Source organism: Coregonus lavaretus, assembly GCF_964263955.1.
Source record: "Coregonus lavaretus genome assembly, chromosome: 18".
NCBI classification, from domain to species: domain Eukaryota; kingdom Metazoa; phylum Chordata; class Actinopteri; order Salmoniformes; family Salmonidae; genus Coregonus; species Coregonus lavaretus.
Window position 1 is genome coordinate 19931662 of NC_140005.1, and position 144179 is coordinate 20075840.

General features: G+C 44.0%; 6 protein-coding genes and 1 pseudogene across 10 annotated transcripts; 3 read left to right on the forward strand and 4 right to left on the reverse strand.

The window, feature by feature from the left end:
* Positions 1-5899: 5899 nt before the first annotated feature.
* Positions 5900-10186, reverse strand: myclb (MYCL proto-oncogene, bHLH transcription factor b). Its single transcript, XM_084181976.1, has 3 exons — positions 9936-10186; positions 8613-9247; positions 5900-7881 (listed from the first exon to the last, which is right to left on the reverse strand). The coding sequence occupies exons 2-3, from the start codon at positions 9199-9201 to the stop codon at positions 7295-7297; spliced, it is 1176 nt and encodes a 391-aa protein (XP_084038102.1). The 5' UTR covers positions 9202-9247; positions 9936-10186; the 3' UTR covers positions 5900-7294.
* A 16472-nt stretch (positions 10187-26658) lies between these two features.
* LOC311145486 (sodium-dependent lysophosphatidylcholine symporter 1-B-like) lies at positions 26659-39275 on the forward strand. Its single transcript, XM_084181738.1, has 14 exons — positions 26659-26935; positions 28923-29051; positions 30238-30362; positions 33694-33817; positions 33961-34039; positions 34147-34316; positions 34428-34518; positions 34852-34970; positions 35129-35212; positions 36076-36159; positions 36268-36380; positions 36521-36664; positions 38120-38296; positions 38609-39275. Exons 1-14 carry the CDS (start codon positions 26846-26848, stop codon positions 38661-38663), a joined length of 1584 nt encoding a protein of 527 aa, XP_084037864.1. The 5' UTR covers positions 26659-26845; the 3' UTR covers positions 38664-39275.
* Positions 39276-47588: 8313 nt separating this feature from the next.
* LOC311145343 (CD276 antigen-like) lies at positions 47589-48954 on the reverse strand (annotated as a pseudogene). Its single transcript has 4 exons — positions 48885-48954; positions 48386-48733; positions 47927-48211; positions 47589-47786 (listed from the first exon to the last, which is right to left on the reverse strand). The product of its transcript is annotated as a CD276 antigen-like (transcript).
* A 3002-nt stretch (positions 48955-51956) lies between these two features.
* Positions 51957-117524, reverse strand: LOC311145481 (uncharacterized protein). Of its 4 annotated transcripts, none has more exons than XM_084181727.1 (8): positions 117235-117524; positions 92441-92699; positions 61606-61746; positions 61443-61486; positions 57271-57427; positions 56959-57072; positions 53276-56800; positions 51957-53179 (listed from the first exon to the last, which is right to left on the reverse strand). In XM_084181727.1, exons 2-8 carry the CDS (start codon positions 92673-92675, stop codon positions 53121-53123), a joined length of 4275 nt encoding a protein of 1424 aa, XP_084037853.1. In that variant the 5' UTR covers positions 92676-92699; positions 117235-117524; the 3' UTR covers positions 51957-53120. The 4 variants fall into 4 exon arrangements, with proteins under 4 accessions (XP_084037853.1, XP_084037854.1, XP_084037851.1 ...); XM_084181728.1 differs by having other exon boundaries at positions 51957-53176; positions 117235-117523; XM_084181725.1 differs by having other exon boundaries at positions 51957-56800.
* A 9554-nt stretch (positions 117525-127078) lies between these two features.
* On the forward strand, positions 127079-128395 carry sync (syncoilin, intermediate filament protein; the record flags this gene model as incomplete). The annotated part of the gene is made up of 2 exons (XM_084181571.1): positions 127079-127621; positions 127943-128395. The coding sequence occupies 2 exons, from the start codon at positions 127079-127081 to the stop codon at positions 128393-128395; spliced, it is 996 nt and encodes a 331-aa protein (XP_084037697.1).
* A 780-nt stretch (positions 128396-129175) lies between these two features.
* On the reverse strand, positions 129176-135425 carry rbbp4 (retinoblastoma binding protein 4). The gene is made up of 10 exons (XM_084181740.1): positions 135296-135425; positions 134662-134809; positions 133065-133210; positions 132757-132930; positions 132558-132673; positions 132303-132463; positions 132029-132155; positions 131833-131910; positions 131328-131573; positions 129176-129757 (listed from the first exon to the last, which is right to left on the reverse strand). Exons 1-10 carry the CDS (start codon positions 135309-135311, stop codon positions 129695-129697), a joined length of 1275 nt encoding a protein of 424 aa, XP_084037866.1. The 5' UTR covers positions 135312-135425; the 3' UTR covers positions 129176-129694.
* Positions 135426-140277: 4852 nt separating this feature from the next.
* Positions 140278-143543, forward strand: LOC311145492 (protein archease-like). The gene is made up of 7 exons (XM_084181744.1): positions 140278-140485; positions 140931-140955; positions 141219-141340; positions 141486-141568; positions 142000-142052; positions 142356-142392; positions 142692-143543. The coding sequence occupies exons 1-7, from the start codon at positions 140404-140406 to the stop codon at positions 142776-142778; spliced, it is 489 nt and encodes a 162-aa protein (XP_084037870.1). The 5' UTR covers positions 140278-140403; the 3' UTR covers positions 142779-143543.
* The last annotated feature ends 636 nt before the right edge of the window (positions 143544-144179 follow it).

Consider the following 144179-nt stretch of genomic DNA (forward strand, 5'->3'; position numbering starts at 1 on the left):
CGGAATTCAAAAGATGCAGCAAGTGTCCCGACTCCCGACTACAACTGAAGCAACTTTATACTGTGAAGCGCTGCGGAGCCGAACAAAGGAACATCTGCTTACTGACAAAGCATTCAGACACAGCAACGGCTCTCAGCTGGGATGCATTGGCTTCAGATTGGTTTAAAAACTAGCAACAGGTTAAGAATTGAGGAAATATAGAGAGAATAGAACGTGAGTTAGGTCAGATTTATGGCAGACATTGTTGCGTTAAAATATAAACCATATTTAATTGTTGTCAAAAACGTCATATGCACATCGTATTACACATTGGTACTTGTTGAAGAGGTTTACACTATTTTGCACGTTGTAGTCCCAATTAGTGCTATGGGAGTAATACAATGTGCAATCCTTTCTGTTTCAAAATACAAACCACAGCCCTAGAGATCAGTCTTTCACAGTTCACTTACACATGCACAAGAACACACTACACACACTCTTACATTCTGTATGCAACGTTGCCAGGGTGAGGGTAATAGACCAGCTGTCAGAGCTGAGGCCAGTTCCTCCTCTCCTGTAACTCTGATCAACTATTCACCAGCTCCATGGTTACATCACAAGTGCTAAACCTACTCTTACATCACTGCTAGGACAACCTACAGTAGGCCTACTCCTCTGACTCCTGCACGCTTCCAACAACACTACTGACATTATCATGTTGTGCTTACATTCATTTACATTTGTCCCACTGCCATACCTTGCCCTTTGAATATGGAACTAGGGGGGAAATGTTATCTTTGACCCCGTCTTGTCAGACTGGTCTCAGGCCACAGCTCCCTGGTTCAGAGTGGTTCTAGGTTCTACTAGGCCCGGGCTAGGTAGTGCTACGCTCGTTGTCCAGGTCTGGGGACCTTTTGACGGGTTCATTATTCTCAGCGATGGGGTCTGTCTGGGGCCAGATGGTTGTGGTGTTTAGACTAACTGGATTAGGATTATCTCCATATTAGACAGGCGAGCTGAGAGGCCAGCTCCCCACCATGACAGGACTGCTGCTTCATAATATACTCCCCCCACAAACACCCAGTCACTACTCTACAATGGGCATCTACACTATTTCCTCTATTGAGATTTGCCAAGAACAGTCAGAGCTTGATATAGTAATTTCACTGCATAAGGGGTGAAATTCCTACTCTTCTGGGAACACATTACTGTTTCTTTTGTATTTAAATAGAACAAGTTGATAGAGTTGCAAAGCTGAAATGCAAAACATGCATGTATGTCACAAATTAGCCCGGGCCAGATGTAGACAGACAGCGTGTTCCGACTGAATCATTCCTATTATGTAACATTGGCCTTGGGATGAGACAGAGTAAGAGACAGTAACGGAAAGGGGCTGATGATTCTGGCCTATATCATAGAGGACTAGAATAACAGAAATATGGACCTGAGGGAAGGGCTGGAGTCTAGGAAGAACCCGTTGGTGAGAAAAAGATAGAGGAACTGGGAGACAAGGAGATGGGATCAGAGATGGAGAAACAAATAGACAGTGAGACAAAGGGATAAATAAAGCGAGAGAGAGTGACAGTGTGTGTGTGTGTGTGTCCATGTAAAACAGGCAAAATCTCCTCTTCTCTCTCCCTTGACTGCAATCTCAGTCACTTAAAAATAAAATGAGGGAAAGGGTGTGTGCTAAAAAGTGTTGATGTTGAGTAATACATAAATGAAAGTAGGTCCACCTAGCGATCTCTCCATTCTCCAGATGAACTTCTGCTATTATTTTATAGCTATTTTACTGGAAAGAAACTGCAAAACACAAAGTCCCAGAAAACCTCCAATCTGACACTCAAAGTAGACACAAGATAAAGTATAAGGGAGAGGCAGTCAAATTGGTGATTGCAGCACCATAAAGATGATATAATACAAAGACCAAAGACAGCCGCATGTTTAACAACATCTAGGTCAGATGGGCTCTGACCTGATAAGGAACCGTTTCAACAAGACCTATTGTGCTTTTACGGTCGGCTTCCTCTCTGAATCACTATGTAAAGACACTATGTATACTCTGCATAACCAAGCCAGTGAGAAGAATACAGGGGAATGTAATGACTTAACATGGAGGAAAAAACATTGCCCAATATCTCTCTGAGTTAAAGTGCAGAGGTATGGAATGTCTCATGACAGCTGAAGGAGGGTATATTACGAAACATTCATCGACAAGAACAGAGATACACTTGTTCAGATATTGCTCAATTGAAAGCCTAATGTTTACTGAGGTGTGTTGCAATCGTCACACCACCTTTTCTGGCCCTTGAAGTTCTTTATATTATTTGCATTTATGATGGTGGATACCTGGCAGGATTCCTCATAGATCTGTTCTCTGTGCTGTTCTTTGAGGAGGTTGGGCTAACGTTTATGCACTGGGTTAGCCAGACTGATTACTATTAAGCTCAGTGATGAGGAGGGAATCTATCTATTTGGGTAATCAATTGTGTGAAAATGAACTGCAAAGGAGCCTAACACACACATGCGTGCGCGCACATATACACAGACACAAAGTCAAATATAAACACATACACACAGAGGGTAGCGCATCATAGAGGACTGTTTGCTACCCCAGAAAACTATCCTGCAGCCTAGTACACACACACACACTAATCTGTCTGTTCTCTCTGAGCTGGGATACTATTGACCCATTGACAAAAGAGCAGATACAGAGATGCTTCATACAGGGGCCTCTGCTCTCCCATTGTCTCCTCTCTGATATCAGGCCACTGACCCTTGCCCTGGTCATCCTGTTAACCACAATTATCAAATTAACCACACATAGTAAATTAACCACAGCCATTCAATCAACCATTAGCATCGCCAAGCTAGCCCTCCTAGTCATTCCCTATTGTATGTGAGCTGATTTGCTGGGCTGAACTCTAAATAGATGACAGTTCCCTCTACCGCCAGCTGACCGAATCATCAATTCTCCACAGCCCCACCCTGATCAGACATACACACACTGTGGTCTGACCACCACTAGAGCTCACATAGGCTGCGTTTAGACAGGCAGCACAATTCAGGCAGAACAATTCAGATCTGATCTAATTGGTCTTTTGACCAATCAGATCAGATAGGAAAAAGATCTGTGATTGCTCAAAATACCAATTAGTGTGGAAAAAAGATCAGAATTGTGCTGCCTGTGTGTAAATGCTGCCATACACATTGATTCAGGATACACAGACCTCCATGACACATACAGTACATGATATGCCCACACAGACACATCAATGACTTCACACCACCAGACACATGCAAGAGAATTGACACGCATGCAGTTGGTAATGATTAAAAGAGTTGGGTTGTAATGGGGATAACTGTAGAACACATGTGAGAATGAAACATATTTGATCTTTAGCACACACCCCTAGTCAACTCCTGAACATGTGTTTGGAAGTGATCACACATGCAGTATTTCAGAGGTTGCTGTGTGGGCGTGCCTACAGACCAGAAAAGCCAGTTGGACAAGACAGTAGAGTTTAACCGTCAGGGGCCCCAACAGAGATTGTCTTACATCACCACTTCCTACATGGGAAAGATCCTGATGCTATGCAGGAAAAGAGACACACTCTAGACGTATCCTTGACTTTTCTTAACAGTGTTTACACATGCATTTTCACTCATCGTTATTACTATCATTAGGTACTGCAGTAACATTTGGAAACCACCTCCAGTGACTTAGTAAATCTAAACACTGTGTGATGTGTAGTTTGCTTTATGCCCAATTGCATAACCACTAAATCAACACACAACTGTTTTGTCAGAAAAGTGGGTTCTCTAGAAAAAATATATTGCTTCCCCATGACTCACTTGGCATGGCTGGTAAGATGGCAATGATAAGGAACAATGACAGACGTCCAACACACAGGGGCACAGCTTAAACCAGGCTGGCATATTTATTCAAAATTAAAGGTTAACAAAGACTGTTCTCAAACTGTAACTGAAAACAAAACACTGTCCCTAACTGAACCTAGAGTTAGACTTATGAAACTAGCTGGGCTGCTACCCAGTTTACCAGCTTCACTTGTAGTCCAGTTACTCCTTCCTATGGAGAACGTAATGTCTGCAGCCTAGCTTGCTGCAGCCTACAATGCTGGTTGTGAGACGTGGCTGATGCTCCAACCAGTGGCTTTACCCGGCCACATCGCCGGGGTAGCCACAGTGCATTATTCTGTATATGTCATAACAATTATAATCAGGTGAGTTGGCTAAATATCTTGGACCAGGCTAACTCACAACCATATGAAATAGAGAATTGCAGCAGCTCTATGCAATGCATTTCTAACTGAAATGCTCTCGAACGTTCTACCTCTTTGAGCAAGCCCATATACACTGAGTGTACAAAACATTAGGAACACATATTTAGTTGCACCCCCCCTTTTCCCTCAGAACAGCCGTCGGGGCATGTACTCTACATGGTGTCGAAAGTGTTCCACAGGGATGCTGGCCAATGTTGACGCCAATGCTTCCCACAGTTGTGTCAAGTTGGCTTTATGTCCTTTGGGTGGTGGACCATTCTTGATACACCCAGGAAACTGTTGAGCATGAAACCTAGCAGCGTTGCCGTTCCAGACACACTTGGTCTGGTGCGCCTGGCACCTACTACCATACCCCGTTCAAAGGCACTTAAATATTCTGAATGGCACACATACACAATCCATGTTTCAATTGTCTCAAGGCTTAAAAATCCTTCTTTAACCTGTCTCCTCCCATTCATCTACATTGATTTGAAGTGGATTTAACAAGTGACATCAATAAGGGATCATAGCTTTCACCTGGTCAGTCTATGTCGTGGAAAGAGCAGGTGTTCCTAATGTTTTGTACACTCAGTGTAGAACACATTCACAACTGAATGGAGACAGAGAAAGGATGCCCCTAGGGTTCAGTGAATGCAGGTTAACTACCAACCGTCAACAGTTGGACAAAGGGCTGCGTGGTGTGAGACGGTTGAGGGTGTGTCTGACTGGTCTATCAGGCTGCTGTGCCATAATAATCCTAATCCTCATTCACTGTGCTCCTGTTCAGACAGGTTACTGACATCACCAAGGCTGCCTTCACTGAGGAAGAAACTCACACAGGGTAAATGATTGCTTCAGAATTCTTTGTGGGCCCTAGTTAAAGGCTAAATCAAGAATCAAACAACATGCTGTTCCATCTTGCTATGCTAATGAGAGCTAGGTGCTAATTGGCCTTGGATGCTTAGCTAAGTGCTGCCTCATTCTATGAGCGCTTCTCAAGCATAACATAACAGAACCAGCTGGATGGCACACGACACCTAGCTACACTTTATGGGTGGAAGAACAAAGGACCAGGTGCCAACAGACTCGTCACAAAACATACACAAGCTGAGTGGGTTTAAACCTACAGATCAACTGTACTCTTTCTCAGATTACCTGCCTAGGAGAAGAAGTGTAGAATTTATGACCAACTGCTATGAAAGCAGAGACAGAGCTCCTTTCTTACACCAGCTTCTCCACTTGACCGTTCACAGCATCTTTTCCTTTTACAGTCAAGGTTCAAACCACTCTCCACCATACATGCAGGGGTAGATAGAGAGCAAGGCCTCTCAGTCACTACATGCTTGCTTATAATAGGACGACTGAACCCATCTCAGGGAAGCAGCTCACACAGACCCTCTCCACACACCAGGGACTGTTCTAAAGATTGTGTGTGTAACCTAGTTGAGAGCACATCAGGTGCCCTGCATGCAGCAGCCACTGCAGAGGGGAGGATCCTCTGAGGTATCACACATTTCAAGGACACAGTCCCTCTAAATCAAGCTTCTGCATGCTGCAATTTGACAAGAGCATGAAAGTTAAGCATGGGACAAAGTTCAAACAAATACTACCTTCAAAGTCAATACAACAACCTTTTTGTAAAATCTTTATCCTTCTAAGAGAATATGCATGAGATGCGCTTTCTCCATAGAGTATGTGTCTACAGTTTAGGGTCACAACAGTATCATCCTATGGGAAACTTTTGATGACATGGACTGAGAAAATGTGTGGTTTGATACAGGTTTCTATGGAAATTGATAAAGAGCATTTGAAATGGAATAGTCTAGCTGCTAAATCAGAATGTTCTGAGACATTTGATCTGTTTTGCAGAAGTGCGTTTATGTATTCATGATGAGTCGCCATGTCATGCTGATTATTTTTCAGTCTTTTAATCATGATCTAAATATTTATATTCTTATACAGTTAATACATTGCATTGTATTGGGTATATGTTGTGAAATTGTTAAGATATTACTTGTAAGATATTACTGCACTGTCGGAGCTAGAAGCACAAGCATTTCACTACACCTGCAATAACATCTGATAAACACGTGTATGTGACAAATTGTTATTTCGATAAGAATACACTGCTTCAATTTCCTAGCATGTTAACTATACTGTTGCCATAATCTGATAGAACCATCAAAAGGACAAATATCACAATTCTATGCAAATGTTATCCAAATTTAATGTATACACAAATCAAATCGCAAACCAAGAGGAACAAGCAGTCAAAATAGCATGCGTAATTATAAAGTACAGCAGTGCTACTTTGACATTTTTTATACATTTTCTAAAACAAAATAGAAGCTCCCTGAAGGCTGTTTTAGAGAAGAGCAAAATTCATGTCTCCTTAACAGAGCAATATGCTATTATTTACAGAACAATTTGTACATCAAAATAAACCAGCCACGAAGAAAACAAACAATGAGTCACTCACTTCCTGTGTACACAAGGTGTCACCACTAAACTTCCATCAAAGTATGCATTGATCATTCATCACAGAAATAAACAGACTTTTCTAACCTAGATACACAAGACAAGGCTATCAAGGAACTGGACTGACAAACTACGAGACACTTATGACATTTGGAAGTAAGTTTCATTCTGGTTTAATCACAGCATCCTCTCACCCGTTCCTGTGAAATCTACAAATATCACCATCAATGCACACCAGGAATAAACACCACCACATGTCAACTACAAGTCAACTACCGCCTTGTCATCACTCAATGTGCAAAATCAGAAAACATGAATAAAACCAGAAATGTCCTTAACGCCAGCCTCCCCACCATGGGTTCACAGGCTCTGAGAGATCCACCTAATCCAAAGCATAATGAATGAGGCATTTCGTCCATATCTTTTTTGCATACAGCATTTGTTTGAGAAAAAGTCCTAGCCTTTTGAAAGTGGCAGTTTGCTTATAGAGAATTGTCCTTGGCCTTTTAGAATGAGGCAGTTGATTTGTTAAGAGTCCGTTGCATAGTTAGTTTCTATCCTAAGGAGCGTTTCAGGGCGGCTAGCCTGCGGAGGAGCTGCTGCTGGCGTGCTTTGAGGCGTTTCCTCTCCTGGGCCTGGTGCTTCTCTCTGCTGTGCAGCTGGAGCAGGTACTCTGTCGCCTGGGTCAGGATGGCCACCTTGGGGGTCTTGGCCGACTCCACCAGGCCCGGAATCTCGTCCCGCAGGGCCAGGAAGCGAGAGCGAAGGTCGTTTCGCCTCTTCCGCTCCAGGAAGTTGTGGTTCTTCCGGCGGTCAGTGTCCTCAGCGTCGGAGCTCTGGGGGCTATCTCCAGAGGACCCTGTGGGGGAGATGGAGGCTGGGGAGTCTGACTGCTGGCTGGAGTCTGGACAGAACCGTTTACTCTGTGGTTCTTCATCGTCCTCCTCCTCATCGTCGTCCTCAGGGTCGCTCTCAGGGGAAGGGGCTGCATAGTTGTGCTGCTGCCGGTGGACAGACATGTGGAAACGCTTTGGGCAGGGGTCAGCGCGGACAGTGATGGTCACAGCCTTACGGCTTCCCAACAGTCGGGCTCGGCTCTGCTTGCTTTCCACAGTCACCACATCAATCTCCTCATCATCATCTGTTACATCAAAATAAACCACAAATCATTACACAGTTCCCTCACTTCCATATCGAGGAGGCTTAAAGCCTCAGACTTCTGACAGGCTGTTAGCGGAGACAACACAGGAAAATTATCTATTGAAGGAATGTGGTAGTAAGGGTCTTAAATAGTTTGGGCGAGGTGTTCTGGGGTTGATCAACTATTAAAGGACAATCTATATTTTCATGAGCAAAGCAGAAGACCTGCTTTGGCTTAGTGTTAACCAAGATTTGGTCATTCATGTCATGCATGCTGAAATTATTTTGTTAAGTTAAATGGTGAGTATATTCACCAACAATTTAAATCAGGGGGGGGGGGGTACAAGCAAGGGGCTCATGCTGATTTCAGAGGCAGAAAGAGTTGATCATGAGGCCTGGCGCCACGTGATAAATCACTAAGAACCCCACCTCCCGCACTTTGTCACAATTCTAGGAGAGAAGCTTTGGTGCGCAAAGCTTGTAGGGGGGCTTTTTTTTTACTAGGCCTACTGCGGCTGTGACCTAAGCATTTGCAGCAACCGTTTACAAATCTTGGCTGAGGAAAAGTTACATTCCTTTGAAAGTGAGATACAGAGATAATAGTTTGTGCTGGAGATATGGGCTTAAGTAAACCTGAATACTTTGACTCAGCGAAAGTCAACATCCAGCCTAGTGTGAGCATTCCCCTGGCTGCCTCCCCTTGACGCATTGAGTAAGCAATCAGTTTCTTACCAGAGGAATCGGAGCGAGACTCAGAGCCCGATGACGCTGGTTTCCTACAGCTGACCGCTGGGAAGGTGAGCACAGCCGCTGGGTCAACGCATTCTGCCACAGTGCTGGGCAGTGGCGCATCAGGTGGAGTCAGCAGAGTGCACTGCGCTTTGCTAACAGTCGCAAAGTTCTGGGGTGCTGGTGGGGAGAGACGAGCCTGGGCTGCAGCTGACAGGCGCTCATTGACTTTCTCCAGGTGCTGACTGGCCGAGAAACTACTCCACATGCAGTCCTGGATAATAATGGAACTCATGTTCGCAAAAAGCTCCTCTGTGTCAGGTCCTTCGCACTCCTCGTCCTGACCCAAGACCTTGGACAGCCAGCCAAGCTTGTCTCCCGGGGTAAAGTGCATGGTACCACCAAATGTCCTGGTGGGAGACATGGGAGGGGTGGGCAATAGCTCGAACTTCTTCCATATGTCCTCACTTGGTGCAGTTGACTTGTAGAAGTCCTCCTCTTTGTCAAGGTCATCTAAGAAATAGTGCTGATAGCGGTCGTACTCCATCTCCCAACTGTCACAACGTGATACTCTGGAGTTTATTCCAAGCATGGATGATCACACTTGACTCCAATATTGGAGAAAATCTTCACACTACCTAAAGAAGCAAAGTAGTGCGTCAGTCCTATTCTTTGAAGATTTCTGCTACATTAATACTAATCTACACATTGTCTTTAGGAAACACAATAAATCATCTTTACACAAGGATAATCACTTTCCCATCCAATAATGTGCCTTTAAACATGGTTATGCAATCATCAATATTATCCAGGTCCTTTAAACATTGTAACAGTGCATTCTAATCTTAGCCTCGTGCTGTCTACAAATGGGACTAAATTAATAATTGATTTCATCCGGTGGGCGGTGATAACCTGGCCTTGTCTCAACATATTCAGTCTATTACGTAAACTAGATTTATGCCCCGGTTTAACCTTAAAAAACAACCGAGAAAAACAAGACTTGTGCACAATTCCTTACAGGTAATTGCGTAATAGGCCAATGCCCACTATCGGCTGCCTAGGCTAGCCAATGGGCAGAAACTTCAATGTTTTGTAGGTGTGCTGCTTGGTGCCACATTAATTGCCGAAAGCGCATTTCCACAAAGCAAGTAGGCTAGTCTACTTCACTGAAGTCGGTTATATTCGCTTTGTCTGGATGTTAAAACATGAACGGATAGTAGCCAGAGATTTACATAATTAAAGTTCCATCTTCTGAGATATTTGTAGGCCATCTCTTCATGAAGTTAGGTAACTTAGCTAGCTAGATTAGTTGTCTAAAACACTCACCGCTTTCTCTAAGGATCACAATCCGCAATTCCCGGCACCGGAGTCTACTCCGTATCAGCTGGTAGACTAGTTGAAACTCCACAAAGAAAATGGGTAAAAACCGTAAGAGATCACTCCCAACGAAATGTATGAAAACAAAGTTTAAGTTCGGTAACTATTTCTTTCAGCAGGGTGTGTGAAAAAGTGGTTCAATTGATTCCGCCCACAGTCTGGTAAATAGTAGCCACACAATGCGTTTTTCGCGCCAGTGTGAAGACGATAAAGTAGGGAGTAGATATCTGCACTGGCGCTAGATCCGGGTAAACCCCTAGGATCATTAGCATAAAAGGGCACTCCCAGTTAAAACTACACGCAAAGCCACTACAATTCATAGGTCTTGGAGATGCAAATCCCTATGGATTACTGTTTTTGTGGTTGTGAGTTTATTGTACCCGCTAATGAAGTCTCCATAGAATAGAACAATGACAGAGTGGATGAGATGATGCCTTCTTGTCGATCGAGGAAATTATATGTAGGCTATTCAGTACTGCAATGGTCAATAACTTGCTTTTGGAAAACCTACAACTTTTCTTTGCATCCATAAAAAAAATGGTTTATTCATTGATGTGTTCTAAATCATATTGTGGAACAGCTTGATTCAGTGCCAGATGGGGAGTTCTGAGTGAAGGGTGGCTTGTGTCTTTACACAGCTCCCTGTATGCCTCCTCTTGTTTTAGTGATGCATATAATCCCTATGATCAATAACCAATATTGGTTATCCTGGGGTGAGGATAGGTGTGTGCTAACCCTGATGCCTGACTTTATTTATTTAATCTGATGAACCAACTGATGGTTGAATAAAAAAATCCCTCTCTCATAATCTCTCAAGATACAGTCCTTCATGTGTCCATGCCAGATAAAGTGGGTATCAGTTGATTGCCCAAAAAGGGGTGAAAAGTGATAAGCAAGCTTTTAATGTGGTGTTGATCACCCTTTTTGCATTCTACAAGACAAGCAATGGGAGGACATTGGGAAGATCCAACACTTGACTAAAGACAATGTAAATAGTTGTGCAGTATATGCAAGGGACATCCATCTATTTGCAAACCATTCACACAGTGGATATTGGAGATTTCAGATGGGGGGGGTGGGGGGGGGGGGTTGCAATTTTGTGCAGCTGACATGTGATCTGTTTGTGATTTGAGACTGTTAAAAAGTAGGTCCTTGGATGAACAGGAGCTTACGAACACAAAAGAACCAAACACAACTGAAAACATTTACGTCATTTAGCAGACACTCTTATCCAGAGCGACTTACAGTTAGTGAGTGCATACATTTTTCATACTGGCCCCCTGTGGGAATCGAACCCACAACCCTGGCGTTGCAAATGCCATGCTCTACCAACTGAGCTACACGGAACAGAAAGATACAAAGAATGTTTAAGTAACTTTTCCTATTTTCACCTTACAGGACATTTCAGATTGAAATGCTCGTTACCACAGTGAAGAGATGAGGGGAAGACACAGGAGGATGTTTCAAGCTTCCCATTAATAGAAAATTATGGGTTTTCTCGTTTAAAAGTGAATGTTTAACCACTTCTGAAACATTAGGGGTTTTGTTATTTAAAAGTTAATGTTTAACCACTTCTGAAACATAATCCTCTTTTTAAACCCATTATGAAGTCTTTTAAATCTTCTGGTAAAATAAGATACAATGGCAGAAGACTGCTTTGTGAGGTGCTATGGCTGTGGTAGCAACAGACTGGCCTGGGTTCATTTGGCTTCATTGCCACAATTAAAACACAACATTCTGTGAAAAGGAAAAACGTTTGAACACAGGGTAAAGCCACTACCAGGGAATGATGAAGTAGACAGACAAGCCCATTTTATTACAAACTGTGCTGATGCCGATCTGGGGTGCAGTCAGTGAAGTTGAGATAAATGGTGAGTCGGATTCTGGCCTTTCACAGGGTTTGGGTCAAAGGTCACCAACGTCTGCCGAGGAGACAAGACAAGGTCACCATCACAAAACACTGTCCCCTTCACTCCTCCACCCCTCATATTGATCAGAACGGACCTTGGCGTACTCTATCTTCTCCCTAATGATATATCTCTGTATTAGAGTGGAGATCCCCACAGGACAAGTTAATGACATTGATTAGTGATGGACATCTGTTGTGAGAGACGAGCCTGAGGTCAAACACACATCTACCCTGTGGTGTCACCACGCGAAGCCAGAGGGAACGACGTTCCCAGCGGGATCCTCAGGTCACTGTCACAGTGTGGCTCCTGTCCACTCCTGCTGTCCAAATTAAGATCCATGGGGTCCTGAGCTCACATGATTCACTGTGAGTCCGCTTGTGTCCCTGAATGTATCACATGTAACACCCTTGTCTTTATGCACTAATAGGCACACTTGTCTTTTCTTACTAGCACTGAGTTTGTTGATAGCTGCTTTATTGAGGAAAAGTTGTACTTACTTATGCCTGTGATATGTGGTTGTCTCACTTAGCTATCTTAAGATGAATGCATGAACTGTCAGTCGCTCTGGATAAGGGCATACGCTAAATGACTAAAATGTAAGATGTAAATGTAGTTATGAAGTCTGCATGTTGAACTGATTGTGTGGACTAGCTCATCTCCAAACCCTACTCAGGCTCATCACACTGTTCAAAGAGGACCACCCTCCAATCTGTTACTTCTGGAGAAATGCATCCCCACCACTAAGAACAAAAGCCTTACGGACCCATACAATTCCAATAAGGGCCTTTACTCCTCCCCTTCATTCATAAGGAATGAAAATGTAGAATCTTTCCTCAGCAGGGTTATTGTTGGCGTAACAATGCTTAACACTAACAATAGCCTCATGGGGGTCAGAGTAGCATATGTGTGTGAAGAGGAGGAAGACATGGGGAGGGGGTGCTGTAGGGGGTGAGGGAGGAGACTCACCTTTGGCGAGAAGTCAAGCGGTGCACATTTAACACCCACACTCAGCCACCCATAAAGAGATGGAAGTGTCCCGTCCCTCCGTCCTGTACCCTCCCATTACCCATTCCCCATTTGACACCCTAACCCCTGACCTTCTCCTCCCACCCCAATAGATACCATCAAAAACAGATTGAAAGGTATCCTTTCACCCTCTGCTTAGAGAAAACCTCATAGAAAACGTATTGCTCCCAAGGGAGGTATTGCACCTTATTCTGCCACACCCTCTAAGTAGGGTGTGATCTTGATTAGTATGGGAAATGGAAAAGGGGATACCTAGTCAGTTTAGATACCTAGTCAGTTTATGTCTCCCGAGTGGCGCAGTGGTCTAAGGCACTGCATCGCAGTGCTAGCTGTGCTACTAGAGATCCTGGTTCGAATCCAGGCTCTGTCATATTCGGCTACGACCGGGAGACCCATGGGGCGGCGCACAATTGGCCCAGGGTAGGGGAGGGAATGGCTGGCAGGGATGTAGCTCAGTTGGTTGTGGGTTCGATTCCCACGGGGGGCCAGTATGATAATAATAATGTATGCACTCACTAACTGTAAGTTGCTCTGGATAAGAGCGTCTGCTAAATGTTGTGCTGTTAAATTTAGCGTCTGCTAAATGCTGTTTATACAACTGAAATGTGTCTTCCGTATTTAACCCAACCCATCTGAATCAGAGAGGTGCGGAGGGCTGCCTTAATCGACATCCACGTCTTATGGTACAACCATTTATAGCGTGGTATGAATAATTAATATTAAAATCTTGAAGATTTGATTGGAATCATCTGTTTGGATAGATACATGCATCTGTTTGGATAGATACATGGGTAACATCGTTTTTTATCTTTCTGTGTAAATAGACCACTACGCTGATAATTCATAGAGTACCACACAAGAACACAAACATCAGTTTACATTTCCACTAGCAGAAAATAAGAGCTGAATATAGTGGTCGTTCCAAAGTGTCATAAATCATAATTTTGCAAAGCTAGAAAGGTACTTTTGGAAAATGTTGCACATTAGAGAGAGATTTGTAATTGAAGTCTCAGTCAGTCAGAAGTCATTGTTTGCAGCTTACACCAAGTGATATGGTGCATGTTATAGACAATTATGGTAACACAAATCATAGAAAAGTGTCACAGAGAAAAAGGTAAATGTATAAAGGTAGAGATGTCTTCAACTTGGTGTCTGCATTGGCTGAGTTTGACTGCCATCTGGTGTTGATTATTGGTAAACACTTGTATAAAATGTTATACTATTTTCACAAGCATGTGGTAAAATGTCACAAGTCTTAGTACAACACTCAAAACAGATCCTCAAAAACGCTGTCTTTTCTAAACTTGAAGCACATTTTCAATTGACTAAGTACAATACACAAAATCAGAGTAACTTTTCCACCAAACCTAATCAGTGTTTCATCTAGAAATACCTTTCATATAATGTAATTGCCTTTCACAATGCAATGCTCACAATATTTTTCATATGATTCTCTTCTCATTTCTTTAAATACATTTGACCATCACTTAATCCAACTGCGCTTAATGGTTAATCACTTAACCGTTTGGTAAACCTATAGATTTTTAACTGGTTTGTCTACTATATATGGATTTTGAGAAATACAGAAATAAAATGTGTGTTTATAAAGTATAAACATCAAAATTACATGTATGATACATGATAACCATACATAATGACTACTCGTTATTGCTAATGGATTTCAACATGGAGCAGGATAGACAGCAAGGGAAAAGAAGAAATAAAAGCGCTCATGGACAAGGGGCCGGTCAGAGAGGTGGGGATGGTCCCCATCAAAGAGGCCAAAGAGGTGGGCATGGGCCCCGTCAAAGAGGTGGACATCAGAGAGAGGGAGGCAGACGGCAGGGAACTGTTGTGTCTGATGAAGTCCAGGCCATTGTCGTTGACCATGTGGTAAACAGAGGCCTTACCATGACTGAGGCTGCCAGATTAGTTCACCCCAATTTGAAAAGATCAACTGTCAATTCGATCACGAGAACATTTAGCCAAGAAAACCAGTAAGTCTGTAAGATATGCACTATGCTTTACCATTACATTTACAGTAAATTACATATTGTAAGGCATGTAAAGTCACAGAACATGTTACATTATTCTTACAGTATGATCTATTGACAGTATACTCTGTTCTTCCCTCAGAATTGACAGAAGACCCCATGGCGGTGGCCATGGCTGTGTGCTGACCGACCAGCAGGAGTGGGCAGTGGTGGAAATGGTGAGGGCCAGGAATGACATAAGGCTGTCCGAAATAAAGCAGGCCATTGAGGAGAATTATGACACCTTTGCCAATGTAGCATCCATCAGCTTACCAACAATTGCCTGCCTTTTGAGAGAAACAACGGCCTGGTGATGAAACAACTGCAGGCCGAGTATGTTCAGGTACAGCAATATATACTGTATTACTGTTACTATTTGATGCACATGCTACTTCACAATATCATATTGGAACTATACTGTAAAAAGAACTAACCCAAATATATGTTTAGAGGGTGATGGTGCTTGATGGTGCTGTGAACCATCACAAGTATATCTTTGTTGAAGAAGCGGGCTTCAACCTGGCCAATATTCGGCACTGTGGGCGGAACCTCATCGGCCAATGGGCGATAGTCCAAATGCCTGGAGAACGTGGGGGAAACATATCCATGTGCGCAGTTATCTCTGAAGATGGTGTGGTAGGAAGAAGGCTATTACTTGGATCCTACAACGCTGCACACCTCATTGTGATTCCCAATGAAATTGATGAAGCCTGTCAAGGTGAAGGGGTCACCTATGTCGTTGCGTGGGACAATGTCAGGTTCCACCATTCAGAGGTGGTTCAGGCATGGTTTCGGGCCCATCCCCGATTTGTGACCCTATACCTGCCCCCATACTCTCCTTTCCTCAACCCTATTGAGGAATGTTTTTCAGCATTGAGGTGGAAGGTGTACGATCGCCATCCCCATGAACATGCCACCCTCCTTCTGGCCATGGATGAGGCATGCGACGACATCAATGCAGACAAATGTCAAGCTTGGATTCACAATGCCAAAAGGTTTTTCCTGCGTTGCATGATTAATGGGGACATTCATTGTGATGTGGATGAGAATTTATGGACAAATGCTCAAGATAGGCTTGATTCAAATTCATGTGTGCTAAGCGTTCTGTTTTATATTCATTCATTTAATTTGTTTCATATAATTTCTTACATTTCATTACAGACAGTACACCTAGGTTGCAATTATATTAGAAAAATATTTTTTGCATGAATGATTGTAGAGGATGTCTTCATTGATCACACCTTTGATTACACATTGGATAGATATTATGGAAATTATAGATTTTCTGTCAATTTTGTTGGGTAATGTAAGTCTGTTGCCTAATGTGAAAACGGTGTAATCTACTGTAATTTACAGTACTGTAGCAGTTCTAAGGGCGATTTGAAACACCTATCTTGCATTGTTTGCTATTGGATTAACTTGTAGTTAAAACTACTAAATTGAAAAGATATCATTATGTTGTGTTTTGGTGATTAAACCAATGTTCTCATTACATTTCACAATAAACATATATTTTGAATCAATGGTTGTGTGGTAGAGATGTTTACAATCCAAATGAATGCACAATGACAGGTTTTGAATGACAGACTGGCTGCATTACAAGTGTGACCAGTTTGAGTTTTGTACTAAGAGTTGTGAAAATGTACCACATACTTGTGAAAATAGTACCAAAGCGATAAAAAAAAATGAATGTAGGGAGAGAAAATGACATGCATAGCATAGCATTCCATTTACATAGATAATTATACCTATTAAGATGTATTTTATTTTCCCCCATTATTTTCTGAGACATCGCCATATTGGATTGTGTAAAGTAAAACTGCAATTACTGTGAAACTGCCCACTCTCTCAGCCAAGACTTATTTTAGAAATGCCATCGATGTCCAAGAGATGGCGACATTAAGCAATTTTCTTCACTGAGACTGTGGGCATTATTAACAGTTATTCTCAGGGTTGATTTCTCATTCACACTGTCTGACACACTAAAACACACACACGGAGGCACACATGCAAGCTCACGCACGCACGCACACACACACACACACACACACACACACACACACACACACACACACACACACACACACACACACACACACACACACACACACACACACACACGCACACACACACGCACACACGCACACACGCACACACGCACACACGCACACACACACACACACACAGGGACTGCATTAAAGTCTGTTACGTGATAACAGCCCCTCCTCCATAACAACATTTCAGTCCCACTGTCCATTCCCCCTCCGTCCATGTGTGGTTACCCCCGATGCTTCCCTCTCTCTCTTCTGTCCTCTAGATCAGCTGATGTCTGAAATAGAAGTGTTGCATCTGTGGTGTGAGGTGGGACAGGGGGTCGGACCTAACACCACAATAATTACAGTGTCAAACGGTATGCCTCCCATTCTGTACAGACACACACACCACGCTGCTTCTCCATACGGAAAGACTTAGCCTGCGGCACAGAGATCATACCGCATGCCTGTCACTCACTCACTCACTGGCATTTCCATTCAGCTTGAGTTTCCTAATAGAACATGATCACATGAGGAGGAAGTGTATAGTTGACATTGGTGCTCTGAAATCATAGGCTTTGTGTTGACAAGCACCTTACAGACTAGGCCAATGTGCATTCTAGTGTAAAAAGTATAATCCGTGTTGAATAGGAGTCTGAGCCAGTCAAAGAAATAAAAACAAGGAGCCTTCTGCAAATAACGTTACCAAGAAAACCACAGGAGCTATAGGAACACAAGATGTTCCCCTACAAGGAGCCATCCTTTTCATGAAATCATGGTGCACTGGACAGTATAAGGCTTGTCAGCCTACATGGTTACAGCGGGGGTTATACCATTATATAAATATTACGGTAACATGAGTCCCGGTTTTGCGGCGTAGGGTTGTTAGGGAAAGAGGGTGTATGATTTCAGATCCCCACCCCCACCAAGTGCTCCTCAGACTCCTCAGGTTTGAACAGGATGGGCACTAAATACCCGACTCAGGAATAGAAAGCAAGCTGAGGTCTACTGACCAGATCCCCTCACTGAGTTCATCTATCTAGATGGTGTGTTTGGTATTGACCAATGAGGACTGTACTACTTCTTACACCTTTGAGGATCCATTTCCAGCTGTCTCAGCTGAGTCCCGTTATGATTTTTTGCTGTGTCACAGGCAATGGCCAAGGGACCAATAAAAACAGTGACACTCAACTTGTAGATAAGCAGTGACCACATGCTATGTTCTTCTTGACCTCAAATAATGGTGTTTAGGATTGATTTCAGTATAAATTCATGCTGGCAGTGATGCTGCACTATGTACCAGGACCATGTTTATCACAGGTGTGAACAGCTAGTCTCTAGATTCTTCATCAGTGGGTCCTGGGAACACTAAAGTGGAACTAGCTGAACGGTGCTGCCTGTCTCTCAGTTCTATTTATAGACACAGTCATGTGAGACAATGGTATTGCATCTTTCCGCTGACACATTGACTACTGTGGAGACTTGTAATGTATGTAGGATACACTAACACCGAAGAGGGACATGCATTGGCGTGAAATCCTATCAGCGTGTCAGTATGTATCAACATAGGCAATAAAACTCATCCCATTAGCCAAGCTCAAACCCTTACTCAGTTAGGCCTTTGTGTGTAGAGAGGCTTTGGCTTAACAGTGCTTTTTGACCAGAACTGGCGCCTCCGCTTGACAAAGCTTCGCTCCAAAAGATTGTGTTTCGTGGGCATTGGCATAGACGTTAACCTATTAAAGTAAGTACATACATTTTGAAAATGTAAAAAAACGATATATTATTATGACTTTCGATCTGTGGCCCTCACGCCCCTTCTGGCCAAATGCGTGGAAAGGGTTGTCAGTAAGCACCTTACCCTGTCCATAGCAGATCAACTGGACCCTTTACAGTTTGCCTATAAGGCACAGAGGGGGACTGAGGATGCTACCCTGACCTTGGTGAACATGGTGGCTAGTCACCTTCAGCATGCAAAATCATATGCACACATTTTATATATTTATTTTAGTTCAGCTTTCAATACAATGCAAATACACACACTGCTGAAACGACTACTGGACCTGAATGTCAACGGAGGCCTAGCAGGTTGGATCAACAAATTTTTAACTGACCGCCCACAGAGGGTCCTCCTGAATGGGACCCTTTCTTATGGACTGACCCTGAACACGGGGGCGCCCCAGGGGTGTGTCCTTTCACCATTGTTGTTCTCTATCTACACTAATGAGATGAAGATCCAAGGAAACAATGTGAGCCTTATCAAGTACACGGATGACATGGCTCTGGTGGGACTCTTTCTTAAAGATGCTACGTCAGATGGGGACAGCTATTTTAAACAGGCCAACAACCTTCAAGAATGGTGTCGGTCAAGTGCCCTCCACATCACTGTGGAAAAGACAAAGGAGCTGATCATCAATGGCAACAACTTGCCAATGTCCCAACCACTCTCTCTGAACGACCAACCAGTGGAGGTGGTTGAGTGTTTCAAATACCTACAAATTGATGACAAGCTGAGTTTTACAGAGAATGCAGAATGTCTTTTTTTAAAGCAAGCCAGCGCCTGTTTTCAGAAAATTGAAGATCACAATTCCACAATAAAAAAGGGTGAAGGGGATCGGTCTCTAATTTGTCTTTGTTTCTGATTTGTTTCTAAAATGAACATTATCTTTTTGTCCAGTTGTGAGCTCTCCAATCTGTTTTATTTAATTGTCACTGTCACATGATATCAGCCACGTGAACCTATGTTGCAGCTTATCGTAATGGCATGCATCACCAATGCGGCCTTAGGCCTACAGTATGGCTGTTATGATGAGTTTCTAGGGTATCAAGTGATTACGAATGTAAGGATGTACTTAGACACTTTTGATGGGGAGTTCATATAAGATATTTAATATGGTACCATGGTTAGTTATACAGACATAGCCCTGCCTCTTCCAACTTCCTAACTCCAGAACAAAGATCCACTCTCTCTATATATAAACTCTGTTACAAGTCTCTCCACGAACATCTGGTAAACCTCCATGGGCACTCCCATTCTTTGATGTTATTACTCTTTACCCCCAAGTCATATATCCTGTCCATCAATCATTTCTAAGATCAACATTAGTAACCTCCTTTGACATAACGGAATGTAGACTGTGGCAGCAAACCACTTATCTACTAACTCTCCCCTGGTCCACACAATACTATGACATTTACATTTACATTTACATCATTTAGCAGACGCTCTTATCCAGAGCGACTTACAAATTGGTGCATTGAACTTATGATAGCCAGTGGGACAACCACTTTTTTTTATGGGGGGGTGGGGGAGGGGGGGTAGAAGGATTACTTTGATACTATTCCAGGTATTCCTTAAAGAGGTATGGTTTCAAGTGTCTCCGGAAGGTGGTCAGTGACTCCGCTGTCCTGGCGTCGTGGGGGAGCTTGTTCCACCATTGGGGTGCCAGAGCAGCAAATAGCTTTGACTGGGCTGAGCGGGAACTGTGCTTCCATGGAGGTAGGGGGGCTAGCAGGCCAGAGGTGGATGAACATAGTGCCCTCGTTTGGGTGTAGGGTCTGATCAGAGCCTGAAGGTAAGGAGGTGCCGTTTCCCTCACAGCTCCGTAGGCAAGCACCATGGTCTTGTAGTAGATGCAAGCCTCAACTGGAAGCCAGTGGAGTGTGTGGAGGAGCGGGGTGATATGAGAGAACTTGGGAAGGTTGAACACCAGACGGGCTGCAGCGTTCTGGATAAGTTGTAGGGGTTTAATGGCACAGGCAGGGAGCCAAGCTAACAGCGAGTTGTGGTAATCCAGACGGGAGATGACAAGTGCCTGGATTAGGACCTGTGGCGCTTTCTGTGTAAGGTAGGGTCGTACTCTGCGAATGTTGTAGAGTATGAACCTGCAGGATCGGGTCACCGCTTTGATGTTAGCGGAGAACGACAGGGTGTTGTCCAGGGTCACGCCAAGGTTCTTTGCACTCTGGGAGGAGGACACAATGGAGTTGTCAACCGTGATGGCGAGATCATGGAGCAGGCAGTCCTTCCCCGGGAGGAAGAGCAGCTCCGTCTTGCCGAGGTTCAGCTTGAGGTGGTGATCCGACATCCACACTGATATGTCTGCCAGACATGCAGAGATGCGATTCGCCACCTGGTTATCAGAAGGGGGAAAGGAGAAAATGAATTGTGTGTCGTCTGCCTAGCAATGATAGGAGAGACCATGTGAGGATATGACAGAGCCAAGTGACTTGGTGTATAGAGAGAATAGGAGAGGGCCTAGAACTGAGCCCTGGGGGACACCAGTGGTGAGAGCACGTGGTGCGGAGACAGATTCTCGCCACGCCACCTGGTAGGAGCGACCTGTCAGGTAGGACAAAATCCAAGAGTGAGCAGCGCCGGAGATGCCCAACTCGGAGAGGGTGGAGAGGAGGATCTGATGGTTCACAGTATCAAAGGCAGCAGATAGGTCTAGAAGGGATAAGAGCAGAGGAGAGAGAGTTAGCTTTAGCAGTGCGGAGAGCCTCCGTGACACAGAGAGGAGCAGTCTCAGTTGAATGACCAGTCTTGAAACCTGACTGGTTTGGATCAAGAAGGTCAAACTGAGAGAGATAGCAGGAGAGTTGGCTAGAGACGGCACGCTCAAGAGTTTGGAGAGAGAAAAAAGAAGGGATACTTGTCTGTAGTTGTTGACATCGGAGGGATCGAGTGTAGGTTTTTTGAGGAGGGGTGCAACTCTCGCTCCATTGAAGACGGAAAGGACATAGCCAGCGGTCAAGGATGAGTTGATGAGCGAGGTGAGGTAAGGGAGAAGGTCTCCGGAAATGGTCTGGAGAAGAGAGGAGGGGATAGGGTCAAGCGGGCAGGTTGTTGGGCGGCCAGCCGTCACAAGTCACAAGATTTCATCTGGAGAGAGAGGGAAGAAAGAAGTCAAAGCATAGGGTAGGGCAGTGTGAGCAGGACCAGCGGTGTCATTTAACTTAATAAATGAGGATCGGCTGTCGTCAAACTTCTTTTCAAAATGGTTGACGAAGTCATCCACAGAGAGGGAGGAGGGAGGGGGAGGAGGAGGAGGATTCAGCAGGGAGGAGAAGGTGGCAAAGATCTTCCTAGGGTTAGAGGCAGAGGCTTGAAAATTAGAGTGGTAGAAAGTGGCTTTAGCAGCAGAAACAGAGGAAGAGAATGAAGAGAAGAGGGAGTGTAAAGATGACAGGTCCGCAGGGAGTCTAGTTTTCCTCCATTTCCGCTCGGCTGCCCGGAGCCCTGTTCTGTGAGCTCGCAATGAGTCATCAAGCCACGGAGCAGGAGGGGAGGACCGAGCCGGCCGGGAGGATAGGGGACATAGAGAGTCAAAAGATGCAGAAAGGGAGGAGGGTTGAGGAGGCAGAATCAGGAGATCAGAGGGAGAAAGATTTAGCAGAGGGAAGAGATGATAGGATGGAAGAGGAGAGAGTAGCTGGAGAGAGAGAGCGAAGGTTGCGACGGCACATTACCATCTGAGTAGGGGCAGAGTGAGTAGTGTCGGAGGAGAGTGAGAGAGAAAAGGATACAAAGTAGTGGTCGGAGACTTGGAGGGGAGTTGCAGTGAGATTAGTAGAAGAACAGAATCTAGTAAAGATGAGGTCAAGCGTATTGCCTGCCTTGTGAGTAGGGGGGGGACGGTGAGAGGGTGAGGTCAAAAGAGGAAAGGAGTGGAAAGAAGGAGGCAGAGAGAAATGAGGTTAAAGTCACCCAGAACTGTGAGGGCTGAGCCATTCTCAGGAAAGGAACTTATCAAGGCGTCAAGCTCATTGATGAACTCTCCAAGGGAACCTGGAGGGCGATAAATGATAAGGATGTTAAGCTTGAATGGGCTAGTGACTGTGACAGCATGGAATTCAAATGTGGAGATAGACAGATGGGTCAGGGGGAAAAGAGAGAATGTCCACTTGGGAGAGATGAGGATTCCTGTGCCACCGCCGCGCTGACCAGATGCTCTCGGGTATGCGAGAACACATGATCAGACGAGGAAAGAGCAGTAGGAGTAGCAGTGTTTTCTGTGGTAATCCATGTTTCCTTCAGCGCCAAGAAGTCGAGGGCCTGGAGGGTAGCATAGGCTGAAATGAACTCTGCCTTGTTGGCCGCAGAACGGCAGTTCCAGAGGCTGCCGGAGACCTGGAACTCCAGGTGGGTCGTGCGCGCAGGGACCACCAGATTAGAGTGGCAGCAGCCACGCGGTGTGAAGCATTTGTATGGCCTGTGCAGAGAGGAGAGAACAGGGATAGACAGACACATAGTTGACAGGCTACAGAAAAGGCTACAATAATGCAAAGGAGATCGGAATGAAATTAACTAAATATCTGGGAAAGCGAGAGAGCGGGGCCTCCCTCACTTACGTTTCACTGAAACACTCAAATATACATTACATGACATCACTACAATGGCAGTAGTGGCCTTATGGGCATGTGCAATGCACCCTTGTCACACATTGTTTGCTTATTGTTGAATTAACTATATGTTCTCAATTGTATATGAGGTTAACTATAATTTTCTACATTACTTTTTCTGACATATAAAATTGTTTAGTGCATATCCAACCCTTGTATAGTAGGTACAGTACAGTACATGAAAATAAGAAGCTGACAATTTATAGGGTAATTAAAATGTTAAAAAAAGGAAAATAATGGGGCAGGGGGAGCATTGTAATTTTAACTTGTTTATTTACTGAGAATGATTTTAGAATACACAGACAAAATCAGAAAGTCAATGGCATGGAGGAGGGTTGCAGAGATTGGTGGTGTTGATGGTGGGTGAAGAGAGTCAAAGCAACAATTTCCTTTACCCAAAGTACCCATTCATGTGCATTTTTATTTTACCTTTATTTAACCAGGTAAGCCAGTTGAGAACAAGTTCTCATTTACAACTGCGACCTGGCCAAGATATAGCAAAACAGTGCGATAAAAACAACAACACAGAGTTACATATGGAATAAACAAAACGTACAGTCAATAACACAATAGAAAATCTATATACAGTGTGTGCAAATGTAGTAAGTTATGGAGGTAAGGCAATAAATAGGCCATAGTACAAAATAATTACAATTTAGTATTAACACTGGCGTGATAGATGTGCAAATAGAGATACTGGGGTGCAAATGAGCAAAATAAATAACAATATGGGGATGAGGTAGTTGGGTGGGCTAATTACAGATGGGCTGTGTACAGGTGCAGTGATCAGTAAGCTGCTCTGACAACTGATGCTTAAAGTTTGTGAGAGAGATAAGTGTCTCCAGCTTTTTGCAGTTCGTTCCAGTCACTTGCAGCAGAGAACTGGAAGGAATGGCGGCCAAAGGAGGTGTTGGCTTTGGGGATGACCGGTGAGTTGCCTAGAAGTGATTTATAGATGACCTGGAGCCAGTGGGTTTGGCGACGAATATGTAGTAAGGGCCAGCCAACGAGAGCGTACAGGTCACAATGGTGGGTAGTTTATGGGGCTTTGGTGACAAAACGGATGGCACTGTGATAGACTACATCCAATTTGCTGAGTAGAGTGTTGGAGGCTATTTTGTAAATGACATCGCCGAAGTCAAGGATCGGTAAGATAGTCAGTTTTACGAGGGCATGTTTGGCAGCATGAAATAGGAAGCCGATTCTAGATTTAACTTTGGATGGGAGATGCTTAATGTGAGTCTGGAAGGAGAGTTTACGGTCTAACCAGACACCTAGGTATTTGTAGTTGTCCACATATTCTAAGTCAGACCTGCCGAGAGTAGTGATTCTAGTTGGGCGGGCGGGCGGGTGCAAGAAGCGTTCGATTGAAGAGCATGCATTTAGTTTTACTAGCGTTTAAGAGCAGTTGGAGGCCACGGAAGGAGTGTTGTATGGCATTGAAGCTCGTTTGGAGGTTTGTTAACAGTGTCCAATGAAGAGGCAGATGTATACAGTGGGGGAAAAAAGTATTTAGTCAGCCACCAATTGTGCAAGTTCTCCCACTTAAAAAGATGAGAGAGGCCTGTAATTTTCATCATAGGTACACGTCAACTATGACAGACAAATGGAGGGAAAAAAATCCAGAAAATCACATTGTAGGATTTTTAATGAATTTATTTGCAAATGATGGTGGAAAATAAGTATTTGGTCACCTACAAACAAGCAAAATTTCTGGCTCTCACAGACCTGTAACTTCTTCTTTAAGAGGCTCCTCTGTCCTCCACTCGTTACCTGTATTAATGGCACCTGTTTGAACTTGTTATCAGTATAAAAGACACCTGTCCACAACCTCAAACAGTCACACTCCAAACTCCACTATGGCCAAGACCAAAGAGATGGGGGGGTCATATAAATATTTCCTTACATTTTTTTTTACAGGTAACATACCATATATGCCATATAAATGGCATATATCTTCGGTCTTGAAATGGGTATGTTTCATGAAGATTTTCAAGCAAACATCTGCTCCTCACCTGATTGGCCACATGACATTTCCATAAAGTTGAGCAGAGCTTAACACTACGAACACGTTTTGGTACACCAGAAGTACATTCATTTCCAATGGAACGCTGCGTTTGCCTTGCAGCATTGCGTTGCAGAGGCAGTTGCAGTGCGTTCTGTATGGTGCATACATTGGATTTATCGAACGTATGCGTCAAACTGTATGTGTAAACGGGTTGACAGAAATGGTAGCAGAAGTTGAATGTTTAACTTTTGTTGCACACATCTAGATGATGCTGCATACTATTTAGCGCAAAACACAGTTGGTGTGTTCAAAGCATAACTTTTTTTTTTTTACCGCTCTGCTAACAGGTGTGTTGCCGCCCACGTTCCCACAATCCCCCGCACATTTCTCTGCGTGCCCTCATTGAAAATGAATGGGGGCGGACCTTCTGCCGACTCCACGTCTGGTGAAAATGGGCTGGCTCATCCAGTGTTGCCAATTTAGCAACTTTGTCGCTATATTTAGCGAGTTCAGACCCCTCTAGCAACACATTTTCAAAAAAGCGACTAGCGACAAATCTAGCGACTTTTTCTGGTGTTATTGGAGACTTTTGGAGACTCTATGACATGAAAGCACGTATCGTTCTTACTCTTCTCAACGAGCAGCGAGTGCTTTGTTACCCCGTCCCAAAGCACTCACATGCGGCCCAGTCCTCGCGCAGCAATCCCTCCCAGCTGCAGTCAGAACAGGAGATGTTCACCCCTCCACATCCAGACTGCAAATGAATCGCGCATGCGGGAAGCCACCGCTGGCTGATCCCGCCCTGGCTTACATTCAGGGCGGGATGTAAATGTAGGGTGTTTTTTACTCACTGTTTGTCTCTCCCACAACGTTATTCCTCTCTCCTACAGCATCCATCACAATTACATGCACATGGCCAATTATGCAACATCTAGCGACTTTCCTTACTGAGGAGTTGGCAACACTGGGCTCATCAGGATTCCTAAAGAAATTCAAGGTGACAGGTAAATGAGGTGACGTTACCTTCACATCACGCACTCACATGCTCATCTTGGTTGTATATAATCTTATGAGTTACGATAGAAGTTACACTCAAAAAATATGTCTGCCAATATATAGTTGAAATGCAATGTTTTCTTTACTGTAGGCAGGCTACCTTGCATTGAATTCCATTGGCCAAGTACAGCCACGTCAACATATTTGTCCATGAAAGGGTTAACATGACGTCGGGTGCATAGTATTGGAGAGCGTCAATGAATGAGCGATGGAGGGCAAAGACTCGCTGTATCCAACTATATGTCAAGCCAAGGACACCAGCGTACCAAATTGAGTGTGGGACTCAGAGCTCAAACGGCTACTTAGGTTCTCGCGCGGTTTCCAATATTCAGTGAGGAGAATAGAAACAGCAAAGGCTTTTTAAAATAATTTATCGATTTAAAACGATATGGTAAAAGGAGAGGACGCGGAGCAATATGCCGCGGCAAGTCTATTACCAACAAAACCAATAAGTCAAGATGGAATCAAAATTGCCAAGGTAAGTACGATAATTTTAGGCCTATTCATTTGTAGCATAATATATTATCTTCATGTAGGCTATAGATATGAGCAAATTATTATTTGACCAGCAATCTATTAATTTGCAGCACATGGAGGGATATGGGTAGTCTATATTGTAGCCATAGGCGTTATTATAATAGTTTTCAATGCACACAAATTCACTTCAACATTTTAACACTGAAACAGGATAAAATTGAGGCGGGTTTGATATAGCTACGCTATAAAGAAACAGCGAAATTAAGGGTTTTCCCAATGAGACCGTTGTTGTCCTAATTGGCAGGAAGGCATGCGATGCCATTATAGGCTATTGAAATTACTTATATTTCAGTCCTATTTCAAGCGCCAAATAGCCTTCATGGGATAGACATTAACAATGAGTGGCTTATAATGGTGTAATTAATTGTGGCTAAACCATAGATGACATAAATGGACATCATCACACCAAATATTCTCGAGCTTCATCGATGGGGCTTGATTTTCACCACGCTACACCATCTGTCTTGGTGGAGCTGTTCAGAGAAAAAAACTTTACCGGTTTTAGCTATGCATTAGATTTTGACTGAAGAATAATGTTTCGCCATGGTTGTGGGTTCGATTCCCACGCGGGACCAATACGGAAATGTTTGCACTCACTACTGTAATTCGCTCTGGATATGAGCGATTAATTAATGAATAAAATGTTTTTTTTTTAAAGACGTCTGTACGTTTTACTCATGTTCACTGGCATTATGTTTTACTGATGTCCAGTAATATACTGCATGTCTCTATGGGGCTAAGTGATGTGCTGTCACACAGAAAATAATTCTGGATTTCCTTGTACCAGGTTTATTCCCAGTGTGATTGCCAGTGTGTAGTGTTTCGTTTTGTCCCTAGTGCTGGACTTGCTTCTTCAGGTTTAACCTTCTGTCCAGTCCCAGGCCAGTCTCAGCTGCCTGAGGAGCTCAAAGGCTATTCACCCTTCATTCTGCCTGTCAGGGAGGTGCAATGTGTGTCACCTCAACACCATTGTAGAGGTGTCACTGTTATATGGGATTTTCCATACAATTTGTCCTACACATGTCTTTAGGCTGCATTCCTGAAGGCAATATGGGACATAATTCCTGTTCTATGGGGGTATATTTCACCAGGGAAAGTACCATGAATAGGTCAGAGGATAGGTCATGTAAAATCAGGTGTCTGCTCTCAACACTGTGACAGAACGGATGGTGTCAGACTGACTAGATGTTCTTTACATTGATTGGCTGTTGGACTGGGTGTATTTACTCATTGACCAGCAGGATGTGTTTGTGATTGGAAGAATGGGGGTGTGTGCACTCTTGACTGTCCGCTGAATGCTGGTGCCCTCAGCTCAGGCCACTGATGGAATCTCGGAATGCCTGATCATCCCATAGCCAGAGCCAATTGCTGCCTCCGGCACCAGGCGGAGTTGTACAGTGGCTGAACTACAGTGACCTCCCAGTCTCACACCACTTTCTAAACTCGTAGTGGCCCAGACTGCATAGTCAGAGGGATTTAGTGCTAATCTGACATTCAGCGGTGGGGTGAGGAGCGTTGGCCAATCTTGGGCTCACAATGAGACGTTGTTTTACTGGCCGCTGTTGGGCCAGAAGTCTCAGAAATAAGCTGGAGACTCAAAGCGCCAAGTGGGTGAGATTGGCCAGATGTGTGTTTAACTCAACTGAGCAAGCAATCAAGCAATGAACAGAGAAATTATACATGATCAAAGAAGTGATGCTCATACCCAAGTGATGCGGCCAACATTTTGTCAGTTTGTAATACAAAGGTCGAGTTGGATATAGACATACAAAGAGCCTGTATCACAACACACCTAAACTGTGCATCATTAGCAACCCATAAAAGTGCTTTCGCAATATATATATTTTTTTTTACATCTGTATTTAGTGTATAACAAAACATTGTGTCCTATCGTCATGCTATGTGCGTCTTCTCTCCCTATTTCCCAGCGGAGGGATGACAGCGGTCGTCTGTCAGTGTGCAGTAAGTTGTGCTATGCCATCGGAGGGGCTCCCTACCAGATCACAGGCAGCGCTCTGGGCTTCTTTCTCCAGATCTACCTGCTGGATGTGGCCCAGGTGAGTGAGATGGGATTCAGATGGAACCGATGACATCACAAAGTCACTATCAGACCAACTCCTTGAATGCCATACTCCTTGAAGTTTGCAGTTGTCTACACATGCTCAAAACATTTTTTTACCCTTTAGTGTGTGTACTGTATTTTAATACTTAGGATAAAGCTTTTCAACAGGAAAAGTTCAAAAATCACTGGAAGTGTAAGGGTTGGTGTGAGGTGTGACCCAGGTGCGGTGCAGGATAGACAGTAGGCAGTAGGCAGAGATGGTGAAACAAGGATCTTTACTGGTGGTCCCGAAGCCAGGATACAAAATAACGGACTTAACATGATAAAAGAAAGGTGGAGCAAATAAGTCTCCAAAAACAGGCTGACAACCAAAATACGAAATAATAACTATGACTGAAATAATAAAGAAACAGGGAAAACACTTCTCGAGTACCTGTACATACTTCTCAGATCAGACACTTATTAGTACTGCTGAGCATAGAGAAACTAGCAGAGAAAACTGAGCAAGGGAACACAGGGAAGTGAGGGCATAAATACACAGGTGAACAGGTAGACACAGGTGACACCAATAGGATCATGATTAGTCCAGACTGTGAGTGAGGAGTTGCCTAAGGTTGTCGGAGGAGGACACCTAGTGGATCGCTTCGGAACTGCGACCCCCTCCTGTAACAGGAAGACGTCTTTAAGGGCAAGGCCAAAGAGCTGGTATCATTTTAACAGCCTCTGGCATGACTCAACTAGTGAAGCGCATTAATTCTGACTCCCACTGCTTTGCTTTGTCACTCAATTAGCAAGCGATAGACTGTGCACTGTGTGCACTGTGCTCACTGTAGTGCTGTCACTGAATACAACAAGTCATTCAACCAGAGAGCTAATGAGCTCATTGGAATGGTCTTAAACGCCACATTGTTCAGATGGTAATGTTGCCAATGTGGCATGGCCATGTATCATGTCCTAACATGACCTTGGCAACTTTTGAAATGTTGTCTTACAGAGTCATCTTGTTGCTAAGGTGCAATCCAACTGAGATATGGCTCTTTTTTATTTCTGTTTCAATAGTCACTCCTTGCTTTGTGAGGAGAGGTGATGGCTGTTGTCTGTGGTTGTAGTAGTTGTAGTGGTCTGACAGACAATGACACAAATCATTTCTCTTTCTACCCCCCCCTAATGTCTCTCCATAGCTGGACCCATTCTATGCCTCTATCATCTTGTTTGTGGGCCGGGCCTGGGATGCAGTGACCGACCCAACGGTGGGCTTCCTGGTGAGCCGGAGCAGATGGACCCGGTGTGGCCGGATGATGCCCTGGTAGGTGCCTCCGCCTCGGTCACACAGCAGACATCTTACAGCAGGCAGGAATGAAAGAGGAAATGAAAACAAAAGGGGAGGAAATTAAATAAATGAAAAATCAAACGCAAAACCTCTCGTCACGACTAGAGGGAAAATAGTAGTTGAAATTCAAATATGGGCGGAATCGTGACAATGAAGTGGAACAGATTGAATAGAGAGATCAGGCTGTCACTGAATCGCAGTGAAATGCCTAACTTGCTCTCTATTCTACCTCAGTCGCTACCAACTCTATTACTCTATCTCTATCTGCTGTTGGCCATTTTCTGTCTTAGCTTGTTATAGCTTTTACCTTCTCATCTGGGTGCAAACCAGGACAGACTGGAACAAGGCTGTCTTATTTAGCTCCAGTGGACCTCATTTAGTTCTGGAATGCCCAGGTGCTTTTTCTCTTTTTAGTTCTGTGCTGGCACTGCACGTTTCCACCAAAGGCTCTGAGTGCTTTGAAGCCTGTGCCCAAAGAAATTGATCTCTAATTCTTTGCTTGTGCCCCAGATGCCATAAGCGAGACTATTAAGCCTAGTGGTGGGTGACATAGGTCAGGAACGGCAGAGAAAATGAGTGCTTTTGGACTGAGTACAACATCCTAGAATGCCACTACAGCAAAAGTCATCCTCACATCGAAGAACACCAGCGTTGTCTTATTTATAGGTAACGCTATTTCATGGCATAAGTCAGACATTTCAATCATCTCTTAACTGTTTATTTGACATTTTGTTGTAGGGATACCCACAATGGGAGGTATATAACATTGTGTGCTAGTTTTTTGTAAAGAGCAATGACCTTGATGTTGTTAAATACTCTAACACCATCCTATCCCTGCTAACCAGGCTATTTTATATGCCCATGTGGAACTCTATATGACCATGTGGAACTCTATATGGTCAAGAGAAACACTGATCCTTTGGCCTGTGCAGGGTTACGCACAGTAGCACCCCAAGTTATTTAAACCAGAGGGAACATAGCGACCACTTATCTAACATGCTACTGTATATTTTCACATACTCTGATACAAGGAGACAGTGACATTTTGTGGTTGAAATTAATATTTGGCATAATACTGTGACTTGCTAGGAATGGAGTCAATAAAGGAGGTTTATTCATGGTGGTAACAACTGGATGCGCTTGATATCTTAAGGCCCTGGGCATGTGACGTAGGCTGCCTGGTGTGCCTGAACTGCAAGTGTAGAAGGGGTGGGAGAAAACCGTCTTCTCCCTCTCTGATTGGTCCAACCCTCAACACACCACTAGATTTAGGCCAATGGGGTCCTGAGAAGCGTGCATGTGTGTGATCCCAGAATGGCAGTTGGGGAGGGGGCTGGTTGATTCAGAGAGAGGTTACCGCAGGTCAAGTAGAGGGGAGATTATTGGCTGAATGTCGATGTGGTCATTGTTAGGTGGCAGTGTGTGCTTTTTTCTGGCCTGTATAAACCACCACAAAGCCCCCAGCGTGTTCTTATCAGAGCCTGAACACAGACAAGGAGATTTAGATGTCTTCTTCACTGTCAATGATGCATAACTTAACTAAACCTTGACTAAAGCTATTTTCCCTTCTGAATGCCCCAGCATTTTTAATTAGCACTATTAGTGGAAGATATTTTCCCCCAAATTGTATTCCCTAGTCCTAAACAGCCTATGGAATTCTAGACCTCTCTAGAATGTGAATATTGATGTAATACACAGAGAAAATAGAAATCCTTCCTTTTACTTCCATGTAGCCACCTGCCAGACAGATGGATAGCTGAGTGATTCATTTATCAGATTGGATGTCACAAAAATTACATCAAAAGGATCATTGTTGTAATAGAGAGAACACAATGTTATCATAATGGACTCTGATAAGTACTTTAATAGTCTCTCACTGAAGCATTATGATCCTGATAAGACAATGTTGACCTAACTTGAAGAAGCACATTGTTTCTCACAGACAGGTGGTGATCCAGTCTGTTTGCAAAATAAAACCTTGAGCCTTTTCCTCTCTTGTCTCGCCTACGTCGTTGTGTAGCAATGTCGTCACCTCAAGGTTATTGGTGTGGGGCTGCCGTTGTGCTCATGCTGTGAGCTTTGTGTATTCAACCGTAGTGACAGTGTACAAAACACAGACAATCAAGGAGATATCTGACCTCTATTTCCAGTCAGATCAGCCTCTTGACTCTCATTAACCCCATTCAGTCAGCTCATGTAGACTAAGGAAGGAGACAGAGGTGGCTTCTATGGGGCTTCCCCAGTTCAGTGGATGTTGTTTACAGAGGATTGGCCACTCCCATTGACTGGCCATGCGTGAGTGGGGTTGACATGTCGTGTCAGATAAACAAACACGCATTTTCAGTTCAATGAGATGATAGGCCCCCTGGGGACTGTAGGCTCAAACACAGAGGACGAATGGAAAGAAACATTACTTCTTAGAAAGAGATTGTTGTACAGTATTAATGCTGTTGTAGTAATAAGAACACTTGGCAGATGAGCATGTAATGTTACTGTGATCACTGTTCTCAACTGTGTATTTTGCTGAGACCAGTGAGAGGCTGAGACGAACGCCCACTGCCCTGCTGGCATAGAAATGTCTTAGTCAATAGATACTTGTCTCCAAAATACCCTTCCAGCAATGCCCCGACGTCTATTTTTTGAGTGAACTTGTCTGCTGGAAGCCCAGTAGTGGATCCATAGTTCTATGGCTGTTCTGCTACTTTAGCTGGAGTGGATTGGTCTGCTGGTCAGGTGTATTGTGGAGTGAGAGTAGGGTGAGGGACAGAGTGAGGCAGGGTCAGTATGGCGCCACCGTAAGGACAGCCCACCACAGTCTCCCAGGTGGCACATTGCAGAGAGAAAGGCCACACAAAGCCCATTCTGAGCCCATTCTCCACACACAGCCCCAAACAACAGATGATTAAGGGATTATTCACAAAGACCTGCTTTCAATGCAAAGAAAGAAAGAAAAAGGGAGTGTGAGTGTAAGAAAAGGAGAAAGAGAGGGGGTTCAAGTTAGTTACTTTACATCGTTTAAAAAAATCTCAACCCTATGCAGTTAGTGACCCAAACTTTGCTACCACTACCGCCATCGCTACCAGGTGTCACACAGGTGTCACTAACTTACATCTGACAGGGACTCATGGAAATCATCATTGTTGAAAATAAATATTAACTTCTTCAATACTGTAGTAAATTGTGTTTGTATAATATATCACTATAGTTTTCCAGTCACAGAGATGAAATAGACCTACTCAAACACCCACACATTTTAAATGCTCATCCATCATTATATTGTATTGATCCACTCCTGTTTTTCCCTCAGGATCCTCATCTCTACTCCGTTTGCGGTGCTCACCTACTTCCTGATCTGGTATGTCCCTCCGGTGGAGCAGGGGAAGGTGCTGTGGTATCTGGTCTTCTACTGCCTCTTCCAGTCTCTGCAGACGGTCAGTCTCTCCTCTACACAGTCTCTTGTTTTATTAATAAGAAGGGGCACATGTTACAATACATTGTTACTCAATCCCCATTGATTGTTTCTGTAATATGGTTATTGTGCCAGCAATGCTGATTATTTGTTTTCTGTGTGCAGTGCTTCCATGTGCCGTACTCAGCACTCACCATGTTCATCAGCACGGACCAGAAAGAGAGGGACTCTGCCACTGCCTACCGTATGTCAACCTGGACATCTTTATGGTTCTGTAGCATCTCATATAGTTGGAATGTGAGGTCTTCATTCTACTCTTTCTCACGCTCCTCATCCCACTCTCTTGTTCAGGTATGACAGTGGAGGTGCTGGGAACAGTGATTGGCACAGCAATCCAGGGGCAGATTGTGGGCGGGGCGATCGCCCCCTGTCTCCCGGGTGACCTGGATGTCCATGACAACGGTAACTCCACACTGCTGGGGTCAGACTTCAACATCTCCCACATCTCCCTGGATGAAACGGTGAGAGGGGGACCCTAGAGATGGCATGTTGTATAACATGGCATAACACTGTTATAGTAATGTTAGAAGTGGAATTTGACCCTAACCCTGCTCCTCCTGTCCCCCTAACAGAAACAAGCCTACCTCATCGCGTCAGGAGTCATCTGTGCCATGTACGTTCTCTGTGCTGCAGTCCTGTTCCTGGGAGTCAGAGAGCAGGAAGGTGAGAATTTATTAACTGACTTTTTTTATATTTTATTGTCTCTTATAAGAATATCTTTACAATGACATACTTCAAACATAGTTTCTTCTCATATTTAGAGTATGAAAGCTTTCTGCTTGTTATCCACAGGCAAACTTTTCCACTTTCTCTCAACCCGCAAATGTTCCAAGAATTATTTTGTTACAAGTAATTAGGAGAGGGCCACATTTTGGCAGTCTGTAAATGCCATAGATGAGAGATAAGAAAGAACATCAGATAAGTCTTCTTCAGCTGATGTTTGGCACAGTGCACCTAATCAGTTAGATTTAATCGCCATCTTTGTTTTGATCCTAGAGTGTGGGCGTCTGAAGACGGAGCCCATGTCGTTCTTTGAAGGCATGAGGATGGTGATGGGATACGGGCCGTATATCAAACTGGTCATGGGATTCCTCTTCACATCGCTGGCCTTCATGGTGAGTCACACTCATAGAATGGGCTACAGTTAAACACACATATAAACAACCAAACAATTATTTATGACTAGCTATAGGGTGTGTAACCCTGGCGTTTGGTTTTCTGTATGTATATTAGACCTACTTCCCGTGTGTTCAGTGTGTTTACTTCCTGGCAGCTCCTGGAGGGGAACTTTGCCCTGTTCATCACCTACACGCTTGGCTTCAGAAATGACTTCCAGAATATTCTGCTGGTCATTATGGTGAGTGTAGTCTATTTTTCTCTGAGAAAATCAACCCTCCCACTAGAGGCATAACACACATTCTGTACATTAAGACCTGTGCTGACTGAAAGGTCACCTTGTGGGTTAGAGTAATGTCTAGGGGTCCATGGTGTTTCCAGGACCGCTTTGTTTTGTTTTTTCCTCACGCAAGGAGACATGTCGCCGTGGGGATGAAAGGGCACATTTTCAGGGTGAGAGGAGGCGTTGTTGTGGCCCCTGGGAACCTTTCCCCCTCTCACACACTCCATCGACGAGAGAAAGGAGCACAGAGGGGCCTTTGTTGCCCAGGCGATCTGTCAGCACCGCCATGGGAACGGCGCCTTGGCTTTTCTCTCCGCTTTGCCGTTCCCTCGCTTCTCTATTCTGCACCGTCGCCTCTCTACCTGCCTGAGTAGGATCTAGAGCTGCCCTGGCCTGGCCTGGCCACTGGAGCAGGAGATGTGGGAGTTTAGAAAGGTCCTTAATAGCACTGTCACCAGATCTGTTTGTGCTTTAGCCAACTCCTCAAACTGCCATACATGCAAGGCTAGGTCCTTAGATGCTGCTGGTTTTGGTCAGCACTGATGAATTGTTTGATATTTCTCATAGTCCTAGTTGCTCAGCCACTCGCTAATCCTTGTGTGGGCATTTGACACACAGGTTGACCACCCCTCTGTAAGAGGTCAAAGGTCATTTACTCCCGGCAGGGTTAAATAAAGGTCCCTTTCACATTGTGTCCTTCTACCATGACCTTTTAGCCCATCGGTCAGTCTGACCTTTTCTGTTCCCACATTGCCCGCAGTGCTTAGAAATTGTTTAAAAGTGAAATATCTTAATGCTCTTATTTGGTATTTCATTTCTAGCTCTCTGGGACTTTGTCCATTCCATTCTGGCAGTGGTTCCTGATCCGATTCGGGAAGAAGAGTGCAGTCTACATTGGCATCACGGTGAGCAGTGTGTGTTGGTGTGGAGTTTCATCTCAAAGGTGCTGTATTATGGAGCTCTCCCTCTCTCATGCCTCATCTCATGTCTATCCTATGTGTCTCTCTCTGCAGTGGGCAGTGCCCTTCATGATCCTGATCGTCTGTATGGAGAGCAGTCTCATTGTGGCCTATGTGGTCTCTGTGGCAGCGGGAGTCAGTGTGGCTGCAGCTTTCCTCCTACCTTGGTAAGCAGACTACTGAATGTACCTCAGTATACCCATAGCAACCTATAGAATATCTCTATCTCCAGTGTCTCTTTACTTATGTCCAGTCTGTGGTGTGTCTTGACTTTTGGTATCCATTCACATCGTTCCCTGTTTCTCAGGTCAATGCTCCCAGATGTGGTGGATGATTTCAAAGTGAAGAATCCAGACTCTAGCGGCCACGAGGCCATTTTCTACTCCTTCTATGTCTTCTTCACCAAGTTTGCCTCAGGAATATCCCTCGGCATCTCCACTCTCAGTCTAGAGTGAGTTTGTTTTTCTCTCTTGCATGTATTGTACATGATAAACTGATTTTATAAAAACGTAGCATGTTGACAATTTAATGCGCTTAGTTTGAAATCAAACTGTATTTTGCAGGACTCCTAACAGCTTAGTGAAACTTTTGGTCATGTAGTGTATGTGGACACCTGCTCCTCGAACATCTAATTCCAAAATCATGGCCATTAATATGGAGTTGGTCCCCCCTTTGCTGCTATAACGGCCTCCACTCTTCTGGGAAGGCTTTTCACTAGATGATGGAACATTGCTGCAGGGACTTGCTTCCATTCAGCCACAAGAGCATTAGTGAGGTCGGGCACTGATGTTGGGCGATTAGGCCTGGCTCGCAGTCGGTGTTCCAATTCATCCCAAAGGTGTTTGATGGGGTTGAGGTCAGGGCTCTGTGCAGGCAAGTCAAGTTCTTCCACACCGATCTCGACAAACCATTTCTGTATGGACCTCGCTTTGTACACAGGGGCATTGTCATGCTGAAACAGGAAAGGGCCTTCCCCAAACTGTTGCCACAAAGTTGGAAGCACAGAATCATCTAGAATGTCATTGTATGCTGTAGTGTTAAGATTTCCTTTCACTGGGACTAGCCCGAACCATGAAAAACAGCCCCAGACCATTATTCCTCCTCCACCAAACTTTACAGTTGGCACTATGCATTCGTCCGTCGGACTGCCAGATGGTGAAGCGTGATTCATCACTCCAGAGAACCCGTTTCCACTGCTCAAGAGTCCAATGGCGGCGAGCTTTACACCACTCCAGTCAACGCTTGGCATTGCGCATGGTGATCTTAGGCTTGTGTACGGCTGTTCGGCCATGGAAACCCATTTCACAAAGCTCCCAACAAACAGTTATTGTGCTGACGTTGCTTCCAGAGGCAACACTCTGTAGTGAGTGTTGCAACCGAGGACAGGCGCTTCAGCACTCTGCGGTCTGGGAGCTTGTGTGACCTACCACTTCACGGCTGAGTCGTTGTTGATCCTAGGTGTTTCCACTTCACAATAACAGCACTTACAGTCGACCGGGGCAGCTCTAGCAGGGCAGAAATTTGACGAACTGACTTGATGGAAAGGTGGCATCCTATGACCTTGCCATGTTGAAAGTCACTGAGCTCTTCAGTAAGGCCATTCTACTGCCAATGTTTGTCTATGGAGATTGCATGGCTGTGTCCTCAATTTTATACACCTGTCAGCGACGGGTGTGGCTGAAATAGCCGAATCCACTAATTTGAAGGGGTGTACACATACGTGTGTGTGTATTTTCTCAGAAAGGGCCTAAATTCTACTGTAGGATAACTGCGTTTTGAAGATTATCTAGCTTAATTTTCCTCGATTCACCGGACCAGTCATGTGGTGAACAATAACATAATCCACATTTATAATCAAACTGTCCTTTTTCTTCTCTTCTCTCTCTGCCTGGAAATTGTTGTGCAGCTTTGCCGGCTATGTGACCAGAGGCTGCTCGCAACCCGACGCTGTGAATTTAACCCTGAAGGTGCTGGTCTCTCCTGTTCCTGTTGTTCTGATATTCCTGGGGCTGTTTATATTCAAGACCTACCCCATTGACGAGGAGAGGAGGCAAGGCAACCGGAAACTACTGCAGGAGATGCGGTGAGTCAGAGCAAACACACACACACACGATTAGGGCTGATTGGGGGTATCTAAGCCAGACACTCATTGTAATAGAACAGGGTTCATGCAGGACCCAAACTATTTCCTCCTAAGTTAAGCTAAGAGATCCAGTGACCAATCTCTTCACAGGGGGACACTAAACTTAGCTCATTTCTGGCATCTTTCTCTATACCTCAGCAAAATGCAAAGGACACACTTTAAGCCTTAGCCGCTCTGCCATGAATAAGGACCCTCTTGAACAAGCCAAGTCCTTTGTTTCTAACGCTCGGCTGTGTTCCCATTCTGAAACAGGGAGAGCGATCAGGATTCCGAGACAGAGTCCACAGAGCTTGGGAGCGTTGTATAGGAGCCCCGGGAGAGAAGGGCGACCAACCAAAAGGCCACCACTGCCCAGCGTGTTTGCACTGGCAGGCTGGAGTGATGAGGCCACCGGGGAGGCTGGACCAAGATTGTGTGTTTTGGGTTTAACTGGATTTATGGAGGAGAAACCACAGAACACAGGATTCCACAGGCTTACAGAGACCCCTATTGGACACTCTGAGTTATCGCTCTCTCTGTAGAGTACCTACTGTACTATGTATGTGATTTGTGGTACTGGTTTATCTGTCTGTTTGTTTACATTACAAACATTCATTTGGGATTTTTTATCAGGCATTTACCCATCAGCAGCCTTTCTCTGCACTAAAACAAGACTTTCCAATCAGCAGGATGGTCCTCATAGAGGGAAGATTTCAGCATTCATTTTTTAGGGCATATCAGTAACTTGTTCCATCTAGACTGGATTTATATGGTTATGGTTATTTTTGTATTGAAATAATATTCACTTATTTCAAGAGAATAATACACCTCTTTAGGGATGTGGAGAGCACTGTTACAATCTTATCCACTGGAATTATATTTGTGTCTCATGGGGAAAAGATAAAAGGAACCTTGTAAAATAAACTCTAACCTTAATGAACTCATTGACATTGCCAATAATGTGTCTGGATTTCAGACTTACTATATTTAGGCTAGCTGAATTCTACCTTTTATAATTACTGGCTTAACAGCACGTCTTGTACAGTTGTACTTTGTAAACCTTGTAGTTGCAAGAGATTTTCTGTATAACAGTTTTAACTTAATTATATTTGGTAAAAGTTGTTTCTCCCCCACGATACTAAGACTTTCCTTAAAAAGCAGAGTCTTTCTTGGCGAGTCCAAAGGCTAGTGGGGAGGCTTTCTAACAAGTGACTATCTCTGTTAAAGTTAACAACTTATCTCACGCCTAACTTAATGTTTGGACATCTTAGAGGCCATCTTGGTCCAAAGCACAGAATTTTCACTAACTATTAAAACTAGTTATGTTTTGATGAAAGCACACAGTACTAATTTGGCAATAATCATTACAGATTAATCAAATTCTATATACACTCATCTGAATATGGATGTGCACATTTTGTACAGTTGTGTGTGCGCGCATGTGTGTGTGTGTGTATATATATACACAGTATATAACGTGTGTTTGTGGGTTTCGTTGTATGATCATCAGAATGATTAGGTGACTGTCATCACATGATAGGCTGATTTTGAATTTCAAAAATCTTTAACTTGTTTACCTTATTTAGAAGTCTTGTCTAAAGATAATGTGTCAGTTGAGGCTGTGTCCTGATCTTATGCTGTGTGCAGTGTGACCAACAATCAGTTTTAATGTTTGTATGAATCTTTTTGATCAGACCAAAGCCAAGTTTTCTATTTATCAGACAAATCAATATTAAGAACAAATGTTTTTTTACTCTTGAATGTCTCAAGTACTGTAATATTGAACAACTTTGACAAATCCTAAGCAGTATCTAGATATCTAAAAACAGAGTATTTTCTTTGGCTAGTAGCCTACAATGGGTACATAACCTCTTAGATGTAAAATCCCCTATTTAGGTGACCTGCGTGGTTCTGGGACATTTTAGCTTATAAATCGATCTGTGGACACTGTAGATCGAAATGGCTTGCATTGAGCGATAGCACTGGTTCCCACGGACACAGTAGCCTGTGCGACGTAGGATGTGAAATCTGAAACCACTTGAAGCTGGGATGTCCCTCCTAGCATTTCATTCGCTCTTCTGAATGTTCAACTCCTGCCTGAACCCTACATCACAAACACTGACAAAGCACATACCTGCAATCCTTATATCGTAGCGCAGCAGGAGACAGTGGTTTCATCACTATAGCACATTCAGAGATCGATTTATAGCAATTAATCTAAAATAATTCATAGATTTTAAACAAACACACTGTCATAGATGGACAAGATACATATGAGATGAAAGGCGCGTTCCTAATGAGTTCAGGAAGCCAAGCTAGAGCTCTGTGTGATGTTCACAGCTGTGGGGGCAGAGAGACCTTTAGAAAATATGCACATTTTCTCACACTAAACATACAAATATGTATTTTACAGTTATAAGGAAGGTGAAATCTTACAGCTATTGGCTTTATAATTTGATTATACTGTATTTATAAAGCATAAGTCATTTCAAGCTTTATTCATACAGTTTTGTTGAATAGGAAATATGTCATATTTTCAGCAAAATTGTACTTGAGCTTGTGTCCTCAAAAGTGACTATACCTCAGCATTTTTATTTATTTTTTATGACCAGAAAGTTGAGATTTTAACCTTTCTTGGAGTATGCAACATTACTAGTTATTGTTTATGGTCCTTGCATGATGAATAATTACTTTTGGGGATTACATTTTAGATTACATTAAGAGGTTTTTAAGGTCCTTCTCCAGTGTGCTCCTCACTCCAGTATGGTGCTGTTTTGGTGTACATGTTTTGTATATATATTGTATGTAAATATGTTTGAAACTGTTGGATAAAGTTTACAGCACTGTGATGATAGCTGCTAAAAAATATGTACATTAATAAATTGACAAATTGGTGTAACTCATGAAAAATTTCTAACAGAGTTTGAAATGTAAAGACTCAGTCATTCTTGGGAAAATATTGACAGACATACTTTCACTTGCCCTGACAAAACAACTTTTGCCTTTCTGCAAAAGTTGAAACGCATCTTCTTACACATCTTCTTGTAGGATGGGGACAAGACATGCCAATATTTCAGACATTCCTTTCTTCTCAGCTAATTGCACTCAATTACCTAAAAGGGCTGACCCCCACATTCAATACTTGAAAGATGCATCCTTCCGTCCATCATTCGTTACAATAATCACTGACCTCACATGACTGGATTAGTGTAATGGAACTCATACTTTCAGGTACAATCGTGTTAGATCAGTGATTGGGCCTATATCAAGAAAGGAAGGACTCAAGCAAGGGTGTATATCTTACCTATTGGAACATGGTCACAGTTCAGCCTACCTAATGACAAATCACCTCAAGCTGTGTTACGTTTAGAGGACACGCGTGTCTACAGAAAGGTGGAAAACGAAACGTCACAGTTCTTGCGATGAAAATAAAGTGGTGGCTCTGTATTTTATGGAGAGTATTTTCACTTAATATTGCAATATCTACATCGGATATTTATGGCTCTACGTTTGTTTCACGTCCAGTTGGCAGGAGAAAAATCCTCAAACTAGGCACATCACAAGGCGTCGGCGACTCGCTTACAGCCCACCTGTCATCCACAGCGAACAGAAAATCAAGCCCGACGATACTCTCTCACAGCATCTCATTCAGAACATCCCAACTCACACATGAACCCAAACCAGCGCTTGCAAGGACCCATTCCTCTCCACCACCCCAGATCCAGCGCCTTATGCTTCTCGATAGGCCTATACCAAAGTCTCAACGGGATTTTGGTGCACTCCCGGACGTTTCGGTTACGTGTTCAAGTGGTGACTTCGTGGTCCGTGTCAAACGGGATTTTTATGGTTTTGATGCGGACGCGGATGAGTTGATCCTGGGAAGCACCTGCAAGAGTAACGGTGTTCTCATGCCTTATGGTGACTTACTCTTCTCTTATCCATTGATGGAGTGTGATGGCAAACGCGAGGTAAGATTGTTGGTGATTAAACTGATAGTGTTGTTGGCATTAACTTTCTTGCTTGTATGAAATGATAACATTTGAACCTGCTCACTGACAGATGCCACCGGGTTATCTCATCTATAAATTCGTGCTCCACTACACGCCTCTGACCCGGTTCCCACGCAGAGCGCATCGCATCAACGTGGAGGTCGAGTGTCGGTTTCAAAGGTTAGTCGCCTCATAATTTAATGATGCAACTATATTGTGGATATCACTATAACCCGAGAAACCACCTCCCTCTGCACAGGTATCATCATGTTTATCAGCTGGCGGTGCGCCCTACATGGGAAACACCCACGGTGCTTAAAAGGCTAAAGGGGCGCACTGATGACTTCCGAATCCAGCTGATGGACGGTGAGGATCATTTTCTGGTTGGTTATGGGTGGTTAAAGATTTTTTATAATCATTTTTAATGCAACACAAACCACTTGTGAAATGTTTTGACATATTCAGCAATATGTGTGTTTTGTTTGTCTTTTAGATGCATGGGCCATGCCAGCCAAGTACCAGGTGTACATGCTGGGACAGACCATTAATTTCCAGGTTTCTGCACTTCACCTACCCCATGGAGGAAAGCTTTTCATCAACCACTGCTACGCCACAACATCTAAACTCTCCAAGACAGCCCTCAAGTTCACTGTCATTGACAACTTTGGGTATGTATGCATGGCGAACAGAGGTTCCTTTGGGTTGCACCTGATAATGACTCAGTTAGGAGGAATGTAAACCTACACACATTATGCTGACCTGAGTGCAAACCCATTGTTCTCTGATCCACAGTTGCATGCTGGAGAGCCAGAAGAACCCTGGTGGCTCTCAGTTTGTCTCCCCCAGGACTGATGACACCCTCCGGTTCTTCCTCAGCGCCTTCCAGTTCACCTCTGACCCAGACACACCGGTGAGCATTGGAGACTTGTACCCTATCACTGAATCTCAATCACTGGACTTTTCTGTTGCATTTATGCGAATAAACAGGGTTGTTTATTGTAAAGAAGCAAACAAATTGCGGCCTTTGAGCAAAAAAATTGACATGAATTTGTCAATTTCCTGTATCAGAGGTAATCTTTTATCTCCTCTAGGTCTTCCTTCACTGTAAACTGCATGTGACATCAGAGGAAACCGGCCCCATGCACAAGTCCTGCACATACCACGAGAACAGGTATGCTGGTACAATTAAGATGTTGCACTGTGGGAAATGTAGTCTGCTGTTGAACTTCCTCCTTGCACTCAAGACCTTTACATCCCTACCTACCTTTCTTGCGCTAACACTTGCCTTTTCTTACTGACTTTGCAGATGGCTGCTTTATTGAGGAAAAGTTTTACTTACTATGTCTGAGATGTGGTTGTCGTCGTACCAAGAAAACTTAAGATGAATGCATTAACTGTAAATCGCTCTGGATAAAAGCGTCTGCTAAATGACAAATGTAAGTAGTCTCTTTGATACCTGTTCTGTAGGTGGAAAGCTGTCATGGGAGAGGATTCCATCTGTGACTGCTGTGACTCCAAATGTGTGACACCCAAACCCAGAAGAGCCATGGTGGAGGGTAAGTGACTCAACCTAACAACCCATAATCACTCTGTTTGGGTATACAGCACTGACATCTCCCTTGTGCTCAAATAGGCCATGGTGACGATGAGGTAGTTATGAGGCCTCCAGTAGTGATGACACTTCTAACCCTGTTGATTTCCATATCCTGTAGGGTTTGCCAACAGCGGGCCTCTACTGCTCTTAGATCAGCCGTCCGCACCGAAGGGTGGTTTCCCACCAGTCAGTCCCTCACTAGTCGATGAAGACGTTGTCTGGTTTGAGACCAGAATGGATGAGTTTGACAACCCAGATGATCTACTGGAAACCTTTGATATGGAGAAGTATCGTGATAAGGAAGAGCAGAGCTACACTCATTCCAAGGAGAAGCAACATATAGAGGAGGATGAAGCGGTGCCGTTGGAGGGTGAGGAGTCAGAGGTGGTTCAGACAGTGTTTAGAAAGGGGAAGATATTTGAGCGTACACAGGGGTCAGGTGTGAGGGATTCAGAGTTGAAAAGGGGAGAGGGTGCAGAGTTGAGAGAGAGGAGTCCATGGGAAAGGGAGGGATCAGTGTTGACCGAGGAGGGCTCCATTGAAAGGCAATGGATGCATCCACAGGAGGAGTCCTCCTCCCTGGGATCAGGGATGGGGGAAAAGTCTGTATCACAGGAAGAGGGTGTTTCACAGTCCATGAAGGAATGGGGATTTAGGGTGGGTGAGGAGCAGCCACTGGAGATTCCTGAGGATGAGGGGAAGGAAGGTAGAGAGGAGTCTGGGGGAACAGATGAGGATGACAAGTTTCCACTCTTCTCGGAGGCTGGTGAGGAGGTTATCCTTTGTGATTATGATGGACTGGTAGAGTCCGGGATTGACTGTGGGAAAAACTTGCCCAGTGTTTGGCATTTCAAGTGGCAATGAGGTCAGTGACTGAGACCATACAGTGGTTCATTCTAATCTTAACCATAGACTTCTACTACGGTACACCACTGACACATTTGAAATAAAAACATTGAAATAAAAAGTCAATGCAACTCTTAATTTATTTATCACCAGATACGATGGAATGGGAAGACTTTCTACAAGATTTGTTTAACTGCAAATTCAAAAATTTTTTGAGGAAGTAGACTTTTCAGCAAAAATTACAAATAATTTCCTTGTCCTTATCTCAAAGCAGGAAATACACATCATGGTAGGTGAAGAATACTGATAAGGTAATGGCATCAATAGACCCATTGTTTTCCCAGTCAGACATTCAATTAATAAATTGGCCCCACAATGTTTGTACATCCTACATGATTTAATAAGTGCAACGTATTTGTTTTCCAACCACTCTGAGCACGCTAACTAGGGTCATTTTAAAATATAAACATGGGATAACAAACTAACCACTGGTATCTAAGCAGTCCACACAATATCTCCACTAAGTGCTTCATAAGTGCTCTAAAGGAAGTTGAGGTTTCCCTGTCACTATGACTGAGAACCTTTGGTTTACAACGTTCCAGATCACACCCACTGCATTGCCTCACCTTGATTGATCTAACAAACTGGCTGGTATGTATGCACTATACACGCACATAAAGCTATGTGTAACCTTTGTTACGTACCATTAACATGTGGAGACAGTTTGTCTGAAGTGAGTCATACCATTACTGTACTGTTCTCAGTATATCATGACCTATGTAGTGTACATCCACTAAGGCAGATGTTAAACTCATAAATTAACATAATACATGATTGATACTTTTGAATATTTGTTAGTGATACTTTTTTGTGACTTTCATAAGCATGATCTCGATGCCGCTGTTACTGCTCTACCAGCAGTTTCAGTTCAACCACCATTACAATGCTCATTATAGTCGGTGAAACTTGCCATAATTTATCGTTCAGTTTCAACAACCTACAGACAGACCCAGCTAATCCATGATCCATTGCATCATGGATTAGCTGTTTTTTGTCTCTTTCTCTGATAAATAAACAAAACTACAAACATTGGCACATTTCTGTATCTGAGAAGAAACTTACAGTGGGGAAAAAAAGTATTTAGCCAGCCACCAATTGTGCAAGTTCTCCCACTTAAAAAGATGAGAGGCCTGTAATTTTCATCATAGGTACACGTCAACTATGACAGGCAAATTGAGATTTTCTTTCTCCAGAAAATCACATTGTAGGATTTTTTCTGAATTTATTTGCAAATTATGGTGGAAAACAAATATTTGGTCACCTACAAACAAACAAGCAAGATTTCTGGCTCTCACAGACCTGTAACTTCTTCTTTAAGAGGCGCCTCTGTCCTCCACTCGTTACCTGTATTAATGGCACCTGTTTGAACTTGTTATCAGTATAAAAGACACCTGTCCACAACCTCAAACAGTCACACTCCAAACTCCACTATGGCCAAGACCAAAGAGCTGTCAAAGGACACCAGAAACAAAATTGTAGACCTGCACCAGGCTGGGAAGACTGAATCTGCAATAGGTAAGCAGCTTGGTTTGAAGAAATCAACTGTGGGAGCAATTATTAGGAAATGGAAGACATACAAGACCACTGATAATCTCCCTCGATCTGGGAGATCTCACCCCGTGGGGTCAAAATGATCACAAGAACGGTGAGCAAAAATCCCAGAACCACACGGGGGGACCTAGTGAATGACCTGCAGAGAGCTGGGACCAAAGTAACAAAGCCTACTATCAGTAACACACTACGCCGCCAGGGACTCAAATCCTGCAGTGCCAGACGTGTCCCCCTGCTTAAGCCAGTACATGTCCAGGCCCATCTGAAGTTTGCTAGAGTGCATTTGGATGATCCAGAAGAGGACTGGGAGAATGTCATATGGTCAGATGAAACCAAAATAGAACTTTTTGGTAAAAACTCAACTCGTCGTGTTTGGAGGACAAAGAATGCTGAGTTGCATCCAAAGAACACCATACCTACTGTGAAGCATGGGGGTGGAAACATCATGCTTTGGGGCTGTTTTTCTGCAAAGGGACCAGGACGACTGATCCGTGTAAAGGAAAGAATGAATGGGGCCACGTATCGTGAGATTTTGAGTGAAAACCTCCTTCCATCAGCAAGGGCATTGAAGATGAAACGTGGCTGGGTCTTTCAGCATGACAATGATCCCAAACACACCGCCCGGGAAACGAAGGAGTGGCTTCGTAAGAAGCATTTCAAGGTCCTGGAGTGGCCTAGCCAGTCTCCAGATCTCAACCCCATAGAAAATCTTTGGAGGGAGTTGAAAGTCTGTTGCCCAGCGACAGCCCCAAAACATCACTGCTCTAGAGGAGATCTGCATGGAGGAATGGGCCAAAATACCAGCAACAGTGTGTGAAACCCTTGTGAAGACTTACAGAAAACGTTTGACCTGTGTCATTGCCAACAAAGGGTATATAACAAAGTATTGAGAAACTTTTGTTATTGACCAAATACTTATTTTCCACCATAATTAGCAAATAAATTCATTAAAAATCCTACAATGTGATTTTCTGGATTTTTCTTTCTCATTTTGTCTGTCATAGTTGACGTGTACCTATGATGAAAATTACAGGCCTCTCTCATCTTTTTAAGTGGGAGAACATGCACAATTGGTGGCTGACTACATACTTTTTTCCCCCACTGTAAGTACCACCCAAATGTACATGGCAAACTATAAAGTAATATGTCAGTAACTCCTTGGGAAAATACTCTGTCAAAAATCATAGACTCCATTCATTATATAGTCCTACATTTATCTTTTCCTCTTATGAAGTACAGTAAATGATGAGTGATGGCGTTTGGTAGACAGGTGTTGGGTTCTGTGATGGCCCACAGCATTTTTTTCTCAGTGCTGATATTAATAGTACAAATGTCACTATAGGAACAAGAACCGTCCATCTCTTTCTGTTGTCTTCAGAAATTTTGCTTTTTTCCACTGACCTCTCATTTGCTGGGAAGAAAATGTTTGAACATTGCGATTATACTGTATGTCTAAACAACTGAACTCTATATTTATCTCTGTATCTCGACATTCATGCAGTAGAGAGGCAATGTTAAGGGTTTTTCAAATCCAGGATATTGTCTATATACCTGAGTGAAGTGTGATCTCTCTCATGATCTCCTGTCCCAGGTCTTTGTTCTTCAGGACGAAGGTGAAGGTCTCGTTGACTGGACCATGTAGGGTCAGTGTACTGAAGACAGAGTATAGTCCATGTGTGTCCTCTAAAAGATGTATGACTGTTTTATTAGTGACATCATCACCGCTGTCATCCAGCCACTGCACCGAGGGTCGGGGGTACCCTCCCTGTGAGGTCAAGACTAGCTCCATATCGCTTGGAGATGCTGTGAACTTCAGCTGTGGCTCAGGGTAGTATGCTGAAATGAGAGGCCATGGACACCGTTTAATGGCATGAAAGAATATACAGTATCTCAGTAAGCATTGTACATCACAAGGAACCCTAATTAGTGTGACAAAGAACAGTGCTTTTCTAGGACATCAGTCATTTTCAGTCCACAAAGCGGAAAATAATGTTCAATATGGTATCACACCTGCTAATTTCAGGGGAAAGGTCTTCTTCTGACTGCCCAGCATTGTGCTCACAGAGCAGGTATAGTCTCCTTTGTCCCCCAGGTTGGTATGGTCCAGCCTGAGAGAGGCATTACCCCTCTTCATCTCTGAGTGGTACAGGCTGGTTCTGTTGGCATAATGACTGTTCTGTCTGTCCAGTTGGTCCTGACCGTGGTAGAAGCTGTGGATAACCTCCAGGCCTCTCTGCCACGTGATCACACTGCTGCCCAGGTCCCAGACCTTTCCCACAGAAAAACTGCAGTCTAGTACCACATGCTGCCCCACGATGGCAAGCTGGGGCTCACTGGGAACCTTGATCTCAAATTTAACTATAGACAGACAGGGACACAGACAGTCTCACTACCCCATCTAAGAGATCATGATTACAGTGACACTTTTGATCAGATACACATTACTCCTTACATTTAAGTAGTTACATACCATTGACAGTAAAATAAGTACCATAGAAATGGGTTTTACCAGAATAAGATCCCTTGAAGAACAGGATTGAAACAAAACATATTTGAGTGACCCAGGATTTCCAACTCATGACAGAGTTTACTGTATTCAATCAGTATTTGCCAAATTCAAGTAAGTCCTTCAATTAATCAGCAGCAGTCCAGGCACTGGTGTCTTGCAATGTATTTTGAAGAATGAATGAACTACTGATCATCTCAATCTACTGTACTTTTCTCACTGTGACTCCGCCCATGTTTGCACTGGCTCCATGCCATTCCATGAAACTCGGGCACATAGCAGGCAGTAGTTTCTTGTATGAATTGTCTATTCAGTTATCATTATAAATCCAGATTCATTCTGTTTTGATCGTATAAAGGAATTTAGTTTTTAGCCCCCGACAGAGATCAATCCACTCGCATGAATCCATTCCAATCCCTTATTTCTCAAGGTCGCCCTTCTGCAGACATACACATTCATGTCTGAGCATGTTTCCTTTGTTTCTGCCTCTGCTCGGAGAGTTTCCTAACAATAAACCTCTGGCCTTGTCACTCAACATAGAGGAGCGTTGCCCCACTAAATCAGGGGCAAAACACCCCTTTTGTATGCCCACGTACCAATAAAAAATACATCCTAATAATATAGATCCCACTAAGAGCAAGTGGAAAAATAACAGCATGGGCTGATTGACATTCAGCATACTGACATACAACACTGTCAAAATCTATGTAATATTTAAGCAATAAGGCCCGAGGAGGTGTGGTATACGGTCAATATACCACAGCTAAGGGCTGTGTTATATTGGCCACATACCACAAACCCCAGAGGTGCCTTATTGCTATTATAAACTGGTTACCAACGTAATTAGAATAGTAAAAATACATATTTTTTCATAACCCTGGTATACGTTCTGATATACCACCGCTTTCAGCCAATCAGCATTCAGGGCTCGAACCAACCATTTTATAATCTGCTTTAGGAATGCTGAGTCAAACTCACAGATGTGTCTAAAATGGATATTAAAAACATACAGCTTTGTGTAAAAAAAGATTACTGTATAAAAATATGAGAGAGAGAGAGAGATAAACTATGAAGTCAGGAACTCAGTCGTAAAAATACTAGAGGCATAATTGGGAACACTGTATCAAAAGTCATATGGGCTCAGTACCTCCATTCCTTAATCCATTCATTAATTTGTCTCCTTTTCTACCCTTTGTGATGGTCCAAAGCATTTTTTCCTCAGTGTTGACATTAATAGTATGAATAACAGCAGTACAACTGTCACTATTGGAAGAACAATGGGCCACCTCTTTCTCTCTTTGTTGTCTTTAGGCAGTACAATGAACAAGTGGCTAGGTAACCTGTAGGAGTGTGATGTGTGTTTTGCATGTCCCAACCCCCTGAGATACCCTCGGAGAGTGGGTCACAGGCAGTAACATGTTTGTTCACAGGATAAAATCATTACAGTTATGCAAAGTGCTTGTCTTGCATGCTTAAAAAATATATGTAAGCAATGCTTTTAAGCAAGGAGAGAGAAAGGTATTCCCCTTTTCTATCTTAGAAAGGTATAGGCTTGTTCTGTTGGCAAAGCAACCGCTTTGGTCTTTTAGTTGGTCTTGTCTGTCGTAGAAAAGGTGGACAATCTCATCGCCTATCCTCCAGTCAATCAGGGAAGCTGCAGTCTAGGACTACATCTTCACCATGATGGCAAGCTTGGACACACCGGGAACAGAGATCTGAAACCAGTGGAGGCTGCTGAGGGGAGGACGGCTCAATTAAGATGCCACCAACCTCCTGTGTCAAATGTATCTACAGACACAGGGACACAAACAGTTTTACTAACCACTCTGGATAGTGGTAAATTCAACACACATTTAATGTTTGAGAAAGACTGTGGGTTTTAACTGGTAAACAATTGATTATTCATATGGTAAATTATTGGCACTACTGATGTGTTGACCCATAACAAAATAACGTAATACTGTATATCTCAAATTCAACTATAGAGACAGGGACACCATTGATAGTAAAAACCAGGAGTACCATTGAAGTGTGTCTTACCAGAGTAGGAAGTCTTAAATCAGTGGTTCCCAAACTGCGGGATTACATTTGTGCAGTTTTATATATATATATATAATTTTTTTTTTTAATGGTCTCTAGAATCCATACTCAAATCTACATTCAGTAATGTTTTGAAGAGGGTTTTATTAATACATTTTCTATACTTATTCTATGGTCTGGATATGTTTTTTTCACCGCTCAACCATTTATGGTGGGTCACGACTCAACAGACACTTAAATTGGTGGGTCATGAAGCAAAACATTTGGGAACCACTGTCTTAAATAACTGGGGAGAAACAAAAAACCTTTGAGTAACACATGATTTCCAGCTCATGACCGAGTTTACTGTATTCAACCAGCAATGCTACACAATCAAATAAGTCCTTCAGTGAATTAGCAGCAGTCCAGGTACTGGTGTTTTACAGTTTATGCTGAGGAATGAATAACCTACTGATACTCCATGCACTTACTGTAACTCTTTGTTACTTAAGACTCCACCTAGCCCTGGCTCCCAGGCTTCCCTCTCAATGAGGTGAAAGCCTGTGACAGAAACTAGAGTCCGCCAAATGACGCACAACGTCAGTGATGCAAGGACGTTGGCAAAGAAACTTTGAAGTTGCTTTTCACAACATTCCTTGATACAAGGCAGTAGTTATTCTAGTATCTTCTATGACCTGCTTATTCATTTGTCATTGTAAATCAAGATCCACCCCAATTCATATTAAGTTATTTCATTTTTAGCCCCAACAGAGACCCATCCACTCACATAAATGCAATCCCTTAGTCTTAGTTATGACTGTCAACATACAGATGTGTCTAAGATGGACACTGGAAAACCAGACCTGTGAACGTGAGGTTTCAACATCCTGATAAGACGGAAAAGGTACAAACCTGGGGGAAACCTGAGAGCAGGAAGTGTGTTTGTGTGTGTGTGTGTGTTTGTCACATAAATGGATCTAACTGATGAAAAAATTGACAGAACTTTTCTCAAAAGGTTTCAGAAACAGGGTAGAAATAATGATATGGCTATATTCATTCATTGTGAATAAATCAATTTATTCTGTTATATTGAAATAAGTGAAACTATACTTGTCATTTGTCATAATCATTTATCACCGAAATTACTTTGAATAATATTTAGTACTTCCAAAGCAGATTTCATTCAGTTGAAGAATATCGCAATTTCTAGACAATTTAGCAACATAAATGCAATGTATAATGTAGCTCCCATCCGGTTGAAAGGAAAATGATCTAAATCTGAGGGACAAGTAATTAAAAACAAGACAAATACTTATTTGCCCCAATACTCCAAGTGAAAGACTTCAGTTCATAAATTGTGCTTCAGATTAAACCTGTGAGATTTGATTTACACACAGGGAGAGCTTCCAGTACAAGTCTATGTATATTCATATATCAACAACAGAGAAACAAAACATGAACATGTAAATTAGGATTCTCATCATGAATATGATTCTCATCCTCACTACAACATTCTAGAACAAGTGACATCCTCCAGTTTTGATGACATCAGATGACTTCATCATATATTTCACCCAAAATGTAATGGAAGATGTATACAGGAAAAAGATCTTAGGTAAATAATGCTTTTAATGCAACAAACATATGAAGAAGGATGACATGGGAACTTAACACGATTTAATAGTGCATGATTTTATAATGATATGAATATATAAAAAATACAACATTCTGGTATATAATCCAGACAAGTGGATTATTAAATTCCTCATTGTTCAGTGTACCAAATGGCAGTAGCTGTAACATTCCATAGTTGACCCTAAAGGGCAACCTAGACTTGTACCTAGACCAGCATGCTGTCCATGGCTGTCTATTGTTAATCCGACCAGTAAAAAGTCCCTCTGGCAATGCAAAATACTCTACAATACAAATAGTATTAGAGAAATGAAAGACCAACACCATTTTCATATAAACTCAAAGGATTTTTTATTTATATTTTTTAGAAAGAGTTCTTATGTGAGAGGGCTACATTTAGCTATGTCCAGTTGCCTTGTCTTCAGAAGGCTCTGTATTTCTCATCCGCTCACTCCTTGATCCATCTCTCTCTCCCTCTTGCATATTGTGATTGACATATGGTGCTTGACACATAGGGTCTTCTCAATTTACAGGTAAAAGTCAGTCTGTCTTTGTGAATGATTAGTCCTTGCCAAGTGGCAGTGTTGCTCATGTGGATGATGATGGTGGCACTTCAACACTGACTGCTGTCCCGTTTGGAGCCTCTGCTTTGACAGGAGAGAAAGATCAACATGAATTGTGAATGGACAATAGCTGTAACAAAGGAGGCAAGTATGGTTGTGTCACAATCACAGATCCCTTACCCTCAGTGTTGTCTGCTGGCTGTGCTTCCTGTCCTGCAGTTTGCACATGCTCAGTCTCCACACTGGGCTCTGCATCTGTGACCTTAGGCTTGGGTTTCCTTGCCACAGGTGGCGGCACCTTGACTGCCACCTCCTTCTGTGTGTCTGTGGACTTGGCTGGATTGGACACAGATGAAAGCTCAGCCACCAAGTTCTTTGTGAGATTGGCCTGGGCCTCAGGGGTTGAGAGGGTCTCTATGACAACCTTCTTTGTGCTCTTGGCGAAGATGAAACTGGCGGTAGATGAGGGGGACTTGAAACCTGTTGGTGAAGTTGGGGAGTGCAGGCTGAGATGAGAGGGAGGCCCCTCTTTACTTCTGGCCGCTGTCCTCAAGCGAATGGCCTCCTGCATCCTCATCGAAGGGGTGGTGGCTGAGGCAGGAGGAGACTTACTCGTAGGAGAGGTGACAGTAGATGACTTTGAGGGGAAATTAACTATGCTGGGCTGGAACTTGGCTGGGGCTGGGGCTGTGGTTGGGGCTGGGGCTGGGGCTGAGGTTGGGGCTAGAGCTGGAGCTTGGGCTACCTCTGCGGCTAAAGCTGCCTCTGGGGCTGTTTCTGGGGATGCGGCTTGGGCTGTCTCTGGGACTGTGGCTGAGGTTAGGGCTGCCTCTGGGGCTGAGGCTGTGGGAAGTTGTGAGATAACAGTAGTAGATGGGGATGTGACAGTGGGAGGGAGAGCTGTCATGATCAGAGACCTTCGAATAGGCTTCTGGGGAGCCTCCCCATTACTGGGTTGTTTGGCCCTCAAAGTGACCTCTGTCTGGTTCTGTCCCTGACTCTGGTCCCTTTTCAGAACCTGGTCACCATTATTGACAGACCTCAGCTTGACCATCTGCAGAAGGGAGGGGGTGACCACGGAAGTGGGGGCCTCCACTGGGGGAGTGGGAGAGCTCTTGCTGAGGGACTTCTTCTCTTGGTTCTGGCGCTCTGTGGTCACTGGACTAGGCTGCTGTGGTATTCCCTGTGGTACAGATGAAACTTCTTGAGGTGCAGGTCGGGCAGGATTTGGAGCTCTCACTGTCCCCTCTGAAACAGGGGGCACAGGTTCTATCATAACTACCCCCTCCTCACAACTACTGGGTGGTGGGGGAAGGGGGAGGTCAAGCTCATCGCCAAGGGTGGCCAAATCCATGGGAGGTGGGGGAGGAGGCCAGAAGGATTCCCCAGTGGGGTAGACTAACAGGAGCTCTGGAGCCAGTGTAGAGTCTGAGGAGACCCCAAGTGGGGCCACTGGCTGGGTCTGTTTGGAAGGGGGAAGGGGAGGATAGTGTGCTGGGAGATGAGAAGGAGATGGAGAGACGCGTGCTAGAGCATGGCTAAGCATAGACAACGTGTCCATTTTAGGTTGAGATTCAGTCCTTTTCTCTGTAGCAGGAGTCTGTATTTCTGTCTTTACTTTTCCTAGGCCCTTTCCTGGAGCATTCATTGACTTTCCATTTACCAACCGACTTGCCTGGACCTTCTCTAGTTTACCTATCAACTGACTTACCTTGACCTTCTCGGGTTCAACCACCAACTGACTTCCCTGTACCTTCTCTTCAACTTCCAAATGACTTCCTTGGACCCTCTCTTGTTCAACTTTCTGTGCCACTTCACTATTCCCTTTCATACCTTCAGAAGGCTCTATTTGAGCCGGTCCTTTATCTCCCTCTTCTATAACCACTGGACTCAAACCATCTTTTTCTTGGACCTTTGGACTCGCCTGACCCTTTCCTGACACAGACGTTAGTGCTGCTGGATTACCGGTCTGCTCTTTAGCCTTAGGCTCAGTGACCCTCTCTGGCAAACCTCCTGCCTCTGATGCGGACTCCTCACCTCTCCTCTTAGGTGACAAGTTCTTAACAGAACCCTCTCTTGATGTGGAAGGAGACTGCCTTTGCTGTCGTCGATCCTTTGGGTTCTTTCGCACCACCGTATCCGTGTTGTTGGGGGCCGGGGGACCTAGCAGCAGCTCAAAAGTGCGCTTGTTTTGTGCCCATACCTCCGGGGGAGGAGGAGGGGGGGCACACACTTTGGGTGGGGGCGGGATGTTGAACAGCTCTCTGAGTGCCACGACTGAAGGTAAGGGAGTTACAGTGTCGACTGGAGAGGATGGCTGAGGTGTCTTGATGCTGTCAGAGGCCTGTGGCTGAATAACAGGTGATGGGGCTGAGGCTGCCGGGGATGGTGCCCTGGGGAAGATGCTTGCTAGTTCGGCCAGGATGCCTCTCTTGTTTCCTGGGGATGAGTTATGGGTCTGTTTGTAGGGGAGGGTGGGCGTGCCACCCTGGCTGGGGTAGCCGCTGGAGGGGGAAACAGTCTTCTTCAGGACGTTTTCCTGGGGGGTCTGTTTCTGTGGAGAGGAGCCTGTGGAGCCTGGCTGTTCGTTCCTCTCCTCTTCCCTGGCTGCCTGCTGTGGTGTGGTGAAGGAGTTGGTGGTCACAGAGCCAGAGGACTCATCCAGAGAGCTGGTGTCTGCTGTGTAGCCAGGGCTACTTTTGTTACTGGAGGGCATGGGAGAAGAGCCGGTCTCCCAAGCACTGACAGCCTTAGCCTCCCCACCATGGACTGGGCTGCTTTGGGGAGGGGCAGCAACCCTGATGTCAGTCAGGTCCCGTGAGCGCCGCTTCATCTTGTCCTTGTGTAAGGAGTAGGAGCGGCTGGGTGGGGCCGGTGCCCTCTTGGACTTCATCACAGATAGGCTCCGGATGAAGGGCCCCTCCTGTTTACCATCATCCCCTCTGGCTTTCCCCTTGCCATTGGTGGCTGAGGTCCTGGAGGCCTTACTGACAGAGGAGAGGATACTCTCTCTGTCCAGGGCTGTCTCCTTGGATGAGCCCTCCCCATCCCCCTCCTGTGAGCCCCCCTGTCTGGTGGTGCTGTTGGAGGAGATGGTGGAGGTGTCAGACACCAGGGTCTCAGAGGACTCAGAGTGGCTCCATCTAGAGCTGTCAGAGAAGTGTGGTGGGTTGTATCGTGAGGCGGAGGACATGGTGGAGGCGCGGGAGGAGGCTCTGGAGGAGGCAGGGCTGGCCAGCAGCAGTCTGCTCTTACTGACGGTACGGACACTGCTCCGGCTGCGGTTACGGCTAATCTCCACCACGTCGATGGAGGGTGGCAGCACAGCATTGGGGATGATCTTAGACATGTAGGTGGCCTGGGGGGACATGGACATGACAGGGCTGGGGGGATGGTGCAGCAGGCCGAACGCTGTGGTCATCCAGGGGACGGCCAGGGACTTGGGCCTCTTCAGACCGTACAGCTGGGGACCCATGCGCTGGAGGAGAGCCAGGTCATCCGTGTGACCGGCCCGGGAGGGGAACTGCTGAACCTGGTCCTCACTGACGGGCTGCAGGCCTTCTACAGACTGGAGATAGATCCTCACCCCCTCCTGGGAACCAGCTAGGTGAGGCCCATCGATGGTGTGGATGTTCAGGCTCTCCCCGTTAGGGAGCCCGTCATCGTCTATAACCTGACGAGCTGCCCATGATGCTCTATCCAGCCCTTTAGTGAGGAACAACAGGACAAATTAAAATATACAGCTACACAAGCAAATAAAAGATGATGTGCTTGTATTAAGGGTGAAATTATCAACAGGTATCTTCACAATGGTCTATATTGACATTTCAATTACTTTAGAGCATAAATAATGAGTAGCGTACCCAGTTCCCTCTGGACGTGTTGTGGTATCCCCATAACTGTGGTTCTCCTGTGTCTCCTCCTGGCCTTGGCCTTCTCTGGCTTCTTCTCTGACTTCAGAGGCCTGAAGGTTGATGCTGGGGGAACGAGACAAAAAGCAGGAGAGAAATATTAGGTCAAAATTAACAAAACAAACAACAGCCGCTTTCACTCCATAAGTGTTTACTCTAAAACACATTGAAGACATCAAAGAAAATCAAACAATCACTGGTTGGAAAAGGTTTTATAGTGGTTCCAGTATGAATCGTTTTCTGGTTATGGTCATGTCATGTTACCTTGGCGGGTCAGTCCTGACCGTGAGGACCGTGTGGAGACAGCAGAGCGCGTTGAGACCTGGGACACAGTGTCTAGTATGGTGCTGTCTGACAAAGAGCCTCTCCTCTCTCTGTAACTGTCACTCTCAGTCTCGTCAGGCTGCCGGGTCACAGTCGACTGTAGGAATCACAGAAAATTCAAAAGTAAATTATTAGTATACGCTTAATTAAAAGCAGGTTTGGTGTGAATTTGTGATAGGACCAGTGGTGGAAAAAGTACCCAATTGTCATACTTGAGTATTGTCATACGTTAATAGAAAATGACGCAAGTAAAAGTGAAAGTCACCCAGTAAAATACTACTTGAGTAAAAGTCTAAAAGTATTTGGTTTTAAATATACTTTAGTATCAAAAGTAAATGTAATTGATAAAATGTACTTAAGTATCAAAAGTAAAAGTATAAATAATTTCAAAATCCTTACATTAAGCAAACCGGACGGCACCATTTTCTTGTTTTTTAAATTTACGGATAGCCAGGGGCACACTCAAACACTCAGACATCATTTACAAACAAAGCATTTGTGTTTATTGAGTCCGCCAGATCAGAGGCAGTAGATGACCAGGGATGTTGGTGAGGGAGGCCCTGCTCTCTCCTCTCCCAGATGTTTAGTTCATTTCATTCCGATCTCCTCTGCATTATTGTAGCCATTTGCTACAGCCTGTCAACTATGCCTCTGCCTATCCCTGTTCTCTCCTCTCTGCACAGGCTACACAAACGCCTCACACCGCGTGGCTGCTGCCTCTCTAACCTGGTGGTCCCTGCACGCACCCCACACCTGGAGTTCCAGGTCTCAGGCAGCCTCTGGAACTGCCGTTCTGCTGCCAACAAAGCTGACTTCATCCCAGCCTATGCTAACCTCCAGTCCCTCGACTTCCTGGCGCTGACGGAAACATGGATTACCACTGAAAACACTGCTACTCCTACTGCTCTCTCCTCGTCTGACCATGTGTTCTCGCATACCCCGAGAGCATCTGGTCAGAGGGGTGGTGGCACAGGAATCCTCATCTCTCCCAAGTGGACATTCTCAATTTTTCCCCTAACCCATCTGTCTATCTCCTCATTTGAATTCCATGCTGTCACAGTCACTAGCCCATTTAAGCTTAATATCCTTGTCATCTATCGCCCTCCAGGTTCCCTTGGAGAGTTCATCAATGAGCTTGACGCCTTGATAAGTTCCTTTCCTGAGGATGGCTCACCCCTCACAGTTTTGGGGGATTTCAACCTCCCTACGTCCACATTTGACTCATTTCTCTCTGCCTCCTTCTTTCCACTCCTCTCCTCTTTTGACCTCACCCTCTCACCGTCCCCCCCTACTCACAAGGCAGGCAATACGCTTGACCTCATCTTTACTAGATGCTGTTCTTCTACTAATCTCACTGCAACTCCCCTCCATGTCTCCGACCACTACTTTGTTTCCTTTTCTCTCTCGCTCTCCTCCAACACTACTCACTCTGCCCCTACACAGATGGTAATGCACCGCCGCAACCTTCGCTCTCTCTCTCCCACTACTCTCTCCTCTTCCATCCTATCATCTCTTCCCTCTGCTCAATCCTTCTCCCTCCAATCTCCTGATTCTGCCTCCTCAACCCTCCTCTCCTCCCTTTCTGCATCCTTTGACTCTCTGTGTCCCCTATCCTCCCGGCCGGCTCGGTCCTCCCCTCCAGCTCCGTGGCTTGATGACTCATTGCGAGCTCACAGAACAGAGCTCCGGGCAGCGGAGCGGAAATGGAAGAAAACTAAACTCCCTGCCGACCTGGCATCTTTTCACTCCCTCCTCTCTACATTTTCTTCATCTGTTTCTGCTGCTAAGGCCACTTTCTACCACTCTAAATTCCAAGCATCTGCCTCTAACCCTAGGAAGCTCTTTGCCACATTTTCCTCCCTGCTGAATCCTCCCCCCCCCCCTCCTCTCTCTCTGTGGATGACTTCGTCAACCACTTTGAAAAGAAGGTTGACGACATCCGATCCTCGTTTGTTAAGTCTAATGTCACTGCTGGTCCTACTCACACTGCCCTACCCTATGCTCTGACTTCTTTCTCCCCTCTCTCTCCAGATAAAATCCTGCGACTTGTGACTGCAGGCCGCCCAACAACCTGCCCGCTTGACCCCATCCCCTCCTCTCTTCTCCAGACCATCTCCGGTGACCTTCTCCCCTACCTCACCTCGCTGATCAACTCATCCTTGACCGCTGGCCATGTCCCTTCCGTCTTCAAGAGAGCGAGAGTTGCACCCCTTCAAAAAAAAACAACACTCGATCCCACCGATGTCAACAACTACAGACCAGTATCCCTTCTTTCTTTTCTTTCCAAAACTATTGAGCGTGCCGTCTTTAGCCAACTCTCTTGCTATCTCTCTCAGAATGACCTTCTTGATCCAAACCAGTCAGGTTTCAGGACTGGTCATTCAACTGAGACTGCTCTTCTCTGTGTCACCGAGGCTCTCCGCACTGCTAAAGCTAACTCTCTCTCCTCTGCTCTTGTCCTTCTAGACCTGTCTGCTGCCTTTGATACTGTGAACCATCAGATCCTCCTCTCCACCCTCTCCGAGCTGGGCATCTCCGGCGTGGCTCACTCCTGGATTGCGTCCTACCTGACCGGTCACTCCTACCAAGTGGCGTGGCGAGAAGCTGTCTCCGCACCACGTGCTCTCACCACTGGTGTCCCCCAGGGCTCAGTTCTAGGCCCTCTCCTATTCTCCCTATACACCAAGTCACTTGGCTCTGTCATATCCTCACATGGCCTCTCCTATCATTGCTACGCTGACGATACACAACTAATCTTCTCCTTTCCCCCTTCTGATAACCAGGTGGCGAATCGCATCTCTGCATGTCTGGCAGACATATCAGTATGGATGACGGATCACCACCTCAAGCTGAACCCTGGCAAGACGGAGCTGCTCTTCCTCCCGGGGAAGGACTGCCCGTTCCATGATCTCGCCATCACGGTTGACAACTCCGTTGTGTCCTCCTCCCAGAGTGCGAAGAGCCTTGGCGTGACCCTGGACAACACCCTGTCGTTCTCCGCTAACATCAAGGCGGTGACCCGATCCTGCAGGTTCATGCTCTACAACATTCGGAGAGTACGACCCTGCCTTACACAGGAAGCGGCACAGGTCCTAATCCAGGCACTTGTCATCTCCCGTCTGGATTACTGCAACTCGCTGTTGGCTGGCCTCCCTGCCTGTGCCATTAAACCCCTACAACTCATCCAGAATGCCGCAGCCCGTCTGGTGTTCAACCTTCCCAAGTTCTCTCACGTCACCCCCCTCCTCCGCACACTCCACTGGCTTCCAGTTGAAGCTCGCATCCGTTACAAGACCATGGTGCTTGCCTATGGAGCAGTGAGGGGAATGGCACCTCCGTACCTTCGGGCTCTGATCAGTCCCTACACCCAAACGAGGGCATTGCGTTCATCCACCTCTGGCCTGCTGGCTCCCCTTCCTCTGCGGAAGCATAGTTCCCGCTCAGCCCAGTCAAAACTGTTCGCTGCTCTGGCACCCCAATGGTGGAACAAGCTCCCTCACGACGCCAGGACAGCGGAGTCGCTCACCACCTTCCGGAGACATTTGAAACCCCACCTCTTTAAAGAATACCTGGGATAGGATAAAGTAATCCTTCCACCCCCCCCCCCCCCCCCCCAAAAAAAAAAAATAAATAAATTGTAAAGTGGTTATCCCACTGGCTATAGGGTGAATGCACCAATTTGTAAGTCGCTCTGGATAAGAGCGTCTGCTAAATGACGTAAATGTGCCCTTGAGCAAGGCACTTAACCCTAATTGCTCCTGTAAGTCGCTCTGGATAAGAGCGTCTGCTAAATGACTAAAATGTAAATGTAAATGTAATGTTCTCTTGATAAGTGTGTGAATTAGACAATATTCCTGTCCTGCTAAGCATTCAAAATGTAACGAGTACTTTTGGGTGTCAGGGAAAATGTATAGAGTAAAAAGTACATTATTTTCTTTAGGAATATAGTGAAGTAAAAGTAAAAGTTCTGAAAAATAACATTAGTAAAGTAAAGTACAGATACCAAAAAAAACTACTTAAGTAGTACTTGAAAGTATTTTTACTTAAGTACTTTACACCACTGAATAGGACAATGTTTAGTGATTTGATGTAGCACCGTGTATGAAACTTACAGTAATGCTTTGGTCATCCTGGTAATCCACCCCATTATCGGTTTCTGAAATAAAGGTCAAAACCTTTCAAATACAGTACCACACAGTAACTTCACCTAATGAGTTAATCTTATCAGGGGTAGGTGTTGGAGTAAGTGTGAGTATTTGGAGGGGGCTTTAGTACCTTCTTGCTGCAGCAGTTTGAGTCCCTCCTGGGCCTCAGTGTGCAGGTCCTCCAGGTACTTGGGCCGGCTGCCCTCGATGAACACATTCTCCTGGACGTGTGAAGGGACGTGAGTCCCCTCATCCTCCTGCTTTGGGACTGCTGGGAGGAGAAAGAGATAGAATGTCAGTGGATATACAATGCACAATAAATAAATGTGTAAAGAAATGCACAATATAATTGACAAAACTACATTGTACCAAAATACATTTGATATTATATCCACAAAAGGTGGAATGTGAACTGATATAAATCACTTCTCATCAATCCTGTTCCATAACAAGTAATCTAATCTTTATATAGATCACTATAAAATGGCTGCTATGTGCAATAAAAATCAAGAGTTGATAAATTGGCCTCAACATTCAAATTGTGTTCATCAACTACATGAACCACAAGTCCCAGCAGGCTTCATTGACATAACCAGCCAGTATATTCCCCAAACACTCCTACTCTCATATAATCCAGAGTAGCAGTGTCATAGGGTTATCATGAGGACAGTAGCAGGGTAGTGCCACTCCAGGACAGCAGTCCTGAACAGATCTAGGATCAGTGAGGTGATAACCCGTTAAGTAATGCTGAGAGTGTGGGGCAGCCGTGGCCATGTGGTAAGCCTGCAATCTTTAGTTAATCAAAGCTGCTTTATATTTAGCCATGTTCTGTACATGTTCTGTGGGGCTAGGAAGACCATGCTGGAATTAGTCCTGTCGACCATGTGCTCTGAGTGATCCCTGCTATAAAGCACCATCTCTGGCTGTTCACCCTGGAAATACACCCTCTTTGACCACTTTTAATGTTATCCTCCTAACAATAGCAAGTTCACACAAACTGTACATTCAGTCAGAAAGATTGATGAATTACGTGTTTTTCAGACACATTTACAGTATCCCAGAAAAGTAAGTAAATACAAGCTCTCAGTGACAGACAGTCACCAAAAGACATTTAGACAACATTTTAACATCATAAGGGGAGATTGTTTAGAATGGTTCTTCAGGGCTTGCCATACCTCTGTATCACACCAATAGCAAACAGTTTGACACATTTCATGACAACAGGTATTCACTAATTAATTCACTCTTACTCATATCAATTGAACCAGTTAACCCACCCTGCCCGTATCATCTAAAGAAGGAACACTCGCTTGACCATAAAACTTCAAGAAGGGAATTCAAGGTATGTATCATAAATGAAAACACTGTCTGAGAATGTCCAGGACTCAGCCCATTTATTTAGCCTATAATGTAACTCACCTTTCCTCTTGAAAAGCAAAGGCACTGGCAGACAGTAAACATTCTGAGTCAAAAGCACCACCATGGCTACTGAGATACCATGGTAATATAATCCCCCTAAATTTAGAAAAACAGATCTTATCCTTAGAAAAAAGACAGGAATTAAAAACGATCCCAGTGAGTAGAAAGAAAAATGCAGGGTAGATCAACATCCGATACAGACAAAATAATTCAGTGAATCAGGGTAGAAAATATCTTGCTTGATGTTGTTGCTGCTGATGTTGTTGTTGTTATTCCCCAATTCTAGTGGTTCCACTTCCATCACTAGACAATGAGAGCTCAGACACTAATCCCAGCAGCCTAATTCTGCACATCCCTCGAGCAAACACCTCCCTCCTCATACCCAGGCAACTGATCCCCACTGCTCCTTGTTTGTGGACATTCTGACCCTGGATTGGTCAGAATGTGATTATGACACCAACCATGCTGGGATCAGACACACACAAAGGGAAAGGGGAAAAGTGGTTGGACAGTTGAAGCTGTTATCTGCTTGAAGCAGCCATTTATCATACTGACTAGCTCCTGTGCTATTTCTGAAAACTACTCTGGTCTAACTGACAGAGGAGATCAGGAGATCTAGGAATCCTTAAAGAACGAGTTCCTTTTGAAGTCTGACCACAAGGTGGAGTAAAGGAGCTAGACAATATGAAGGTTTTAGTTATCAAACAAGATCAATCCTGTTGGGAGAGAATACACAATAGAATACATGTTACACAATGAAATCATGTACCTAATTACTTCTATCTATCAACACGGTCAATGGGATCTAACTGGACTGAAGTAATAAACTGAATACATCATTCCCTGCGATTTACTGCTGGCAAGAATTTTGTGGAGAGCTAATATCTCTTACTACTTTACATCCCTTTAGCAAATCTGCAACTGACACTCCTTACTTCCCCGAGGGGTATGTCTGAAGATGTGTACTACTGCAATGTACAAAGCTCAATCTCCTCCTGGGAAAATAGTATATTTACCTCCTTGTGCAGTGAGCAAACATGACAAGGAATGTATAACATCTGATCAAACAGAAAACATTTCCATGTTATCGTCATGCTGTATGACTCAGACCTTTGCACAGTGCTCCAGGTATCTCACCAGGATGAATGGAACTTTCTTAAGCAACATTAATCACATGGACCATCAGTGGCTCTGTCTGTGCTGTACCAGCATATTTTGCATAGATTGGTTCTTTGATTATGATTTTATCAACATGACATTGTCATTCATGGATAAGAGAGAAATGAGCCCTTTGTAGACCGGGACAAAACAGGAACAGGAGGAGGAAATGGAAAAATGTAGGTACAGCCACGATCACAAATAGATTTAAAAGATGAATACACCAGTAAAACAGAGATAGGAAATAGTCCTAACATAAACACAGACAGACAGACACAGCATTTGGAGGGGTCTGATGATGGGGTCCCACAGCCTTGTTTGAGCCTATTGTAATTCAGTTCATATTAAATCACAGTAATACCCCATCTGTCACTGGAGTCTAATAGAACATCAGTAGGATTTAAGAGGGGGGTTGATCCTGTGAGCCCCCAAACTGATGTTTACTCCAGGGAATTCAGTGCCGATACCCAATCTAATATGTATGATACCCAACAGCTTAATGCTCTGACATCAAAGATCAGCTTACAGAGTTAATGAAAAACAAATAACATGTGAGATTGTGTTATTATGAATGTACACAACATTTGACACAATTTAATGTAGAGAACAATGCTGAGCATTTAGCTATGTCCCTTTGCATTACAGTTACAGCTAAAGTCGATAATGCAGACTAATGGTACAGTGCCTTCAGAAAGTATTCATACCCCTTGACTTTTTCCACATTTTGTTGTGTTACAGCCTGAATTTAAAATGGATTAAATCAATATTTTTTGGTCACACAATACCCCATAATGTCAAAGTGGAATTATGTTTTTAGAAATGTTTAGAAATTAATTACAAATGAAAAGCTGAAATGTCTTGAGTCAATAAGTATTCAACCCCTTTGTTATGGCAAGCCTAAATAAGTTCAGGAGTAAAAATTAGCTGAAGTCACATAATAAGTTGCATGGACTCACTCTTTTATTTTATTTTTTATTTACCTTTATTTAACTAGGCAAGTCAGTTAAGAACAAATTCTTATTTACAATGACGGCCTACACCGGCAATAAGTGTTTAACATGATTTGTGAATGACTACCTCATCTCTGTCCCCGACACATACAATTATCTGTAAGGTCCCTCAGTGGAGTAGTGAATTTCAAACACAACTTCAACCAGGACCAGGTAGGTTTTCCAATGCCTCGCAAAGAAGGGCCCCTATTGGTAAATGGTTCTACAAAGTATTGACTCAGGGGTGTGAATACTTATATAAATGAGATATTTCTGTATTTCATTATCAATAAATTTGCTAACATTTCTAAAAACATGTTTTCACTTTGTCATCATGGGGTATTGTGTGTAGGTGGGTGAGAAAAAAAAATATTTAATCCATTTTGAATTCAGGCGGTAACACAACAAAATGTGGAATAAGTCAAGGGCTATGAATACTTTCTGAAGGCTAGGTATTAGTATTTTAGGAATTAAGTCAATTACATGATTATTCAACCAGTAACAGAGTCTATTTAACAAGTCAGATTAGGCGAGAGGGAAATCATCAGAATGAGTTCTCGCCTGTTACCCAGGATCTAACAGTTATCAAGGTGGCGCTGATACATTCTGACACAGGTAGACTTCATATGGTGCACACAAACACAGCTGACTTTGCCCTAACATGCCTCTGTTGTTTTGAGAGAGCCATGAACAGACAGACAGACAGACATTCTTCGCTGCTGTGAGTGTTCCATCTGCTACTGTCTGCCAGGCCAGCCAGGTCCTACAGACTCTTAAAGGAGAGGATAACAAAGCGGTATGATGACACAGTGGGAGAAGGTTGTGACCTCAAAGTGACTGTGTGTGAGAGTTTATGAGTCCAGGTCTAAGCTTGTGGCCAGCTGAGTTTTACACAACCTCCAGTGAAACTAGGAACAAACATTCAACAGTGCACTCTTACGATGAAGAAGACTTCTCATATGAGGTAGGCAGGTAAATATGAGCCTGTGTAACAGATATACCTGCAGATATACCTGCCTCGTTCCAGTCCATTTCACCTTCAGACACTACAGACCATGACAATCCCTCAGGTTTTAACATGTCTGCACACATGCATGCCGTGAATAAACACATTAAACTTCACACACGTGCGTTCATGCATGCACACACCAACACACACACCCCTAATGACTTGAGCTCACACAAATTTCAGAATTAGTAGCCAGGCACTGCAAATATGTGATAATCACAGTAATTACATCAATTAAAGCCAGAGATCCTGTGTACAGACCAGAGTACTTTCCTGTCGTTCTCTAATTAAAAACACTTAAAGGTCAGGAGTGACTGAATTTTCTGTTCCCAACATCCCTGCCAGGCAACACCACAGCAAACGGCTTAGCTAGTGATAAGCGCCAGATAAAATCCCATTAAAAAGAATGGAGGAGAATAAAGGAGAATGTGAAAAATTCAGTCAGGCTTGCTAGGGCACGCACACTTCAGGAAGGCGCAGCTCTGCTAGGCTCCTATACTGACAGACAGGTCACACACACTATACTCAGGAGCTCAACATTTACATTACTAGACCAGCAGGGAGAACTTTCTAGACTGTCAGGAGATGCTATGCCCGCAAGGACAAGTGTTAGGCTTCCATGCTTTACAGATATCCTATGGCAAGCTGTTTTAGAAAAACATTCTGGAAAATAATAACTTCATTATTAGTAATACTAAAAACACTGCTTGATCATAATTGAATTTCTTTATTGTAGGTCTATGTGTAATACACCGCAGTAGATATCCTAGACCTCCGTTTTAGTGTATCTGAGACAAGCAAAATAAACTGATTTGAGACCAGTGCTCCACCATGCACAATGCCTGCAGAAGGCAGTATTCTCAGTAACCTGCAATGGGTGTGGAAGCAGCAGCACAGTGAGAATGCTGGGTGGCAAGGTTCCACTGGGCAGGTCTCTCTCTGTGTGCACATGTACATGCTGCTTATCACTACCTCAGTCCTTGAGGGCATGAAAAGAACAGTGCGTTCTGGGATGGAAAAACAATTACCCCTGTAACCACCTTGACTTTAAGTGACCATTTTGTCAGAGTGGGATTGACATGAACTAAAGCTGCATTGCTCTATTTATCTAGCATGCCATGCATGAAGTCATGTATAAAGATACTTTCATCTAAAAATATGTACGTAACACCATAATACCCATTTAAGACTCACAACTTCCGATCATGTATTCATCATGAAACTCGTTTGTGGACTGGCAGTTTTAAATATTTTTCCTGCCGTGACAGTAGTGTGTGAAGGGTGTGAGAAGCCAGTGTAAGATTACAATAAATGCTGTTTGATTTCATAAATAATAATAGTTGTTGAACACCACGAGGCTTGGCCAGGTAATGATGATACTAAGCATTAGACTCAATGATTGATGAAATCCAACCCCAACACATTATACAAATAGGACTAGAGGGCATGCATGCTGGCACTGTATATACACAATCTGATCTCCTCAAAATCAGGGTGTGCTGACTAATATTCCCAAATATTCAAATGTAAATGTTACTTAGTATTTAGTATTTTATTAGGATCCCCTATTAGTTACTGCTAAAGCAGAAGCTACTCTTCCTGGGGTCCACAGTCCATACAAAACATAACACATTACATAATTCAGAACATTAATAGACAAGAACAGCTCAAGGACAGAACTACATACATTTAAAATAAGAATAAAAGCTTTCATACACTTATGCCTTAACATTCCGTGCATCATGTACTCAATCATCATCAATGTTAACAGCTATACTGCAGCCATTCATTTTTCCTATACATGCTCTACTGCTACAACTGTTATCTCTAAACCGGCCTGGAGATTATTATCTCTTAACTCCAGTGTTCTGTAATACAAGAGAGAATATCACAACATCAGTAAGTCACACGATACAATAACCGCAACAATCCCGGTCCTTGGTCCTTGTACCTTCAACAGTCTGACACCAATACTATCAACAGACATGAACGTTGAGTCTAATGCCGCGTTAAAAACAACTGGGAACTCGGAAATCTCCTACTTCCAACTTCAGTGCGTTCAAGAATACTGGGAACTCTGGAAAAAAAATGAGCTCCGACTGGGAAAATTCGTTTTGAGCGGTCATCCAACTCGGAATTCCAAGTTGAGAACTCAAGCCTCTTTCTAGAGCTCCGACTTTCCGACCTGAAGATCACTGACGCCATGATTCAACCTCGTTTTTTTCAGAGTTCCCAGTTGTCTTGCCAGCACCATAACATTCGAGTCCAAGATCCTCAAGTTAGCACAATCAGACACTGCCAGAATGTCCACTGCCAGAATGTCCTTGGTCCTCCCGTCTGATGTCAATACTATGCATAATCAATCATGTGATGCATAGAGGCTATTGAACGTAAACGCAACACATGAAAACAAAAACTGAAATGCAATAATCATGTGGCGTTCCAACGAAGTTGTTAATTAAACTTTTTCCATTCATCTGTATTTTTATTTACTAAGTATAATAGGCAGGCATCAAAATCCTACAAGCCAACCTGGACCCCGGGGAACGTAACATAGTAAATGTAAATCCGGAACACGCCAATTAGTACGATATGTTATGTTTCGTATGGTATGGTATGTATTAATTTATGGATGTCCATCATCCATTTCGCATGATATGTTACGAATTAGAATTCGTATGATATGTTACGATTTGCAATTCGTACAATATGTTATGAATTTTGCAAAACATGATATGTTACGAATTCCAATTTGTTGTGGCTAATGTTAGCTAGGTGGGTAACGTTAGCTAGGGGTTAGGGTTAGGGGTTAGGGTTGAGGTTAAAGCGTTAAGGTTAAAAGATTAAGGTTAGCAAACATGCTAAGCAGTTGCAAAGTAGCTAAAAAGTAGTAAGAGTGTTGCAAAGTTGCTAATTAGATAAAATGCTAAAATTGTCCGTGTTGAGAGTCAAACATGCAACCTTTGGGATGCTAGACGTTCGCGTTATACGCCCGACCAACCACCTTACTTCGTTTTTGCCTAAGTAATCTTCTCTCTTATGTAACTATACCAAACGTAACATATCATACTAATTTGAGTGTCCCGGATTTACATTTACTAGTCTATGAGACCAGGCTGTAGAAGCGACAGGCTGTGCTTGACCTGTTGCAGAGAAAATAATGGATACCTCCAGCTCAATGTCCAAAGTTTTTTTTTAATTGAACCTTTATTTAACCAGGTTAGTCTCATTGAGATAAAAATCAATTTTTCAAGAGAGACCTGGAATGTTTCAGCCCCTGTCATTAAGAGCCAAGGCTGCACTGACGCGCTCGCACACACACACACACCACAGGAAGTTCAGTTGAACTCCTGCAGCAGTCTGGGGGCAACATAACAATGCAGAGGAGGGCGGTGTGTTTGATTCCCGCCATAAACTGTGGAAAGAAAAACAGTATCCAGGCTCTAAAACCTGTTCTCCTGCTCTCCTCAGCCTTTATGTGATAACCCAAGCAAAGGCTTCGAGGTTTATATACCCACACATTATGAAACTATATGTCATGGCAAACAGTGTATAAATGCAGCTAATCAACTTTATGTAAGAAAACATTTGGTATTTGGTATTTATTAGGATCCCCATTAGCCGGTGCAAAAGCATCAGCTACTCTTCCTGGGGTCCACATGAAACATTATATAATACAGAACATTATTAGTCAAGGACTGAAATACACACATTTAAAAATGTCACATATCAGTACATACACACAATATCTAGGTCTAGTACAGTGCAAATTACAATATAAGATTTATATATATATAAATGCCATTTAGCAGACGCTTTTATCCAAAGCGACTTACAGTCATGCGTGCATACATTTTTGTGTATGCGGGGTCCCGGGGATCGAACCCACTACCTTGGCGTTACAAGCGCCGTGCTCTACCAGCTGAGCTACAGAGGCCATCAAATGGCTGTGTCTCTTTACAGTCCCCTTTGTGCAGTAAGGTGTTCTTTTCTCTGTTTTTTAAAACAGGTTTTATTTCTAGCTTGAGTTACCTAGGCTGGCATGGTCATGGCTCTATTTAATACAATGTGTTTCCCAGACTCTGTTTTGGACCTGGGGACTGTGAAGAGACCTCTGGTTGCATGTCTTGTGTTGTACCGATGAGTGTCCAAACTGTGTGCCAACTGCTTGAACAGACAGTTCGGTACCTTCAACACATCAACACCTCGCACAAAGACCAATAGTGATGCAGTCAATCTCTCCTCAACTTTGAGCCAGGAAAGACTGACTTGCATGTTACTGACACTTTTCCGCCGTGTACATCTAAGTGTCCTTCTATGCTGCACATGACCACACAGCTGGGTAGTAGTCCAGGTGCGACAAAACTAGGGCCTGTAAAACCTGTCTGGTCGACTGAGATGTCAAGAAGGCAGAGCAATGCCCTATCATGGACAGACCTCTTCCCATTTTAGCAACCATTGAGTCTATATGTTTTGACCATGACAGCTTGCTATCTGGGGTTACACCCAGCAGTTTAGTCTCCTCAACTTGCTCAATAGCCACATAATTCAATAATAGATCTAAATGAGGTTTAGCATTGAGCGAGTGGTTTGTCCCAAATATTATGCTTTTAGTTCAGATATTTAGCACCTATTGCTAGTTACCCATTCTAAAACTGAATGGAGCTCTATGTTAAGTGTCTCAGTTATTTATTTTACTGTTACAGCCGACGTGTATACTGTTGAGTCGTCAGCGTAGACACAGGCTTTATTCAAGGTCAATAGAAGGTCATTTGTAAAAACAGAAAACAATTATGGCCCTAGCCGGCTGCCCTGCGGTACACCACACTCAACTAAATTTGCATGAGAGAGGCAGAGAGCGTTGGCAGAGAGCAATGGCTAGCTAGTATGCTAACTATTCTAGCTAACTAACTGGCTGAATAAGTTGACGACGGACTCACTCAAACTGTCAAAACTAACCCAAATCTTTACACAACGTTAGACACGGACACGAATGATCTGCTTGGCGTGTTAACACACTGGTGGTTTGTTGTAACCGAGTATTGGTGCTAAACCGTGTTATTGGAGGCTGGCATGCTAGTTGGCTATGGCGTCATAGGATTCGGTGCCCTGGACGGTTTTCACGGAAGAATACTGTACCAAGTTAGCTAGCTGAATAAACTAAGTTAGTCTATTCCTAGAAAACATTGAACCGCTGTAGTTTACAACAATTATAATTTCTAAAGTGGAAGTTGAGAGAGTTATATTTGAGTGTTTCAGTGAAACGTAAGTGAGGGAGGCCCTGCTCTCTCGCTTTCCCAGATGTTTAGTTCATTTCATTCCGATCTCCTTTGCATTATTGTAGCCATTTTCTGTAGCCTGTCAACTATGTGTCTGTCTATCCCTGTTCTCTCCTCTCCGCAAAGGCTATACAAACGCCTCACACCGCGTGGCTGCTGCCACTCTAACCTGGTGGTTCCTGCACGCACGACCCACGTGGAGTTCCAGGTCTCCGGCAGCCTCTGGAACTGCCGTTCTGCGGCCAACAAGGCAGAGTTCATCTCAGCCTATGCTACCCTCCAGTCCCTCGACTTCTTGGCGCTGACGGAAACATGGATTACCACAGAAAACACTGCTACTCCTACTGCTACTGCTCTCTCCTCGTCTGACCATGTGTTCTCGCATACCCCGAGAGCATCTGGTCAGCGGGTGGTGGCACAGGAATCCTCATCTCTCCCAAGTGGACATTCTCTCTTTCTACCCTGACCCATCTGTCTATCTCCTCATTTGAATTCCATGCTGTCACAGTCACTAGCCCATTTAAGCTTAACATCCTTATCATTTATCCCCCTCCAGGTTCCCTTGGAGAGTTCATCAATGAGCTTGACGAATTGATAAGTTCCTTTCCTGAGGATGGCTCACCCCTCACAGTTCTGGGTGACTTTAAACCTCCCTATGTCTGCCTTTGACTCATTTCTCTCTGCCTCCTTCTTTCCACTCCTCTCCTCTATTGACCTCACCCTCTCCCCGTCCCCCCCTACTCACAAGGCAGGCAATACGCTTGACCTCATCTTTACTAGATGCTGTTCTTCTACTAATCTCACTGCAACTCCCCTCCAAGTCTCCGACCACTACTTTGTATCCTTTTCTCTCTCGCTCTCCTCCAACACTACTCACTCTGCCCCTACTCAGATGCTAATGCGCCGTCGCAACCTTCGCTCTCTCTCTCCCGCTACTCTCTCCTCTTCCATCCCATCATCTCTTCCCTCTTCTGAATCCTTCTCCCTTCAATCTCCTGATTCTGCCTCCTCAACCCTCCTCTTCTCCCTTTCTGCATCATTTGACTCTCTCTGTCCCCTATCCTCCCGGCTGGCTCGGTCCTCCCCTCCTGCTCCGTGGCTTGACGACTCATTACGAGCTCACAGAACAGGGCTCCGGGCAGCCGAGCGGAAATGGAGGCAAACTAGACTCCCTGCGGACCTGGCATCTTTTCACTCCCTCCTCTCTACATGTTCTTCCTCTGTTTCTGCTGCTAAAGCCACTTTCTACCACTCTAAATTCCAAGCATCTGCCTCTAACCCTAGGATGCTCTTTGCCACCTTCTCCTCCCTGCTGAATCCTCCTCCCCCTCCCCCCCTCCTCCCTCTCTGTGGATGACTTCGTCAACCATTTTGAAAAGGTTGACGACATCCGATCCTCGTTTGTTAAGTCAAATGACACCGCTGGTCCTGCTCACACTGCCCTACCCTATGCTTTGACTTCTTTCTCCCCTCTCTCTCCAGATGAAATCTTGCGACTTGTGACGGCCGGCCGCCAAACAACCTGCCCGCTTGACCCTATCCCCTCCTCTCTTCTCCAGACCATTTCCGGAGCCCTTCTCCCTTACCTCACCTCGCTCATCAACTCATCCTTGACCGCTGGCTATGTCCCTTCCGTCTTCAAGAGAGCGAGAGTTGCACCCCTTCTCAAAAAACCTACACTCGATCCCTCCGATGTCAACAACTACAGACCAGTATTCCTTCTTTCTTTTCTCTCCAAAACTCTTGAGCGTGCCGTCTTTAGCCAACTCTCTTGCTATCTCTCTCAGAATGACCATCTTGATCCAAACCAGTCAGGTTTCAAGACTGGTCATTCAACTGAGACTGCTCTTTGTGTCACGGAGGCTCTCCGCACTGCTAAAGCTAACTCTCTCTCCTCTGCTCTCGTCCTTCTAGGCCTATCTGCTGCCTTTGATACTGTGAACCATCAGATCCTCCTCTCCACCCTCTCCGAGTTGGGCATCTCCGGTGCGTCTCACTCTTGGATTGCGTCCTACCTGACAGGTCGCTCCTACTAGGTGGCGTGGCGAGAATCTGTCTCCGCACCAAGTGCTCTCACCACTGGTGTCCCCCAGGGCTCAGTTCTAGGCACTCTCCTATTCTCGCTATACACCAAGTCACTTGGCTCTGTCATATCCTCACATGGCCTCTCCTATCATTGCTACGCAGACGACACACAAGTAATCTTCTCCTTTACCCCTTCTGATAACCAGGTGGCGAATCGCATCTCTGTATGTCTGGCAGACATATCAGTGTGGATGACGGATCACCACCTCAAGCTGAACCTCGGCAAGACGGAGCTGCTCTTCCTCCCGGGGACGGACTGCCCGTTCCATGATCTCACCATTATGATTGACAACTCCGTTGTGTCCTCCTCCCAGAGTGCAAAGAACCTTGGCGTGACCCTGGACAACACCCTGTCGTTCTCCGCTAACATCAAGGCGGTGACCCGATCCTATAGGTTCATGCTCTACAACATTCGCAGAGTACGACCCTGCCTTACACAGGAACCGGCACAGGTCCTAATCCAGGCACTTGTCATCTCCCGTCTGGATTACTGCAACTCGCTGTTGGCTGGGCTCCCTGCCTGTGCCATTAAACCCCTACAACTCATCCAGAACGTCTGGTGTTCAACCTTCCCAAGTTCTCTCACGTCACCCCGCTCCTCCGCACACTCCACTGGCTTCCAGTTGAAGCTCGCTTCTGCTACAAGACCATGGTGCTTGCCTACGGAGCTGTGAGGGGAACGGCACCTTCGTACCTTCAGGCTCTCATCAGTCCCTACACCCAAACGTGGGCATTGCGTTCATCCACCTCTGGCCTGCTGGCCCCCCTACCTCTGCGGAAGCACAGTTCCCGCTCAGCCCAGTCAAAACTGTTCGCTGCTCTGGCACCCCAATGGTGGAACAAGCTCCCTCACGACGCCAGGACAGCGGAGTCACTCACCACCTTCCGGAGACACTTGAAACCCCACCTCTTTAAGGAATACCTGGGATAGGATAAAGTAATCATTCTACCCCCCCCCCCCCTTACCCCACCCCAAAGAAAAAATATATATATATTGTAAAGTGGTTGTCCCACTGGCTATCATAAGGTGAATGCACCAATTTGTAAGTCGCTCTGGATAAGAGCATCTGCAAAATGACGAAAATGTAAAATGTAAGGCAGAGGATGCAAATTCAGCAATAGGTTATGATCAATGACATCAAAAGCTGCACTGAAGGCTAACACCTCCTACAATCTTCTTACTATCAATTTCTTTCAGCCAATCATCTCGGAATCCAAGATGGCGTAGCAGTGTGGTCGTGTATTGTGTTGTGTCCTCATGTAAATAGCCTGTTTTTTTCACCACTGTCCCGATGCACCAGTTAGCCTTGAGCTAGCCTCGAGCCAGGGCCATCTCCCGGCTATTTACCTCTCTGTCAACCGGACGGGACCTCCTAGTGTCGACACAGAGCCCTGCCGATCCATCACGACGGGTCTGCTGACGTAATCATCTGATGTGGTTTCAACAGGCTTCCCATTGCGACGACCACGAAGATTAATCTGCTAGCCCCGGCCCGCTAGCACGCGCAATCAACAGCCGTGCCTCCTGCTCGCCTGTGCTGTAGCAGCCTAAAAACTGCTCCCGGACTTAGCTATTGCTGTTCACTGGACCTTATGATCACTCAGCTACACAGCTGATGCCTGCTGGACTGTTCCTTTACACGGTACCCTATCCTATTTATCTGTTTAGCCTCAGCCCAAACTTTCGTCGCCATTACCAGTTGTTGTCTTAGCCCTCTCGAATAACACCTGTGATTGCGTTATGCCTCTCTCCCATGTCAATATGCCTAGCCTATTGCTGTTTGGGCTAGTTCTTATTGTACTATTTCACTGTAGAACCTCCAGTCCCGCTCAACCAGCCTCAGAGAGCTCCTTTGTCCCACCCCCCATACACGCGGAGACCGGCTCAATCGGTGCCTCCAGTGATGCTACCTCTTTCATCGTTACCCAATGCTTAGGTGTACCTCCACTGTACTCATATCCTTCCATATCCTTGTCTGTACATAATGCCCTGAATCTATTCTACAACGCCCGGAAATCTGCCCCTTTTATTCTCTGTACCCAACGCACTAGAAGACCAGTTCTTAAAGCCTTTAGCCGTATCCTTATTCTATTCCTCCTCTGTTCCTCTGGTGATGTAGAGGTTAACTCAGGCCCTGTAGCCCCCAGTATCACTCCTACTCCCCAGGCGCTATCATTTGTTGACTTCTGTAACTGTAAAAGCCTTGGATTCTTGCATGTCAACATCAGAAGACTCCTCCCCAAGTTTGAGATATTCACTGCGTTAGCACACTCTGCCAACCCTGATGTTCTAGCAGTGTCTGAATCCTGGCTTAGGAAGGCCACCAAAAATTCAGAAATGTCCACCCCGAATTACAACATTTTCCTTCTAGATAGAACTGCCAAAGGGGGCGGAGTTGCAATCTACTGTAGAGATAGCCTGCAGAGCTCTATCATACTATCCAGGTCTGTGCCCAAACAGTTTGAGGTTCTACTTCTAAAAATCCACCTTTCCAGAAATAAGTCTCTCACTGTTGCCGCTTGCTACAGACCCCCCTCAGCCCCCAGTTGTGCCCTGGACACCATATGTGAATTGCTTGCCCCCCATCTTTCCTCAGAGTTCGTACTGCTTGGTGACCTAAACTGGGATATGCTTAACACTCCGGCCGTCCTACAATCTAAACTAGATGCCCTCAATCTCACACAAATTATCAAGGAACCTACCAGGTACAACCCTAAATCCGTAAACATGGGCACCCTCATAGATATCATCCTGACTAATTTACCCTCTAAATACACATCCGCTGTCTTCAACCAGGATCTCAGCGATCACGGCCTTATTGCCTGCATCTGTAATGGGTCTGCGGTCAAACGACCACCCCTCATTTTTACATTTTAGTAATTTAGCAGACGCTCTTATCCAGAGCAACTTACAGTTAGTGAGTGCATACATTTTCATACTCATCACTGTCAAATGCTCCCTAAAACACTTCAGCGAGCAGGCCTTTCTAATTGACCTGGCCCGGGTATCCTGGATGGATATTGACCTCATTCCGTCAGTAGAGGATCCCTGGATGTTCTTCAAAAGTGCTTTCCTCTCAATCTTAAATAAGCATGCCCCATTCAAAAAATGCAGAACTAAGAACAGATATAGCCCCTGGTTCACCCCAGACTTGACTGCCCTTGACCAGCACAAAAACATCCTGTGGCGTACTGCATTAGCATCGAACAGCCCCCGTGATATGCAACTTTTCAGGGAAGTCAGGAACCAATGTACACAAGCAGTTAGGAAAGCAAAGGCTAGCTTTTTCAAACAGAAATTTGCATCCTGTAGCACTAACTCCAAAAAGTTATGGGACACTGTAAAGTCCATGGAGAATAAGAGCACCTCCTCCCAGCTACCCACTGCACTGAGGCTAGGAAACACTGTCACCACCAATAAATCTACAATAATCGAGAATTTCAATAAGCATTTTGCTACGGCTGGCCATGCTCCGCTGCAACTTGCCCATGCCCCCCCCTCCATCCAAATTCAGATATCTGATGTCCTGAAAGAGCTGCAAAATCTGGACCCCTACAAATCAGCTGGGCTAGACAATCTGGACCCTTTCTTTCTAAAATTAGCCGCCGAAATTGTCGCAACCCCTATTACTAGCCTGTTCAATCTCTCTTTCGTATCGTTTGAGATCCCCAGAGATTGGAAAGCTGCCGCGGTCATCCCCCTCTTCAAAGGGGGTGACACTCTAGATCCAAACTGTTACAGACCTATATCCAGCCTGCCCTGCCTTTCGAAAGTATTTGAAACGCCTAGTTAACAAACAGATCACCGACCATTTCGAATCCCACCGTACCTTCTCCACTATGCAATCTGGTTTCCGAGCTGGTCATGGGTGCACCTCAGCCACACTCAAGGTCCTAAACGATATAATAACCGTGATCGATAAAAGACAGTACTGTGCAGCCGTCTTCATCGATCTGGCCAAGGCTTTTGACTCTGTCAATCACCGCATTCTTATTGGCAGACTAAATAGCCTTGGTTTCTCAAATTACTGCCTCACCTGGTTCAGCAACTACTTCTCAGATAGAGTTCAATGTGTCAAATCGGAGGGCCTGTTGTCTGGACCTCTGGCAGTATCTATGGGGGTGCCACAGGGTTCACACTCTATTCTCTGTGTATATCAATGATGCTCTTGCTGCTGGTGACTCTCAGATCCACCTCTATGCAGACGACACCATTTTGTATACATCTGGCCCTTCATTGGACACTGTGTTAACATACCTCCAAATGAGCTTCAACGCCATACAACACTCCTTCCGTGGCCTCCAGCTGCTCTTAAACGCTAGTAAAACTAAATGCATGCTCTTCAATCGAACGCTGCTTGCACCCGCCCACCCGACTAGAATCACTACTCTCGGCGGGTCTGACTTATGTGGACAACATAGAATATGTGGACAACTACAAATACCTAGGTGTCTGGTTAGACCGTAAACTCTCCTTCCAGACTCACATTAAGCATCTCCAATCCAAAGTTGAATCTAGAATCGGCTTCCTATTTCGCAACAAAGCCTCCTTCACTCATGCTGCTAAACATGCCTTCGTAAAACGGACTATCCTACCGATCCTTGAGTTCGGCGATGTAATTTACAAAATAGCTTCCAACACTCTACTCAGCAAATCGGATGTAGTCTATCACAGTGCCATCCGTTTTGTCACCAAAGCCCCATATACTACCCACCATTGTGACCTGTACGCTCTCGTTGGCTGGCCCTCACTACATATTCGTCGCCAAACCCACTGGCTCCAGGTCATCTATAAATCTCTTCTAGGCAAATCCCCGCCTTATCTTAGCTCATTGGGTCACCATAGCAACACCCACCCATAGTATGTGCTCCAGCAGGTATATCTCACTGGTCATCCCCAAAGCCAACACCTCCTTTGGCCACCATTCCTTCCAGTTCTCTGCTGCAAATGACTGGAACGAACTGCAAAAATCTCTGAAGCTGGAGACTCCTATCTCCCTCACTAACTTTAAGCATCAGATGTCAGAGCAGCTTACCAATCACTGCACCTGTACACAGCCCATCTGTAATTAGCCCACCCAACTACCTCATCCCCATATTGTTATTTACATTGTTATTTATGTTGCTCATTTGCACCCCAGTATCTCTATTTGCACATCATCTTCTGCACATCTATCACTCCAGTGTTAATACTAAATTGTAATTATTTTGCACTAAGGCATATTTATTGCCTTACACTGTATATAGATTTTATTTTGTGTTATTGACTGTACGTTTTGTTTATTCCATATGTAACTCTGTGTTTGTTGTTTTTTTAAATCGCACTGCTTTGCTTTGCTTTATCTTGGCCAGGTCGCAGATGTAAATGAGAACTTGTTCTCAACTGGCTTATCTGGTTAAATAAAGGTGAAATAAAATAAAATAAAATAAAAATCAGTCATTTGTGTCAGTGCCGAGCATGTTGAGTGCCCTTCCCTAGAAGCATGCTGAAAGTCTGTCGTTAATTTGTTTTCTGTAAAATAACTTTGTATTTGATCAAACACCATTTTTTCCAAAAGTTTGCTTTGCACTTGTAACAGGCTGATTGGTCAGCTGTTTGAACCATTAAAGGGTGCTCTGCTATTCTGTGGTAGTGGAACAACATTTGCATCCCTCCATGTCTGAGAGCACACACAGTCTTCTAGGCTTAAATTGAAGATGTGGCAAATAAGAGTCACAATGTATTCCGATACCAACCTCAGCAATTTACCATCCAGGTTGTCGGTACCAGGTGGTTTGTCCTTACTTATAGATAGCAACAATCTTTTCACCTCTTCCACACCCACTTTGTGGAACTCAAAACTACAAAAGGCTCAGCATTTGTTGTTTGCATGTCATACCTAAATTTGCTAATCTTGTCAACAAAGATATGTTTTTAAAGATGTTGGCAATATCAAAGGGTTTTGTTATGAACAATCCATCTGCCTCAATGAAGGATGGAGCAGAGTTTTCTTTTTTGCCTAGAATTTCATTTAAAGTACTCCAGAGCTTTGTACTATCATTCTTTATATAATTTATATTTGTTCCATAGTACAGCATAGTTTCTTCTTCTTTTTGTTTAGTTACGTGATTTCTCAATTTACTGTAGGTTTCCTAGTCTGCTGTGTTGTCAGACTTATTTGCTATTTCCTTTGCCTCATCCCTCAGTCAGTTTTTCAATTCAACATTTATCCATGGGGATTTGGCAGTTCTAACAGTCAGTTTCTTGATGGGTGCATGCCTATCAGTAACCGGATGAAGCAGTTTCATAAATGCTTCAAGTGCAGTGTCAGACCAACAAATATTTTTCACATCTTCGACATTGCAAAACCTCTTGTATGATCGTTTAATGTTAGGTCCAGTCTTCGGAACTTTGCTTTTTCTAGATATGGCTATTATATTATGATCACTACATCGATGGGTGTGGATACTGCTTTACAGCAGATTTCTGCAACTTTAGTAAAAATGTGATCAATACACGTGGATGATTTAGTTCCTGTTCTGTTTGCAAATACCCTGGTAGGTTGACTGATGACTTGAACCAGATTGCAGGAATTGGTTACAGCTTGGAGCATCTTTTTGAGTGGGCAGCTTGATGACAACCAGTTAATATTTACAGTAGGTCACTCAGAATGTCACGCCCTGACTTATGGAACTCTTGTATGTTGAGTCAGGGTGTGGAGATCTATGTTATTATTTCTATGTTTACATTCTAGGTTTTGTGTTTCTATGTTTGGCCGGGTGTGATTCCCAATCAGAGGCAGCTGTCGCTCGTTGTCTCTGATTGGGGATCATACTTAAGTAGCCTGTTGGCAATCATTAGTTGTGGGATCTTGTTCCGTGTATAGGCTTGTATTGTGTTTAGCCTGAGGACTTCACGTTACGTTGTTTTGTTCGTGTGTTTATTTTGTTAAATAAACATGTATGCATTTCACGCTGCGCCTTGGTCTGATCCGTCCTTCAACGACCGTGACAGAAGATCCCACCAAACACGGACCAAGCAGCGTGCTCAGGAGCAAACACCCTGGACACAGGTGGGGAAGATTTGGTCTTGGGAGGAGATATTTGCGGGGAAAGGACCCTGGGCAAAGGAGGTAGCCCAGGCAGGAGAGGAGCAACGGCAACACAGAAGGCGCCGGCCGAGGAGGAAGCCCGAGAGGCAGCCCCAATAAAATTTTTGGGGGGGCTAAAGGGGTGGTCGGGGAGCGAGAGAGAAGAGACCTGACCACTGCACCCGGTGGGTTTCCAGGTTGAGTCCCTACAACCATGGGAACAAGAGTGGGAACAGTTTTATACTGAGGAGTCGGAGGATGACGACGACGATGAGTTTCTGTTCCCTAACTCGTGGGGGCTCCCGGAAGAGTCCTCACTGGAGGAGGATTGCCGAGAGAGAGAGAAGGATCGGATCTGCAGGGTAAGAGAGGAGGCCACCACATTACGGGGGCTGATAGCGAGAATAGAGCGGGAGAGCTCCATTCAAGAGGAGGCACTGCAGGAGGCTCATAGGGAGAAGGAGGAAGTAGATGCACGGAGAGAGGAGCTGGTCAGGCAACATAAGGAGTGTGGGTTAATTGAGGAACCCATGTATGCGGAGATACGCACTGTATCGCCAGTGCGCATGCACAGCCCAGTGTGTTCTGTGCCAGCGCCCTACACGTGTCGTGCGAAAGTGGGCATCCAGGCAGGACGGGTTGTGCCGGCTCAACGCTCCTGGTCTCCAGTGCGCCTCCACGGTCCAGTATATCCTGCGCCAGTCCCATGCACTGTGTTGCCAGTGCGCGTTCACAGCCCAGTGCGTCCTGTGTCAGCGCCCCGCACGTGCCGTGCGAAAGTGGGCATCCAGCCAGGACGTGTTGTGCCAGCTGTACACTCCAGACCTCCAGTACGCCTCCAAGGTCCAGTATATCCTGCTCCGGTTCTACGCACTGTGTCACCAGTGCACCTCACCAGTCCTGTACGGCCCGTACCTGCTCCTCGCACCAAACCAGTGGTGCGTGTCTCCAGTCCAGCACGGCCTGTGCCTGCTCCCCGCACCAAGCCAGTGGTGCGTGTTCCCAGTCCAGTACGGCCCGTCCCTGCTCCTCGCACCAAACCAGTGGTGTGTGTCCTCAGTCCGGCCCGGCCCGTGTCTGCTCCTCGCACCAGACCAGTGGTGCGTGTCGCTAGTCCGGCACGGCCCGTTCCTGCTCCTCGCACCAAGCCAGTGGTGTGTGTTCCTAGTCCGGTCCGGCCCGTGTCTGCTCCTCGCACCAGACCAGTGGTGCGTGTGTCCAGTCCGGCACGGCCCGTGCCCGTTCCACCGGTGCCTGGTCCGGCACCGGTCGGTTGCTCCACTCCGGAGCCAGAGCAGTCTGCTCCACCGGTGCCCAGTTCAGATCCGGTCAGCGGTTCCACTCCGGAGCCAGAGCATTCCGCTCCACCGGGGTCCAGTCCAGCTCCGGTCAGCGGATCCACTCCGGAACCAGAGTAGTCCGTTCCACCGGGGTCCAGTCCAGCTCCGGTCAGCAGCTCCACTCCGGAGCCAGAGCAGTCCGCTCCACCGGTGCACAGTCCAGCTCCGGTCAGCAGCTCCACTCCGGAGCCAGAGCAGTCCGCTCCACCGGTGCCAAGTCCAGCTCCGGTCAGCGGCTCCAGTCCAAACCCAGACATCATCCCCTCTCCAGGTTCGGGGTCTCCCACACCAGGGCCCAGACAGGGCTTGGTGCATCGCGGGAGGATTGCCGATCCAGGCCCAGACGTCAGCCCATCTCCAGGTTCGGGGTCTCCCACACCAGGGTCCAGACAGGGCTTGGTGCATCGTGGGAGGAAGGAGAGGGGAAGCAGCGCGCCGAGGTCCAGACCAGACCAGGGGCGCAACGGGGAGGCTGAGAGAATGTGGTCGTCACGCCCGGAGCCGGATCCGCCTCCGAGGCGGAATGCCCACCCGGACCCTACCCTGTTATGTCAGGTTTGTGCGGTCGGAGTCCGCACCTTTGGGGGGGGGGGGGGGGGGGTACTGTCACGCCCTGACTTATGGAACTCTTGTATGTTGAGTCAGGGTGTGGAGATCTATGTTATTATTTCTAGGTTTACATTTTAGGTTTTGTGTTTCTATGTTTGGCCGGGTGTGATTCCCAATCAGAGGCAGCTGTCGCTCGTTGTCTCTGATTGGGGATCATACTTAAGTAGCCTGTTGGCAATCATTAGTTGTGGGATCTTGTTCCGTGTATAGGCTTGGGGCGGCAGGTAGCTTAGTGGTTAAGAGCGTTGTGCCAGTAACCGAAAGGTCGCTGGTTCTAATCCCCGAGCAGACTAGGTGAAAAATCTGTCGATGTGCCCTTGAGCAAGGCACTTAACCCTAATTGCTCCTGTAAGTCGCTCTGGATAAGAGCGTCTGCTAAATGACTAAAATGTAAATGTTGCATTGTGTTTAGCCTGAGGACTTCACGTTACATTGTTTTGTTCGTGTGTTTATTTTGTTAATTAAACATGTATGCATTTCACGCTGCGCCTTGGTCTGACCCGTCCTTCCCGTGACACTGAACATATACCTCTCTGTTGATATCACATACATTATCTAACATTTCACACATAGTCCAAATACTGACTTTTAGCACTTGGTGGTCTATAGCAACTTCCTACGAGAATAGGCTTTAGGTGAGGCAGATGAACCTGTAGCCATATTACTTCCACATCATCTGACATGAGATCCTCTCTCAGCCTAAAAGGAATATGACTCTGGATATACATGGCAACACCGCCTCCATTTGCAATTCTATCTGTGCATTCGGAAAGTATTCAGACCCCTTGACTTTTTCCACATTTTTTTATGTTACAGCCTTATGGCTGGGCCACTCAAGGACATTGAGACTTGTCCCGAAACAACTCCTGCGTTGTCTTGGCTGTGTGCTTAGGGTCGTTGTCCTGTTGGAAGGTGAACCAGTCTGAGGTCCTGAGTGCTCTGGTGCAGGTTTTCATCAAGGATCTCTCTGTACTTTGCTCCATTCATCTTTCACTAGATCCTGACTAGTCTCCCAGTCCCTACCGCTGAAAAACATCCCCACAGCATGATGCTGCCACCACCATGCTTCACCGTCGGGATGGTGCCAGGTTTCCTCCAGACGTGACGCTTAGCATTCAGGCCAAAGAGTTCAATTTTGGTTCCATCAGACCAGATAATCTTGTTTCTCATGGTCTGAGAGTCCTTTAGGTGCCTTTTGGCAAATTCCAAGCGGACTGTCATGTGCCTTTTACTGACAAGTGGCTTCCGTCTATAGTGCTGAGGAATGCATGGACTCTCCGGGGGAGACTATAAAGTATACAGATCAAGAATCCAGGTGACCTTCTACAGGTGCCAGATTAACAGTAGCACCATATAACTCTGGCATCTCCTCAGTCTCCTCATGCCCCTCTCACTCAGCTTAGTGTGAGCCTGTGGATGTCCCGCTGTAGAGAAAACAGGATATGAGAGACTACAGCAGCATTAGGCTGGCTAACAGCCTGGCTTTACTAGATGACTCACAGGATCAACTGGGCCATGAGCAATGCAGGCAAATAACACACTGTAGAAGCGTTGAGACTCACGCAGGTGAAGCATGCAGGGCATACAGGTAAATCACACAGCCAGCAACCACCCAAAGGGTCAGTAGCCTATGTAATTGTGTGTCACAGGCCCATGTGAGGCATTGTCCTGGTTATCACAGGTCATCACGGGACGATGTGTCAACACAGTTACTGGGCCAGTGAGTTTCCCCACATCACAATGGAGGGTCCAGGAGCACACCGTTATCTCTGCTAGCTACTGTGCACTCAAACATGATGTCTAGATCAAACTCCATGGTCCATTTTTATCAATACATTCCCACCAAGAGCAAAGGTGGGGTAAACACTCTTCTGAGGGGGTTGCACTGGACGAAGGATTTGTTTAACGAAAGACATCCTCAATTTCTCACCGAAAGTTCTGAACAAGAGGCCATATGCCCATGACAACCTAACAAAATTCTAAATCAACCACTGTAGATCCCCCCCCCCCCCCATTTCCCATCCATTGAGGATATTGTTTCAAGACATACATCAACTGTCTGTTAGACTGAGGTTTATAATATTAGCATTGTTTGGATACACCAACATGCACAATCCCCAGCCAGACACTGATCTCTGATAGAAACCTATTTAATCTCATTCATAGTAGGGTGACGAAGGAGGGATTTATGTGAAGGGAGGTTGGGTCATAAGAAACAGAACCCCTTGTTCCTACTTACTGTAATTGTTCTGGCTGGGGCTTTAATTAACTGGGTGCATGCCAATACCAGCCTTCTGCCCAGGTCAGGCTGAGGTGGGGTGGGTGATGGGCCCCATCCTCTCTGGTATCACTGTGAATCACCATCAGAATGAGCTGGCATTAATTTTAATATGGCTTATCTGCAGGAATTTAACCTTCTGGGGGAGATTGCGAGCTTTTCCAGCAGCATTTCAGTATCTGATGCCTGGTACTATGCCTCTGGATGTTCTCATAGAATCGTCAGTTGCTTTCTTATTTGAGCCGATCAAGCTGTTGGTAAAAGCAAACTGCCTTTTGGAGTGACTTGCCAGGGCAAACACAGAACATGCCACGTGTTCATGGCTGAGGGCTCAATGCCTTGGCTTGCATAATAACAGCTGGAATATAAATAATATAGAATAATGAAGACTTCCTAGTTTATGATGATATATATAACCTGAAGGGAAGCTCTGGAGGCCCATGTCGTGACGTGCCACCTACCTCTTCATTACGGCTGCATCAGTGAGTAATCCACTCACACAACTGGCACTACAGCAATACCCGACCGTACTGAATCAATTAAAAAAGACTGTTTCAAAAGGTGAGTAAATGTATCAAATTCACTTCACATTCTCTTTCAACAGATAGGTAAACATTATATCACATTTCCAGGTGTTACTGTTGTACACCACTGGAGAGCAGAAGTCCATTCAGTTAGTAGCCCCACCTACTGGTAACACCCAAATGGAAACACTAAACTCACTCTGAACTGGATTCAAAGAGATTTGAGGGGGGAAAACTGAGGAAAATCTTCCAGGGGAGGCCTGTGCCCTGCTGTGCACAATGTGGGAGGTAGCCTATGCTGACCTTGGCAGGGGAGAAATACCTCATCTCCCCCACTCACAGTTTATATTCTCTCACAAAACTCTTAGCAGCACACCACTAACATGACGAATAGGCACACCATCTGAGTGTGTGTGTGTGTGTGTGGGCTTAGGGGGCCCGCCCTACCGTACCTCCTTGCCCATCCAAATAAAATATTGATCATTTATTTGACCGAGACACACACCGACAGAAAGACGCATCAATCTCAGTTAAAGCATCCGAGCGAGCAAAACAGCACCCCTTTGTCTCAGTATGTGTAGACCATGTATCTGATGCTGTCTGGACCAAAAGAGTTTGGCATGTCATATTATTTTGGCCAGAAAGCATCAGATACATGGGCTACATATAGAGGGGCGCTGTTTTGCTCGCTTGGATGCTTTCTCCGGTGATATAGTTTCAGCAGAGAGGAAGAGGCAAAGCGAGAAAGCTCCAATGTAAGCCCAATGCGTTTCTATTGGAATAATATGCAGACCTAAGCTTGTCGCCTGCCTTCCCAGCTTTGGGACAAAGACTCCCATTGTTAGGGCGGAGACATGAGCATCTCGTCATTATATACAGATCTTTGGTTTCAGCCTCTTGCGAATTGGAGAAGGAAAGTTGGCAGGTGCACAGTGCACTGTTATGATGCTGGATTGCCCTAAAGTAAATTGATGTTTTGCCAAAATTCTACAATTACTCCGGTCTAAATAAAATCTTTCAAAATACTTCACCAGGGAGCATGACAGCCACAGAGGATCATTAGCTTCTTAAAAAAAATTGCTGTGGATTGTTTAAAATCCCAAGTTTGTTTGGGAAGCCTGCCATTTGGGTAGTGCGCGTAGCAATAGGTCTAGTTGATTGAGTTGAGGCTGTCAGTGAAAAGCGTCTAAAATATGTGTGAAGATAATGTGTCTTGAGTATAATTTAAAAATGTTGCGTCAAGAAGGGGAGGGGGGTGTGGCGAAGATATGGTGTGTCTCTCTCCAGAATGCATGCATATGTAGGAAAGTGCCCATTTGTCAATGTCTTATTTCTGATAGTCTTAACTCACCACGTCCACCACTCATTTTTTCTTCACCTCACACAAGTCAACAAAGTCTGTTTTTTTAACATCCATTGCGAATGATAGTTCCTCAGTATTTGAAAAATCTTTCCAACACTTCCGGCCTCGATAATCACCAAGCCTCGGTGTGAAAGAGCAAAATATCATGATCTGATGATCCCATATATCCAGTGGAAACGTCACAAAAAACAGCTTTCTGTCCCGAGCTCACTGGCACAGGAAACTTTGAGGGCCCGGAATAGGCTAGTTGATACAATGTCGCAAGTTTGTTAGCGACATGGTCGGACCCGGTGATTTGATACAATGTTGAACTTCACTAGCAATAGCTCAAGTCAAGACAGATAGAAAGGGAGGCAGACAGGAGGAGTAGAGAGATTAATGAGATTGAAAGAACCTGAATTTTCATCAGGATATTTTCTACTGTTTTTATTTGTTGGCTTTAGGCCTATGTATTTTACGTAGTTGACGATGGAAGTTATAGGCCTACTTCTGCATTGGCCTATAGTTCTATGCTCTAATTTCTTTAGCCAACAATGGATCACAGTGTATCAATGTGTCCATATGGCAGAGGCTAGTGCGCTCGCCATAGTTGAGTTTTAACTTTTAGATTTTTATAATTTTACTTCAGATGAATTACTATGATTAACCACGTGACAATGATTTTGAGAAATGAAAACGGTCATTATTGAAATGAAACTGTTCCATTAAAATGTGCATATAAAAATAATCATAACTGGCACGCAGATCGGTAGAACTAATGGGATAAATTGCAAGCTTCCCCAAACTTGAAACTCACGAGCTACCCATGGTCTTTACTATTACACCCATTTAAACAAATTGGAGAGTGGGTTCACTTTAGTCTATGGCAGGGCTCTCCTACCCTATTCCTGGAGAGCTACCCTCCTGTAGGTTTTCAATCCAACCCCAGTTGTAACTAACCTGGTTTAGCTTATCAACCAGCTAATTACTAGACTCAGGTGCGCTAGATTACGGTTGGAGCGAAAACCTACAGGACGGTAGCTCTCCAGGAACAGGGTTGGAGAGCCCTGGGCCCGTATCCACAAAGCAACTCAGAGTACAATTTCAACAATTCAACAGAGTTACAGTTCATATAAGGAAATCAGTAAATTGAAATTAATTAATTAGGCCCTAATCTATGGATTTCACATGACTGGACAGGGGCACAGCCATGGATGGGCTTGGGAGGGCATAGGCCCACCCACTTGGTGGCCAGGCCCACCCACTGGGGAGCCACGCCCAGCCAGTCAGAATGAGTTTTTCCCCACAAAAGGGCTTTATTACAGACAGAAATACTCCTCAGTTTCATCAGCTGTCCGGGTGACTGGTCTCAGACGATGCTGCAGGTGAAGAAACCAGATGTGGAGGTCCTGGGCTGGCGTGGTTGGACGTACTGCCAAATTCTCTAAAACAATGCTGGAGGCGGCTTATGGTAGAGAAATTAACATTAAATTATCTGGCAACAGCTCTGGTGGACATTCCTGCAGTCAGCATGCCAACTGCACGCTCCCTCAAAACTTGAGACATCTGTGGCATTGCGTTGGGTGACAAAATTGCACATTTTAAAGTGGCCTTTTATTGTCCCCAGCACAAGGTGCACCTGTGTAATGATCATGCTGTTTAATCAACTTCTTGATATGCCACACCTGTCAGGTGGATGGATTATCTTGGAAAGAAGATATACTCACTAACAGGGATGTAACCAAATGTGCACAACATTTGAGAGAAATAAGCTTTTTGTGGGTATGTAACATTTTTGGGATCTTTTATTTCAGCTCATGTAAAGTGTTGGTCCCATGTTTCATGTTGCGTTTGTATTTTTGTTCAGTATAGATAATTGCAGCGAGTCAGTGGTTCCTGCGCCACATGCAATTGCTTTGGAGATATTCAAATAATGTTTTTATATTTCTATATGATCAATCCATAAATAATCTAGACCTACATGCAACAGTATCTATTGTGCCTTTGACATTGATTTCACAAGGCCCATTTCACATGATATGCCTAAATACTTATAGCCACTAGGCTAATACATTATGTTATTTCAAGTTATCCCTTTCGAGCGCAATATCACGTTGTTAAAAAAGATGCCTAAATTGGGCATGCCTATAAATTGGACAATTGAAGGCATCTAGAGCTTATGTTAACTTTGATTGTGTTCGGTGAAAATGATAGACCTTTCAAAAGTTGTATGCAACATTATCGACAAGTGACTTGATGCCTACTGTGCCAAAGAGATTTAGAGTTGTTAAACGGGAGTGAAGAGAGTGATATAACGGTAATATTGTCAAAACTCTGCTTTTAACAATCATCAGAATTGGTAAAAAAAAAAAAAAAAGGTTATGCATGTCAACATCTTAGGTAATAATTAAGAGAAGGCAAAGTGATCGTGTCCGGAGAAAATGATATCAAACGTTTTACCATTGCGACATTTTATGTACAGTCACATTCACTGTGGTTGTCTGAAGCATGTTATAGAGTTCACAGCTGCCGATGCTTCATTGCGATTGGTTATTCCCCATAATTTGCAACATTAATGAGCATCATCACCACCTTTCCTTTGCGGTACCTCAAACTGTCGTGAATACCAGCTGAGATAAACTTTTATGAGTTGGTTTTACTCCTGGCTCAGAGTTTGTCTGGGCAGTGTCTTAACATCATCATAAGACCTACTCTGAGCTGGGAGTTTTTTTGTCTTAAAACAGGTTAACAGAATTCCTAGGACCTTTTCTGAGATGCTTTGTGGATACGGGTCAGGTCTATGGAGTAGTGTTGAGTGATTAACCAAAACGTCGGGGGGGGTTTCGGTTATTAAACAACTAATTGACCGACATCAGGTCAATTACAGTGAGGGAAAAAAAGATTTGATCCCCTGCTGATTTTGTACGTTTGCCCACTGACAAAGAAATGATCAGTCTATAATTTTAATGGTAGGTTTATTTGAACAGTGAGAGACAGAATAACAACAAAAAAATCCAGGAAAACGCATGTCAAAAATGTTATAAATTGATTTGCATTTTTAATGAGGGAAATAAGTATTTGACCCCCTCTCAATCAGAAAGATTTCTGGCTCCCAGGTGTCTTTTATACAGGTAACGAGCTGAGATTAGGAGCACACTCTTAAAGGGAGTGCTCCTAATCTCAGCTTGTTACTTGTATAAAAGACACCTGTCCACAGAAGCAATCAATCAATCAGATTCCAAACTCTCCACGATGGCCAAGACCAAAGAGCTCTCCAGGGATGTCAGGGACAGGATTGTAGACCTACACAAGGCTGGAATGGGCTACAAGACCATCGCCAAGCAGCTTGGTGAGAAGGTGACAACAGTTGGTGCGATTATTCGCAAATGGAAGAAACACAAAAGAACTGTCAATCTCCCTCGGCCTGGGGCTCCATGCAAGATCTCACCTCGTGGAGTTGCAATGATCATGAGAACGGTGAGGAATCAGCCCAGAACTACACGGGAGGATCTTGTCAATGATCTCAAGGCAGCTGGGACCATAGTCACCAAGAAAACAATTGGTAACACACTACACCGTGAAGGACTGAAATCCTGCAGCGCCCGGAAGGTACCCCTGCTCAAGAAAGCACATATACAGGCCCGTCTGAAGTTTGCCAATGAACATCTGAATGATTCAGAGGAGAACTGGGTGAAAGTGTTGTGGTCAGATGAGACCAAAATCGAGCTCTTTGGCATCATCTCAACTTGCCGTGTTTGGAGGAGGAGGAATGCTGCCTATGACCCCAAGAACACCATCCCCACCGTCAAACATGGAGGTGGAAACATTATGCTTTGGGGGTGTTTTTCTGCTAAGGGGACAGGACAACTTCACCGCAACAAAGGGACGATGGACGGGGCCATGTACCGTCAAATCTTGGGTGAAAACCTCCTTCCCTCAGCCAGGGCATTGAAAATGGGTCATGGATGGGTATTCCAGCATGACAATGACCCAAAACACACGGCCAAGGCAACAAAGGAGTGGCTCAAAAAGAAGCACATTAAGGTCCTGGAGTGGCCTAGCCAGTCTCCAGACCTTAATCCCATAGAAAATCTGTGGAGGGGGCTGAAGGTTCGAGTTGCCAAACGTCAGCCTCGAAACCTTAATGACTTGGAGAAGATCTCCAAAGAGGAGTGGGACAAAATCCCTCCTGAGATGTGTGCAAACCTGGTGGCCAACTACAAGAAAGGGTTTTGCCAAAAAGTACTAAGTCATGTTTTGCAGAGGGGTCAACTACTTATTTCCCTCATTAAATTGCAAATCATTTTATAACATTTTTGACATGCGTTTTTCTGGATTTATTTGTTGTTATTCTGTCTCTCACTGTTCAAATAAACGTACCATTAAAAGTATAGACTGATCATGTCTTTGTCAGTGGGCAAACGTACAAAATCAGCAGGGGATCAAATACTTTTTTCCCCTCACTGTATGTTGCTTGCATCATTTAGATTGTAGGTGTGATTTTCCAAACATTACATTTAGCAGGAATGAAAGTCAAGCTGGTACTTACAGCGACTCTTAAAATCATTGAAAACATCTTACCCAAAAACGTGGCAATACCACGAGATACAGTACATTGATTAAACAAGGAATTACTGATATTGTTCAACATTCTCTCATATACAGTACATATTAGCTATGTAAATTGAAATCTCGTCGCGTTACCTCTGCGAGAACGCTCTTCAATCTGAATAAGCTCTTAATTTCTGTATGTCTAAACGTGTACATTTCTGCATGTCTATACGTGTGTACGTTTCTGTATGTCTAAACATACATTTCTGTATGTCTTAATGTGTGTATATTTCTGTATGACTAAACGTGTATATTTCTGTATGTCTTAACGTGTGTATATTTCTGTATGACTAAACATGTGTATATTTCTGTATGTCTTAACGTGTGTATATTTCTGTATGTCTTAACGTGTGTATATTTCTGTATGACTAAACATGTGTATATTTCTGTATGTCTTAACGTGTGTATATTTCTGTATGTCTTAACGTGTGTATATTTCTGTATGACTAAACATGTGTGCGTGAGCCATATTTCATCCCTTCGGTGAGTCTACTTCAATGTTTGACAATTTGGAATCTGGACCTGTGTGTAACCTGAACACTGAGTGCTGGAGGTTGGTTGGGTATCAGAGAACAGGATTGACAGAGATTTCTTCACAGCAAACAATGGCTGGGGAGGTCAAAGGGCAGCTGGCGAGTCAGAAACTGTCCTCCAGAGAGCAAACATGCTTTGGTGCGCAAGACCAAGACATTGAACTGTTTCTGAACACCCAACTCCACTGTGGGAAGGCACAATCCAGAGAATATACTATAGCTACCTAGCCCCACTTGAAATGATATCAATAAACAAACAACCTGGTTCACAAACAGCAAGCTACAGTCTGAACCACATTCTCAAATACAGTCTAGAAAGAGAGAGACCAGTAAACATATTTTGATTGACTATGTTTAACATTGTTTAGCAATCACATAGTGGAGAGTGAGGATCCACATAGGCAGGTTAACGTTTTTCGTCATGAATCTTGTTCTGGAGGCAGATCTGCAGTCGTTGCTAGCTGGCACAGCCACAACGTCATAAAAGCAGATTTTAAACCTAACCCTAACCGCATTGCTAACCCTAATGCGTAACCCTAACCTTAAATTAAGACCAACAAGCTAATTTTTGTTTTCAAACATTTTTACAATATAGCCAATTTTGACTTTGCAGCTGGCCCATCTAGCGGAAGTCGCTCAGTTCTGCATCAAGGACAAGACTCATCCCAATAAACGTCAACCTGCTCCACATAGTAGAAAACCTGTTAGGTGGTTCTTACCATGGCTGTGGCCCTGTGAGGAGGTCTTGCCAGTCTTCGGACCAACTGAATGAAAGTCCTGGCTCTGTCCGTTAGCATTGACCTCCTTCTTCTTCTTTCCTTTGAACCAGCTGAAGGCCCGGCCCAGGGATCCCCCACGCTTCTTCCTACAGCCCCCTTTGGTTTGCCTCTCATGGGCAAACACCTCCGCCACGTCCTGGGGGATCAGGTCTCCCACAGACTCACGGCCAGACATCCCACCTCACACTGGACCTACTCCCTAAGAGAGAGAGAGAAGGAGAAAAGAGAGGGAGTCAATTATAGAAACATAACCATATTAATGTAACACAATACTAGCAATTCCTCTCATTTAGGGAAAACCTTTGCATAAATACTTCTCCACTAATACTCTACTCAGCAAATTGGATGTAGTCTATCACAGTGCCATCCGTTTTATCACCAAAGCCCCATATACTACCCACCACTGTGACCTGTACGCTCTTGTTGGCTGGTCCTCACTACATATTTGTCGCCAAACCCACTGGCTCCAGGCCATCTATAAATCACTGCTAGGCAAATCCCCGCCTTATCTTAGCTCATTGGTCACCATAGCAACACCCACCCGTAGTATGCGCTCCAGCAGGTATATCTCACTGGTCATCCCCAAAGCCAACACCTCCTTTGGCTGCCATTCCTTCCAGTTCTCTGCTGCCAATGACTGGAACGAACTGCAAAAATCTCTGAAGCTGGAGACACTCATCTCCCTCACTAACTTTAAGCGTCAGTTGTCAGAGCAGCTTACTGATCACTGCACCTGTACACAGCCCATCTGTAATTAGCCCACCCAACTACCTCATCCCCATATTGTTATTTATTTTGCTCATTTGCACCCCAGTATCTCTATTTGCACATCATCTCTTGCACATCTATCATTCCAGTGTTAATACTAATTGTAATTATTTTGCACTATGGCCTATTTATTGCCTTACCTCCATAACTTGCTACATTTGCACACACTGTATATACATTTTATATTTTCTGTTGTATTTTTGACTTTATGTTTTGTTTTACCCCATATGTAACTCTGTGTTGTTGTTTTTATCGCACTGCTTTGCTTTATCTTGGCCAGGTCACAGTTGTAAATGAGAACTTGTTCTCAACTTGCTTACCTGGTTAAATAAAGGTCAAATAAAAAATATACTGTCCATTCCAATTGCTACATCAATAGTACACCAGCATTGCACCATTGGTTTCAATCGACTTCAACTCTTTTGATCATGCCCCTCTCTGTGTTAAGGTGTGGGGGAGCACAGAGCACAGAGCCCAGACCACACAACCAGCCTACTCCGACCCATCCTGCCAGCCTCTCAACCAAACTTCACTGTCTCTGCAAAAAACTGGCACTGCTCCCTTCATTCCTGAACATGAAGTCATAAAGCACAGTGCCCCACCCGAAACCACACACACATCCAGACACATACATACAGAAAACTAACATACACACACACCCACGTTTACTCCAGCACAGCATCGATCTACAACACTAGCTCACTTTCTTTCCCGCTGTCTCTTATTGTCTTTCTTTGGCTCCCTCTCAACACCCTGACACAATGAGCTCATCACCCTCCCTCTCTTTCATCCCTCTTCCGCTCTGCCAAACTTCTTTCCTCTAAAGGCAGGTCTCTCAATACAACAAGATATGACTCCATCCAAGTTACATGCAAAGCACATCAGCCAAATTGCAGTTCTTCGGAGAGAATCTGTGTGCTTGAGAAATGCAACCAACACATACAAATCCCCAAATCACTGAGTCTTGGCAAGATGTCTGCCATCCATCCCTAATGGCATAATGTCCAGAAGGAGACTTTGGCCTCTGCAATCCCTCTCTAAGATGGGTTTGAAAATGATCATAAATGGGCTCTTCTCTAACAGCGCTCTTTTATCAAAAGCTCCTTTTAAAGTATTGAGGGATTTAGGATGAGATGTAGTGTATTGTAACTAAGGCCCTGGTTTGGCTCTAAAACACTAGCTAAATGACTGAAGCAGATGCAGGCTGGTCATAAATTAACCGTTTATCACTCCAATCTCCTGGAGGAATGTCAGCATTCAACCACTGGAATCTCCAAATGCTCTTAAATGGAGGAATATGGGGAACATCATACCACCCAGACAGGCAGTGACCATCACTGAACTAACACCACAGTACTGCTTGGCTCTGCTATCCCAAGCAGAGCATTTCACAAGGAAAGTCAAGAGATACAAGCTCATATCACATGAATGTCTCAGTAGGAAATGGGGGACTTTCCCATGGAGGTTCCGTGAAAGAATCAAGAGGATGGCTGGAGAAGAGCTCATGAGTGTACAATTGTCTAATTTGACTGATCCATCTTTGGTTCAGTCTGGTCGCAAGGAACTGACTCGCATTATCGCCGTGGTTACCTGATAACAAACCAATGACTTCCTGCTTCTCAAAATGATGTACAGTAATCCCTCGTTTATCGCGGGGGTTACGTTCCGAAAATGACCCGCGATAAGTGAAATCCGCGAAATAGAAAACTTTTTTTTTTTTACAATTAGCAACTATTACATGTATACAAATACAGTGACTCACGTGTAGGCCGTTTCACTGCTCTTCAGACTGGGCCGCTGCATCCTGACTGCGCTCTGCAGTGTTCTCTTCTTCTGAAGCCCGCGGTGCAGGTGTGTTTGTTCGGGAGAAGAACATAGTGATAGGCAGCTGTTGTCGCTCTTTTTTCTTCTTTGCAAAAAGATCCTTGTACACCGACATGCCACCATCGATTACGTTGGAGAACTGTAATGAACGGCTCATCAAAGGGTCCCATTCCTCAGCTACTCGCTTAAGTTCAGTGGCCATTCGCACCATGGTTGCTAAGCGACCAAGCGTTAGTCCTTCCTCCTCATCTCTCGTGTCCTCTTCTCCCTCTTCTCTTTCATCGTCGCTTTGTGGCTTTGTCATTTACCTTCCCTTAGCATGTCCAGAAGTTTAACTTTATCTGAGATAGGTAGCATCTTCCGCCGTTTGGGCCCATCCGCAGGTGCTTTTGTCGGTCCAGGCCGTTTCGTCGACATTATGGGTTTAGGAGATGTTCGAAATTACAAGATAATTTGGCCAACTTAATGTAAATTTGCCAAGCTGTTTTATGTACGTACACATAACTGCACGAGACGACAAAATGATAGCACAATTCGTAGCATGTTTTGATACAAGAAGCGGGAGTGAGTTTTTAGCGAATCAGAATGCAGAGCACAATGCACCAAAAAAAAAAAAATGCATTATGAAAATCCGCGAAATAGCGAATCCGCGATAAGTGAACCGCGAAGTGGCGAGGGATCACTGTACACACATTTTTCACTAGGTTTGGGCGGTATACACCGTATCCAGGGGTATTTCGAAATACCCTCGGTATGACTTTCCAATACCATCTTTTAATACATTTGAATATTTATACTGAACAAATATATAATCGCAACATGTAAAGTGTTGGTCCCATGTTTCATGAGCTGAAATAAAAGATCCCAGAAAGTTTTCATACACACAAAAAGCTTGTTTCTCTCAAGTTTCTGCCACAAATGTTCACACCCCTGTTAGTGAGCATTTCTCATTTGCCAGGATAATCCATCCACCTGACAGGTGTGGCATATCAAGAAGCTGACTAAACAGCATGTTCATTACACAGGTGCACCTTGTGCTGGGGACAATAAAAGGCCACAAAAAATGTGCAGTTTTGTCATACAACGCAATGCCACAGATGTCTCAAGTTGAGGGAGCGTGCATTTGGCATGCTGACTGCAGGAATGTCCACCAGAGCGGTTGCCAGAGAACTGAATGTTCATTTCTCTACCATAATCCGCCTCCAACACAATTTTAGAGAATTTGGCAGTACGTCCAACTGCCCTCACACCGCAGACCATGTGTATGGCGTCGTGTGGGCGAGCGGTTTGCTGATGTCAACATTGTGAACAGAGTGCCCCATGGTGGCGGTGGGGTTATGGTATGGGTAGGCATAAGCTACAGGCAACGAACACACACAATTGCATTTTATCGATGGCAATTTGATTGCACAGAGATACCGTGACGCGATCCTTAGGCCCATTGTCGTGCCATTCATCCGCCGCGATCACCACATGTTTCAGCATGATAATGCACAGCCCCATGTCGCAAGGATCTGTTCCAGTTCCCGCCAATATCCAGCAACTTCACACAGCCATTGAAGATGAGTGGGACAACATTCCACAGGCCACAATCAACAGCCTGATCAACAGCCTCTATGCGAAGGAGATGTGTCACGCTGCATGAGACAAATGGTGGTCACACCAGATACCGACTGTTTTTCTGATCCACGCCCCTTTTTTTTTTTAAAGATACAGTATCTGTGACAAACAGCAGCATATCTGTATTCCCAGTCATGTGAAATCCATGGATTAGGGCCTATTGCATTCATTTAAATTGACTGATTTCCTTATATGAACTGTAACTCAATAAAGTATTAGAAATTGTTGCGTTTATATTTTTGTTCAGTAGAAATACATGCAGTCAACTTGTGCACTAGGCAATTGATACAGCAGATCGCTTTCATCATTTCGCCTGTTAGATTTTTTTCATTATGAAGCATACTGGTACTAGTTTCCCAAAACAGCTGTTTGAGTCAGTCACGTGTTTGTTTACAAAGCACAATGAGCAAAACGGCAGCTGCGTGAAGTGAGTCACTCCTGCAGTGCAACTTAAGTGAGGTGATCAAGTTTCACTACTAATGTTTGCCAGCTATATATACACTGCTCAAAAAAATAAAGGGAACACTAAAATAACATCCTAGATCTGAATGAATGAAATAATCTTATGAAATACTTTTTTCTTTATATAGTTGAATGTGCTGACAACAAAATCACACAAAAATGATCAATGGAAATCAAATGTATCAACCCATGGAGGTCTGGATTTGGAGTCACCCTCAAAATTAAAGTCGAAAACCACATTACAGGCTGATCCAACTTTGATGTAATGTCCTTAAAACAAGTCAAAATGAGGCTCAGTAGTGTGTGTAGCCTCCACGTGCCTGTATGACCTCCCTACAACGCCTGGGCATGCTCCTGGTGAGGTGGCGGATGGTCTCCTGAGGGATCTCCTCCCAGACCTGGACTAAAGCATCCACCAACTCCTGGACAGTCTGTGGTGCAACGTGGCGTTGGTGGATGGAGCGAGACATGATGTCCCAGATGTGCTCAATTGGATTCAGGTCTGGGGAACGGGCGGGCCAGTCCATAGCATCAATGCCTTCCTCTTGCAGGAACTGCTGACACACTCCAGCCACATGAGGTCTAGCATTGTCTTGCATTAGGAGGAACCCAGGGCCAACCGCACCAGCATATGGTCTCACAAGGGGTCTGAGGATCTCATCTCGGTACCTAATGGCAGTCAGGCTACCTCTGGCGAGCACATGGAGGGCTGTGCGGCCCCCCAAAGAAATGCCACCCCACACCATGACTGACCCACCGCCAAACCGGTCATGCTGGAGGATGTTGCAGGCAGCAGAACGTTCTCCACGGCGTCTCCAGACTCTGTCACGTCTGTCACATGTGCTCAGTGTGAACCTGCTTTCATCTGTGAAGAGCACAGGGCGCCAGTGGCGAATTTGCCAATCTTGGTGTTCTCTGGCAAATGCCAAACGCCCTGCACGGTGTTGGGCTGTAAGCACAACCCCCACCTGTGGACGTCAGGCCCTCATACCACCCTCATGGAGTCTGTTTCTGACCGTTTGAGCAGACACATGCACATTTGTGGCCTGCTGGAGGTCATTTTGCAGGGCTCTGGCAGTGCTCCTCCTTGCACAAAGGCGGAGGTAGCAGTCCTGCTGCTGGGTTGTTGCCCTCCTACGGCCTCCTCCACGTCTCCTGATGTACTGGCCTGTCTCCTGGTAGCACCTCCATGCTCTGGACACTACGCTGACAGACACAGCAAACCTTCTTGCCACAGCTCGCATTGATGTGCCATCCTGGATGAGCTGCACTACCTGAGCCACTTGTGTGGGTTGTAGACTCCGTCTCATGCTACCACTAGAGTGAAAGCACCCCCAGCATTCAAAAGTGACCAAAACATCAGCCAGGAAGCATAGGAACTGAGAAGTGGTCTGCGGTCACCACCTGCAAAACCAGTCCTTTATTGGGGGTGTCTTGCTAATTGCCTATAATTTCCACCTGTTGTCTATTCCATTTGCACAACAGCATGTGACATTTATTGTCAATCAGTGTTGCTTCCTAAGTGGACAGTTTGATTTCACAGAAGTGTGATTGACTTGGAGTTACATTGTGTTGTTTAAGTGTTCCCTTTATTTTTTTGAGCAGTGTATATATATATATATATATATATATATATATATATATCTTATAACTATTAAGTTAACTAAGATGTTAGCTAAATGGCCCCTCCTGGATTAAGATCCCTGATGTGTTTTTATCTTTTTGTTCAGTATAGACCGCACAACATCCAACAATTTCATAGATTTTACTGAGTTACAGTTCATATAAGGAAATCAGTCAAATTAAGTTAATTCATTAGGCCCTAATCTATGGATTTCACATGACTGGGCAGGGGTGCAGCCAAGGGTGCACCCACTGGGGAGCCAGGCCCAGCCAAAGAGAATGAGTTTTTCCCCACAGAAGAGCTTTTTTCCTCCATTTTTTTTTTGTGTGTGACAAAACTGCACATTTTAGAGTCTCCTTTTATTGTCCCCAGCACAAGGTGCACCTGTGTAATGATCATGCCGTTTAATCAGCTTCTTGATATGCCACACCTGTCAGGTGGATAGATTATTTTGTTAAAGGAGAAATGCTCACTAACAGGGATGTAAAAAAAAAAAAACATGTGCACATAATTTGAAATAAATAAGCTTTTTGTGCGTATGGAACATTTCTGGGATTTTTTATTTCAGCTCATGAAACATGGGACAAACACTTTACGCGTTTGTATTTTTGTTCTGTGTAATATTTGTTTTGTGCGTTCTGCAAACTGTGTTTTGAGATACTTGCATAACTTTATGAGCTGGGTTGTCTGTCTTAGTAGTTCATGTTCGCATGCGCTCTTTAGCATCCGCTATGGGAAATCCATAGTACTTGTTAGCATTCTGGTAGGTGACATTTTTGGGGATTTGTTTTTCTCGTTTAAAAAAAGATTGCGCCCATCAAAACGATGTTTAAAAATTGTCTGTAAAACCTTATATCCCGAAATGGCACAGGCATGGTATGAAGATACGGAAATATGGATACCGCCCAACCCTAATTTTAACACATTACACAAGATTACGTTCGGTCCGACAATGGATCATGCATTTAAAAATGAGAAGGTGCTACAAATCAGAGCAACAATCACATTAGCGCATAATAGATCACTCATGACAACATTGTATATAATTCCAGTGAATCTAGCACAATGCTGTAGCTGTGATTTGCTCATATTTGATGCATGACCTTCCAGAGATAAACATTTGCCTAATTATACAACAAAACACTTAGGCATATTCTGAACAGTTTAGTTGGGAAGTTACCAAAGAGACCCTCTTTCGCACACACACAAATTAAGAATCAGGACACCAAAACTCTCACATAAAGTTGCCCCTGCCAAAATTACACAGTTGCTTCATTGGCACTGTAATTATAGGACTCCTTACCATCTCAATTGTGGCTGGGTGTTGAAACATAAACAATACACACATAATACCAACAAAAAGAGGGTTAAGGACAGAAATCACGTTCCTTGAGAATTCCTTTAAGGTATAAACATTGGGACTATTTATTTGACTGCAGCCACACACACACACACACACACACACACACACACACACACACACAATTGGCTTCCACTGTGGTTTTCCAGCCCAATGCTGCTGAAGCAGGCCTGTGCTCTGACATGACGTTTACATTTCCCTTACAATAGATGTGATGCTTTTACATCGGCCAGGAGAAACATCTCCTGAACAGTCCTAAACAGCAGCAAAATAGCACACACACACACACACATACATATACACAGTGCATTCGGAAAGTATTCAGACCCCTTTACTTTTCCCACTTTGTTACGTTATCAGCCTTATTCTAAAATTGATTAAATAGTTTTTTTCCTTAGAAATGTTTGCAAATGTATTAAAAATAAAAAATAAACTGAAATAACATTTACATAAGTATTCAGACCCTTTACTCAGTACTTTGTTGAAGCACCTTTGACAACGATTACAGCCACTCTACCATAAAGGCTTGATTGTTGGTGTTGCATTGATGGTTGTCCTTCTGAAAGGTTCTCCCATCTCCACAGAGGAACCCTGGCGCTCTGTCAGAGTGACCGTCAGGTTCTTGGTCACCTCCCTGACCAAGGCCCTTCTCCCCCGATTGCTCAGTTTGGCCAGGCGGCCAGCTCTAGGAAGAGTCTTGCTGGTTCCAAACTTCTTACATTTAAGAATGATGGAGGCCACTGTGTTCTTGGGTATCTTCAATGCTGCAGAATTATTTTTTTGTATCTTTCCCCATTTCTGTGCCTCGACACAATCCTGTCTCGGCGCTCTACAGACAATTCCTTCGACCTCATGGCTTGGTTTGACATGCACTGTCAACTGTGGGACCTTATATAGACAGTTGTGTGTCTTTACAAATCATGTCCAATCTTCTGAATTCACCACAGGTGGATTCCAATCAAGTTGTAGAAACATCAAGGATGATCAGTGTAAACAGGATGCACCTGATCTCAATTGAGACTCATAGCAAAGGGTCTGAATACTTATGTACACACACACACACACACACACACACACACACACACACAGTACCAGTCAAAAGTTTGGACACACCTACTCATTCCAGGGGTTCTTTATTTTTACTATTTTCTACATTGTAGAATAATAGTGAAGACATCAAAACTATGAAATAACACATATGGAATCATGTAGTAACCAAAAAAGTGTTAAACAAATACAAATATATTTTATATTTGAGATTCTTCAAAGTAGCCACCCTTTGCCTTGATGACAGCTTTGCACAATTTTGGCATTCTCTCAACCAGCTTCATGAGGTAGTCACCTGGAATGCATTTCAATTAACAGGTGTGCCTTGTTAAAAGTTAATTTGTGGAATTTCTTTCCTTCTTAATGTGTTTGAGCCAATCAGTTGTGTTGTGACAAGGTAGGGGTGGTATACAGAAGATAGCCCTATTTGGTAAAAGACCAAGTCCATATTATGGCAAGAACAGCTCAAATAAGCAAAGAGAAACGACAGTCCATCATTACTTTAAGACAAGAAGGTCAGTCAATCTGGAACATTTCAAGTTCAAGAAAGTTTCTTCAAGTGCAGTCACAAAAACCATCAAGCGCTATGATGAAATTGGCTCTCATGAGGACCACCACAGGAATGGAAGACCCAGAGTTACCTCTGCTGCAGAGGATAAGTTCATTAGAGTTACCAACCTCAGAAATTGCAGCCCAAATAAGTTATTCACAGAGTTCAAGTAACAAGACACATCTCAACATCAACTGTTCAGAGGAGACTGCGTGAATCAGGTCTTCATGGTCGAATTTCTGCTAAGAAACCACTACTAAAGGACACCAATAAGAAGAAGAGACTTGCTTGGTCCAAGAAACATGAGCAATGGACATTAGACTGGTGGAAATCTGTCCTTTGGTCTTATGAGTCCAAATTTGAGATTTTTGGTTCCAACCGCCATGTCTTTGTGAGACGCAGAGTAGGTGAACGGATGATCTCCGCATGTGTGGTTCCCACCATGAAGCATGGAGGAGGAGGTGTGATGGTGTGGGGGGGCTTTGCTGGTGACACTGTCTGTGATTTATTTAGAATTCAAGGCACACTTAACCAGCATGGCTACCACAGCATTCTGCAGCGATACGCCATCCCATCTGGTTTGCGCTTAGTGGGACTATCATTTGTTTTTCAACAGGACAATGACCCACACAAGGATTCCAGGTGAAGCTGGCTGAGAGAATGCCAAGAGTGTGTAAAGCTGTCATCAAGGTAAAGGTGGCTATTTGAAGAATCTCAAATATATGTTGATTTGTTTAACACTTTTTTGGTTACTACATGATTCCATATGTGTTATTTCATAGTTTTGATGTCTTCACTATTATTCTACAATGTAGAAAATAGTAAAAAAATAAAGAAAAACCCTTGAATGAGTAGGTGTTCTAAAACTTTTGACCAGTAGTGTAAATATATTTTTTTAGTAGCTATAAGACATAGTGTATAGGATGGAATGGCATCTTTGCCTCTCTTTATGAGAACTGAAAGGCCTGTGATTCTAAATCCTGGAGCAGGGAGGGCCATGACAGCTTGCACTACAGTTTGTCATCAACCCGCAGAGCATAAATTCCATGGGATATGTAGGTCTCCAGTTTTATATGAGTAAGCCTAGGGAGTTAAGACACTGGCACCTACTTTGCCTTAAGTAAACATCAGACCCAGACACCACTTTGTACACTCCCCTACGTATTTATTTGGACAGTGAAGCTAAAGCTTGTAATTTGGTTCTATACTGCAGGATTGGATTTGAGATCAAATGCTTTATATGAGGCGTCAGCACAGAACGTCTCCTTTTATTTAAGGGTATTTTCATATCTGTTTTACGGTTTAGAAATTAAAGCACTTGATCTAGTCTCCCCATTTGGCAGACACATCCAGACCATTGTAATGCAACAGCACAACCTATATTTTCACTTCATAGTATTGTGCAAGTGAGGGTTGGAATACGTTTACACTACAGGAGTTGTTGCAAAAGTGACTCAGAGTGAGGAAGCAAACCTGGCTGGTACATGCGCCCGTGGGGACAAGTCAAAGACAAAAGGGTGTGGCAGTGAAACAGACCCCTTTGTTTAAAGAGTGCGTATAGCTTAGTTTAAACAAGAGCACATTCACCTCAGAGTCTGGGCTCTGGGATTTAAAGTGTCAGAGCAGTGTTCAAGGTTCTGGTCAACATTCAGTCCTCCTTCAGAAATCAGTGTGGTAAATAGATCCCCCCCTCGAAACCAATGGCTTCCCAGGGTAGTATAATGTGGGCAATTCCACGGTAAGGGAATTACGCTTTTACTCAGATTCTTTCACTTTAAAATATATGCCAAACTAAAACTATTGATTTCAAAGTTTAACAAACCAAACTCTATGCACAAGGACTACTTTTAACAATTTCCACTGAAATGTTTTGAAAAACTAATTTAGTGGAAGAACTGTGCAGATGCAATCTTTGGTAACAGAATTACAGTAAAATCTCCCTCAGTTTTTTATGCGACCACGTTTTCCAAAGATTCTGCTCCGAATTAAAATTCAAAAGATGTCTGCAGAAAAAAATGGTTGTCAGCTATGACATGGCACCTTGAGTTTGAAAAAAAATCTCTTTAGTTATTGAACTACAGTAAGTGAAGTGGATTTACACCCGGTAACGGAATTATGGTAACGGAATTACATCATGGGTCCCTGTTCTGTACTACACATAAATGCATAATTATGGATATAAATGTCATTCTCCTCATGTTTCACAAGTTTGGACATCACAGCACAGCTCATTAGTTCAGTACAGTACAGTACTGTACTAGTGTATTGTATTGGACTCTACTGTGCTCAACTCACTGTACAGTACTGTGTTGTACTATACTCAGTACTGTATTCTACTCATTTTACTGTACTTGTGCTATCCAAACTTGTGAAACATAAGTCTATGATAGGTCCAGTCCGGTCTGTCTGTGGACGTTAACATCAAGGCTAGGGTGGACTGAACAAATTTGTACACATTTTCAACGTCAATGGACGTCCGGTGTTTTTGGGTGAAGATGTTGATTACAGTAAATGGAAAGAGGGGGCTCATGGGTAGGTGTCAGAAAGAGCTGGGAGAGGTGACATTAACTGGAGAGAGACAGGCAGAGAGAGAGAGAGAAGGAGCGGTTGTCAAGACTCAGACTGTTTTAACACTCTTGGTTTGACCACCAGACAACACAAAGACAAAAAAAAAGAGTTGTGAACAGTATGCCAGTGGAAGGGAGGACAGGAGCAAGTGACCCAACTGTGGTTTGTGACCATTGTAGCTAATTCAGTTGCAGTAATGCCGTTACATATTTTTGGGTAATTCTGTTACAAATTTGATAACGGAATCACACGTTTTATTTGTTACTTATGTGAACTTTCATTATCCTCTCTCCACAGGAGGGAGAGAAATTAGAAAATATCTTAAAGATGTGGGTTTTTGGTAACGGAATTACAAGGCACAAGGCAATATTTCTTAGTGTGTTGTGTTGATATTAGTTGGCAGGGGTCTTTACGTCAACATTGTGTTTTGATGTATTTCTGATAACTGTTAAGACTTTTTCTGGTTGATGTTTTCTAAGAACACCTTTTCCATCCGTTTATCCAGAAATCAAAGCCTTTAGTTATGCCAAATTTCTTAGATGGAAAATAGAGTGAAACCCTATGTGAAATAATGTGACGTGCTGCTGTAATAACTGATTAAGTGTCAACATTTTACTAGTGTGAAAGGTGGCTTTACTGTACTGTTCTTTCATAAATCAGGGTGTGCCTCTATTCTGTGGGCATTTTCAAACAAAGAAGAGCAGAACCACTCAAGTGAAGGGCATTCTACAGAAGCAGTTGATCAAATCAAATCAAATGTATTGGTCACATACACATGGTTAGCAGATGTTATTGCGAGTGTAGCGAAATGCTTGTGCTTCTAGTTCCGACAGTGCAGCAATATCTAGCAAGTAATATCTAACAGTTCTACAACAAAAACCTAATACACACAAATCTAAGTAAAGGAATGGAATAAGAACATAAATATATGGATGAGCAATGTAGTTATTATCAGAGTGGCATAGTCTAAGATGCAATAGATAGTATAGAATACAGTATATACATATGAGATGGGTAATGCAACATACAGTGGGGGAAAAAAGTATTTAGTCAGCCACCAATTGTGCAAGTTCTCCCAATTAAAAAGATGAGAGAGGCCTGTAATTTTCATCATAGGTACACGTAAACTATGACAGACAAAATGAGAAAAACATTTCCAGAAAATCACATTGTAGGATTTTTAATGAATTTATTTGCAAATTATGGTGGAAAATAAGTATTTGGTCAATAACAAAAGTTTCTCAATACTTTGTTATATACCCTTTGTTGGCAATGACACAGGTCAAACGTTTTCTGTAAGTCTTCACAATAGGAGTGGGCGATATACCGGTTTGATAGTAAAAACCGGTATTGTGCCGCGCCATGATATGGATTTAGCAATATCATGGATACCGCGATTTATTCAGAATTCATAAATTCGAATTTTGCATCAATATTTTTTTGTTCCAAATTTCAACTGAGTGATAGTACTAAGTAGCTACATCTTTTTTTTTTTTTTTTTATCCAACCTTTCTTGGTTCTTACGAATAAAAGAATGTATGTTAATATGTTGACCTATTTTTATGAGCGCACGTCGCATGCACTTGTTGCACGCATGTAGTGCTAGCAACAAAGAAGTGTGCAGGCAGCTGCAGTTAGGAGGCAGGTTAACTATTGGGGGAAAACTTTACAATCCAGGATGAGCGAAAACACAGAAATTGATGTTGCTCAAGAGCAGGAGGATAAATTGGTTAAGAAGAAAGGGGGCACCTCTGTTGTTTGGAACTGGTTTGGCTTTAAAATCTCCGACCCCGACCAAAACACTACCCTATGCAAGTTGTGTCGTCGTGTTGTCTTAGCAAAAGGTGGAAACACGACCAACCTGTTCAATCACTTAAAAAACATACATGTCCGTGAGTATGAACAATGCACCAGAATGCGTGAGACAGTAAGCCCAGGAGCTCGCCCGAAGACAAGCCAGACTCGCACTCAACAATCAATTATATCATCATTTGCTGCCGGTACTTGCTATGAGAAGACGAGCAAAAAATGGATAGACATCACAGCTGCGATTACAAATCACATAGCGAAGGACATGGTACCGATTCAAACTGTGGAGAAAGAGGGGTTCAGAAAGTTGATTCAAACTCTGGACCCAAGATATGAGATCCCGAGCCGCAAATATTTTAGCCAAAAATGCCTGCCACAGCTTTACACAGAATGCTGGGACAGAGTTTACAGTGAGATAAATAACATTCCATTCTTCTCCACTACTGCCGATCTATGGTCAAGTCATACCACAGAACCTTATATAAGCCTCACAATCCATTACATAGACGGTGACTGGAAACTGAAAAGTAAGTGCCTACAGACGTCTTATTTCCCAGACGACCACACCGGGGAAATAATTGCAGGTGGGCTGAGGGACATACTGTCGTCCTGGGGATTAAAAGAGTCGCGTCAAGTTTGTATGACGACCGACAGCGGATCGAACATGATCAAGGCATTGCAGCTGAACAAGTGGGCAAACCTTGGATGTTTCGGACACAGGCTGCACAATGCTATTGGTAAGTTTCAGGACTGTAGCCTAGGCCTACCCTGTATGATGCTTATTATTAAGAAAAAATACAGCTCACATCAGCCATGTACCGTAGGCTAAATCTAAGCACATCAGATTTGTAAAATGTGTAACAGTTGAATGTAAATGCCGTAAATCCTCAAACAAAGATTAAAAGTTATATTGTATTGTGATTTCTATATAAAAATGCATTATTATTAATTATTATTGTATTGTGATTCGATTATTTTTCACCCTATTATTTTGATTTCTTATTCCCAATTTCCAGAGAGGAGTGTCCAAAACGCTCCCGGGCCACAGGGGTGTGCGATTTCCCGGGCCACAGGGGTTTGCAAAAAGGTGGTTAGCACGTTCTCATACAGCTGGAAAAAGCAGAAGGCCCTGATGACAGCACAGAATGAACTAAGCCTGCCCCTGCACAAGCTCATCACAGAATCTCCGACAAGGTGGGGATCTCGTCTGAAAATGATGGAAAGAGTCCTGGAGCAGGAAAAGGCCATTACACAGGTCCTGGCAGGGGACAAAAAGACACGGCACCTTGTACCTACCTGGCAAGACATCCAGGTCTTGGAATCAGTCACAGCAGCACTGAAGCCACTCCAGGACTTTACAGATGCCCTGTCAGGAGAAGCGTATGTGAGCGTGTCCTATTTGAAGCCTGTCATCAATCTGTTAAATGCAGAGGTTCTAAATCTGAGCAAGGACGATACAGAACTGACCAAAGAGATCAAGATCAAGGTTCTTGATTACTTGAATAACAAGTACACTGACCCTGCAACAGATGAGCTGCTCTCCATGGCTACCTTTCTAGATCCAAGGTTCAAGACCAGGTACATGTCCGCTGAGAAACTGGAGGACATTAAGGTATTTATTCATTTGTTCTTGTTTTATTGCTTCAAATGTAAAGCACTTTGGGCTGCATTTTATGTATGAAAGGTGCTATACAAATAAAGTTTAATTATTTTCATTTTTTAAGGTGAGAGCTGCCTCAGAGACCGAAGCCCTCCTGGTGGAGAACACAGCCCTGGGAAAATCGTCTCTTGCAGAGGATCACACTGACAGGGAGAAAGAAGCTTCCACTGCTCATCAATCAGGCAAGAAGCCCAAGAAGAGCCTTGGGAGCTTCTTTAAGCAGACCAGCAGTGCACCTGCCTCATGTTCAGAGAGGCAGATCATTGAGCAAGAGCTGAATAGCTACATTCTGGCAACGGCAGCAGACAGCGAGTCTGATCCTTTGGAGTGGTGGCGATTTCACGGATCTAATTTTCCACGTGTGAGTTGTCTGGCAAAGAAATACTTATGCATCCCTGCCACAAGTGCCCCCTCTGAGAGGGCATTCAGCACTGGGGGCAATGTGGTGACATGTCACAGGGCAGCACTAAAGCCAGAAACAGTCAACATGCTGGTATTCCTGGCACGGAACTTGTGAAGAAAGTTCTAGTGAAGATTTGTTGATATTGTTGATAATTGATGGTTGAGGCTTGAAAGGTTTAGTTTCAAACGGTTAGTTTTTTACATATCTACGGACCGTAGCCAAAACAAACACACGTATTTGAATTTGTAATTACCTTATTTTCTTTATCTCCTGTTATTTTTTATTTAATTTTACTTAATATCTAATTTATATATATATATATATATATATATATATAGGCCTACCTACCTCATGTTTACGGAATGCATGTTTGCACAATACAAATAAAAACTTTTCAGGTCCATACGGTCCAATGCCTCACTCTTTCTGGTTATATAAGGTTCAAATACATATTTTTCCTTAACTAATATAATTTAACCAAGAAGGGATATTAAAATGTGATTCATATTTTTTTACGTCATATATCGTGATATCATATCGATATCGTCTGGACAGTGGAAAATATCGTGATATGAATTTTAGCTCATATCGCCCACCCCTACTTCACAAGGTTTTCACACACTGTTGCTGGTATTTTGGCCCATTCCTCCATGCGGATCTCCTCTAGAGCAGTGATGTTTTGGGGCTGTCGCTGGGCAACACGGACTTTCAACTCCCTCCAAAGATTTTCTATGGGAAGACTGGCTAGGCCACTCCAGGACCTTGAAATGCTTCTTACGAAGCCACTCCTTCGTTGCCCGGGCGGTGTGTTTGGGATCATTGTCATGCTGAAAGACCCAGCCACGTTTCATCTTCAATGCCCTTGCTGATGGAAGGAGGTTTTCACTCAAAATCTCACGATACATGGCCCCATTCATTCTTTCCTTTACACGGATCAGTCGTCCTGGTCCCTTTGCAGAAAAACAGCCACAAAGCATGATGTTTCCACCCCACCCCCATGGGTCACAGTAGGTATGGTGTTCTTTGGATGCAACTCAGCATTCTTTGTCCTCCAAACACGACAAGTTGAGTTTTTACCAAAAAGTTATATTTTGGTTCATCTGATCATATGACATTCTCCCAATCCTCTTCTGGATCATCCAAATGCACTGTAGCAAACTTCAGACGGGCCTGGACATGTACTGGCTTAAGCAGGGGGACACGTCTGGCACTGCAGGATTTGAGTCCCTGGCGGCGTAGTGTGTTACTGATGGTAGGCTTTGTTACTTTGGTCCCAGCTCTCTGCAGGTCATTCACTAGGTTCCCCCGTGTGGTTCTGGGATTTTTGCTCACCGTTCTTGTGATCATTTTGACCCCACGGGGTGAGATCTTGCGTGGAGCCCCAGATCGAGGGAGATTATCAGTGGTCTTCTATGTCTTCCATTTCCTAATAATTGCTCCCACAGTTGATTTCTTCAAACCAAGCTGCTTACCTATTGCAGATTCAGTCTTCCCAGCCTGGTGCAGGTCTACAATTTTGTTTCTGGTGTCCTTTGACAGCTCTTTGGTCTTGACCATAGTGGAGTTTGGAGTGTGACTGTTTGAGGTTGTGGACAGGTGTCTTTTATACTGATAACAAGTTCAAACAGGTGCCATTAATACAGGTAACGAGTGGAGGACAGAGGAGCCTCTTAAAGAAGAAGTTACAGGTCTGTGAGAGCCAGAAATCTTGCTTGTTTGTAGGTGACCAAATACTTATTTTCCACCATAATTTGCAAATAAATTCATTAAAAATCCTACAATGTGATTTTCTGGAGAATTTTTTTTGCCATTTGTCTGTCATAGTTGACGTGTACCTATGATGAAAATTACAGGCCTCTCATCTTTTTAAGTGGGAGAACTTGCACAATTGGTGGCTGACTAAATACTTTTTCCCCCCACTGTATGTAAACATTAATGTGGCATTATTAAAGTGACTAGTGTTCCATTTATTAAAGTGGCCAGTGATTTTCAAGTCTGTATGTAGGCAGCAGCCTCTCTGTGCTAGTGATGGCTGTTTAACAGTCTGATGGCCTTGAGATAAAAGCCGTTTTTCAGTCTCTCGGTCCCCGCTTTGATGCACCTGTTCTGTCCTCGCCTTCTGCATGATAGCGGGGTGAACAGGCAGTGGCTCAGGTGGTAGTTTTCCTTGATGATCTTTTTGGCCTTCCTGTGACATCGGGTGCTGTAGGTGTCCTTGAGGGAAGGTAGTTCGCCCCTGGTGATGCGCTGTGCAGGCATTACCACCCTCTGGAGAGCCCTGCGGTTGTGGGCTGTGCAGTTGCCGTACCAGGCGGTGATACAGCCTGACAGGATGCTCTCAATTGTGCATCTGTAAAAGTTTGAGGGTTTTAGGTGACAGGCCACAGGCCACATTTCTTCAGCCTCCTGAGGTTGAAGAGACGCTGTTGCGCCTTCTTCACCACTGTCTGTGTGGGTGGACCATTTCAGTTTGTCAGTGATATGTACGCCGAGGAACTTAAAACTTTCCCCCTTCTCCACTGCTGTCCCATCGATGTGGATAGGGGGGTACTCCCTCTGCTATTTCCTGAAGTCCACGATCATCTCCTTAGTTTTTTTGACGTTGAGTGAGAGGTTATTTTCCTGACACCACACTCCGAGAGCCCTCACCTCCTCCCTGTAGGCTGTCTCATTGTTGTTGGTAATCAAACCTACTACTGTTGTGTCGTCTGCAAACTTGATTGAGTTGGAGGCCTGCGTGGCCACGCAGTCATGGGTGAACAGGGAGTATAGGAGTGGGCTGAGCACACACCCTTGTGGGGCCCCAGTGTTGAGGATCAGCGAAGTGGAGATGTTGTTTCCTACCTTCACCACCTGGGGGCGGCCCGTCAGGAAGTCCAGAACCCAATTGCACAGGGCGGGGTTGAGACCCAGGGCCTCAAGCTTGATGATGAGCTTGGAGGGTACTATGGTGTTGAATGCTGAGCTATAGTCAATGAACAGCATTCTTGCATAGGTATTCCTCTTGTCCAGATGGGATAGGGCAGTGTGCAGTGTGATGGTGATTGCATCATCTGTGGACCTATTGGGGCGGTATGCAAATTGAAGTGGGTCTAGGGTGACAGGTAAGGTGGAGGTGATATGATCCTTGACTAGTCTCTCAAAGCACTTCATGATGACAGAAGTGAGTGCTATGGGGCGATAGTCATTTAGTTCAGTTACCTTTGCATTCTTGGGTACAGGAACAATGGTGGCCTTCTTGAAGCATGTGGGGACGGTAGACTGGAATAGGGAGAGATTGAATATGTCCGTAAACACACCAGCCAGCTGGTCTGCGCATGCTCTGAGGACGCGGCTAGGAATGCCGTCTGGGCCGGCAGCCTTGCGAGGGTTAACACGTTTAAATGTCTTACTCACGTCGGCCACGGAGAAGGAGAGCCCACAGTCCTTGGTAGCTGGCCGCGTCAGTGGCACTGTATTATCCTCAAAGCGGGCAAAGAACTTGTTTAGCTTGTCTGGCAGCAAGACGTCGGTGTCCGCGACATGGCTGGTTTTCCTATTGTAGTCCGTGATTGTCTGTAAACCCTGCCACACACGTCTCGTGTCTGAGCCGTTGAATTGCGACTCCACTTTGTCTCGATATTGACGTTTTGCCTGTTTGATTGCCTTGCATAGGGAACGACCATTCTGTTTGTATTCTGCCATATTCCCCGTCACCTTGCCATGGTTAAATGCAGTGGTTCGTGATTTCAGTTTTTCGCGAATGCTGCCATCTATCCACGCTTTCTGGTTAGGGTAGGTTTTAATAGTCACAGTGGGTACGACATCTCCTATACACTTCCTTATAAACCCACTCACCGAATCAGCATATACGTCTATATTATTCTCAGAGGCTCCCCGGAACATATCCCAGTCCGCGTGATCAAAACAATCTTGAAGCGTTGATTCCGATTGGTCAGACCAGCGTTGAATAGTCCTAAGCACGGGTGCTTCCTGTTTGAGTTTCTGCCTATAGGAAGAGAGGAGCAAAATGGAGTCATGGTCAGATTTGCCCGAAAGGAGGGCGGGGGAGGGCCTTGTATGCATAGCGGAAATGAGTAACAATGGTCCAGCGTTTTTCCAGCGCGAGTGCTACAGTTAATATGCTGATAGAATTTAGGTCGCCTTTTTCTAAAATTTGCTTTGTTAAAATCTCCAGCTACAATAAATACAGCCTCAGGATATATGGTTTTCAGTTTGCATAAAGTCCAGTAGAGTTCCTTGAGGGCCGTCATGGCTTGAGGGGGGATATCCACAGCTGTAACAATAACCAAAGATAATTCTCTTGGGAGATAATATTGTCGGCATTTGATTGTGAGGAATTCTAGGTCAGGTGAAAAAAAATGACTTGAGTTCCTGTATGTTGTTACAATTAGACCATGAGTCGTTAGTCATGAAACATACCCCCCCACCCCTCTTCTTCCCAGAGAGATGTTTATTCCTGTCGGTGCGATGTACTGAGAACCCAGATGGCTGTATGGACGGGGACAGTATATCCCGAGAGAGCCATGTTTCCGTGAAACAGAGTATGTTACAATCCCTGATGTCTCTCTGGAAAGCAACCCTTGCCGTGATCTCATCCACTTTGTTGTCTAGGGACTGGACATTAGCGAGTAATAAACTCAAAAGCGATGGGTGGTGTGCGTGCCTCCTAAGTCTTACTCGGAGACCACTCCGGCTCCCTCTCCTCCGGCGGCGTTGTTTTGGGTCGGCCTCTGGAATCAGTTCAAATGCCCTAGGTGGTGCGAACAAAGGATCCGCTTCGGAAAAGTTGTATTCCTGGTCGTAGTGCTGGTAAGTTGACGCCGCTCTGATATCCAATAGTTCTTCCCGGCTGTATGTAATTACACTTAAGATTTTCTGGGCTAACAATGTAAGAAATAATACATTAAAAAAACAAAATACTGCAAAGTTTCCTAAGGACTAGAAGCGAGGCAGCCCTCTCTGTCGGCGCCATCTTGTTCAGATGCACGTTCTTGAACACATGCACGTTCTGAACCAGAGAGGTGGTGTATGTACATGATGTATGTGAGTCACCACCAGGGGAAAACTGGAACAACCCAATGAAATCCATCTCCTAAGTTGGATTGTCACATTAATAAGCAATGACAGCGGGTAAGACCAAAGGAATGTGCCTATCTTCATTGTGATGATTTCACTCAGAGAAGTGAAAAACATTTCTGAGCTGAAAAAGCATAGAGGTGCAGTGTAGAAGGCAAATGTCAGAACATTGTGGTAACAAATCATTTTTTCCAATGCAGAGAAAATGTTGAAAAAGAGGCCCCATGACTGACAGTGTGGACACAATAAGACAACTAAGATCAGGAACAGCTTGCATTGTGAACTGTGGGGGGAAGTGGTGGTGGTTTCAAAAACATTTTGTTATGTTGTGCACATGGCTTTGGGCAGTTCCTGGTCTACCCTCTGACTTTTGTGAAATTAGTGGAAAAGAGGAAACATTAAAAAACATCCGACAAGACACAAATGGCCTTCAAAAGAGACTGAGGTTGAACACCAGCATTTCAAGAACATATAGCTACGCATTTTTCTTGAGAGGCAATACCTTACTTAACTTTCTGTTTGCAGTATATGTGGATCAGGATATTGATAGAAATGCAACACAACAATACATGCCAATACTAGACGTACATAAAGAGTGGGATGTTACCCAACTGAAATTAGGTCAGTCGACAGTGAATCAGGGTCATTGTTGCTGTAAGGGTGAATATGTGGAGCCGTGGACAAATCTGTTCAAGTGAGTGCTGTTGGGCCACTGTAGCCATGCAGCAGCTTGTCTAAGAGTAGAGCCTGCATTCCTGAGAGATTGATAATTACTGATGAACTCCTCTTTCCAAATCTCCTTCACCCCCCCCCCCCCCCCCCTTGGGGTGCCAGTTTCTAGACCTCATATAAGTAAGTGTTGCCGTGGGCCTAGGCCTGGACCTCTGTATCTATGGAGACGAAGACCCTGGTCTGAGGGAACAAAACCAGTGGAGGCAGTAGTGACTGCTGGGATAAACACAGCTGTGGCTTAAAATACATCCTCTCCTGCCACTGGCATCTCTGAAGTCTCTGACGTCTCTGTTCTCTCCAGTCAAAACAAGCCCTCTGTGCGCCAACCACTGTAACACACACTCACGGACTGCCATACACTGAGCACTGGGTAGGCTGAGAGGACTGGGAAATCATATAGTATGGACTAGATGGTTTAGGGTTAGCAGACATGCAGACAGAGCAGAGCAGACTAATCCAGCAGTGGACAGATGCAAAATGTTCTCTATGTAAACTGTTTTGACATTTCAGAGGGCCTAAATATGCTACTAAAAGAAGGCCTGTCCCATTTGCCTACTACTACTGAAACACAGTCCGCCGGCCTATACCTGTGCACCGTCAAGGAAAGTTGGCCTGAGAACATGAACACACGCTCACACACACACATTAGAGTGGCCAACATTTTGACTGATTGGATTTCCCATTAGTGCTGATCAAAGGTTCAATGATGACAGATGAGCAAGTAAGCCAATCCCACTGATTAAACCTATTGTCTACCACATCTACACAAAGGAGGCTCCCCACTACACTACAGACCTGAGTCACTGCTGATTCCACCACACTCACTCACTCATGGGACTGTCGCCCATTCCAGACTGCGTTAGAATGTCTACAGCCCATCATAATACTGTGATGTTCTCTGTCCACACTGCTGTAAACTAAGTTCTACTGACTAGCCCTCCTCCACACTGGTCACCCTCCTCCACACTGGTCAGTGTTCTCCCAAACACTGACCACTGTCTAGACCGAGTTATCCTTCCTCTCTTAAGACCCTCTTGATCTGTCGTGCCCTCATCCCTCTCTTACTAGGGCCTCAAGTTTTTCTAGGTCAAGTCCCATGCTGGAGGAAAAGTCAGCGCCCTAGTTGTGCAGAGGAATCTCCTCCTGAACCTGTGGTTACATAAGGCACCTGTTATCTCCATGGGTACAAGCCCTGGCCTGGCAGGCGGCAGGGTGAGAAGGAAGAAACACCAGTGCAGGACACACCCTTCCTAAACAAAAGTATATTGTCTCCACTCCAGTTCAGACTGTTCAGTAGAGGTCATGGTGAAGTCATCAGGGGCAGAGGTTAGAGGGGGGTGGTGTGAAATGATCAGGACCATTTTGTCAAAAGAAACTATAGGCCAATGTTCATTAGCACACTTCTCAGGTTCTAGTTGTCCACAATCAAATTAATGAGAGAACAAGCAACTGACATATCATTATGTGACAACGTCTAGCATGACTGACAAATCTGGCCAATTTGTCTCCTGAAGGACTCTTTATCCATAGAAAGATGTCAATAAATTGGAGTCCTGTTTCATTTCCCAATTGATCTGCAGTCAAAACAACTTTGTTTGCAGCTTCCAGTTCAAAGTCCATGGACAGGCAATGTACAGTATGTCTACAAACAGAGGGAGTCCCCTCTTGAGAACTGAGACTGTCAGGTTATCTCCAGTCAGGTTAATAAATAATCTTCACTCAAGATAAAGGAAATAGGAAATACATGTATCAGACTGCCATGTGGCCATTGACTGGGAGAGATAGCACCAACCTACGTCACCAGTGCCATAACATTGTGTCAGTGTCCATGAGTCCTGCTCAGATAATTAATAGAAAACTAATGTCATTCATTATAAAGATCTCCTTAGTAAAACATGTTTAGGATTATATATTTTTACCTGTTTGTTTGACAGTTCCAATGCAATTCAACATTGTGTCTCCAGGCTATCCACCACCATGACCCGGCTCCCTGCATGCCAGGTTGGCTGTATCTGTACTGTACCACCAATTGCCAATCATTTAGCCTACCTCAAATTAAGCCAACCTCACACAGTTCTAAAAGCTTGATCTTGATTTGTTGTTGAATTGAATTCTACATCGGGCAGAAATAAGCATTTGAATCAGGAAAGTTTCCTCTCATGACCTATACAAGCCAGAAAGTTGAATACAATTATATTTTAATGTACTTTACCGGTTGGTCCTTTTGGAGGTAGGAATGTGAGACAATATATCCACAGGAAAGTATAATTACATAAACTTTTCAAAGTGCTGGTAGTGCATTCAGATTTCTATCAACTGAACACAGGAGGTTGGTGGCACCTTTAATTGGGGAGGACAGGCTTGTGGTAATGGCTGGAGCGGAACATGGTTTCCATGTGTTTGATGCCATTCCATTTACTCTGTTCCGGTCGTTATTGTGAGCTGTTCTCCCCTCAGCAGCCTCCACTGCAACTGAAGCATGCCCACAATATAAAAATACATGCAGGAGCCTCATGTATACTTGCTGAGGTCGTGCACGTGTTTACATGGTTCAGCACATGCTTCAGGTGATAGAAATCTGAACGCAATACCAGCACTTTAAAAGTTGATGTAATTATACTTTCCTGTTGACATCGCCGATTGTCTCATATTCCTACCACCAAAAGGGCCAACCGGTAAAGTACGTTAAAATATAATTGTATTCATCATTCTGGCTTGTAGAGGTCGTGAGAAGAAACATTCCTGATTCAAAACGTTCATTTCTGACCGATGTAGAATTCAGTGCAATTCAACGTTGGTTTTCCAGGCAAGATCTTGATACATAATTGAGATCTTATTTTGTTCATTCTTTAGTAATAAAGTTAAACTTTAGGATGAAAGTTATGAAAGTTATGACACGTATCATTATTGCCGCGTTCATATCCTAGTCGAAACTAGGAAACTCGACTTGCTGATTCGTTGAACGCAGCACGCGTATAACTAGGCTACAACCATGTAGGAAATGTCCGAGTTTCCTAGTTCCAACTAACATTTGAACGCGGCATATGTCAGAGTTCTTCAAGAAAACTTATGACATGCGAGTTCACATTCCCCTTATATCACAGAACTGCCAAATTCAGCAGTGTTACACTACACATAACACGCTTTGACTATAAAGTATTAGAAACTTGCAATAAAGAAATGGCCTGTTAGACGACGGCAAAAATAATTAATTAGGAATATGTTTACCTTTAGATGAAATACTTTTAAGTCCCGATTTGATAGGTCAAATTCTGCCTCATCTGCTCTACATTTGTAGCGTTTCCACTGCGTTCCTCTGCAAAGTTTTTCACAGTCCGAACTGAAACACCAGGTAAAGCATTTCCGCTAAATGTGCCACAGGAGGAAACTACAGTGGTATCTTCTGCTGACTGAAACACTCCAAGAATTGTTTTCTAAACTGGCTCTATCGGTTTTGCGCACGAACGCTCGAATGGTTTCCCCCAAATGACACAATATTTGCGTCTGTGCTGTTTTACCTGTGGCTGCAGCGCGCGCACAGGTGAGAAAATGATAGGGATTATCTATGATGATGATGGCCACCTGGTGGCGGGCAAAATATCCTTCATACCTGAACATTACTAATTATTATTGGCCGCTTCTTCTTCTTCTACTTTGAAATCATGGCGTTCCGCAAACAAACGTTTATGGTGCATGCCGCCACCTGCTGTGCTGAAGTGTGCGAGCAATCATCGTCTGCCTAATTCTGTACTACTAAAAAAATTAAAATATATAAATAAATCTTATAAATCCCTACTTATAATTACAAAAACTCGCAAGCCCCCCAACCCATTAAACTTTATCTATATCATGCTGAAACAATCCACCCTTAGGATTATTCAGCATGTCTACAACCATTTCAACAGTAACATCTGTTACCCCCAATAAGTCTGGCATTTCTGCTTTCCACAACCCGAGTCGTGTTGATAACCTTACCAATGAAGGCTATGAAATTAACTTTATTCACAATCAGTGTCCTTTGACACAGCACATTCATGAGCGCAAGGTCTCGAAACCATGCCAGGACCAGCAGAAACACCAGCCCAGACATTAGGTCCACTTCGTACAGGAGCAGCCATGAAAGCTCCATCATTATGCACTGTAGGTCCATCAATCTGTCTTACAACCTCTGCATATGATACATAATGACTGATTCTATATCTCTGAGCCTCTCTAGCCTCTCTCTGCACCTGGTATCCACCAAATGGTGCACTATCCCCCCCCCCCCCCACAATTATAAAACTTAACCTTCACATTGCTCCCACATTCACAGTAATCATGTTCCCCTCCACACTTGGCACATATTTTATTTCCTTTACACTGAACAGCTACATGTCTCATTCTTTGGCATTTAAAACACAGCAATGGGGATGGGACAAATTCTCTGACATTGAAACTAACAAATCTTATCTGTACTTTTCCAGGCAAAACCTTCTCAAACCTCAGCAGCACTGATAAGCTTTCACTTCTTTGACCCTCTTTCCTACTGATCACCCTTTTTGCCTCAATAACTCTGCCTCCCTTCACATTTTCTTTAATATCATCTATGGACATAGATATTGGGACCCCAGTGATGACTCCCCTCAACCAAGCATAAGCACCAGGGACATGGCTTTTAATCTTCTTCCCATTAAGCTTTTCCATTTGCAGAATCTTCCCTTGCTGAGCCTGGCTACCATAAAATATGAACAATCTACCATTTCCAATTAACCAGGCTAATTTGACTTTGCCTATCTCTTTCTCTACAGCAGGGTTTCCCAAACTCGATCCTGGAGCCCCCCATGGGTGCACGTTTTGTTTTTTGCCCTAGCACTGCACAGCTGATTCAGATAATCAAAGCTTGATGATGAGTTGGTTATTTGAATCAGCTGTGTAGTGCTAGGGCAAAACAACTAAACGTGCAGCCGGGGGGGGCTTCCTACCTTTTGCTTCCTACCCTCTTTATGTTTTCTTTACTAGACACGCCACTGCTTTCAGTATCATGATCTCTCTTCTTCCGGTCTTTCCACTACAGACCATTCGGGTCCTAGACCCTCATCCTCCAGCTCCATATCATCAGAACTGACACCCATATTGTTCGCATTCCAGCACAGCTGTTGCTTCTCCAACCGTTTCTCCATTCCGTCCGCACTACTTGCCGTCATTTTGGCTGTCAGACTTCCAAACTTCTCACGCACCAACAACTCATTCACCAAGTCGTAGGTCTCACTGCAAAAACTGCCGCCAAACCAAAGATTATGGATATACTGACAAGATACATGTCTCTCCGCCCTAACAATGGGAGTCGTTGTCCACAAAGCGGCATGGCGGGCTATCTAGCTCCCGCCTATCCTTCGATTATTCCCCGCTTTCCGGGATCCTTGGGATGTCCCTACTTCTTCTTCTTCTTCTTCTTCTTCTTCTGTGAGGTTTAACGACGGTTAGCATCCAATATATGTTGCGTTACCGCCACCAACTAGACTGGGTATATAGTATATCCATTATACATTGTGATACTAAATGGGAAAAGGAAAAACGACCCTGCCAACTAACCCTACACTCATTAAAAACCCACCACCCTATTCCACTATTTAACCCTATCTGATCCTACCCCAGGCCAATGGCCTGGGAGGACAGGACACCGCCCCTCACACCCTGTAACTCTTCTGAAGTCAAATCTCGTACACCCAAGTACTTCTCTGCCGCTGCCACCACAACATCTATTGGCCTCTCCCTCTGTTCTAGCACAGATCTACTACTCTCAAGTATCCTCTCAGGATCCCTCACCCTTGACCCATCCTCCTCTACTTTCTTCACTGCCTCAGCATATGACACCTTCTGTACTACTCTGATCCTGGCCACCTCAACCTGCCTCTCTGGCACCGGACACTTCCGATCCCCAGCAACATGGGCACCCCTACAGTTGACACACACAACTTTTTCCACGACACTACACACTCCTCTGTCCCATGCCCTCTTGCACTGCTGCAACATGACCATAAACATGACACCTGAAACACTGCAGTGGGTTCGACACAAAAGCTCTAACAGGATAACTGTTATATCCTAACATGACTTTGTCGGGTAAAGACTCTGACTCAAAACTCAAAAGTTCTGACTCCTCTGTTTCACCACTAGGTCTGCTTCGCACCAAACAGCGAGCGTCACACACCGGGAATCTTCAACTTTAATTGCTCCACCTCCACACTTAACGCTACCCCAGAAATCAGTCCTTTCACTTTCACCATTTTCCTAAGAGCAAAGCAAACAGATCTTGACCGAAGGGATGTCCCTACCCCATTGAAGTTGAAATGTAAAATGGTTAAGATTAGGGTTAGCTAAGGGTAGGGGTTAAGGTTAGGGTGATAATATAAAGATGACATTATCACTTGTTGGTGTAGATAAGACTTTTAAATTGGCACGATATACTTCTGACAATAAAATGAATAAAGTGTAACTAATTATTTTGACAGCTATCAGATTGATTACAATTACATTTCTCAGAAGATTGCATTATTTATCCTGGATGCCATACTAGCAAATTGTTTAGAGATAATTAAGTTATCATATCACTAACACCACATTAGTATATTCGTACAATGACCAGATAATTCAGAACCAATACAGCAGGACATCCTTTTGTCCCATTGGTGCCTGATTCTTTAAGACTGCTCTGCATGGAGGCCACCATGAGATCAAGACTCGATCTTAGTTTATCATAAATGACAGACCATAAAAAAACTAAATATAATCTAGCTCTGCACAGGCTGGCCCAGATATGTGTCAGCAATGGCATCAATAACGTCTAGGCCTCTCACTGACACAGTGAGTGACCTCAGTTTACCATGTGGGGAATGAGAAAGTCTACCTCTGGGGAAGGGTAGTGTTTCTCCACTCCTTTGCAGCTTATTTATAAACACAAACAGAATATATGTTTATCTGGAGACAGGCAGCACCACAGAGAAGGTGGTCTAAAGAGGAAACTGTTTGTCTGTGTTGCTATCTACACTTCTCTGGATCGTTGTCTAGAAAGTGAGTTGAAATGCTAATAGTTTCAGATAATTCTAAAAACAGAACATTTTATTATTATATCCTTGTTCTGAGTTTGGTGGTCTGTGTCTTGACTGGAAAATGTCTGAATGCCCTTCTTTTGTAATTTTTTTAACGGTGGAAGTTTAAGGTGAGTGACACTTTACGACCCTTGTTCAGAATAGTTTTTATCTCAAATGTACTTACTAAATCAGTGGTTTTCAAACCTCTCATTGGTGACCCCCAGACATTTCAACATTTAGTTGTAGCCCTGAACTAGCTCACCTGATTAACATATTGAAGGGCTTGATGATTAGTTGACAAGTTGAATCAGGTGTGCTGTGGAATAGTTCAAATACATAGAATGGCTGTGGGTCCCCGAGAAGAGGTTTGAAAACCCTTGAACTAAATGGAAATTCTTTCAAAATACATATGGGTAAAATTGTGACATGCAGCTGCCTGTAGACTTCATGTATATTACAATGTCTGAGAATGTCACTGCCATATCAAGAACAAATAGAGGTAAGAATAGACAGATGGCACAATCAGGAACATAAAGTGAAAAGGGAGGATTCGATATATATATATATATCTAGATGGAGGCTCCGAATCAAAACACGAACAAAAAAATCTCTAACATTGACTGGGTCCTCTTGCTCTTCAGTCTATTTTTGTGCAATCTTATAAATGTCCTGCGATTTCACTGAGTTTTGTGGATCCCAAAATTAGGTGGCTTATCACAGTCCCGTGTAGCTCAGTTTGTAGAGCATGGCGCTTGCAACACCAGGGTTGTGGGTTCGATTCCCACGGGGGACCAGTATGAAAAATTTATGCACTCACTAAACTGTAAATCGCTCTGGATAAGAGCGTCTGCTAAATGACTAAACTGTAAACGTTATCCATAGACTGTATCCATTGATGACATTAGCCCAATGTTTCCTATGACGCATTTGAAGATCAGGAAGTGTCGTTTTAGCGTGTTGCCATCTTGTTTCATGGGCAATTTGCTTCCTTGCTGTTCAGAATCCGTCGGACGTCCCTAACCCATTGAAGTTGACATTTAAAATGGTAAGGGTTTATGGTAGGGACGTCCCAAGGTTTCCAGATAGCACTATCTGTTTGAGCTACTCTAGGTAGTGACGTTGCAGGCTAGCTCGGTGCTGCCACATATCATTTAGTATCTCAAATTGAAGACCGACTGGGGTACTGCAGGCAGAAAATTATCCTTAACTTCTGTGTGCGATTTTAAAATAATCAGTTCTAGGACATACATCGGCTGAAATAGAAGCAAGTATTGGTACCCTGATTGTGTTCGGAAAAAAATGGTAAACCCACAAATATTGACCACGAAGATCGCCATACTCCCATTGACTATAATGGGGGATCCTTCTTTCTGAAAACATTGCTTGCAGTACCCGTCGGCCTTGAACTTTACATCCTCAATCAAATCAAAGTGTATTGGTGGCCTACACAGATTTGCAGATGTTATCGCAGGTGCAGCGAAATGCTTGTTTCTAGCTCCAACAGTGTACCTAACCATAAAATAAAATAAAATACAATACACACATAACCCAGAAATATCAGAAGGAGCAATGTCAGAGACCGGAATGAATATATACAGTTGAAGTCGGAAGTTTACATATACCTTAACCAAATACGTTAAACTCAGTTTTTCACAATTCCTGACATTTAATCCTGGTACAAATTCCCTGTTTTAGGTCAGTTAGGATCACCACTTTATTTTAAGAATGTGAAATGTCAGAATAATAGTAGAGAGAATGATTTATTTCAGCTTTTATTTATTTCCTCACGTTCCCAGTGGGTCAGAAATTTACATACACTCAATTAGTATTTGGTAGCATTGCCTTTAAATTGTTTAACTTGGGTAAAACGTTTCGTGTAGCCTTCCACAAGCTTCTCACAATAAGTTGGGTGAATTTTGGCCCATTCCTCCTGACAGAGCTGGTGTAACTGAGTCAGGTTTTTAGGCCTCCTTGCTCGCACACGCTTTTTCAGTTCTGCCCACAAATGTTCTATACGATTGAGGTCAGGGCTTTGTGATGGCCATTCCAATACCTTGACTTTGTTGTCCTTAAGCCATTTTGCCACAACTTTGGAAGTATGCTTGGCGTCATTGTCCATTTGGAAGACCCATTTGCGACCAAGCTTTAACTTCCTGACTGATGTCTTGAGATGTTGCTTCAATATATCCACATAATTTTCCTTCCTCATGATGCCATCTATTTGGTGAAGTGTACCAGTCCCTCCTGCAGCAAAGCACCCCCATAGCATGATGCTGCCACCCCGTGTTTCATGGTTGGGATGGTGTTCTTCGGCTTGCAAGCGTCACCCTTTTTCCTCCAAACATAACGATGGTCATTATGGCCAAACAGTTCTATCTTTGTTTCATCAGACCATAGGACATTTCTCCAAAAAGTACAATCTTTGTCCCCATGTGCAGTTGCAAACCGTAGTCTGGCTTTTTTATGGTGGTTTTGGAGCAGTGGCTTCTTCCTTGCTGAGCGGCTTTTCAGGTTATGTCGATATAGGACTCATTTTACTGTGGATATAGATACTTCTGTACCTGTTTCCTCCAGCATCTTCACAAGGTCCTTTGCCGTTGTTCTGGGATTGATTTGCACTTTTCGCACCAAAGTACCTACATCTCTAGGAGACAGAACACGTCTCCTTCCTGGGCGGTATGACGGCTGCGTGGTCCCATGGTGTTTATACTTGCGTACTATTGTTTGTACAGATGAATGTGGTACCTTCAGGCATTTGGAAATTGCTCCCAAGGATGAACCAGACTTGTGGAGGTCTACAAATATTTTTCTGAGGTCTTGGCTGACTGTGATTTTCCCATGATGTCAAGCAAAGAGGCACTGAGTTTGAAGGTAGGCCTTGAAATACATCCACAGGTACACCTCCAATTGACTCAAACGATGTCAATTAGCCTATCAGAAGCTTCTAAAGCCATGACATCATTACCTGGAATTTTCCAAGCTGTTTAAAGGCACAGTCAACTTAGTGTATGTAAACTTCTGACCCACTGGAATTGTGATACAATGAATTATAAGTGAAATAATCTGTCTGTAAACAATTGTTGGAAAAATTACTTGTGTCATGCACAAAGTAGATGTCCTAACCGACTTGCCAAAACTATATAGTTTGTTAACAAGAAATGTGTGGAGTGGTTGAAAAACAAGTTTTAATGACTCCAACCTAAGAATATGTAAACTTCCGACTTCAACTGTATATATATATATATATATATATATATATATATACAGTGCCTTCAGAAAGTATTCATAACCCTTGACCCTTCCACATTTTGTTGTGTTAAAGCCTGAATTCAAAATGTGTTAGATACATTTTATTTTCTCACATCTACACACAATACCCCCTATTGACTAATTGAAAACATGTTTTTATACATGTTTGCTAATTTATTGAAAATGAAATTCAGAAATATCTAATTGACATAAGTATTCACACCCCTGAGTCAATACATGTTAGAATCACCTTTGGCAGCGATTACAGCTGTGAGTGTTTCTGGGTAAGTCTCTAAGAGCTTTGCACAGCTGGATTGTACAATATTTGCACATTATTCTTTTTTAAATTCTTCAAGCTCTGTCAATTTGGTTGTTGATAATTGCTAGACAGACATTTTCAAGTCTATTTAAGTCAACACTGTAACTAGGCCACTCAAGAACATTCAATGTCTTCTTGGTTAGCAACTACAGTGTATATTTGACCTTGTGTTTTAGTTTATTGTCCTGCTAAAAGGTGAATTTGTCTCCCAGTCTAAAAACATAATTCCACTTTGACATTATGGGGTATTGTGTGTAGGCCAGTGACCCAAAAATCTCAAAATGTGGAAAAAAATCAAGGGTTGCGAATACTTTCTGAAGCCACTGTGCATTCGGAAAGTATTCAGACCCCTTGACTTTTTCCACATTTTGTTACGTTACAGCCTTATTCTAAAATGGATTAAATAAAACATTTTCCTCATCAATCTACACACAATACCCCATAATGACTAAGCGAAAACAGGTTTTTAGAAATTTGTACAAATTTATAAAATAAAATAAACTGAAATACCTTATTTACATAAGTATTCAGACCCTTTGCTATGAGACTCGAAATTGAACTCAGGTGCACCCTGTTTCCATTGATCATCCATGAGATGTTTCTACAACCTGATTGGAGTCCACCTGTGGTAAATTCAATTGATTGGACATGATTTGGAAAGTCACACACCTGTCTATATAAGGTCCCACAGTTGACAGTGCATGTCAGAGCAAAAACCAAGCCATGAGGTCGAAGGAATTGTCCGTAGTGCTCAGAGACAGGATTGTGTCGAGATGTGGGGAAGGGTACCATCAACTTTCTGCAGCGTTGAAGGTCCCCAAGAACACAGTGGCCTCCTCCATTCTTAAATGGAAGAAGTTTGGAACCACCAAGACTCTTCCTAGAGCTGGCCGCCCGGCCAAACTGAGCAATCGGGGGAGAAGGGCCTTGGTCAGGGAGCTGACCAAGAACCCAATGGTCACTCTGACAGAGCTCCAGAGTTCCTCTGTGGAGATGGGAGAACTTTCCAGAAGGACAACCATCTCTGCAGCACTCCACCAATCAGGCCTTTATGGTAGAGTGGCTAGACGGAAGCCACTTCTCAGTAAAAGGCACATGACAGCCCGCTTGGAGTTTGCCAAAAGGCACCTAAAGGACACTCGGACCATGTGAAACAAGATTCTCTGGTCTGATGAAACCAAGATTGAACTCTTTGCCCTGAATGCCAAACATCACATCTGGAGGAAACCTGGCACCATCCCTACAGTGAAGCATGGTGGTGGCAACATCATGCTGTGGGGAGGTTTTTCAGCGGCAGGGACTGGGAGACTAGTCAGGATCGAGGGAAAGATGAACGGAGCAAAGTACAGAGAGATCCTTGATGAAAACCTGCTCCAGAGCGCTCAGTACCTCAGACTGGGGAGAAGGTTAACCTTCCAACAGGACAACGACCCTAAGCACACAGCCAAGACAACGCAGGAGTGGCTTCGGGACAAGTCTCTGAATGTCCTTGAGTGGCTCTGGAGAGACCTGAAAATAGCTGTGCAGCGACCTGACAGAACTTGAGAGGATCTGCAGAGAAGAATGGGAGAAACTCCCCAAAACAGGTGTGCCAAGCTTGTACCGTCATACCCAAGGAGACTCGAGGCTGTAATTGCTGTCGAAGATGCTTCAACAAAGTACTGAGTAAAGGGTCTGAATACTTATGTAAATTTGATATTTCATATATATATCATTTTTTATAAATTAGCACACAAAGTCTAGAAACCTGTTTTTGCTTTGTCATTATGGGGTATTGTGTGTAGATTGATGGGGGGGGACCATTTAATCAATTTTAGAGTTAGGCTGTAACGTAACAAAATTTGGAAAACGTCTGAATACTTTCCGAATGCACTGTATATTTGTGTATAGACAGTATATGTACAGTGGTAGTTATATAGGATGAGCCATGATTATAATACAGTATATACATATAAAGTGGGTGAAACAGTATGTAAACATTATTAAAGTGACCAGTGTTCAATGACTTAATACAGTGCATTCGGAAAGTGTTCAGACCCCTTGACTTTTTCCACATTTTGTTATATTACAGCCTTAATCTAAAATTGATCTAATTGTTTTTTTTCCTCATCCTGAATACTTTCCGAATGCACTGTAGGTCAGCAGTCTCTAAGGTGCAGGGTAGACTACCGGGTGGTAGCCGGCTAAAATAATGACTAAGGTACTGGGTGGAGGCCGGCTAGTGGTGACTGTTTAACAGTCTGATGGCCTGGAGATAGAAGCTGTTTCTCAGTCTCTCGCTCCCAGCTTTGATGCAACAGGTGAGCAGGCCGTGGCTCAGGTGGTCGAGGTCCTTGAGAGAGGGCAATCGTTGGGAGCAGTCGTTCCCCCCTGGACTTTCCCACCCTTTCTTCTCCTTCTACTTCAACTTTTCAGACAGGTGATGGAGACGCCAATGGCTGTTGAGGATCTACAGAGAGGGAGGGAAGTTGAGTCTAGAGAGGACTTGCACTTTGAAGAGGACTATATGGAGGAGGCACATTCTGTGGAGAGCAGCCTAATGGCAGCACTAACCCACCATGAGAGAAGCATGTACAGTGCCGGATTTGCGGTTCAAGCACACATCACTGAGGTGGTACGCCCTGTGGAGAGGTGTGTGGAACATACCTTTGTCCAGGTGCAGGGGAACATGGACAGTGTGGGGCTGCTCTTTGAGGAGTGCATCAAGGAGGTGGGCCGTCTAGAAAGTCAAAGGGATGAATTGGTACGGGAGCTGTTGCAGCTGGAGCAGCCCATGCTGCATGCTACTGTGGCTCTGAGGGGACAGTTGTTAGAGGCACATAGAGTTCTCACTAGTGTCCAGCTGGAGTTTATTAATCTGCAGATAGAGGTGGGACAGGTGAAGAGTAAGCTGTTTGTCACAGCCAGGGACTGTATCCAGAGCCAGCTAGCGCTGGCTGCACAGCAGTATGAGGTGGCCCAGTCTGCAGTCACACAGGTAAGGTGGAGTGGAAACCCCACAGCATAGCATATAAGCTTTTGTGAGAATGCAGTTAATGTACCATTAATATACTGAGTGAGGGGGTAACAGTATGAGGGGTGTTGACATTTTCCTGTGATTTGTGCTCTTTTTTAGTGTGTGTTCTTTGTCATCCCTTTGTTGTGATGTTTCAGTGTTGACATGTTATTATATTGTTGATGGGTGCTACCACAGATTTGTTATTGCTGTGTTAATGGCTGTCTGTCATCCAGAGTTAATCACACATTCTTGTGTTAGTATGAAGGCCAACTTTGCTGTCATTGCTTTTTCTGCCCCTAGGAGGAGCTCCAGGCCCATGTCCAGAGTCTCACCGAGGAGGTAGCCCAGCTTCAGGAGACCCAGCACAACCAGCTGAACACCCTAAAGGACCGGTCCAGACAACCATCCCGCCCTCGGGCTATGAGCGATGTCACTCACTGCCGACGAGCATCCCTGGACCTGCAGCGGCGCCTCAGTGGCAGCATGAGGAATCTAGAAGGCTGGTACGAGCCGCGCCTACTAGCCCTGCTCCGGAGGAGGCAGGCTGGGGAGGAGACCCTGAGGAGGAGCAGGGATGTGGGCCAGGACCTGAAGGCCAGACTGGGGCCCCTGAAGGAGCAGATCCAGAGGCAGGAGCTGCAGAGAGCTTGTCTAGAGGAGAGGATTGCTCTGATGGAGAGGGAGAGGGAGAGGGTGGAGAGAGTGGCACAGTATAAGGTACAGGGGGGAATAGGAACATGTGCTGTTTTGTAGCCCGTAAAGGTGGGGTGTAATTGTTCTCATTTCTTCTCATCAGGACACTGTGGACTCTCTTGAGGAGACCATGAGGAAGCTGAAGCTGGATCTTTGCATTCAGAAAAAGGCAAACAGACAATTGGAAGAATTGAAGAAGGGACTTTTGAGAGAGCTGAACTATGACAGGTAGGGTGTGGTATGCTACTTATCTGGCCATTTTGACCCTAAGGAATCTGACAGTTTTCATTGAATACATTAAATGAATATTTAAAGTCTGGACTACTTACAATTGTCATTAAACACTGAACAAAAATATATATACGCAATCATTCTGATTGGCTGGGCCTATGCCCTCACGTCTGCCCAGTCATGTGAAATCCATAGATTTCAGCCTGATGAATTTATTTAAATTGACTGATTTCCTAATATGAACTGTAACTCAGTAAAATCTTTGAAATTGTTGCATTTATATTTTTGTTCAGTATAGACGAACATGTACAATAAATATTTCAGGGAGTCTCAACATGCTGTTTGTTTTTTACAGGGGCTGTATTGAAGTGAATGAAACTGCTTGAAGGGAGTCCTAATTTTTCCATACTTGTCAATGGAAGTAGGACAGTTGACAAAATATTCAGAACCCCTCAGACCAAACATGTTGTACTGTGCTTGTGATGGTGCATTTAGCCAATAATGTCAGTTATTGGTGCACTTAATCTGCTCTTAGTGCATCAACAATGGCGTTATGATAGTTGGCCTTAACTATGAGATCAGCCTGTCTTAACTGTAAATGAAAGGTCTACGGTAAATACATTTTTATTATGAATACACTTACAAAACATGGGAATCCGATGCAGATGTGGCATACAAAGAAAAGACACATAGGGATGATATACATACAAAGCTCGAAAGCGGAAATCTACAATTCAGATGTCATGGGAATAAAATGAAAATCTATGTACAATTTCTTATGAAACTGGAAATGTGTTTTAATGACTCATGTTTCCAAGAACATAACCAACACAAGGAGCATAATTTAAGATGAAAGAAACAAATCCCCCAAAATGCTATAACAATTGGGTGCCTACTCAACTGTAGTCAAACATATCAAACAGTAGGATCCTTTCTTATATAAATATATGCAAAACCTTGATGCCATGACAGTGAAAGAAGCACTTAATTTGTTTCCCCCTACAAAACAACTCACTGTTGTGCAATTTTTTTTTAAAGACATTTGAATGTTGTAGTGTCCAGTTAAACAATTTATGTGTTTTGAGGATGTGATCAAGGGAGGGGTGTTGTGTGATTGACAGATGTCACTCATGCCTGGACCTCAGTGTCTGCTGCTCCCTCTGGGTCCTCATCATTGTAGATGTTCTCAGCCTGGAGGATGGAAAGACATTCTTAGTACTCCTGCTTAGAATCACAATTATTTATACATATTACAGTACAATAGTAATACTAGTAGCAGTAATAATAATAATAATGTGCTAGTGCTTCTGCCAAGCTTTCAAAACATATGCCTCATGAAATGAATAAATATGAACAGAATAAATGTACCGTATTTTCCGCACTATAAGGCGCACTTAAAAGCCTTTAATTTTCTCCAAAAACGACAGTGCGCCTTATAATCCGGAGCGCCTTATATATGGATCAATTGGTTAATTGGTTGATCCATGCTGGTTGTACACGCCGCTCAAGGCGCTCTGTCAAAATGTTTCAGTATGAAAAACCAATTTAATAATAATGAAATGTTTCAGTACGACTGGTACACTACAAAGCCGCACCGCTTGCAGCATTACGGCTACCGTTGTCAGTAAACACTGGTACTGTGCTTACTCACAGTCCCACACCACTTGTCTGTGTATAAAGACCCCAAAATGGCAGCTTTCAAGAGACACGCTTACGACGCAGAGTTCAAGCTCAAGGCTGTCGGTCACGCAGTAGAATATGGGAATAGAGCAGCAGCGAGAGAATTCAACATTAATGAATCAATGGGCTGATATATCAGTCTCAACTGTGGTCCAAGCTTTCACGAAGGCAGGAATAATCTCTAAACTGCCAGGCAACAGCAGCGACACTGACTCGGATAATGACGAGAGGGAGCCGGGCAGGTTGGATGCCGTAGTCGCCCAACTGTTCAATTCGGACACTGAAGAAGAAGAATTCGAGGGATTCGTGGACGGGGAATGAACTGAAAAAGTGAGCTTTACGTGTTATACGTAACTGAACAATGTTGAGTTATGCACTAACGTTTGATTTAGTGGTATCAGACTGTTTCTTTTACTATGTGTTTACTGAATCAGGGAAAAGTTCCCCTCCACGTTTGGGAGAAGAGTGAGCAAGGCTGGGAGATATTGTTAATATGCACATTAACGTTTGAACAACGTTACCATGGGAGTGAACGGAGTTGTCAGAACGCTTAATCCAGGCTCTGTCGTAGCTGGCCGCGACCGGGAGACCCATGGGGCGGCGCACAATTGGCCCAGCGTCGTCCAGGGTAGGGGAGGGAATGGCCGGCAGGGATGTAGCTCAGTTGGTAGAGCATGGTGTTTGCAACACCAGGGCTGTGGGTTCAATTCCCACGGGGGGTATAAAAAATAATGTATGCACTAACTGTAAGTCGCTCTGGATAAGAGCGTCTGCTAAATGACTAAAATGTAAAATGTAAATGTTAATAAAGTTTGACTTTATCTGACTGTTTTGTTGACATTCCCTTTAGCACAGCTCCATCTAGTGGATGCATAACGCAACCCCAGTCAATCGTTTGACTATCTTCTATTCTATGCGCCTTATAATCCGGTGCGCCCTATATATGAAAACAGTTCTAAAATAAGCCAGTCATTGAAGGTGTGCCTTATAATCCGGTGCGCCTTATAGTGCGGAAAATACGGTAACTATTCTCTATAGCCTCCCACTGTATGACAGAGCCCCATCTGTCCTGGGGTCTTACCATCTGCCAAACTTGCATGATGTTGTCCTCAGACACAGAGCAGATGACCCAGGGCTCATTGGGGTTCCACGAGAAGTCTGAAATCTTAGCCGTGTGACCGCCGTGAATGAACAGCAGTTCAGGTGGACCATCCTCAGCATCCTCTGGTGACTGCTCCTCTCCGATTTTACTGAGGTCCCACACGTTGAGTCGTCTGTCTGTGCCACTGGAGGCCAGGATGGTTTCATTATGAGGAGACCATTGGACCTAAAGGGAGGAAAGGAGGAGAGATGGGTTTGACGCGACATTTACGTCATTTAGCAGTCGTATCTTATGCATACATTTTCATACTGGCCCCCCGTGGGAAACGAACCCACAACCCTGGCGTTGCAAGCGCCATGCTCTACAAACTGAGCTACACGGGGCCCAGTAACCTAGTAATATATACACCATCTGGTTCAAAACACACAGCTTTTGCAAAACAAACTTCAAAGGGAATAATTGACAGCTTATTGACTTAACATACCTGGAAGATCTCATCTTTGTGAGACTCAAACGAATGCAGCTTCAGTTTCAGGTTCCTCAGGTCCCAAAGAGCCACAGTCTGAAATGGGAGAACCAATCAGTTACAATCACCACCACAACAACCAGTTAAATCAACACTACTGCTTCACTAACTACATTATTATGAAGAATTGAGAGCAGTAAGAGATCCAGACCACCTTGTCTGCTGAGCCCGAGGCCAGGATGAACTCGCTGTAGGGGTTGAAGGACAGACAGTTGACCTCGGCAGTGTGGGCGTCCACAGCATGGCTAGGCTTGGACGTGTTGTTGGATCGCGTGTCCCAACTGCACAGTAAACAATGTTATTGTTCAATAAGCAACACCAAACATTGCGGATGCTATAACTCATTTTGGTCATACGAGCTTAGCAACTTGTTTTTCTATTGAAATCCATTGTCCACTGGGGGAGTTGCTCATCTCAGGGAGCCTTACATCATGAGTTTCTGGTCATCAGCTACAGATCCAAAGAGCGACTCATGCAGTAGATGCCAGGAGACGTCCTCCACTACGGCTGTGTGTCCAGTGAAGATGGTCTTAGCGTCTACAACCTTCCCCTCCTTAGGAACGGCACTGATGTCCCACATACAGATAGTCTGCAGACAGACGGGAAACAAGGGAAGGTGAGAGGAAAGACAGGGAAGAAGACTGTTCAAGCACATGCTTTGGGTCAAGTGAAAAGTCACTCACATGGTCATCAGAAGCGCTGAGGAGGCAGCCACTCAGGTTGGGGTTCCAGGAGAGACCATAGCCCTCTTTCTGGTGTCCCCTCAAACGCAGATCTGGTGTGCACTCTCCAGATGGATCTGTAATACAGAGGTAATGACATGTTATTTCAAAGGAAATGAGAAAGCAGGACTGACTTCCTGGCCAACCTCTAAATACCCACCTGGTTTGGAGGGATGTTTGGTGTAGTCAAAGACAAGCACATCGCTGGTTGGGGTTTTGGTGGCGATAATGCAGGGGTTCTGGGGCATGTGGCGGGCTCTGTTCACCTCTCCCTCATGGTTGATCTTGATTTCAATCTCTATCTTACCGCTGACTGAGCCAAAGCCTCCAAACTCTGAAGGGAGAGAGGCAGAGAAATGAGCTACAGAGAAAATGACCAATGTATATCACCACAGGTACAATATTTTGAATGAACCAAAGCCTGAAAACATGCAGAAAGGTAATTGTAGCAAAAACATTGTCCCTCACCACCTTTCTCACTGTCGTAGTGAGAGGCATCAAACTGAGCATCATCATTAGGCAGTTGCACGCTGGCGATGACCAGGTGATTCTGTTCATCTGAGGTGTGTGTGCCAAGAACCAGCCTGTGAACGCTGAAATCCTTCCCTTCAGGTCTAAAAGGATAGAAAGAAATGTGTTACAAGACAAATAGGTCCATTTAAATAACACTTTTCTTGTCATATGTAATAGGGGGCATTAGCTAGAAACGCAATGTGGTCCACACAAGGATATCTTTGCAACAACACATATGGAGACCGAAAACAATCTTCCTGAAGAAACCTTCCCACTCCCAGTAATCTTGCAAAGGCAGCGTACAAAGGCTGATCTGTGATCGGCACAAGTATCTGGTATTCTTGGGAATTATAGCTATATATTCAGGGACGCCTGATTTTTCTTTTTATGGGGTGTAAAAAATAAAATGGGTATAATAGTGTACGGTAATAACAAAAAAAAGACATGTAATGACATTCGGCATTTGTCATTAGGAACACTTGAAGCCTGAATTGATTGATGCGTCCACTGTGATCCGCGAGTGTCACGGTCCCGGCCAGTCATCTCTGCCTTGGCAAAATGTTAGTGCTCAGATTAGATGTTGAACCACACCGCATTTTGGAGCGAATACCACCCGTTTTTAAGTCCATTCGTTAATTTTTTCCATGCGGTTGACAGGCAGTAATGACACATTATGGTGTAATAATAGCCTACAGTTTTCTTGCCATCTTTGTTTTAATTGTGATAGGCTCATGTTTTACCCCCACCATTTATTTTACCGGTACTCCGAACCGGCTTACTTTCACCCCTAATTCAGATATTTTTCTGCTTATAATTTCCAACATTTGGTAGGCTATTTGTTTGTCAACTTGTTTATAATGAGATATTCAGCTTCTCTTCTGTAATTACTTGTTGAACTAAAATACTAAATAAAGAGGAATATCATTAATTGATAGAATGAATGCATCAACAATAATCTAGTAGTTGACATCGGTAAAGTTTTTTCATTTCTGCTTGCAGAGCTAGGATGTGTAGAGACCAGGGAGAAAATGCAATAACCTAAAACAGCAGAAGGACATTTTGCAGGGAAAATCTAATTGACATCAGTTTAAAGGTTAAGGAAATAAAAAGCTGTGAAAACAATCCAACATGAGTCTGATAAAATTTATGTTTGTCTTGGATGCATATTTCATGTGGTTGAAATAGCCTACGGTCAGCTTTTATGTCACTGACAAAGACAGCACCTTTGCACGGTCCCTAACCGCACATTCCATTCTCTAAAGAGTCTGCAATAAATCATATTTCTCCACTCCTGTTCCCAAGACAAAATTCACATTGGGTGTATAATTTTACTGCAATAATTAAATACTTAATTCTGCAGGAATTAATATTATATTAGGCTACATGTGGTAGTTATAGGCCTACAGTCAGTGTCCAGACTTCAGTTACTATTCCATTAAACCCATCTGAACATCCAAAGGTACGCAAACCAGGGGGTGGGGGCGCACCCCTACTCCCGCCGTTCCTGTAGCTATGTATTCCTATATAGAGGTACCCCGACAGTGAACCCCACCTGGTGACATCAGGCAGCCACTGTGCAGTGAGGCTGGGCCACTCCAGGGCGTGGGTCATCACCAGGTCATAGAGGAAGGGCGTGTTCTTCTTCCAAATCTTGTACTCCTCATTTATCACCCTCTCCTCCACAGCATCATCAAACGCAGCTGTAAAATAGTATGAAAGTCACGTGAGACAGGCTTGAACGTAAAATATATTAGAAGCAACCCATTGTAAGGAAATATAGGTGTGATTGAGAAGGGGAACCCTATTAACATTGAGTAAGTGTTCTGTAAACTTAACTAGGTAGCTACGTTCGTTAACACTGACAGGGTTTCCCTGTTGTTGTTAGCAAACGCTGGTTAGTATTGACCAACCGAGCTAGCTCATTACTCCCCCAAACAAGTTGTCTCTGTTGACATAAAACAAAGCTAAATTTAGTAGCTAACCTTTAGAATACATTCTGCTTACTAGCTAACGTTAGCGGGCTACTACTAACTTGCTCAATTGTATAAAATAATGAATGAATTATCTTCACGATACGCCGGGAGACCCCGTCCTTCCTGGCCTACCTTAGCTAGCTAGTTTTCCCAAGTGGTCTGGGCGCTATTCTTGTTGAGGTAAATTGTGACTTAACTTTTGAACGAAATTACCTTCTTTATCAGCCATGGCGTTGAAATATTACGAAAGTATGTTTTCAGAAACAGGGCTTTGTTGAGAGCAAACACAACGCAGCCAGACTACTTTGGCGGGAACTCCGTAGAGCTCAAATAGCTAATCAGCGTCAACTAAGCCGGAAAACGTCGTATTTGCGTTTTTCAAAAAAAAACTGGATTACGAAGCTTTTGTCAAATTCCCGTAAAAAGTAGATTTTTTTGCATATTAGCTAACCTTAACCCTAACCCTTTTCATAACCTTAACATAATTATCCTAACCTGCTACGGAAAGGCAAATCTGACAAAAGCTGGATCCCTTCTAGCCTTGACCGATTCATACAGAATGTGCTATCTGGTATCCTTGGGACGTCCACACCCTAACATTTTTTTTTTTTTTTACCTTTATTTAACCAGGTAAGCCAGTTGAGAACAAGTTCTCATTTACAACTGCGACCTGGCCAAGATAAAGCAAAGCAGTGCGATAAAAACAACAACACAGAGTTACATATGGGGTAAACAAAACAAAGTCAAAAATACAAACATAAAATATATATACAGTGTGTGCGAATGTAGTAAGTTATGGAGGTAAGGCAATAAATAGGCCATAGTGCAAAATAGTTACAATTTCGTATTAACGCTGGAATGATAGATGTGCAAAAGATGATGTGCAAATGGAGATACTGGGGTGCAAATTAGCAAAATAAATAACAATATGGGGATGAGGTAGTTGGGTGGGCTAATTTCAGATGGGCTGTGTACAGGTGCAGTGATCAGTAAGCTGCTCTGACAACTGACGCTTAAAGTTAGTGAGGGAGATAAGAGTCTCCAACTTCAGAGATTTTTGCAGTTCGTTCCAGTCATTGGCAGCAGAGAACTGGAAGGAATGGCGGCCAAAGGAGGTGTTGGCTTTGGGGATGACCAGTGAGATATACCTGCTGGAGCGCAGACTACGGGTGGGTGTTGCTATGGTGACCAGTGAGCTAAAATAAAACGGGGATTTGCCTAGCAGTGATTTATAGATGACCTGGAGCCAGTGGGTTTGGAGACGAATATGTAGTGAGGGCCAGCCAACAAGAGCGTACAGGTCACAATGGTGGGTAGTATATGGGGCTTTGGTGACAAAACGGATGGCACTGTGATAGACTACATCCAATTTGCTGAGTAGAGTGTTGGAGGCTATTTTGTAAATGACATCGCCGAAGTCAGTTTTACGAGGGCATGTTTGGCAGCATGAGTGAAGGAGGCTTTGTTGCGAAATAGCAAGCCGATTCTAGATCTAGATTGGAGATGCTTAATGTGAGTCTGGAAGGAGAGTTTACAGTCTAACCAGACACCTAGGTATTTGTAGTTGTCCACATACTCTAGGTCAGACCCGCTGAGATTAGTGATTCTAGTCGGGTGGGCGGGTGCAAGCAGCATTTGGTTGAAGAGCATGCATTTAATTTTACTAGCGTTTAAGAGCAGTTGGAGGCTACAGAAGGAGTGTTGTATGGCGTTGAAGCTAATTTGGAGGTTTGTTAACACAGTGTCCAATGAAGGGCCAGATGTATACAAAATGGTGTCGTCCGCATAGAGGTGGATCCGAGCTTCACCAGCAGCAAGAGCAACATCATTGATATACACAGAGAATAGAGTCAGCCCGAGAATTGAACCCTGTGGCACCCCCATAGAGACGGCCAGAGGTCCAGACAACAGGCCCTCCGATTTGACACATTGAACTCTATCTGAGAAGTAGTTGGTGAACCAGGCGAGGCAGTCATTAGAGAAACCAAGGCTATTTAGTCTGCCAATAAGAATGCAGTGGTTGACAGAGTCGAAAGCCTTGGCCAGGTCGATGAAGACGGCTGCGCAGTACTGTCTTTTATCAATCGCGGTTATAATATCGTTTAGGACCTTGAGCGTGACTTGGCTTTCAAATACTTTCGAAAGGCAGGGCAGGATGGATATAGGTCTGTAACAGTTTGGATCTAGAGTGTCACCCCCTTTGAAGAGGGGGATGACCGCGGCAGCTTTCCAATCTCTGGGGATCTCAGACGTTACGAAAGAGAGGTTGAACAGGCTAGAAATAGGGGTTGCGACAATTTCGGCAGCTAATTTTAGAAAGAAAGGGTCCAGATTGTCTTGCCCAGCTGATTTGTAGGGGTCCAGATTTTTCAGCTCTTTCAGAACATCAGCTGTCTGAATTTGTGGGAAGGAGAAGCGGGGGGGGCATGGGCAAGTTGCAGTGGAGGGTGCAGAACTGGTGGCCGGGGTAGTGGAAGCCAGGTGGAAAGCATGGCCAGGCGTAGCAAAATGCTTGTTGAAATTCTCGATTATTGTAGATTTATTGGTGGTGACAGTGTTTCCTAGCCTCAGTGCAGTGGGCAGTTGGGAGGAGGTGCTCTTATTTTCCATGGACTTTACAGTGTCCCAAAACTTTTTGGAGTTAGTGCTACAGGATGCAAATTTCTGTTTGAAAAAGCTAGCCTTTGCTTTCCTAACTGATTGTGTATATTGGTTCCTGACTTCCCTGAAAAGTTGCATATCGCGGGGGCTGTTCGATGCTAATGCAGTACGCCACAGGATGTTTTTGTGCTGGTCAAGGGCAGTCAAGTCTGAGGAGAACCAGGGGCCAGGTCAATTAGAATTGACCTGGCCAGGATACCCGGGCCAGGTCAATTAGAAAGGCCTGCTCGCTAAAGTGTTTTAGCCATTTAAGTTTTTAAATGGTTAGGGTAGGGACGTCCTTAGGATTCCGTACAGCACCTGACCGCAGCACGAAGTCAAAATTGGCTATATCGTACAAATTCAAACAAAAATGTGCTTTTTGGTCTTAATTGAAGGTTAGGCATAAGGTTAGCAGTGTGGTTAGGGTTAGGTTGAAAATCATAAATAAATGGTAGAAATGCGCTGGGTTTATGACTTTGTTGCTGTTGTAACTAGTGACTACCGCAAAACCTTAATTTTTTACTTTTTCTAAAAATATTATGAACAATAAAACAAAAACAGAAATATAGAAGTTGAGTTGCACGGAAGTCAGAGATTTCCGAGTTCCCAGTTGTTTTGAATGCGGCATGCATTTCAGTTGCCTGGCTGACACGTGACCCACGTGACTACACAGCACTGTGATGTTGCTGCATTCACGTGCTAGTCTGAACTAGTAAACTCGGGAATGTCCGACGTGCTAGTTAATTGTAGTTATACACGTGCCGCGTTCAACCAATTAGCGAAGGTCATATGACGCTAGCTGATTCTATGGTACTGTAGTTTGATGACGCGGTAACGATACGAAGTGGGGCTGCGCGCGGGGGGAATGAGCTAACTCAATGGCGAAAGTCATAAGATTGGGAAGCTGGTGGATGGGCGTGAAGGAGGAGAGCCTCGTAAATGGCGTCCCTTGAGAAAGCAAGAACAAGATGTATGTCAGGAGAAGTGCAGTATTATCATAAGGAGACGTATACTTGGAATACGGAGGAGGAATGGAGGGAAAAAGAGAGGCAGAGGAGGTCTAAGAGAGAGAGGGAGGAAGATTGTGAGCTTGAGTCGGTTAAAAATTGCGTAAAAAAAGGAGAATGTTTGTTAAAGAAGAATGTTAGAAAATGTAAGCAGAGTGAGCTGAAGACAGGAGGAGAAATGGAAGTGAATGAGGGTGAAGTATCGACGGTGGTAGGTGTGGTGAAGTACTCGGAGCCCGAGGCTTGCACAGAGGGTCAGGATAAAGATGAGTCTGTGACAGTAAGAGTGAAGTTTTTGGAAAAAGTGCACCCGTGCCTTTTGGCTGATCCATTTGTGGTTTCAGGGTGGGTGAAAAAAAGAGTTGGGTATTGTGGAATCGGTGAGGGTAACCAGAAGTGGTCTAGTGATAATTGTTTGTGTTTCTGCTGGTCAGAGGGAGAAGGCGCTCAGAGTTAAACAAATGGGGGCAAGAAATTTGAATTGTTTTGCTCTCAAGAAAAGGGTGCCATTGAAAGGAGTGATTACTGGGGTAGCAGAAAATGTAAAAGTTGACCAACTGAAGGGGATCATGCTCGTCGTTTGGTGAGACGCAAACAGGGTGTCGAGAGTGGGGAAACGGAATAGTCATTGTCTGTTCTTTTGAGTTTTGAAGTTGAGTCTTTGCCCGACAAAGTGAAGTTAGGATATATAAGTTATCCTGTATGAGCTTATGTGCCGACACATTACGATGTTACAGGTGTCAAACTTATGGGCAGCAGTGTGTAGGAGGTAGGTTCCAAGGTGTGCAGAAGGGCATGAAATAAAGGAATGTGTAGCATTTGGAAAAGTAGTGGTATGTGCTAATTGTAGGGGTGGCCATGGGGCTGGGGATCAGAAATGTCCCGTGCGAGAGAGGCAGATTGAGGTTTCCAGGGTAAGAGTAGTGAAGAAGTTGTCATATGCTGAGGCAGTGAAGAAAGTAGAGGAAGATAGGTCAAGGGGGAGAGTAGTGAGAGTAGTAGATCTGTACCAGTACAGAGGGATAGGCCAAGAAGTGATGTTTCAGTAAAATTTGATTTTTAGTATTTATAGCAATGGTTATTAATTGTACTGCAGGGATGGAACAGAAGTGGAAGAAAATTGAGGTTGTGGTGGCAGCTGCAGAGAGGTATTTGGGTGTGCGAGACTTGACATCAGTATGAAAAATGTATGCACTCACTAACTGTGTCCCTCTGGATAAGAGCGTCTGCTAAATGACTAAAATGTCACATTTAAGAGTTACGGGGTGTGTTAAGTGGTGATGTCCCATCCTTTCAGGTTGAGGGCATGAGGTAGGAATAAATAGTTTTAAATAGTGGAGTAGGATGGTTTTAATTTAATAAAAAACATTTTTTGCATTTGTGAGTGTGGTGTTAGATGGTAGGGTATAAAAATATAAATATAAGGGAGTTGCACTCCAGTCTAGTAGGTGGCGGTAATGCAACATATTGGATGCCAACCGCCGTTAAACCTCATCGAAGAACAACCAGTTAGCCAATACGACATTTTCGAGTTTCCTAGTTCCGACTAGCACGTAAACGCGGCATACGACTCAATCGCTGAGGTATGACTCAAGTTAAGAACGTAGTACGTATGTTAGCAAGGCTAACATTTCAGCATTTTAGGGATCAAATCAACTAAAGTCGTCGACAATGGATGATCGTGAGCTTGATCTCACAGAGTCACAGAAAGCTACCAAGTCAAAATACCCAGCGATCAACAAGAAGTATGAATGTGAGTTGTGTAGCTAGCTAATGTTATGAACATGCTTGATGGCTAAATTAACTATACTTTAGCTAGCTAACTTTGGTCTGATTTGTTCACCAACATAAATGGGTTTTTGTTGAAATGTACAATGGAAAAGTATGTTTAGCGGAGGAGACCGAGCTCGACCAACAAAAATTGCTTAATTGACACGTTGATATTGTAGGCCTAGTAGATGAATACCCTGACATATTGGATTGAATGTTTACCTTATAGCCCACGATACTGTATTGTAGTATAGTACAGTGGAAAGGGGGATACCTAGTCAGTTGTACAACTGAAATGTGTCTTCCGCATTTAACCCAACCCATCTGAATCAGAGAGGTGCAGGGGTCTGCCTTAATCGACATCCACGTAATCGGCGCCAAAACATGAGTTATTGATGCATTGATCTTGTCATTTGGTTTCTCTCTAGATTTGGACCACACTGCTGATGTACAGTAAGTGGATTACATTACATTAACTACAGCAACTGCTGCTACTACCCATAAACAGTGTATGGTGGCTACTGGCTACACCTTTATTGTGAAATTCACAAAGCCTACCTGATACTGCAGAGCACCTTAGAGCAGCGATCAGTGACTTCACCCCACTCAGTGGCTTTATCTTGCATCTGTGTCATTTACATTTACGTCATTTAGCAGACGCTCTTATCCAGAGCGACTTACAAATTGCGACTCATCACTCTTATGTATGTTCCTAGGCTCCACTCTTGGGGAGACTCGCTGGAGGAGGCCTTTGAGCAGTGTGCCATGGCAATGTTTGGGTACATGACAGATACAGAGACAGTTGAGCCCATTGACACAGTAGAAGTGGAGTCAGAAGGTGAGATGGATTTACAGATGGATTAAAAACAGGCATAATACTCATAGGGAGAGTTCATGGAGCAGATTGTTTCATTTATGGGTCAATATATGAAATACCATTGCATTCAATACATTCTTATAATTTCTCTCTGTTTCTTGACCAGGTGATGACATGGAATCACTTCTCTTCCACTTCCTAGATGACTGGTTATACAAATTCAGTGCAGATCTGTTCTTCATTCCCAGAGTAAGGGCCTTCAATATAATAATGATAAGTCATGTTAGCCAGTGGGACTTCATAGAGCTCTCTCTCTCTCTTACCCCCATCAATAGACATCAATAGATGTTTAGCTTTCTTGGTGCCTGTCAGTATAATTGTGTGATGGCATAGGAGCATGCACATCATTGCATTGCAAAAAATGTATTAGGTTTGAAACATAATTACAACTGGAAGATAACATGTCATTACATTTACCACAAGTGTGTATTTATCTTGTATCCCTCTTCACAGCTCAGTTAATTACCAATGAGCCATTGTTTGCTTCAAATATCTCCTGCTTCAAATGTATTAAGCTTTAAAAAATAAAAAATAAATAAAAAAAGACATCGTGGCAACTATCAATTTAATTTAGCAGTTACAATAATAAGGTATTGCCTAACGTAATTTCTGTCTTCTAGGAAGTAAAGGTTTTGCACATTGACAGGATGCACTTTAAAATCCGCTCCATTGGGTAAGTTGATCTAAAGTTACACACACATCAGGATATAGTTTTTACAGTTTTTGATCACTGGGTGGTACTAATTTACACTTGCATGTGATTGATCCTCTTTTGAGCCACTTGCATTACTCCTAGGTTAAACAGTGTGAGGGGATATGGTGGGTTGGTTTTAGGTTATTAGATTTTCTTCTACCCCTGAGAAAGACATGGGTTGCATGTTATCATGACTCCCTCCCTTAGTTCCTATGCCTGGAGTTCTGTTTTGTTCTCAGCTTCCCTCCATGCCTATCATTCTGTTTTCCTCTGCTGTTGTAGGTGGGGAGAAGAGTTCAGCTTGGTCAAGCATCCACAGGTAAGCAAATGGGAGATAATCCTGATAATCTTTCACCATCTCTGGCCTGAACTGACCACACAGAGGTCTGCTGTCTGACTCTATCCTGTCCATAAGACATAATTACTGTTTATGCCCTGATGAAAATGATGTGTATCCAAAACAGTTTGTTTTGAAATTTGAATTATATTACTAAAACTAGATGCATGATTATTATTATTAGGCTTATCAGACTGTTTTCATTGATTGAGAAGAGTCATTTCTGAATACTAATGTTTGTATTTTAGTGTAACTAAACCATCTGTATATTGTCTCTCCAGGGGACAGAGGTGAAGGCCATCACTTACTCAGCCATGCAGGTCCATGACATCGACAAGCCTGAGATCTTTGCCATCATCGACATTTGAGGATTTTCTACAGAGGAACTGTCTCAGAAGGGAACAGGACTATCAGAGCATACCTCTATGTGCCTGGATGAATGGACATTTGATTAAATAATTAAGGGCAGTAGCATAGGTTTTGATCATGAGCTTGTGAAGTGTGATGTTTGCCTCATCAGGAAGCACACCTGGTCGTAATACATGCTGATTATAACTGCTCAGAGTAATCTGGGTGTCTGAGTAGAGTTTACTGAGGAATGCCAATAATTTAGCTTTTTGTTATAATTTTTAAGTATCCCAAATTAATCTCAGAAGTTTCAAGACAAGACCGAATCATCACACAAAATCTAGTTTGCCTACTACTAGGGAACTTAAACATGAATGTATACCCCTTCTTGTGGACTAATACATATTTTTGGGATTATGTACTGTATTTTTACAGGTTGATATTTCTTAAAGCATTTCAATTGCCGCACCTCTCTCAGTGGTAAAGATACCTAAAGGATTCATGCTGGGCACTACTCATTGTAAATAGTCAAATCACAAATTACCTTGTAATAAAACCTTTTCCACACTTCAAGGTGCATGGGGCAGCAGGTAGCTTAGTGGTTAAGAGCGTTGTGCCAGTAACCGAAAGGTCGCTGGTTCTAATCCCCGAGCCGACTAGGTGAAAGATCTGTCGATGTGCCCTTGAGCAAGGCACTTAACCCTAATTGCTCATGTAAGTCGCTCTGGATAAGAGCGTCTGCTAAATGACTAAAAATAAATAATAATAAATAATGTTTTCAGTCATTTCTGTCTGCTGGTGCTTAGGATCCCCACAGTGTGAGGTAAACAACATCCTAAAATACCCTTGAAAAAGGTTAGTAAAACATGGGTGTTGCCTATGATGACATTTATCAGGCTTCTAACCATACAGACCATTGGAAGAAGAATACTTTATGGACATGTTCAACATCATGGTAGCAAACCTTTTCTATAACCCCATTGGACCATCATTGAATACTAATTTATGTCATACAGGCTTTCTGAATTGTTTAATCTATGACACAATAATAATGGTTCAATGGTGTTTAACATGTGGTCCTCTGTAGCTCAATTGGTAGAGCATGGCGCTTGTAACGCCAGGGTAGTGGGTTCGATCCCCGGAACCACCCATACGTAAAAATGTATGCACACATGACTGTAAGTCGCTTTGGATAAAAGCGTCTGCTAAATGGCATATTATTATATTATTATCAATGAATCCAATAGAAAGAAAGAGTACACACACAGAAAGTGCAATAACAGCTTCAGCTTTTGTAACTTCGACAGTGCATCCACCCGGAAAAATGACCAAACACAAATCTGACGACATAAACATTTGATTTGGCTGCTCCATTTCAAAATGATGGAAAAACTTAAAATCTGATGCCACCTGCTAGACTG

What these genes read in the sequence shown, in the direction of transcription:
- LOC311145486 (XM_084181738.1), top strand. Translation starts at nt 26,846, where the DNA reads ATGGTAAAAGGAGAGGACGCGGAGCAATATGCCGCGGCAAGTCTATTA. An exon ending in TGTGGCCGGATGATGCCCTG is followed by an intron (nt 30,363 to 33,693) that starts GTAGGTGCCTCC and finishes TTTTTCCCTCAG; the next exon opens with GATCCTCATCTCTACTCCGT. An exon ending in ATCTCCACTCTCAGTCTAGA is followed by an intron (nt 36,665 to 38,119) that starts GTGAGTTTGTTT and finishes ATTGTTGTGCAG; the next exon opens with CTTTGCCGGCTATGTGACCA.
- rbbp4 (XM_084181740.1), bottom strand. An exon ending in TGGCTGCCTGATGTCACCAG is followed by an intron (nt 133,211 to 134,661) that starts GTGGGGTTCACT and finishes CTATCCTTTTAG; the next exon opens with ACCTGAAGGGAAGGATTTCA. An exon ending in TCATGCAAGTTTGGCAGATG is followed by an intron (nt 129,758 to 131,327) that starts GTAAGACCCCAG and finishes TCCATCCTCCAG; the next exon opens with GCTGAGAACATCTACAATGA.
- LOC311145492 (XM_084181744.1), top strand. Translation starts at nt 140,404, where the DNA reads ATGGATGATCGTGAGCTTGATCTCACAGAGTCACAGAAAGCTACCAAG. An exon ending in GACCACACTGCTGATGTACA is followed by an intron (nt 140,956 to 141,218) that starts GTAAGTGGATTA and finishes GTATGTTCCTAG; the next exon opens with GCTCCACTCTTGGGGAGACT. An exon ending in ATCTGTTCTTCATTCCCAGA is followed by an intron (nt 141,569 to 141,999) that starts GTAAGGGCCTTC and finishes TCTGTCTTCTAG; the next exon opens with GAAGTAAAGGTTTTGCACAT.
- myclb (XM_084181976.1), bottom strand. Translation starts at nt 9,201, where the DNA reads ATGCTTGGAATAAACTCCAGAGTATCACGTTGTGACAGTTGGGAGATG. An exon ending in GTCTCGCTCCGATTCCTCTG is followed by an intron (nt 7,882 to 8,612) that starts GTAAGAAACTGA and finishes TTGATGTAACAG; the next exon opens with ATGATGATGAGGAGATTGAT.
- LOC311145481 (XM_084181725.1), bottom strand. Translation starts at nt 92,675, where the DNA reads ATGTCTGGCCGTGAGTCTGTGGGAGACCTGATCCCCCAGGACGTGGCG. An exon ending in CTCACAGGGCCACAGCCATG is followed by an intron (nt 61,747 to 92,440) that starts GTAAGAACCACC and finishes TTCTCCTCCCAG; the next exon opens with CAGTCCCAAAGCAGGAGGAT. An exon ending in CAAACTGCTGCAGCAAGAAG is followed by an intron (nt 61,487 to 61,605) that starts GTACTAAAGCCC and finishes CCTTTATTTCAG; the next exon opens with AAACCGATAATGGGGTGGAT.